Source organism: Lepus europaeus, chromosome 22 (genome assembly GCF_033115175.1).
Source record: "Lepus europaeus isolate LE1 chromosome 22, mLepTim1.pri, whole genome shotgun sequence".
NCBI classification, from domain to species: Eukaryota; Metazoa; Chordata; class Mammalia; order Lagomorpha; family Leporidae; genus Lepus; species Lepus europaeus.
In genome coordinates, this window is record NC_084848.1 from 8,817,987 (window position 1) to 8,957,621 (window position 139,635).

General features: G+C 59.3%; 2 protein-coding genes across 2 annotated transcripts; one reads left to right on the forward strand and one right to left on the reverse strand.

Moving 5' to 3' along the window:
* Positions 1-15,347: 15,347 nt before the first annotated feature.
* ASB2 (ankyrin repeat and SOCS box containing 2) lies at positions 15,348-51,741 on the forward strand. The gene is made up of 10 exons (XM_062181324.1): positions 15,348-15,615; positions 26,314-26,592; positions 33,712-33,828; positions 35,602-35,768; positions 36,495-36,650; positions 38,422-38,667; positions 40,798-40,969; positions 47,057-47,621; positions 48,366-48,519; positions 51,127-51,741. Exons 2-10 carry the CDS (start codon positions 26,387-26,389, stop codon positions 51,261-51,263), a joined length of 1,920 nt encoding a protein of 639 aa, XP_062037308.1. The 5' UTR covers positions 15,348-15,615; positions 26,314-26,386; the 3' UTR covers positions 51,264-51,741.
* A 2,484-nt stretch (positions 51,742-54,225) lies between these two features.
* On the reverse strand, positions 54,226-55,101 carry FAM181A (family with sequence similarity 181 member A). The gene has a single exon (XM_062181826.1). The coding sequence runs from the start codon at positions 55,090-55,092 to the stop codon at positions 54,226-54,228; it is 867 nt and encodes a 288-aa protein (XP_062037810.1). The 5' UTR covers positions 55,093-55,101.
* Between the last annotated feature and the right edge of the window lie 84,534 nt (positions 55,102-139,635).

The following is a 139,635-nucleotide window of genomic DNA, read 5'->3' on the forward strand; positions in this document are numbered from 1 at the left end:
CGCCAGAACAATGTCCCACTTAGTTCCTGGGAAGCCGCCCCTATCCCCACCCAGGGCCCTGCCAGGTGGAGGCAGCATGGATCCATTTTACAGATGAGAAAACCGAGGGTGCAGGAGCTGAAGATACTTGCTGGTGGGAGTGCACAGTGAGGACCCGGTGGCAAGGCTCGCTCCACTCTCTGAGTCCCAGGACAGAACGAGAGGTCTGTACCCCTCATTTAAACACTGTTCAGGGAACCGGCATTGGCTTTGCGGGTGGGGCGGCCGCGTCCCCTAGCAGAGCGCCTGGGTTTGCTTCCCAGCTCGGCCCCTGACTCCCGCTTCCCACCAGGGCAGGGGCGGTGGCTCAAGCAGTGGGGTCCTGGCCACTCACGTGCAGACCTGGATCGCAGTCCTGGCTCCTCGCTCCAGCCCTGCCTCGGCCCCGGTCCGGGGAGTAAAGCAGTGGAAAGCAACTCCCCCCATCTGCCGGCCTGGGGCTCTCAGCCGTCAACATCCGTACAGTGGACAGTGGTTTTTGGACTGAAGAATTCCGCAACGCGGCACAGAATATGGAGCCGAGGGGGCTCCTCTGAGCGCAGGCCCCGGGGGGCAGACCCTACCCTTCTGCTCCCACACCCACTGACCCACCTCAGAGGCTGCTCGCGCGGAGGCCGGAGCCCCCAGGCTTGCAGAGCTGCTGAGGCTCGGGGCCCCTAGGCCCTGGGTGAGAAGCACCCAGCGAGGCGGGTCTGTCTGGCAGTGTCTTTGGGAACCCTGGGACCTGGGAGCCTCTTCAAGGACACAACCCCAATTAAACTGCAGTCGGAGTTCCCACTCACCAGGACTCCCGGCTGGAATTCGCCCTCGGGAGAGGCCAGGTCGGACCTCCTGGTCAGAATTCCCACAGGGACCGGGCCAGCCCTCCCCCCAGCAGAAGTGGTGCCCAGAGTGCAAGGCCAGCAGCTGTGTGGCCTTAGGACAAGTGCATAACCTCTCTGAGCCTCAGAGTCCTGAGATGCAAAACAAGGATGGTGGGGACCCCTAAATTATGCTGTGGGGGTGGAGAGTCCTGGCTGGGCTGGGATAGACCCCCAGGGGGACTGGGTCCAGTCCCTTGTCTTCCCAAGTGTAAGACTACAACGACACAAGAGCACAGAGATTGAAAGACAAAAGGATGATGCACACTCAGGAGGGAGTGTGGGCAACCTCAGGGGAGCAAACTGCCCCCACCCGGGCTCGGGCGGTGCTTTTATAGGACTTGGTGGGGCTGCAGCACGGGGTGGTCTCCGAGAAGGGGTCGTGGCTCCAGTGCCCGATGGAAAGGGAGGCGTAGCCTGGGCACGGCCAGCTCAGCCACACTGGATGGGCAGGGCGGGTGCATGGCTGGGGTTGGCCGCCCTCAGCTCCTGGCCCCTCCCAGCCTCCCCCCAGCGCACGTCTCCAGAGCCAGCTCAGGGGGACTGCGAGCACTGTCTCTTTTGTAAGGGTGGCCGTGTGTGTGACCGATGAACCCTTGCAGGGTGGCAAGGAACATTCTAGGCCTGCTCTCAGGGGCAGGGCGTGGGGGGCTTCTACAGAATCAGCGCTCTGTAAGAGATGATTTCTGATTCTAGGCCTGCTCTCGGGGGCAGGGCGTGGGGGGCTTCTACAGAATCAGCGCTCTGTAAGAGACGATTTCTGATTCTAGGCCTGCTCTCGGGGGCAGGGCGTGGGGGGCTTCTACAGAATCTGTAAGAGACGATTTCTGCAGCTCCAGGAAAGCTTGGGGCACAGGAGGAGCCGCACTCAGTGTGCGTCCACCCTGCGCTCAGTAGGCATCACCCCTGCGTCCAGTGGGCGTCCACCCTGCGCTCAGTGTGCGTCCATCCAGTACCCAGTAGGCATCTACCCTGTACTCAGTGGGCGTCCACCCTTCCCTCAGTGGGCGTCCACCCTGCCCTTAGTGGGCGTCACCCTGCCCTCAGTGGGCGTCCACCCTGTACTCAGTGGGCGTCCTCCCTGAACCCAGTGGGCGTCTACCCTGAACCCAGTGGTGTTCACCCTGCTCTCAGTGGGCGTCCACCCTGCACTCAGTGGGCATCCACCCTGTACCCAGTGGGCATCCACCCTGCATTCAGTGGGCGTCACCCTGCCCTCAGTGGGCGTCCACCACCCCTCAGTGGGCATTCACCCTTCGCTCAGTGGGCGTCCACCCTGTACTCAGTGGGCGTCACCCTGCCCTCAGTGGGCGTCCACCCTGCCCTCAGTGGGCGTCCACCCTGCCCTCAGTGGGCGTCCCCCCCCCTCAGTGGGCGTCCCCCCCCCTCAGTGGGCGTCCACCCTGCCCTCGTGGGCAGCACTGGGGCCCCCGCGGCTCCTCTGAGACTCGGGCAGGTACCTCAGCCTCCCGCGCCTCAGCTGCTCCCTGTGAGTGGGGTTGGTGGAGATGAACGAGCGTCTCCACGTAAGGCTCTTGTTCTGCCTGGCGCAGGCACCCGGGGCCAGCCCTGCGGTCATCTCTGGATGGCAGCCATTCCGGGTTCGGAACAGGCTCTCCTGTGGACTCTCTCACATGCCCCCACCCCCACCCCAGCCCAGGTCCCCCCGCCTCCCCTGAGCCTGGAGGGAGAGGTCCCTGCCCTGGGAAAATGGCTGCCCTGACAGTCCCCAGCTGGGGTGGCTTCTGCCAGCTCCCTGGGTGGCCTGGACCAGGCCCTGTTTCTTATCACGCTTGAGGGAGCCCTGATGTTCTTAAAAATGCTGACGGGGAGGGGAGCATGCAGGGGAGCGGAGGGAGAACGCGGGGAAGCCGGGAGAGGGGGAAAGGGTCACAGGGGGCCAGTCCGGCCCTGCCCACCCAGCCCTCGGGGGTGTGGCGACGGTGAGTGGCACCGGTGAGCACCTGCCAGAGCTGGAGATCCTGCAGGTGCAGCTGGGGTTACACATGGTGGAGCCTGAGCCGCGGGGACTGCGGGGTCTGATCTGACCACAGGAGAGCTTGCTGAGCACAGCGCTGCTCTGGCTGGTGGCGGAAGAGGAAGCCGGAGTGACTGCAGGTGGGAGGGAGCCGCAGTGGGAAGAGACAGGAGCCTCTTGTGCTGGGGTGGCAGGGGTCACAGGGGCCAGAAAACCCTCTAGGAGCTCAGCATGTCCTCAGCCAATGTCCGGCAAGAAAGCAGGGACCTCGGGCGCCGGCCGCAAGGAGCCACACTCTGCCGACCACCCGAGACTGGAAGCAGAGTCTCCCTGGAGCCTTCGGACAGGGGCCCTAGCCTTGACTTTGATCCTGTGAGACCCTAAGAGGGGAACCCAGTTCAGCCCTCGCAGATGTCTGAGTGACAGCTCGCTGGGCTGGTCCAGCAAGGGCCCTGTAAGACACACTAAGACTCCGGGCAAGACCTTAGGGCTCTGGTGCCCAACTGTGTAGAACGAGCAAGGTCAACGTGAGTGTCAAGGCCATCGTTTGGCCTGTCCCAATGCCAGGTGCTCCAGAGCCAGGAGAAATTTGTGTCTGGGTGAGGTCGTGGGGGGAGGAGGGCCATGGTGTGCCCGGCTGAGCTGGTCGGACGACAGATCTGGTGCGCAGCGTGACCAACTCAGCAGCATCTGGACAACCCGTGCGTCCCTGTGATTCCTGTGTAGTCTGTGCTTGGCGCCCTGGGTCTGCCAATGCCTCTGACCTGGGAGAAGGCCTTCCGGGCCTCAGCCAAGGTCAAGGGCACCAGTGAGGCCTTTCCAGTTCAGTCTGTCCAGCCAAGGCCACAGCCACTGCCAAGCCTCGGCCAACTCTGGCTGGAGGAGAGAGCCCGGTTCCCGCCAGGTGGGTGCCATCTACCCACAAATTCACGCGGGCCCCCACTGCCCCTCATATCATCAGCATCTCTCACATGGGCCCCAGCAACACAGCTCACAGAGCTTTCAGCATCAGGACCTCTTGGAGGTGCAAAGGCCTGGGGCCCTGCGCTCAGAAGCACCGGGTTTGGTGCTTTGCTCTTGCTGTCTTGAAACCTGGGCTGTGTTCTGAGCAGGGGCTGTGCCTTGTCAGTCTGCACCAGGCCCGTTTTGTAGACCTGACCTCAACTCCTTCTTAGCTCAATCTCAGCAGGATTGCACCATTTATTTATTTGTTTATTTTTAATTTATTTGAAAGGCAGAGTTACAAAGGATGGGGAGAGATATTCCATCTGCTGGTTCACCCCCCACCCCCCAGATGGCCACAATGGCTGGGGTTGGGCCAGGACGAAGCCAGGAACCAGGAGCTTCTTCTGGGTCTCCCCCATAGATGTAAGAGTCCAAACACTTGGGCCATCTTCTGCTGCTTTCCCAGGTGCATAGCAAGGAGCTAGATCGGAAGCGGAGCAGCCAGGTCTCGAACCGGTGCCCACGAGTGGTGCCAGCATCACAGGTGGTGGCTTAACTCCTTACACCACAGCTGCTTTCCTTCCCCATTCCCTGAGTCTGGGCACGTGCTGCACCACACAGGCCCTGGCTTGTGCAGTGCCCTTGGCCCAGACTGTGACCCACGTGTTCACCCAGGTGACAGTTCTGTGCCAGGACGCAGGGCAACCTGCACCCCTGCAGTGCCGAGTGCTCCCTGGTCCTTTCCCTTCTGCCTGTCCACACGGCCTCCTGCCCAGGGAAGCTGTGCCCCCACGTACCAGAGGCTGATGCAGCTCCTGGCTCCTTGTGGGACTCATGGCCTTTAAGTCGGGCCCCACGGGTAAAAATAAACACAGTCATCACTGGGCCTTTGCCTGGGGCTGCCGCCACCCTGGATGGCTGGGCTCCTGCGCGCAGCGTTGCCCCAGCCATGGGGAAGGTGCTGCAGCCATCACTCTGTTTGAGATGAGAAACAGTCACGGAGACGGACCAAGCAGCTCGACAGCAACAGCAAGCCGACAGGTGCGCAAGGGGCAGGGCCAGGGGGACGTGCAGCTATGGGAGCCTCAGCGGCCCCACCAAGACTGGGCAACAGGTGACGGATCAGGACCTGTTTTCCTTCTCCCAAGATCAGCCTTTCCCTGGAGGGGACGCAGCAACCCTGGGCCCGACAGGCACCTGGGTCAGAAACGAGCCCGCTGGGCACCGAGGCCTGCAGGTCCGGAGTTAAAGCCAGTTCATCTGTGGGGCCAGGCACGGACGCTAAATATAGGCCCTGAGTTCAGGGCAGACGCTGGGAGGCGGGGCCCCCAAGCAGCTCAGACAGCCCTCGGCTCAGGCGCCCAGGCTGGCTGTGCCCCAGAGCCTCAGGCCACGCTCTCGCCCCGGCTCTTGGCAGGTGCCAGGTCTGTGAGCCCAGGTCATATGCTCGCAGGCGCCGGGCCAGAAACTATGACGGTGCAGTTTGCAGGAGATGCTGGCTGGCATTAGGGGCACTGGAAAACCAGGAAGGAGGAGAGGAAGCGAAAGGAGAGGGAGAGATGCAAACAATCTGGACCCTGTGTTGAGTGAGTAAACTTGGAAATGCATTTCCGAGTCTCTGGGCCACCCTCTCCTTAGCTGTGAGTGCAAATGGCCACATCCGCCCCCAGGGTGGCACAAGAGAGCAGCTGCCCATCCCTCCCCTCCCAGGGTCAGCTCATGCCAGAGCTCCCTGAGATCTCTGGGGACCAGCCTCCCGGGAGCACGTAGAAGACCTCACAGTGCACGTGTGTGTCCAAACACACACCCCGTATCACAGCTTCTGTTTTTTTATTTTTTAATGTCTATTTATTTTTCATCCACTTGGAGGGTTGAGAGAGAGAGAGAGAGAGAAATCTTCCATTCGCTGGTTCACTCCCCAAATGCCTGCTACAGCCAGGGCTTTGCCAGGCTGAAGCCAGGGACTGGTAACCACCCAGGTTTCCTACACGGGTGGCAGAGGTCCGAGCACTGGTGCCTCCCAGGGAGCATTAACAGGAGGCTGGAGAGAAAGCAGGATGGCTGGGCTGAGCTGGGCACTCCACGGTATCTGGGTTTGATCCCCCATCTCTCTCCATACTCCAGCCTCCTGCTAAGGCAGACCCTGGGAGACAGCAGCGATGGCTCAGCTAATCGGGCCCCTGCGACCCGTGTGAGAGGCCCTGGCTAGTTCCCAGTTCCCAATTTGGCCCCCAGCCCTGCCCCAGATATTGCGGGCATTTGTGGCGTAAATTGGCATGAAGGAGTACTCTCTCTGTCTCTCTCTTTCTCTGTCTCTGTCTCTCTCTCTCCCCACATCTTGGTGTCTCTGTGCCTCTCAAATAAATAAATAAACATACAATTGAAAATCTATATGTAGTCTTAGTTTGGATTCCAATTGGTTTACAATTATGATTTTTATTTTCCAAGCACAAAATAATGTGGGGATAGCGGCCAACGGCTGCCGATCTGCTTCCTGGGCACCCGAGGGTGCGCTCCCCACCCACCCCTCACTCGCTCCCCACCTGCCCCTCACCCGCCCCTCACCCACCCCTCACCCGCTCCCCACCCACCCCTCACCCACCTCTCACCCGCCCCTCAGTGCAGTTAGTGCCTCCAATGCTAAGGGCTCTGGAGAGGAGGAGGCTTGCATAGGGTCCCAATAGAACTTTCTAGAAGGGCTAAGACCAGCATACAGGCCTGCGTCTTTTCCCACAAGTCAGGTGCCTCTTAAACCTATCCAAGTTGTTCCATCCCACACAGACAAACATGAGTATTAAGAAATAAATGGAGGGGGCTGGTGCTGTGGCTCAGTGGGTTAACGCTCTGGCCTGAAGCGCCGGCATCCCATATGGGCACCGGTTCTAGTCCTGGCTACTCCACTTCCGATCCAGCTCTCTGCTATGGCCTGGGAAAGCAGAAGAGGACTGTCTGTGTCCTTGGGCCCTGCACCCACATGGGAAACCCAGAAGAAGCTCCTGGCTCTGGCTTCGGATCGGAGCAGCTCCGGCCATAGCAGCCCTCTGAGGAGTGAACCATCAGATGGAAGACCTCTCTCTCTCTACCTCTCTCTGTAACTCTGTCTTTCAAATAAATAAAAATATTTTTTAAAAAAGAAAGAAAGAAAGAAAGAAATGGAGGTCTACATTTTTTTAAAAAATGGAAACTTCCACCGATACTCAATGTTTTTGTAAGACTAGGACTTCCGCCCGCTGCCCTGCCAGCCGGTGGGTTCAGTCCGCCTCTTTGCTTCACCTGCAGAACGCAGGCCGTCAGAGCGTGGTGGGGCACGGCGTGCAGGTGGCAGAACGCTCCCGGGAGAAGCCCCGGGCATCGTGGTTGCCGCCTTGGCCGCTCCTCCCATGCTGCTCAGACCACGGCTGTTTCCTCCCACCCCGACCTCCAGAGCAGCTTCCCGGGCTCTGGGCTGAGCTGCCCGTTATGTAACAGTGACAGGCACTGCGGATGCACACCCCAGCCCTGGGGACGGGGCTGGCCCCAGTCCCGGAGGCTCCCTCCCAGCCTGGCCCTTCATCAGCTGGGCGCAGGCCCTCTTCCACTGGCCACTCCTCAGCCAGGCTCGCACCACTGCTGTGCGGACCACACGTGGGCCCCTACATTCTACCCTGGGGGCCAGGCTGCCTGGAGCAAGGCGGGGTGTTTAGTGGTGCCCCGATCTCTGCCCACTCCATGCCCAGAGCCCCTCACACCCCAAGCTGTAGCAACCAAAGCGGTCTCACATCCCCTGCCCCAACCTGTCCCCAGGTAAGAACCATTGCCTCCAACCCACCTCCACCCCTTCTGTATCAGGAAGTTTAAGCTACTAACAACTCTTGGTTTGTAAGTCTTTATTCTAAGGGAGGTAGACATGCACACACACATATGTATTTATCTACATACATGATGCATTCTCAATTACAAAATGGATTCTGTTGTATGTGCATGTATGTATTATATATGCACAGATCACATGTATGTTTGTGTATACACCCACATGCACATACGTGTGTACAGACACGCAGAAGGCTTGGCCATTGTGTGCGTATGATGCAATCTTGCCACCTCCCTATGAGATACGTAGGCACTGTCACTTCCTCCTCATTTTGTAGAAGAGAAAAGCAGAGCTCAGGGAGGTCAGGGAGTGGTCCAGCTGGCAGGTAGCTCAGAGCCTGGGCTGCACAGAGGCTCCGGGCAGCGCGCCGTCTGTGCGGTTCTGTGCTGGGTGCAGCCACAGCCTGACCTCCCGCGGTGGGAACAGCGAGGCTCGGCCGCACTGACACCCAAGCTGCCTGCGCTGAGGCCTCCAGCTTTGCACCAGGGCTCGGGGTTGGTTGCAAACCACAAGCTCCTCTTCGAGTGTTCCTGGGAGTCTGCAGGGGCACCAGGCATCTCGGACCGGCCCAAGAGGAAGTCCAGCCCGTCCCTGGGCTCCCCCCGCTCTGGTGTGGGGCGGCTCCTGCCAACTGGCCCAGCTGGCGCTCTGGGGTCTGTGGCTTGGTGAGATTATCAACACGGAGGTCAGTCTGTGAGCTCCTGGGGGAGCCATGGAGAGGCACCACACAGATTTCTGGAAGCCGTGGCTCCTCCCACACCTGGACAAACTCCTCCCACACCTGGACAAGCTCCTCCCATCTCTAGCCTCGGTTTTCCCCCCACAGGCAAGGGACGTTGGAGCAGGCGCCCCAAGGACCTCCCAATACGGGTGTGTGTCGCATTCAGCTGGCTGAGTTCAGGCCGGGCCTGGGAGGGCCTCATTCCTCACCGGGGCCCCAGAGGGGCTGATGAATGGGCACACCCTGCCCTGTACCTGCCCAAAGGAGGAGTCAGGGGGGAGGCCGCCCGCTCTGGACATCGGGGCCCGATTCCCTCCAGCCCCCAGCCCTGCATCACATCCAGAACCCGCCTCCGGGGCTGGCTCTCGTCCCCACCTCTGTGATGCCACAGCACCGGCCGCGTGGCCTCCTCCGAGGAGCAAGGCCAGGGTGAAAGCGGGTTACTGACAGCTGTGGCCTTTTCGCTGGCGGTTCCTGCAGAGGACCCACAGGGTGACAGCTGCGTGTCTGGAGCAAACGGCCCCTGCTGTTCGCTCGGAGCCGGCTCCAGAGTGGCTGGGCCCTGACCTGCATCTGCTTTGTCCTCCCCGCTCTGCAGTGATGGCGCCAGGGACAGGCAGGCCCCAGCTCTGCCCAGACAGCGCGGGGCCAGCAGCTGCCATGTCCAGCAGGTGCATGGGTCCGAGCGCCCAGAGAGGGCGGTCCCTTCCCTCCAGTCTGCGGGTGACCGCAAGCGCCTGCTCGGCTGCTCATGGAAAACCTGCTTTGCTGCTCACTCGGGCCACTGGCGTCCTGAGGTCCCAGGGGGCGATCCAGGCAGGGTGGGAGCAAGCCCTGGAGGAGGCCGGGTGACGGTCAGCCTGAGAGCCAGCAGCCTTCAAGACAAGCTGGACCAAGGCCCACAGTCACCAGAGCACCCTTGAGGCCCTGACCAGTGGGCGGTGCACTCCCCTCCAGCCATGGCAGGTGCAAAGGAGGAGAGATGAAGAGGGCTGTCTCCTGCTGGGCCTTGGGGGGAGCGGTGCTGTGCAAGCTCTGGGGTCCCCTTTTAATCCCAACAACCATAGGAGAGCGGCTCTGTCACTCCCCGACCCTCAGAGACAAGGCTGTGCTCACGAGCTATGGCTAGGGTCCTGCAGTAGGCGAAGCATGGGCAGAGAGAAGCCGACTGTGGGGCCCTTGCTGGACACAGGAGTGGGCGCCACTACCTGGGGCTGCATGTGTGGTGCACAGGACTAGCCATGCAAGCCCCCTCCCCTAGCAGGGGGCCTGGACCCCTCCAGGCACAGGGCCGTCCCCAGCAAATATGTCTCAGAGTTTCCAGGGCAATTGGTCCTTAGCAAGGGTCTCCCCGGGGCTGGGGAGGTGTATCAGGGTGCGGCAGAGTGGGCATGAGAGCAGCGAGCACCACCCGTCCTTCCTGCCTGCTGGTCAGCGCAGGCCACTCCTGTCTGCAGGGTCCCTAGTGACACATGACAGCACCAGCAGGTGTAAGTGGCCCTGGGTCCTGAGACCGCCTTTGTCCCCCAGTTTCTGTGGATTTGAATGGGAGCCCTGGGTCCCCTTAACATGTGCGAGGTCTGGGGAGAAGAGAGCCTTGTGGGCCCAGGCAGGGAAAGAGGCATGGTGGGGGAGCCCGTGCATGCCACCATGAGAGGATGGCAGGTGGCCTTCGCCAGGCCGGGGGGATTGCTGGGTAGTGAAGGCCCATCCTGGGGGCTGGCCTCCACACCTGGAGCGTCAGTGGGGTGCCCCCCAGGCACCTGGCCCCTAGATTGTCAGTGGGGTGTCCCCTGCCCCCCAGGCACCTGGCCCCTAGATTGTCAGTGGGGTGTCCCTTGTCCCCAGGCACCTGGTCCCTAGATTGTCAGTGGGGTGTCCCCCAGGCACCTGGCCCTAGATTGTCAGTGGGGTGTCCCCTGCCCCCCAGGCACCTGGCCCCTAGATTGTCAGTGGGGTGTCCCTTGTCCCCAGGCACCTGGCCCCTAGATTGTCAGTGGGGTGTCCCCTGCCCCCCAGGCACCTGGCCCCTAGATTGTCAGTGGGGTGTCCCTTGTCCCCAGGCACCTGGTCCCTAGATTGTCAGTGGGGTGTCCCCTGTCCCCCAGGCACCTGGCCCCTAGATTGTCAGTGGGGTGTCCCCTGTCCCCCGAGCACCTGGCCCCTAGATTGTCAGTGGGGTGTCCCCTGTCCCCCGAGCACCTGGCCCCTAGATTGTCAGTGGGGTGTCCCCTGTCCCCCGAGCACCTGGCCCCTAGATTGTCAGTGAGGTGTCCCCAATCCCTCAGGTACCTGGCCCCTAGATTGTCAGTGGGGTGTCCCCGCCCCCAGGGCACCTGGCCCCTGGAGTATCAGTGGGGTGTCCCCGCCCCCTGGGCACCTGGCCCCGTGTGGTTTGTGCTCTCTGGAAGCAGGAGACGGATCCTTCTCTCCCTGGAATGCGCTTCAGCCCAGGGCAGGGGAGGTGAAAGGAGGTAGAAGATAGGACGGGGGCGGGGCAAGGACATCTCCACTCTGGCTCCTCTGCTGCCCCTCCACAGGTGCTCCGCCCCACCCCCCAGGACTCCAGCCCCCATCTGGCACCCTCACCCCAGATCCAGCGCTGCCTAGACCAGGGCTGGGCTCTGTCTGCTCCGCTCTGCTTTGGTTATTTGAAACCCAAACAAGCTGATAGGAAGAGGCAGCCAGGGGCCAGGACGCCAGGGTGGGGGCGGTGATGGGCGGCTGCTGGCTCAGGTGTCCCAGGACACAGTACCAGCCCACAGCCCTGCTCCTGGGCCCCTTGCTGGCTCTCCATCCCAGGCCTCTCCCCTTCCCTCCTTGCTGGAGGAGGCGTCACTGTCGGGGAAATGCTGGTCTGGTTCCCACGGGACCCTCCTGGGGGTGGGGCTTCTAAACTGTGTTCACCCCCACACACGCACGCACACGCCCATCGTCACACATAGACACATATGCCACACACATACACACATGTTCTCACACATACACACATCACACATCACACACACATACATGCCCATCGTCACACATAGACACATATGCCACACAAATACACACATGCTCTCACACATACACACACATCACACACATATACGCCCATAGTCACACATAGACACATATGCCACACACATACACACATGCTCTCACACATACACACATCACACATACATGCCCATCGTCACACATAGACACATATGCCACACACACATACACACATGCTCTCACACATACACACACGCCCATAGTAACACATAGACACATACACCACACACACTTACACACACATCACACACACATGCCCATAGTCACACACACATATACCCACACACACTTACACACACATCACACATGCACACACACACCCATAGTCACACATAGAGACACATATAGCACACACACACACTCTCATACATACACACACATCACACAGATACACTCAAAGTCACACATACACCACACACACTTACACACATCACACATGCACACATACCCACAGTCACACATAGACACATGCACCACACACTTATACACACATCACAGACACATGCCCACAGTCATACATACAGACACATACACCACACACTTACACATCACACATGCACACACACACCCACAGTTACACATAGAGACACATACACCACACACACACACATACTCTCACACACACATCACACACACACACCCATAGTCACACATACAGACACATACACCACACACACACTCTCGTACATACACACACACACCCATAGTCACACATACAGACACATACACCACACACATTTACACACTCTCTCTCTCTCACACACACACACCCATAGTCATAATCATGAGAATCCTGATGGGAACCTGGAGTGACATCCAGAAGGAAGTGGCAGGTGTGTATGAGTGTGCGTATGTGGTGTGTGTGTGTGTATGTGTGGTGTGTGTGTATGTGGTGTGACGTATGTGTGTATGTGTGGGGTGTGGAGTGTGAGTGTGTGTGGTGTGATGTCTGTGTATGTGTGGGCTGTGTGTGCATGTGTGGAGTGTGGAGTGTGTGTGTGTATGTGTGGTGTATGGGCTGTGTGTGTATGGCATGAGTGTGTATATGTGTGGGGTATGGGCTGTGTGTGTATGGTGTGAGTGTGTGTATGTGTGGGGTATGTGTGTATGTGTAGGGTGTGGAGTGTGAGTGTGTGTGTATGTGTGGTGTGTGTGTATATGGTGTGATGTATGTGTGTATGTGTGGGGTATGTGTGTATGTGTAGGGTGTGGAGTGTGAGTGTGTGTGTGTATGTGTGTATATGGTGTGATGTATGTGTGTATGTGTGGGGTATGTATGTATGTATGTGTATGGTGTGAGTGTGTGTGTGTGTGTATGGTGTATGGTGTATGGGCTGTGTGCCTTCATACCAAGGTGGGGTCGGGACCCTGGGTCTTGGCTGACGCTGGTCCTGGGGGAGGAGTGGCCCTCTGCAGGGTGCAGACTCCTCTCCCCGGCCTGGGCCTCCCCCATGCAAGAACTCAAGCGGGGAGGTGGCCCCGAGGAGGTGGGAGTCGGGCACTCTGGCTCCGTGCACACTGGCGTCCTTTGTGGACCCTGGGCAGGCACGCCCAGCCTGCCTGCCGGACAGCTGCTCGGTCTCAGAGGGGGAACGGAGGGTAAGGGGACGAGGCGAGGGGCCGAGCCCCACACACTGCACCCGGCAAAGACTGTTCACACTTGAGTCCACGGCTCTGGCTGAAGCCACAGCGAAAAGCCCGGTAGTGGACAAATCATGGCTGAGCTGGGTGCCGGAGCAGAGGAGGGCATGGCTATGCCAGGGTCCTTGGGATGGCGCAAGGCTGGAAGCCCCCAGGCAGAGGGTACCTTGTCTGGCACTCTACAGGACATCCATGCAGGGCCCCCTTCTAGAAGGTTCTTCCCCCAGAGGAACAGCTGCACAGTAGCCCCCGCTCTGGGAATCCCCCACACTGCTCTGTGGGAGCTCCTCCTTATGCCTCAGCTCTTGGGCTCCCCATTCCTTGCTGGGTGGAGCTGGGGTCCGAAGCCTGGGCCTTTGTGTCAGGCTTACCTGGTCCATCACTTAGAAATGGTGGCACTGAGGACAAACCTGCTGAACTCCTGCACCTCGCTTGCCTCATTAGTGAAATGGGGGAATAGCCACCGTTTTCCGTGGCTATCACGGAACACCCAAAAAGGGACGATTTATAAAGAAAAGAGGTTTTTTAGCTCCCAGTTCTTGAAGCTTTAAGTCCAAGATCAGGCAGCGGCATTGCCAGTGTCTATTCTGAGTGAGGTGGGAAGAGAGCTGGGCAGGCAGGTGCAAGTGGAAGACAGAAACCACATGGGGCCCGTGAGAGCCAGAACTCGTTCCAGCTGGGTGGCGCCATCCACCTGTTCGCGAGGGCCCCGAGACCCACACCTCCCAGCATTGCACCCCGAGGAACTGAGTCTCCCCACGGGTTCTGGTGGGGGCAAAGCAGACTCCGTCCGTGGCAGCTGGTGGAGAGGATAGTGTTCTGTGGGTTCACCCAGGCACTCCTGGCCAGGCCCCTGCTGGGTCCGCCGCAGCACCCCTTCTGCGCCCTGGGACTCTCGCCTCCACATCTGGGCTTTGGCGCCCAAAGCTGAGCCCCAGCGTGAGGCAGCAGCACTCACGGCCTCCCCCACTCTCTCGGCTGCAGGAGGGTGGCTGGCCAGAGGGCAAGGTGGAGGGAAACCTAAGAAGGGGCCTATCCCGGACTAGCCCAGGGTTCCAGGTAGACAGCGAACAGAGGAACCTGCATCCCAGCTCTGGCACGGGAGACATCTCACAGAATCTGCTAGAATGTCTTGCCACTAAGGAAAGTCTGAGCGGTGGAGAGAATCAGCCCTTCTCCACCCTTCCCCCGTGTCCCACCGTGGCATGGAGTCTGGAGGGGGGTAACTCTGAGCTAACCTGGAGGGGCTGCCCAGCCGCGGTGGCCTGGGCGAGGCTGCCTGGCTTGGCAGGGGCTGGAGGAGCAGGAGGCAGCCCAGGGGCCCGTGATGTCCCTCCCGTCCTCAGCACCAGCCAGCACCTTGACACAACCCCTGTCAGCGGCACCTGTGCTTGCTAACATCTGTTTCCTTGTGCAATTCTCCATGTGAGAATGGAAGTATCCCGACATTCTCCTGAGTCTGCGTGGGTGAGAACTCGCGCTGTGGCTCTCACAAATCCTGCCGGGGGGATGGGCCTTTGGAATGGAGATTCTTTTATCTTGGCAGAAGTGGATCAAGTGACAATCATTTCCTGGCCCCTGACTCTGAGATCACACACTTGTGTGGGTGTGGAAGCAGCTGGTGGCACCCAGGGCGCATCCTGGCTCTCAGCAGGTGCGGCTGTGCGTGCGTTGTCTTTGCCATTGCACCTGTTCTGGGAACAGGACCAGCTCTTCCTAGACCTGGAGGAAGGGTCCCCTCCTGCTGTGTGTCTGCCCAGGGCTTGCCGACATGCTGCTGTGTTTGCAGGTTGGTTTGTCTCCCTGCCCTCGAACCCCAGGCTCACCCCACAACATCTGGCAGGGGCACACCGGGTGTCTGCCAATGCCAGGTGCTGGCACCTGCTGCACGCTGGGCTCCCAACCTCAATGATGTCCCCAAAGACCTATTACATGGACCCCTTTCTGCCCTCCCTGTCTCCCTCTTCTCTTCCATTCAGTCCCCTTCCTGTCTGCCTTGTCGCCTGCCTCCTGTCCGTGCCTTTTCTTCTCTCTTCTCCCCTCTCTCTTTCCTTCCCACCTCTGGTCTCGCTGTTCTCCTTCCCTATCTCCCTGTGCCTTGCCCTCTGCGTCTCTCTCCTCTCACTCCCTCCTGGGCAGTTCCAGAAACATACCCATATATGGCCTCTATGTCAAGGATCACAAATGATGACATCACGTGGGAGCTGAAGCGCCGAGATGCTCTCCCGAGTGAGCGTCTGTTTTCGATGCACCCGGACCAGCAGACGGCAGGATCCGGCTTCCGCGGTGTGATCTCCAGACAGGAAATCTGAGATTCACAGCTTCTTATGGTTTGGCTTGTCATCACAGGTCATGCGATGGGCCCGAAATAAACTCCCTGCTTCAAAGCAGAGCGTTGCAGAGCCGCCTGGCACAGCAGCCAGCGAGCAGCTCAGGGCCAGGCAGAGGAGCGCTCCGGGAGCATGCTCTGAACTCAGACGCTCGCCAGAGAACCCTTTGCATTCTCCCGGAACTGTACCCCTGGGTCCGAGCCCAACAGGTAACGCATGCTTTCAACTTTCTTGTCCGGACCTTGCACAAAGGCGGTGCACCAGCTGGGGCTCGGCTGCGGGACTCACTGGCAGGCTCCCGGTGTTCACTGCACTGTCCCCGTCCCCTGTGTCCCCGTTCTGGGTTCGACAGTGCACCAGTGGCTTTCGCTTTGAGTTGGGGAACAGAGAGGCAACGTCTGGCACATGCGCACCCCTGCTTCTGGGGGCTCTTGCTCAGAATACGTGGGGCATGCACTTCTAAAAGTGGAAATGCTCCAGGGGCTGTCAACAAGGCCTCTGTGTGTCCCGAGGCCTCTGGCAATGACCGTCGGGCAGGCGCCGTTCTGAAAGGCAGGCAAGCAGAGGGAGGGCTTCATGCCCGGGGAGCCCCTTCAACAGCATTTCCCGGGCGCCGATGCCTGCCCAGGACCCTGGAGGGGCAGAGGCGTCCAGGTGCCAGTGGCTGTAGCGTCAGCTGGGGTCTAGGGAGACATGGACTGAGGTGTGTCGCCCACGAGAAATCTAACAACACTGTGTGTATGAGTGTGAGTATGTGTGTGCATGTGAGTGTGTGTCAGTGTATGTGTGTGCATGCACACGAGTGTGTATATGTGTGTGTACGAGTGCTGAGGTATGTGAGTGTGTGTGCACATGTGTGAATGTGTGTATATGTATGTGCACGAGTGTGTGTATGGGAGAGTGTGTATGTATGAGAGTGTGAGTCTGTATATGGGAGGCATGTGTGTGAGTGTGTGCATGTGTATATGTGTGTATATGCACAAGTTTGTGTATGTGAGAGTGTGAGTATATGTGTATGTATGTGTGTACATGTGTGTATGTGTGTACATGTGTATGTGTGTGTATGTGTGTGTGTGAGTGTATGTGTGAATGTGTATATATGTATGCTTGTGTGTGTATGTTAGAGCATGTGTGAGTGTATATGCATGTGTGAGTGTGTGCACATGTGTGTGTGACTATATGTGTATATGTGTGTGTGTGAGTGTGTGTGTGTACACAGTCAAGGATGGGATAGCTTTCAGAAGGCCGGGCCGGTGTCACCAGGTGGCTCAGGCCCACAAGTCAGGTGGCCCAGGGCCAGGGGAGCGCAGTGCTGGGACAGTGGTTGGGGACAGTGGGCGGCCAGGTGAGGAGACGGGCGTCCCTGAGTCTCTGGGAGGGCAGTGGGGTTGTCTGCAGGCAGCTCCCAGGCAAGCCAGGTCGGTGGCCTGTAGCGAGGAGGTGGGGGGGCCGGGACCCCTCCAGAGGGCAGGTACGTGACAGCTACTGGAGCAGCGCAGGCCTAAGCCCCTGCGTGGGGCAGGAGCGCCCTCACCTCTGCAGGAAGCGCACCTTTTGTGCGAGGCAGGGGCTTGGGGGCCCGCAGAGGACTCTGGCCGAACCAGCCAGGGCCGGCTCCAGCACAGAGGCCTGGGGCAGGAGCACAGTGCGGCAGCGGTGACAGAGGCAGGAGTCACTTCCAAAACCGCGGGCGGGCGGTGCAGCGGGCGCAGGCTTGTTTGCCACGCCACCTGCGGGGGGCGGGGGGTGCAGCGGGCAGCGCCTCCCCTGTGCTGTTCCTGATTGCATCAACCATTCTTGAACACGGGCCAGATCCCCAGTGCCCCAGGAGGCAGGGGGAGGCGAGGGCACTCTCTTCTTCCTCGCGGGGTCGAGGCTCCGTGTGATCCAGAGCGAATAAGAACACGGGCAATGCCTGTGGGCGTTCACCGGCCACGGGATGCTCCCCACTGACTCCTCAAGGCCACCGTGCGCGAGTGGGGCCCATCGCTCCCCTTGTCAGAGGTGGACCTGAGATTTGGAGAGGTGGAGGCTCCTGCCTGAATCCAGAGAATCCAACCCAGCCTCTTCTTCCAGGCCCACAAGCAAAGCCACGGCCTCCGGCAGGTTCTCTGGGGACCAGGGCAGAAGCAAAACAGCACCTGCGTGCACCCAGGAGAAATGTCCCTGGCACAGTGCGGGCGTCATAAGGTGCCCGTATACTGTGGCCTGGACGGGTCCAAGAGGCTTCCCAAAGGAGGCACAGAAATATCTCTGGGCCCACCCAGCGGCTCCGGAGGGCTTGCAGCCTCGGCTCTGTGTCCTGAGCGCCAGCGCTGGAGCATTTGCTACCCAGGGGCAGAAGGGAAGCTGCTGAGCACTTTGGGGGTGACGGAGATGTTGGGGGAGGCCATGGTGGAGGCAGACCCACTTGATTCCTTATCTCCCTGGTTTTTTATAGACAGGGACACAGAGAGACGTGATTAGGGGAGAGGAAATCAACAGGGGAGGCTGAGAGAGGAGCAGCAAAGGATTTCAGTGAGGCAGGGGAGGAGTATGAGCCCAGAGGGAGAGAGGGTGAGAAAGCGGGAAGAGGGCCCGGCCGATCTCTAACATCTCCCAGCCAGGTCTGCGGCTGCGCTCTGGTGAGGAGGGGGCTCTGCGAGAGCCCAGGCCCCCCACTCTGCTGCCTGCAGTGAGCACCCACGGGCTCCCAGGGCCTGCGGGCCAGAGCAGGGCTGGGCAGGGATGCATTTGGGCTGTTGGGGGGCTGGACAGGGCTGCACTTGGGCTGTTGGGGGGCTGGGAGGCTCAGAGGTGGGCAAGCCAGTCCCGTCCACCCCGGGCCACCATGGGCACACACAGCCGAGGTGGCAGAGGCTGGGCCGGGGGCCTGGAGCCCCGTGTCCAGGGCAGTACATTGCTGAGCCACCCTGATGGGCCGGCTGCCGAGGGAGGGGCCTGGGCCAGGGGGCAGGGCAGCGCCCCCGCGCGGGCAGCTGAGACAAAGGTGACCCACGGGCCTGACTTGATAGCCTGGGTGTCCAAAGAGAGAAAATGGAAACTTGGCATTGGCTGACGCTTTTCTTAGCCGGCGCTCGTGGGCACCGCCTCAGTCCCTGGGCCTTGGGCCTGGGTAGTTTACCCTCCCCCTTGGGCCGGGGTAGTTTACCCTCCCCCTTGGGCCGGGGTAGTTTACCCTCCCCCTTGGGCCGGGGTAGTTTACCCTCCCCCTTGGGCCGGGGTAGTTTACCCTCCCCCTTGGCATGGAGCGCTTTCCACAAAAGGCAGGAACCAGTTTTTTTTTCCTGTTTGTCTTGCTCCCCTCTCTGCCTCTAACCCTCGCTTTTTGGGGTGACTTCCTCAATGAATCCTCATAAGCAAAGTACTGAGCCTTGTTCTTGTTCCCCAGAACATTAGGGAGAGATTCACCCAGAATTGGGTCAGCAAGGGGTGGCTCCACGGCCGCCGGAGCCACAGTGTTCCCCTCCATGCAATGGGCACAGACTGTCCGACTGTGCGGTGAACAAGTCAGATCCCCTGCTGTCATCTCCTACTGGTGCCCACGGGACAGTCACATCCCCTGTCTGGGCCTCGGTTTCCCCTCCACACAAAGGGGAGAGGAGCCCAGCACCGGCCGAAGTCTGCAGCCCTGAGCAGCCCGAGGCCCAGGCCCCTGACAAGCAGGAGATTGGTGGAAGCCAGCGCAGGTTCTGAGGTCCATCCTCAGCGTCTGGACTAAGGGCTCAAACCCCCAGCAGCTGGGCGGCCCCTGCGGAGCCCTGCCCCACAGCCCAGGGCCCATCTGGGGCTTTGCCTGCGCCCGGGGGCACGGTGGACTGGATTCCCTCCTAGGCCAGGGCACTCCGGAGCCAGGGCCGAGACCTCCAGAGGGGCAAGGGTCAGGGCCCGGAGTAACTACCCCTCCCCTCTGCCCTCGGTGCTCAGTGTCACGGGAACGGGGGGCAGGTGCCGGAGGGGGGGGAAGCAGCTCCCCTGCCCCTTCCATGGCGACTCAGTCTGCCCCTCTGCTGGAGGGGACGCTGACTCCCCTGGCACCGAGAAGGCCCAGCGGTGCAGCTTTGGGAAGCGGCGAGGAAAACATGCAGGGACCCTCGGCCGCCGCTCAGGTCTGACGGCCGCAGGACTCGGCACGGAGAGAAGCCCTGCGTGTCCCCCAGCTCGGGGCCCCCACAAGGGTTTCCTCAGCCGTCCTGGGACCCCTCTGCATGCTGGGCACAGCAGGGCACAGAGATCCGGCTCCCGGAGGGGGGGCGCTGAGGGGCACGGGGGTGGGCGGCCCTCCCTCGGGGAGACCTCTCTGGAAGAGAGGGACAGACGGTCCGTGCGCACGTGCGTCACAGGCGCTCTGCGAGTACATGCATGGCACATGTGTGTGATTGCACGTGCGTCACGTGTGCGTTACATGTTCTCATAGAGGCTTCAGCTGAACTCCAGCTCCACTCAAATCTTAAACCCCAAGAGGCTGCTGTTAGACACAGGCTGAGAACTGGGCAGAAGTCAGAAGTCACCTCACTTCCTTGTCACTTTCTTCCCGGGTGCTCCTCAGCTTCCACATCTAACGACGCTCTGTAGCAGGTGCAATGCGCGACTCAAGCTACTAGCAAGTGCTGAGCGCCTCAGTGGCCTGCAGGGGAGGCAGTGTGGTCCCTCCCGGGGCTGCCTAGGAGCGGGGAGCGGTGATCTGAGGGGGACAGGCAGCTTTGAGGGGCAGCAAAGCGGAGCGGCCCACGCTGCTCACCCTGCGGGGTGCAGGTGAACCCCAAGAGAAATGCAAGTATTCACACGGCATAGCTGAGCAAGGGTGCAGAGCTCCCCCTGCGGGCAGTCAGCCGGGCCAGAAATTCAAGGCCAGGACCGAGAGGCGCCCGGGCTGCAGGTCGGTCCTTGACCAGGGCCTCAGAGGCTATGAGAGGAGGGGCTTGGGGAGAGGCGGGCAGAGGCAGCGGGGCTGGCTGGGAGCAGGGCAGACTCTCCTCGCCTCCCTGCTCCCTCCCAGCCACAGGGGCTGGCGGCCACCACTTGGTCTAGCCTGTTGTCTCCAGAAAGCCGCGCTTACTTTCACTTTCGCTCAAGCTCGCTCTCTCTAGATGGAGGGAGCTTGGGGAATCGCTCAGGCCACGCCTCCTTGGGAACCATCCTGAGCGAGCCTCTTCCAGCAGGAGGAGTCCCGGATGTCGCCCCCACCCTGGGCGGCCACAGCAGGGGCTCAGAGCCCCAGTGCCTCTAGAGGTTTCCAGGGGCCCTGGGCTGTGTGCCGGGTACTGGCGCCCACATCATCCCTGTACCTGGTTGCTTCTGTCCACGCGGCCACAGGCTGTGTCTGCATGGTCTTCACCCTGCAGATGGGCACAGTGGGGCCTGGAGGGTGTGAAGAGCCTGCTCCCCATCACATGGCCAGCAGGTGGCGGAGTAGTCACCAAGGCCAAGGCCGTCTGCCCACTCAGCCTCTCTGCACCTCTGCTTCCATGCACCTGAAGAATTCTCGTGACGCTGCCCTTCCTTCGCTGTCTATCCAGCACTTATGAAGCACCCACTGTATACCCGGCTTTGGCTCAGGTCCTGGGGTTGCCGCAGGAATGGGGACACAGTCCTGTTCTTTGGGAGTTTCCCAACTCCACAGGGCACCAGGCCCCTCTCAGGGGGTCAGGTGCACTTGGGGGCAGCCTGAGGTGCTGCGGCAATCAGGGAAGCTTCCTGGTGGAGGAGGCGCATGGGCTGACTTGCCAGGCAGGGCAGGCAGAGGAGGGCATCACGGGCTCCACGTACGAGGACCACCGAGGATGGGAGGTGGCTTGTCCGGCCTCACTCCGGACCCCAGGTCCTCGCTGACCGGGAGCTGTGTGGGCTGGAAGTCAGCTCCTGGCCCTCCTTGATGCCCCCTGCCCTCCTGGCCGGGCTCCCTGCAGGCCCAGTTTGCTGATAGGACATCCAGGGGTGACCTCTGCCCATAGCTGCCCCGCAAACGACCCCACGGTCCCCCCTCACACACACAGGTCCTCTGCCCTGTCGTCAGTTCCCAGGCAGACCCAGGTGTGTGGCGGGTGGAGGAGGACCCCTTTTCTTAGCCCATTTCACAGATGCAGACACTGAGACCCCACTTAGGCACTGATGTGAGGACTTTCCATGTGTTAACCCAGATCATCCGTCACAGCCAACTCTGTCCATTTTACAGAGGCCCCCTGGGAGAGGTGACAGCTCCCCAGGACCCAAGGGTTGGGGTGCAGCAGAGAGAACATGAGAGGCGCTCCCAGCCTGCTGCCAGCCGGCCGTGCACGCCAGCCCTGGAGCGCCCTTCTGCTGTCCGCCCTGGGATGGGCCGGGCAAGGCCCACTGGCCTCCTGCTCTCCCTGGAAAGGTGCATTTTTAATCCTGATCAGCCCCTCAGAGGGGGGCTGCCAGGCTGCCAAGACTCAGGCCCCGAAGGCAGCTCCGTCTCCAGGCAGAGGCCTCAGAAACTGAGCTGGGCAGGGTGAAGGCAAAGGGAGAACTGAGGTGACCCCAGCATCACATCACCCTCCTCGCTCCTGCGGGGAGAGAGTTACTCCTGTTAGGTCCATTTTACAGATGGAGAAACTGAGATTCCAAGAGATTGAGCAGCTAATGACTGGTAAAGCTAGGACTGGAACTCAGTCAGACTCCATGGCAGCTTTGGGACTCCCCGGCCCCGACAGAGAGGCCCCGAGCATCCCTGGCAGGGCCTGTGATGGCGTCGGGCTGGCAACCGGGAGTCTCCTCTCCTGAGGCAGCCCCAGCATCATGGGCTTGCTTGCGGCTGGGTCCACGGCTAAGCCTGGATGCTCCTGAGCCCTGTGCGTTCCACCAGCAACCCTGTGAGGTTCACCACTTATGCACAGGGACGCTACAGGTGGGCATCGCCCAAGAACCCCCAACCAAGATCGGGATTCAGATGCAGCTGTTCCAGGCATCTGTCCTCATGCAAACGCTTCCCCTCCTCCTTTGAACCTCAACGGTCTCATCTGTAAAATGGGACCACACCACAGGGGCTCCTTTTGGAAGGAGTGGAGGTGTGGAAGAACTAAGTTAACTGGTTGAGAAAGCTTTTATCCTTGCAGGGCTCTTGTGAGGTTAACGCAGCGTGGACAGTGTGCCCCCACCCCCGCACCCACCGTGGGAAGGCACAGGCAGCACCTGGTGACTCTGGAGTTAGCTGGAGGCAGGGCAGTTCCAGGTGCAGGCGGTGTGAGGCCTGTGGTCAGGGAGGGGCACTGCAGCCCAGCACCGCCCTTCAGCCTCTGACTGGCCCATGCAGTGAGAGTGACAGGACCTCAGTCCAATCGCTGCTTTACCCTGTGTGAGCCGCCCTCCCACACCTGGCCCATGTGTTGCCCCCAGCATGGGGAAGTGCCCGTCTTGTTCCCATTCTTACTGATTCAGGAACTGAGGCCCAGCCCAGGACAGGGAATCACCTTGCCCAAGGTCACGGAGCTTTGTAAGTTGCAGAATGGAGATTCGACACAGAGCTCCTGACCTCTGGACCCGAGAGCCCTGCGCTCCCCACTGGTGCCCTGCTCCCCTGTGGCCAACGCTAGGCTCTGTGTACACTAGGAACCTGTCCAAGTGGCCGTGGAGGCTCCCAGCAGCAGGGAGTTTGGGGTTCAATGGCACAGGCTCCACCAAATGTCTCGCTGAATTGTGGACTCTTCAGAACCAGAAAAGCCCTTGGACACCCCCCAGCTCCAAACCCTCCGTTCCCCGTGGGAAAGTCGGAGAGGGCAGGGACTTGGTAGGGTCACACAGCACCGGAACATCAGCATGGAGATTGCAGCTCAGGCCTCTGACTCTTGGCCCAGTGCCCCCTGGCCTCAGCAGCCCACCCTCAGGACAAGCCCTGGGCAGCTGCATTTCCTGCCAGTTTGGTGCCACGCACATGGAGGTGCTGTCTTGTTGCAGGTGGGTGGTAAAGCTGGACCCTAGCCCTGGAGAGGCACACAGGCCACTCCTCACTGGGCAGAGCCCCTCCTCCCTCTCTTTGAAAGCAGACCTGGGCCAACCCATCCTGGGCAGGGACCTCAGCCACACACAGGCCAGGGACAGGGCAGGAAGCCCGGCCTCGGCCAGCTGGGGATAGAGACCCACCTGGCTGCACGGGTGTCCCCTGCCAGGACGAGGGGGCGGAGGGCAGGCTGGAGTCTAACTGCCAATTAACAGACAGGAGAACTGTGACGGAGCCGCCCAAGCAAGAGACGCGGGCACAAACCCAATGTCTCGGTTCCTGGTCCCAGGTTCTTCTAATCCTAGAGTGGATGCCACCATTGGTGTCGAAGGGGTGGCCCCCAAACGTCAGTCACCAATGATATTAGGGTCCTGGGGCAGCTTCTCCTCTCCTAGCGTGGAGCCCAGCCTGGCCACTGACCCACTGATCTGGAGCCACCGCGGCCACACTGGGAAGTCATGAGAGGCTTGGACACTGCATGTCCAGGCCCCAGCCCTGGAGACTTTGGGCTCATTGGTCTGGGCTGGGACAGGGCCTGGGTCTATTTTCAAAGCTCTCAGCAAGACCTGAGGACCATCTGTTAAGATGATTTTTGACTGCATAGAACAGAAAACCCAACTCACCTTGGCTGGACCCACAAAGATCTTGAGCCTTTTCCCATCAAGTAGGCTGGGGGTGGGGGGAGGTGGGCAGACCCAGCATGGGTTCAGCAGCTCAGTGATCCAGTGAAAGACCTCGAAGACCTATCATTCATTCTGTCCAACTCACTCACTCCACCTGTCACACACTCTGTCCCCGTCGCGGTCGCAAGGTAGCTGCCACTGCTCCAAGCTTTAATCCCTCCAAAGCAGAGGTTGGGGCCAGGAGTCGTTTTCCTCTCTGCTCTCTCTTGTGTTAGGGAAGGAGGTCTCTTCTAGCAGGACCCCAGCAGAAGTTCTGTCTTTGGACAAAACCAGGCTACGTGCTCACTAGCCAGGAGACGGGTGTGTCGCCCCTGGCTTGGAACAATCTGGATTCATCGTGGGCCAGGACACCCCACTGCATGGACAGAGCCAGGGTCTGCTCGCAGGGACCATGAGGGCGTAGCTGGGTCGGGGGCACCAATGGACTCACCCTGTGATAATGGAGACATTCGCCCAGCCTCACGGTGACCCTCAAGTTCCTTCTATAGGGCGCTGACCTTGGAAAGAGGGTCAGGGGTCAAGTGCACACATGAGCTACTGACCGCAGCCCAGAGGGAGAAGCTCCTCTCTCAGGGCACTTGCCCCCGACCTGAGCGTGAGGAGCAATGCTAGGGGTGCAGGTAAGCCTTGACAGTCAAGCACTGACCTGCAGGCCAGCCCACACCCCAGCACTCAGCTGGGCAGGGCTCCCCAGGCAGGGGAGCTCCAGTAGCCCTCCACGTGGGTTCCCTCTGGGGCTCAGCCTGAAGCGCAGCTCCTCCCCTCGGGCTGGCAGGGGAGCAGGCGCAAACTCCAGGGCCGAGCAGCTGTTTGTGTTGTGTCCACCTGTGTTCACGGCCAGGGCAAATCACCTGGACGTGGGCCCACCAGCGCTGGGGAAGGGAGTGGGAATATTGGCCTCCAGGGGGCCGATAACCAGGCTAAGGGTTTTCTAAAAGCAGTCTCCTCCACCGAGGTGTGTCTCTCCCTGAAGCACTTTTCAAGGAGCTAGAACCTGGGATTAACGGACCAATCATGCGACTGATTGATTTTAACCAGCTCGTGTGACCTCAGTTAGTGGGCCCACGTCTGATTCATCTCCGTGTCCTCAGGCCTAGCACAGCGCAGGGCACGGGAGCCACAGCACGGCAGCACGTGGCTGGCGATCGGAACAACAGTGTAGCCATCGCTGGTGCAACTCCCCGAGGGCAGAGCTGTTTGTCTGTCGGGGTCATTGCTGTATCCCCAGTGCTTGGGAGAGAGCCTGGCATAGAGTAGGTGCTCAAGAAAGCATCGTCCAGGGAGCGTACGTGCACATACATGTGTGTACACATAGGAATGGATGGCTACACACGGAGTGAAGAGGTGGGACTGTGGATGGATGGGAGGACAGACAGATGGATGATGAAGGCTTGGATGCCGGTGGTAAAGACGGACGGGTGAGTGGTTGTGCGAGTGGACAGACGAATGGACAGGAGGATGGATGGGGGGCTGGGAGGTCTGGTGGGGGCTAGGTGCTTAGACGGTCGGATATATAGATTGATAGGTGGATGGGTGGATAGATGAGGGATCGTCAACAAATTCATGGAAAATATGTACTAGGAAAATACCGTGCATTGATATTCAAAGTTTTTTTTTTGCACCAAAACATACTTATTATTTTTTTCTTTCTTTTTTTTTTTTTTTTTTTTTTTTGACAGGCAGAGTGGACAGTAGAGGGAGACAGAGAGAAAGGTCTTCCTTTTTGCCGTTGGTTCACCCTCCAATGGCCGCCGCGGTAGTGCGCTGCGGCCGGCGCACCGCGCTGTTCCGGTGGCAGGAGCCAGGTGCTTCTCCTGGTCTCCCATGGGGTGCAGGGCCCAAGAACTTGGGCCATCCTCCACTGCACTCCCTGACCACAGCAGAGAGCTGGCCTGGAAGAGGGGCAACTGGGACAGGATCGGTGCCCCGACCGGGACTAGAACCCGGTGTGCCGGCGCCGCAAGGAGGAGGATTAGCCTACTGAGCCGCGGCGCCGGCAAAACATACTTATTTTTAAATCTCATTTTCTAGGAACCCCTCTTGCGGGTGGGTGGGCAGTGGAAGGCTGTGTGGAAGGGTGAGTATGTGGATGGATGGAGAGAGGGACCGGTGAGTGGACAGGTGGACGTGTGGGTGGCTGCGTGGCTGAGATGGCCAAATGGGTGACTAGTGAGTCCGTGACCAACAGGAGGAGGCACAGCCTTCCGTGGGCACACGTGGCCATCTTGCAGAACGGCTGTGACCAGGACAGTTGTGGTCTCTTCCAGGGTTTTCTCCCTTGCCGTTCGCTCCTCCCTGCCGAGGGGCCGTTCTGGAAGCCAGGGCGCGAGGAGGAAGAAGATGGCGACAGAGATCCGCGCCCGGGGCCGGCAGCGCGCCATCGGGCAGGAGGAATACAGCCTGTACAGCAGCCTGAGCGAGGAGGAGTTGGTCCAGATGGCCATTGAGCAGAGCCTGGCCGACAAGGCCTGCGGCCCAGCCACTCCCGAGGCCGCCGGCTCCACTCGTGCCAACCGCCAAGCTGCCCACTGCTACCCCAGGACCAGGTGAGCGAGACAAGGCCAAGGAGGCATCTGAGAGGGGACCCATGGGAGCATCTGTAGGGTGCGGGTCCCAAGTGCTGCTATCCAAAACCAAGTGATCCCAGTCTCCGGGATGCCTCCCAGTGCCTTAGAGATTTGCATTTGTCATCTAAACTTACGGCGACGGTGCCAGGTCCTGCAGTAAGTGCTGTGCAGCGGGCCCTTGGTGTTTGCAGGGGGTTGGTCTCGGGACCCCCGTGGTGACAGCACCCCCTCAGACGCTCACGGCCCTGGTATAAATGGGCCTAGAACCGGCCTGTGTCGGAGGCTCGTCTCTGTGCTTGCAGTCGTCCCTGACGACACAGCGTGCTCAGGAAAGACATCCTCCCCTCCCCCCCCAAATCTCTATGGCCCGTGGTTGGCTGACTCCACGGACGCCAGGGGCAGCTGCGCACCCTTGTCTAGAGCTCACGCCCCGCATACAGAGGCAGAAACCGAAGGCCAGGGCTGAGGTCATGCGGCTGGAAGGTGCAGTTGCACACGGTGGTACCTCCTGGCTCCTGAGCCCGAGCTCGGGCCGTGCGGGGCTGGCTTTGCGCTCACGCTCGGCTTCCGTAGAGCAGGCGTTGGGAGTCTGGCCAGCGCTCCCAGCCCCTGACACAGCTTCCTGAGGATGCATGCCTGGGAGGCCAGGATGAGCGCCCAGCGAGGCCTCCTGCCTCCTTGTTCCCGCTCCATCTCAGCATCCGGGTCACAGCACCTCCCCCACAATACGACGCGAGTGCCAACTGCAGCCCACAGGTGCAATTTCCAATATATACGCTCAGGGCCACGTGACGGAAGTGAGGAGAAACAGGCGAAATTCATTTTTCTCTCTATTCGATGCCCAAAATATCGTTTCCACATATCACCAATACAAAAATCACGCGGGAGACGTGCACCTTCTTTTCCTGCTATGACGTCTTGGACATCCAGTGGCAGCTTGCAGCATGTGGCAGGTCAGAGCAGCCACACAGCACGTGCTCAGAGCCACATGTGGCCAGTGGCTGCCAAGTGGGGCAGCTCCCATCTCAGGGACACCTTCCTTGGGAGAGCTGGGAGCCAGAGTGAATGGAGCCTTTGTTGAATGAACCCTTGAAACGCTTTTAGGAAAGAAATGAATTATAAAAGTGCTCTTGCTCACCCCTGAGCCAAGGTCAGGTGTATTTGGGGGGTGAGTAGCAGGGACCTGAGGATGGCTAGGATCCTTGTGTTGGTGTCACTTTGGGGCAAGGACCTCAAATCTCACTGTCTCTAGTAACCAGCTGACCTTGGGCAAGCCACCTACCCTCTGAGAAGCTCAGCTTCGCCTCTAATCACAACAATAAGCAGGCGTTGCCAGTGTCCAGGCGCAGCTGATCGGGGAGAAAGGCGGGCAAAGGCCCATCTCGGCCCCGCCCCCCAGGGACACCTGCCTTTGTGCCCTTGACCCTGCCGGGCCGGAGCCCCTCTGCCAGGCCGGCTGGGCTGAGGACGCCCCTGTAGCCTCGTCAGGTAGCTGGCAGCAGTGCGGCGGCTCCAAGGCCTTGAGCTGTCCCCGAGGACCTGGCTTTGTGGGGCAGAAGCCCAGCACCCAGGGAGCTGACTCAACGAGGTCCGCACTGCAGGAGGCGCAGGGTCCTGTGCCGGCCGGAGGCAGACACAGCTTCCTCCTCTCAGCCAGGATCAGAGGCAGCAGGGCAGCAGCGGAAGCCAGCAGGCCCTCTCCCCAGCGGAGCCCCTCCCACAAGCCCCAGGGCCACTTAGGAACCTTAGAACTGATGCCCCCTCCTCCATCTTGGGCAGCAGCGTGGGCCGTAGCATTTTGGCAGCCTCCTGGGACAGAAGCCCTCACGGGGGAGGGAAAGCACTCGCCCTGGGTCAGGCACCCTCGGCTATGGTGCAGGCCCAGGCCATGTCCCTGCCCTGGTGGGACCCGAGACCTCCTGGCTTCAGCCCTGCCCTTCTGCCCCTTTGTCTCTGGACGGGGCTGCACCTGGGAAGAAAAAGCCCTTGGACGTGGAGTTGAATGCAATTCTCCTCTCCACCTCCTCCCCTGCACACGCGTGCCTCCTGCGTGCCCGACACGCGTGAAGACGTTCGGTGCTTTAAGAAGCTACACAGGGTGGATGATCCTGGGGCCAATTCACAGATCACAAAACACACGCACGGCAGGGCCAGAACTGGAGCGAGGTTGGTCAGCTCCGGTCAGCTCCGAGGTCCAGACGGGCAGCAGGCTCTGCTGACGCCACTGGGGCCGCTTGTCGCTTCCTCCCCAGCCCCCACCTTGAAGCGGGGTTCTGGCCTGGTCATATCCGCCTCCCGACGGTCAAGGTCCCCAGAGCCAAGTCTCACGCACTCCCATGCTTGCATACCCAGGCAGCTCCTTTGCATCCCTCAGGTCCCCTGCTGGAGTTTACCTCTCCCAGGTACTACCCCAGGCGCACCCCCAGGCCCTCGCTCTGGCTGCTGCAGCTGTTTTCCTATTTGGCTGATTCTGCCGATGGCGTGAAGCCCCGTGTCCGACCCAGGGCAAGCTCCGAGACCCATGAGCAAGCGAATGGGTGAGCAAAATCACGAAGCAAGAGGCGGGAAGAGAAGTAGCTTTGGAGAGTCACAACATTCCTCCTCACTCACTCACTGGCTGTGCAACTTTGGCGAGTTACTTTCCCTATCTGAGCCCCAGTGACGTCATCCCTAAAATGCACAAAATGAAAGCTTGCCTGGCAAAGATGAGGAGTTTGGTGTGGGGGCTTCCCGCACGGCCTGCAGCTTGGCTGGGCCTCCCCGCCCCTCCCCAGTGCCCCGAGCACCCACCCTGTGACCGCCTCTGCTCCCCCAGCTACACTGAGAGCTGCCTGGGGACAGGAAGCGGACATTGTTCACTCTGGTGTGCTCAGCCGAGAGCCTATATACTGTAGGTGCCTAATATGTACATACATTTGGCAAATAATTGCACTTTAAAGTCCAGAAAGTGGATGAAGCATTTGGCTTAGCAGCTAACGTGCTGCTTGGGACAAGGGTATCTTGCACCGGGCACCAGGGTTCAAGTTTCAGCTCCACTCCCTGCTAAACGTGCCTCCCGGGGAGACAGCAGGTGCTGGCTCAAGTACTTGGGTTCCTGCCACCCACGTGGAAGACCTGGAGGGAGGTCCAGGCTGCTGGCTTCGGCCTGGCCCAGACTTGGCTATTGTGGGCATTTGAGGAGTGAACCAACATGTGGAAGATCTCTCTGTCCCCCTCCCTATCTACCTTTCAAATATTTAAAAAGAGAGAGAGAGAGAAAAGAAGAGGGAAAAAAAAAAAGAAGAGAAAAAGAAACCAACAAAATACTCTAGGAATGTAGTTGGTCATTATCTTCTGTGACCAAAACGGCAGTCACCAGAGCCGTTGGGGTCCTGGGCACGAGAGTCAGCCCAGCCCCACAGAAAATGGGATCTCCTCTCCAGAGCCTTTGCACCTTGCTTGTCCCCCGCCAGGAAGTCAGGGGTGACGTCTGGAAGCTGCACGAGGACCACCGGGCACGCTTTGGCCCAATGCTGCTCCCCAAGAGGCAGAGCTGCCTTCCTGCACGGTGGAGGGGCGAGGCCAGGCGTCCATGCTGCCACGGCCCGGCCAGCCACGGAGGGGACACCGTCTTCAAACTTCCGCATTTCATTGAAGAAGATGTTTCTGAGAAGACGAAGGAGGAAAACGCGAAGCAGGAAGTTGCTTGGGCGCTCTGTGCACAGCTGTGAGCAGTTCAAGTCGGCCCACCCACTCTTACTGTGCACTGGCGATGGGCCTGGGGGTGCCCTCCCTGCTCTCCTGGTCGAATGGCGGGAAAAGCAACAGGTGCACGGGGACCAGCAGAGAGAGCGCAGCGGCAGGGCTGGCTCGGTCTCGGAGCAACACAGAGAAGTCAGCTCACCCAGGCCAGGGCGGGGGCGTTGTGGGGAGAGGAGAATAGAGGAAGCGAACCTCTGAGCCCCCGCTTCCGCTTCCTCATTTGCAAAGGAAGCCAAGTTCACCCCCTGCACGCAGGGGCAGGGGTGACGGGCGCTCTGAAGCTTGCTACCTGAACAAACGCGCGGGCAGAGCTGCTGCCATGTGGGTTTCACGTCCCTCTCCACACGCGGCTCCTCTCTGGCCAGCCTGGGGAAGCTGACTGCACGAACCCTGGGGGAGTGAGCATTGCAGGGTTGGGGGGCGTGGCTTGAGGCCAGGAGCTCTCCCCTACTTTACCCAGGAATTTGAGATTTTTTCCCCTTCAAAGGCCTGGTTATCTGTCTGGATCCATTCATTTGGATTTATGAAGCCCCTCCTGCGGGCCAGGTGTTGGACTCTTGGTATCTGTGCCCGGTGCCCTGGGGTTCAGATGCAAGGGCAGACAGAGCTTCCTGGCACAGAGGAGGCATGGGAGCCCCCTCCCCAGTGCAGATGCCTGCTTGGCACCAGCGGCCAGCCAGCCCTGGCTCAGTGTAAATCCCTTCCTGGCCAGGCGTCTTGCTCCGTACACAGACTGGTCATCCTTGCCTGGCCTCGTCGGCAGCCAGGCTCTGCTGGGCTCCAGGTAGGGGCCTTGGAGCTGGGTGATGGTGACTCACCAGCCCCGAGCCTGCTGCAGATACACGAAGGTAGGGGGGCCTGCCCTGAGCCCCGGCCAGGTCACGACCTGGCCCACATCCGCCCCGGGGCAGGTTTCTCTCACCTCCGGTGACAGCCCTGCAGTTTGCTGTACTGGGAATTACCCGGCCTGGGGCCCTGCAGGAGGAAGTGGGGCCCCCAGCCTCCATCAGCAACAGTAGAGCCCGAGGGCTCCGAGACTCACCCCACAGTGACCCTGAGCAGCCGCATCCTGAGTTCAGAGATCCAAGTCCAGCCTGCGCCGCAGCTCACTAGGTTAATCCTCTGCCTGCGGCGCCAGTACTCCGGGTTCTAGTCCCTGTTGGGGTGCCGGATTCTGTCCCGGTTGCTCCTCTTCCAGTCCAGCTCTCTGCTGTGGCCCGGGAAGGCAGTGGAGGATGGCCCAAGTGCTTGGACCCTGCACCCGCATGGGAGACCAGGAAGAAGCACCTGGCTCCTGGCTTCGGATTGGTGCAGTGCGCCGGCCATAGCGGCCATTTGGGGGGTGAACCAACGGAAGGAGGACCTTTCTCTCTGTCTCTCTCTCTCACTGTCTAACTCTGCCTGTCAAAAAGAAAAAAAAAAAAAAAAGCTCCAAGTCCTCCCGCCCGGATCTCAGCTCCCTGCTGCAGCTCTGTGATTGGATGTGTCCTTGTCTCTTACCCTCCTAGTGTGTGAATGACTCAAGGAGTCACAAAAGGACACATCTTAGTGATCCGTCTCCCCCAGCCCCTGGTGCAGAGCTGGGGACCCAGCCAGAGCCGGGACATCTGTGTCGAATGGAACTCAGTCTGTTTCCTCATTTGCAAAATGGGAACATGCCCTCTGCCTCCATCGGGTGGCAGGGCTGGGGGCGAGGTGGGGCTGAAGCGATGCCTGGACTGGCTTTGTTAACGTTTGTCCTGCGCGCTCGTGAGGGGACGTCCTTGTCCCCATCTCACCCCAGCCCCACCAGCCTCAGCGCCCCTGCCACCCCTGCGGGACAATGCAGAGGGAGATCCTGCCTTCAGGATGGTGCCTGGGGAGGCGGCTTTACCACTGATGATTTTTTTTTTTAAATCTTGCTAAAAACACCTAATAGCAATAAGGGGTCAGGGGCCACACACTGACGGGGGATGAGGGCGGCTGAGACCCGAGCATAGCACAGAGACAGAAACCCAGGGCTTCGTCGAGACCCCCGGGCAGGCGGCTGCGGGGGTGAGCTGACCCGAAGCCATCTGGCAGCTGCCCAGCCCCTCCTGCTCGCAGGGCCAGGAGCAGTGCTGGGAACACGGAGCCCAGCAGCTGGCAGGGCCTGAGGAGGGCAGCGTTGGCTGGCTGGGCTTTGCACGCCCCTTCCCACATGGCAGCTCTTGGATCCATGTGATACGCGGAGTTTCTCCCCAGCGACAGGAACAGTGAGGAATCCCCCAGTCTCCCGCTGCCACCCATTGTGCAGAGGAGGAAACCGAGGCACACAGAGGCCAAGGGGCCTGTTTGAAGCCAGGGGACCTGCCGACGACAACGTGGAGGCCGCAGAACGGGAGGGAGGAGGGCGTGCGGGGATCCCGGCGGCTCCACTCCCGCAGCCGCTGCCAGCAGCTCCATCCGAGCCCCAGTGTCCTCACCAGCAAAGGGCAGCCACGTGGACACCCAGGGCTAATGAGTGAGGGTCTGTGAATGAGCACGGGCAGGGGGTGTCAGAAGAAGAGGGTGATGAGGAGGAGGCAGAGTGGCAGCAGTGACAGGGGGTGACAGCGCCTGTCCTCTATCCCAGCGCCTGCCCCACAGCGGTGCTGGAAGAATGTGGGTCCTGCTCAGGGCCACCGTGGCAGCTCCCCACGGAGTACCCTCCGCCAGTGGCTGCGTCCTCCCCAGTCCCACTCACGGCCGGCCCTCGGCACTGTCTGCGACATAGGGCAGCTCTCATGCCCCCTAACAGGTGCAGGACAGACAGGGCCGGCCTGTCTTGGGCCACACGGCTAGGAAGTGCCAGAGCCTGGGCTTGTGCTTCTGTCTGTCTGACCCCAAGCTCCGACCCCGCTGGTTTCCGTGGCTGTAACCTGCAGACCATGTGTGCCCAGCCCTGGCATCTCAGCTTGGCTGCCCTGTTGCCCACTCCCCTACCCAGCTCTCGCCCAGCCCCTGCAGGACCCGCCTGGCTGGCTGCTGAGCCTGGGCCCCTTTCATCCTGGGACCTGCTGGGGGATGAATGTCACCTTGCCTCCTATCTGCTCTCTTGTGGTTGGCTGGGGAGGGGGACCGCCAGGCTGGGGGTGAGGTTAACCTCATTGTTGTCTTATATGGTCATTTAAATCTCCCAGGGCTTCCTCCAAGGGCCAAAAATAATCTGGAGACGCAGCAGCTGTGTCCAGCACACAGAGAGGACCCGGCCATCTGCTTTGGTTCAGCGCCCTGTGCCTGTCTGTCACTCAGTCTCTCCCCGGCTCTGCCTCCATCCTCGGTCCGGCCTCCAGCCATGACCCGCTTCTCCTATGCGGAGTATTTTGCCCTTTTTCACTCCTGCTCTGCACCCTCCAGGTCCACCGCGCCTCCCCAGAGCCCGCCGGCCGCGGCCCCAGCCCCGGCCCCCATGGGCTTGTTCCAAGGGGTCCTGCAGAAATACAGCAGCAGCTTGTTCAAGACCTCGCAGCCAGTGTAAGTGACCCCCGCCACCCTGGGCACCATCCGAGCGGGGGTGGCCGGAGGGTGGGGGTGGGGAGCAGGGCCGCAGCCCCCAGGAAGCTGGGGCACCCAGCGAACCTCTTACAGGTGCACACCCCCCTACCCTGGCTGCTTCCGCTGTGCTGGGCTCCGTGGCTGCAGACTGCGGGCCTCCAGCAGCCCATGATTGAGCCCTCGAGGCCCCCGGAAAGGGACCTCTGTGGGAGGGGGACCCAGCAGGAGGCAGGCTGGGGCCGGGCCTCTGACCGGGGCCCCAGGAGCTGGGAGCTGAAGGCTCTGAGTCAGCTGTTTCTGGGCTGTCCCGGCTCCCTCCTGCCCCACATCACTGTGGCCCTGGGCGCAGCCCCTCCAGACACCCACACCCTCAACTTTCATTTTGTTTTGTGGCCTTTATTTGTTAAATGTCAGGTGCTAAAATCCAGAAATAATTGGAGCTGCAGGAGGGGTTCTGCCTGCCTGGCACGGGCACTGGGCTCCCGGCTGCCTGGGGAAGCAGCACCATCCCCCTCGCTTCTCTGCACCCCCAGGGCCCTCGAGGTGGTCAACAGCCAGGGCTGGCCCCCCATTCCTGGCTCGATGCACTGCAGGGAGGGGAGGAGCCACCGGCCCGCGTTTGCCTCTCAGCACCAGTCTCAGGCCTGCTGCCCCCACTGCTTCTGGTGCTGCTTGTGGGGCCGACAGCCAGCAGAGGGGGTCCCAGCCCGGAGTCCCTGTCACCTCTGAGTCTCCTTTCTCTGTAGGACAGGATGGAAGGGACAAAGTGGCCTCCAGGGTGTCCCTTTGGGGCAGGCTCTTGGAGCTCACAGAGGGGTCTTGCCCCACAGCTGGGGAGCCGCGCAGGGGAGTTACCAGCTGGCGCCCTCCCTTCCCTTCAGCGGGGCTCCTCCAGGGAGGGGGCCGCCTACCACTTGGGGTGCTTCCTGAGGCTGACGGGGTGCTCTGCCGCCGGCACTTGGCAGAGCGGCTGTGCTGGTGCTGATGGAGGCTCCGGGACGCATCTGGTCAGTTTCCCACCATCCTTGCTCGGGCTCTGGTTGACTGACTTCTGCGCTCTGTGCTATTAATAACCAGAGAGTCAGGAGGAAGTGCAGCTCACACCAGTGGGGAGGGGGAGCTGCTGGGAGGCGCGTGGGCTAGCCACTGGGATCAGTGCCCGCCTCCAAGTCACTTTTCCATCCGGAAAATGGGGCTGTGTGTACAGCAGCCTCTGCAGATGTGGGTCTGGGAGTCCCAGCGGGCATGGCCCTCACTGGCTCCCTAAGGATGGGGAACAGAGCTGAATGAACGATGAATGAATGAATGAGCAAGGCAACTCTAACAGCCAAGCAGAGACATCTTTCTGACAGGTTCCAAACCGCAAAGGCTTCGAGGTCATCAGCCCTTCGAGGATCCGCGGTTTTTAGCACCCGGAGGTGGCAGGAGTGTGGGCAGGGAGGGGAGTAGGGAGGCCCCCGAGAGCTGCTCCCCGGAAGGGTCCTGCCTCCCCTCCGGGCTGCTGGCCGCTCAGCACAGCCCCGGCAGGTGGACCGGCGGGGTGGGCCCTCTGTGCCTACACCTCTGGCTAGAATCGGTCTTGCATATCATTTGCTGCAGCCATGGCAAAGCAGGGGGACACAGGGGTCCCCAGGGCACTGAGCCCCTCTCCTAGAACCAGCAGGGACGGCCAGGACAGGGAGACCCTGGGTCACACTGGCCACATGGCCCTGCCAGTGGGCTCCTGAGGACTGACTGCTCCTTGTTCCCCAGGGCCGTGGACCCCATGCTGAAGGCCATCAAGGACGGCGACGACGAGGCCTTGAAGGCCATGATCAAGGAAGGGAAGAACCTCGCAGAGCCCAACAAGGAGGGCTGGCTGCCGCTGCACGAGGCCGCCTACTACGGCCAGCTGGGCTGCCTGAAGCTCCTACAGCGGGGTGAGCGGCGCTGGGCTGGGCGCAGCCACAGTGGGGAAGGCGCTGGGGAGGGCTCTGATCCTCGTGAGCAGGGCAGGCGGTCACCACTGTTCGGCCATTAGCGTCACCAGGTCCGGGGAGAGGAAGTGACCTGTCCTCCCTCCTTGGCCCCCTAACTACCCCCCATTCACACGCCCCCTGCTGCTGGCACCTCCCCAGGCCGCCCAGGCCAGGAGAGCCTAATTCCTAGAAAAGGATTGAGCGAGGCCTGACGTTGGGGAGAGCCACTGCCAGCTCATTCCAGAATGTTCCAAGGGCTGATTTGGTGTGGGAAACACTGCAGCTGTGCCTGGCCCCTGCCAAGGCTGCCCCTACCAGCCCGGGGACCCTGGGCCAGTCTGGGCTCCTCCTGAGCCAGAGTCGGGTGGGGCCGCCTGCAGGCAGGCGTCACCTGTGCCCTCAAGCCGTGCAGACCCCAAAGGGCCCAGCACAGTCCTGGAAATGGCTGCCAGAGACAGCGAGTCGTCAGCAGTGCTGGCGGAAGTGCAGAAGCAGGAAAGGAGCCAACCAGGGAAGGCTCCCCAGAGGAGGTGGCAGCCGAGCTGGGCTTGCAGGACCAGGAGAGGGCAGGGGCCAGTTCCAGAGGACACTCTGGCTGTCCGTCCTTGGGACTGGGGGGAAACCAGGAGTGGCTGTGCGGGGGCAGGTGCTTCCTTCCTTGGTGAACTGCTTGCTTGGTCCTCCCAGAATACCCCGGGACCATTGACCAGCGCACCCTGCAGGAGGAAACAGCTCTCTACCTGGCGACATGCAGGGGACACCTGGACTGCGTCCTCTCGCTGCTCCAGGCGGGGGCGGAGCCTGACATCTCCAACAAGTCCCGGGAGACGCCCCTCTACAAAGGTGAGCCCCCAGGGTGGGCTTCCCCGAGGAAGAGTCCGGACGCTGGGTGGGCGGTCTGGAGCATTGCTCCCGCCAGTGCATAACCCCAAAGGGTCTAGAGAAGGGGGCGGAGCCTGCTCACCCACGTCACATGACACCCACGTCACTGAACCATTCATTCACCCAAGCATTTCCTGCACGCCTCCCTCGGACCAGCACGAGGGCAGACACCGAGGGCTCAAAGATGAAAAGATGCCACCAGTGGCCGTGGGTGCTCCTGGTCCCGTGGGAAAAGAGCTTGGTGGGGGCATTGAGGGGGCATGGTGGACAGGCCCTGGTGCCTGAGCCTGAACCCCAGGCACACACCAGCTGGCCGAGCAGGGGGCCCAGCGCAGACACGGGCTCAGAGACGTGGGTGTGAGAGCTCCTACGCCTGCAGCCTTTGTCCCGGCTCACTCAGGACACTTACTGACCGCCCTCGCAGTGCCCACAGTGGAAATCTGAGTCATGCTAATGGCTAGCATTAACCAGGTGCTCACCATGTGCCAGTGCTCTCTTCTCTGGGACCTGTATATCCACCACTTATGGGGCAGGCAGGCACTGCTAGAATCCTCATTTGTGTGGGTGAGGCCCCAAGGCACAGAGATGTGAGGTGAGCTGCCCAGGACCACACAGCCTGCAAGGGGCAGACCTGGGATGGCCACAGGAGCCAGACGCTGGCACCCCACTCCGGGTCAATACAGCGGTATCCAGCTCGCACCCACGGGCTCAGGCCCTCAGCTCGGGTCTTGTGAAAATGACAGGGTTTTAGCCTTTGGAAGGGGGCAGATAGCCCTGACTTTCACACGTGCCTGCTCCAGCCCTGGGACTATTCCATGGGCAATGAGGACTGGGTAGCAGCAGGCAGCTGGATCCAGTGTAGGCTCCCAGTGCAAGTGTCTCCCTGGAGCCCGCGTCTGCCTGGACAGGTGCCCTAACTGTCCCCTGGAACCTCAGCTGGCCCAGAGACAGCACCCAGGAAGCCGGGTGAGTCCCGGCCAGGAGCTTGGTCCTGCTCCTACTGGGTGCCCAGCACCGCACTAGTGCCTTCTGTGCACTGTCTCACTCCGTCCTGCCCACTGAGACGTTTCTATTCTAGGTTTTACAGGTGAGAAAACCAAGGCGTGGTGGGGTGGGGTGGGGGCTTGGGCTTTGGTCCCGGTGGAGCCCCGGTACCCCATGCCAGCCCCCTTTGCCCCAGCAAGGACACCAAGACGCCTCCAGAGGGACTAGTAGACAGGGGGCCGGGAGCAGCTCCCTGGTGACAGCTCTGCGTGAGCCAAGGGTGCTTTTGGGGTCCAGAGACAGAAGGGGCTTAAAAGGGGAGGTTAAAAGGGGCTGTGAGACTTGACTGAGCTGTGCTCACGAGTCGGGCTTCCCTACAGGAGTTGCGGGGTTGGCAGGAGTGTGATCCCACCCGCTCCTCAGCCAGGAAGGGTCCTCTCACCTGGGAGACTCGGGGGACCGGAGCAGGTCACCCTGGAAGAGGGGCCTGCAGAACAGTCCAGGGGTCTCTGCAGGGCTGGAATCCCCGTTCTGCCACTTACCTCCACGTGACTCTGGGCAGGTCACTCGCTCGCTCAGTGCCTCGTCTTCCTCGGCGGTGACAGGGGGTGGTAACCCCAGCCTGCCGGCCAGCGCCAACATCCTATGCCCCAGGTGGATGCTTGCGGAGTGAAGGGCTGGTGAGGAGCGAACGGACCTACAAGGGCAGGGCACGGCCTGCTGACGGTCTTGCTTCTCCCCGGCACAGCCTGTGAGAGGAAGAACGCGGAGGCCGTGCGGATCCTGGTGCAGCACAACGCGGACACCAACCACCGTTGCAACCGGGGCTGGACGGCTCTGCACGAGTCCGTCTCTCGCAATGACCTGGAGGTCATGGAGATCCTGGTGGGCGGAGGGGCCAAGGTGGAGTCCAAGAACGCCTATGGCATCACCCCCTTGTTCGTGGCCGCGCAGAGCGGGCAGCTGGACGCCCTGAGGTTCCTGGCCAAGCACGGTGAGTGGTAAGCGTCGGGGGCACGCGGGCCTCCAGGGCACGTGGCCGGGGACGAGCTCCGCGCTCGGGGAAGGCAGGTGAGCGCCCTCCTGTGGACGCGCTCTTCCCGGAGTGCTGTGTTGAGAAGGATGCTGAGGCGTGAAGCAGGTTGAGGTCCGGTAGTGACGTCAGCAGTTATGGGGGGGGGCGCGTGTGACACGTATCTGCCATCTCTCATGCAGCGACTCGTCCTCGTTTCCCACATGACAACTCTGGGGCCCACAAGGGGGAACGACCTCTCTGCAGTCCCTGAGCCACCTGGCTGCACAACGAGCCGGACCGCACCCACTTCTCCTCCCGCACCACTGTGCACTCTGCCCTTGACCCCAGCACCGTGGCCCGGGAGGGCTCCCCGTGTGGGGCTGCATCCCGAGAAGCACCGGACTCGGCATGTGGCTGAGCAGTTGGGAAAACAGAGGCGAGGCTCTTCCCTGCAGCTAGGGACAGATCAGCCCCCAGCAGTGTGAGAACAAAGGGGCCTGGGCAGGGCCCTGGGAGCCCAGGCCAGGAGGCTGGACAAAGGGCAGGGGCTCAGCGGGTGAGGACGTGAGGACGGGCCGCTAAGTCCCGACAGCTGCCCCGGCCTCCTGCCGGCTCTGAGTCAGGGGCTGTGCCCTTCACGGGCTGGGGCCACCCTTCAGTCCAAATATTTTTCTGTGCAGAAAGCAGCAGGCGGGGCCCAGGCCTTCCAGGGAGCCTGCCTGTGAGAGCCGGGTGGGGTCGGAGCAGCTCGTCGCCGCCCCCACCCTGGGGAGAACACGGACCCCGCAGGCACTTGCTGGGACCTTCCCTGTGCCAGGCCCTGGGCAGATGCATTTGCCCACAGGACCCTGAGAGATAGGGCCACTCCTGGTGGTCAGACGAGACACTGCAAACGGATTCTCACTGTCACCAAGGCCCCCGTTCTCCCGGCCAGATCAGAGACCGCTCCTGCTGCGGCACCGTGGCACAGCAGGAGCTGCCGTCTATCACACTGGCAGCCCATTTGGGGCCGGTTTGTGTCCCAGCTGCTCTGCTGCCAACCCAGCTTCCTGCTGAAGCGCCAGGGAAGCAGTGGAGGCTGGTCCGAGTTCCTGCCACCCGCGTGGGAGACCTGGATGGGGTTCCTGGCTCCTGGCTCCTGGCTCCTGGCTTGACCCAGCCCCGGCCATTGTAGTCATTTGGGGGATGAAGCAGCAGATGCAAGATTGCTCTCTCTCTCTCTCTCTCTCTCTCTCTCTCTCTCTAACTCTGCCTTTCAAATAAATAAAATAAATAAATCTTAAAAAAAAAAAAAAGGAAAAGAAACAGGAACTGGTCCCACCAGCACTGAAAATGAGAAGCCCCCAGAAACCCTGAGACCGCGGGACGCACTGTGGTTAGCTGGAAACTTTCCTCGCTGCCCTGACCTGTCGCAGCTGCCTAGGTCCAGCCCCGTGTGGAACGCAGAAGGGCAGGGAGCCCTCCTCCTGCAGAGCCAGTCATGGGCAGGGCGGCCAGCCCTCCCTTACCCCGGGAGCTGCAGAGGGTGGAGCCGATAGGCTCAGCCCAGCTCCGCGATTCCGTCAGCGGAGACAGGAAGCAATTCCTCTCTGACCCCTTGAACTGAAATCAGAAACAGATCTGGGCTCGTAAAGTTACCAGGACCCCCCTTTATCAGGGCTTCTGGGCTCTCCTGGACTCACGAGGCTTCTCTCAGGACAGAGCCCAGCATGGCCTTTTAGCCTGGCCTCTGCCATCAGACTACCAGGTACACATCTGGCTCTAAGTTTACGGGCTGTGTGGCCCAGGGCCAGTCACTCTCTGCGTCTGTGTCCTTGTCTGTAACGTGGAGCAGGTGCTCATCCACAGGACGACACGTGGATTCAGAGAGACAACGGGTAAAGCCCTGCCCCCGGCACACAGTAGGTGCTCAGTAAACTCCAGCCCCACCACGGCTGCCGCCAGCGTCTCAGAGGCCTCTGCTCTGGCCGCAGCCCCCTGTGGGCGGCCCAGGGCAGCCCCGTCCTTAGTGCAGGTGTTGGCCATGAGCACAGCCGTGCGCAGTGCTCAGCAGGTGCGGCACGGAGGCCGTGGCTGCCCTGGTCACTCACCCACCTGCTTCTCCTGCAGGTGCCGACATCAACACGCAGGCCAGCGACAGCGCGTCGGCCCTCTACGAGGCCTGCAAGAACGAGCACGAGGAGGTGGTGGAGTTCCTGCTGTCCCAGGGCGCCGACGCCAACAGGGCCAACAAGGATGGCTTGCTGCCGCTGCACATGGCCTCCAAAAAGGGCAATTACAGGTCAGCCCAGGACCCTCCGAGGGGTGGTGGGGAGCCGGGGTGGGGCTGCTCCGAATGCCCCACCCTCAGGGGTAGGAAGGCCCAGGAGCGATGAGCGTGGAGGGCGGAGGGAAGCCTCTTGGCGGTAGCAAGCCTGGGGTGCACGGGGGTATGGACAGCCAGGCCAGTCTGGTCAGCAAGCACTTCCACAGTGTAAACTCACCCCATCCTTTTCCCGACCCTGGGAAGCCAACACGACTGTTAGCTCTCGCGGAAGCTAAGACACAGAGAGGCTGAGTGACCTGCCCAAGGACGCACAGCTCGGAGGTGCAGGGGGTGCAAAGGGAGCCTCGTAGGCAAGTAGCAAGTGTGATGGCGCTGATGGAGTCATTTGCCGAGTGCTTACTGGGTGTGCTGCTGCTTTAGATTAATCAACCAATCTGACAGCAGAGCGAGACACACACACACACACACACACACACTTCCCAAACGCCCACCGAAGCCAAGGCTGGGCCAGGCTGAAGCCAGAAACCAGGAACTCAGTCTGAGTTTCCCAGGGGAGTGGCAGGGACCCAAGTACTTGAGCCACCACCTGCTGCCACCTGGGGTGCTCATCAGTGGGGTGTCTGTTGTCTTCACGGGGGTCGGGGGAACCAGTTGGGCGAGTGACATCCCACAGGAGGGGATGAAGACCCCTGGGGCAGAGCTGACTCTTGGCCCCAGATCCTTCTCTGTAGGAAGCCAGCACAGGGCCAGCCAGGGATGCCCCCAACTCCACCCCTACAACAAACTCAGGGGACACTTGGCCTTCGCTGGACCACATAGGTAGCTGCAGGGCAGACAGACCTGGGCTCGAGTTCCTGCTGAGCCCACTGGGCATGGTGCCTAATGTTTCTGGGCCTCAGCTTCCCCTCCTGTAAAATGGGAGCGTTACACCTGCCTCTGCGGCCACTGCAAGAACTAGTGAAATGGATGTGCGTGGATAGAGAATGGAAAGGAAGCTCCTGGGATGGGGGTGCTGGCGCCAGCAGGTGCACAGAGCCTCCACACTTGACAGCCATCATGCAGGGAGCACACATTCCGTCGCTTTTCAGCGAAGCCACCAAAGGGGAGAAAGTGACTCCAGTCAGCAGTGGTGGTGGGCAAGATGGCGCAGTTCTCTTGAGTTCCAGACAGTGTCCAGCCTCTGTCAGAGTTCAGCTAACATGGTTTACCTTGAACCTGACCCCAGAGAGGTCCAAATGATGACAGCAGGAAGGAGCTGAGAGTTGGGACTCCCCCCCCCCCCCCGCCCCACTTGTCTGCATCACTCTGGGGAACGTCTTTAAAAGATAAATTTATTTATTTGAAATTCAGTGTGACGGAGAGAGGAGGGAGAGAGAGACAGAGACAGAGAGAGGTTACCATCTGCTGGTTCACTCCCTAAATGCCTGCAACAGCCAGGGTTAGGCCAGGCGGAAACGAGGAGCCAGGAGCTTCCTCCGGGTCTCCCACGTGGATGCAGAGGCCCAAGCACTTGCGCCATCTTCTGCTGCTCGCCCAGGCACATGAGCAGGGAGCTGGATCGGAAGTGGAGCAGCCAGGACTCAAAACTGGCATTCTGATATGAGACACCAATGTCACGTGGCAACCTAACCCGCCGCGTCCCAGTGCTGGCCCCCACGCCTTGCTTTTCATGATCCACATTTTCCATGGGCTTTGGGGGAGGCCATTCATATTTTGTGGCCAGCACGAAACACCAGCTTTCATTTTGGGTCTCGCTTCTTGGTCTCTTACTAATAAAAAACTCTTTCTCTTTTGCTAATAATTTCTATTGCCTTTGCGTGAGGAGAAAGCAGTTCACTAAGCACACTCAAGAGCAGACTAGCGTCGCGTGAAGGGGGAAAGCACAGCTCAGGGCTGAAGTCCTGGCTGAAGGCAGGGGGAGGGGTCCTGCGCCCTGGCCCCAGCCCCCAGGATGACCCCTCCCCTGCGGGGAGCCGATTGGCTGCTGTGGCTCCTGGAGGAAAGGACGGTGAAAGTTTGCAGCTGACTCAGCACCAGGGCTTCTGCTGACTCGGGCTTTGCACCAGGCTGGGCCGGGGTCAGGAATCTGCATCTGACCGACTCCCTGCGCTGCGCTGTGTTCCAGAGCTGGCCATCTGCAAGCTCCGGCCTCTGTGATGCCCCAGAGCCCCTCAGACAGGCTGGCTCAAGGCAGCAGGGCGCACCTGCCCTCCGGCGCCCTCCTGTATGGAGGAACCGCTCCTGGCTCCAGCTCCCAGGGTTTCCTGGAAAAGCCAGGAGTGCCCGGAAGGCACTTCCGGGGGCGGGAGTCCCACCGCGCCCTTGGGGACACCCCCAGGCAGCTCCTGCACAGGCAGGCCCCATCTGGCTCCAGCATGGACATCACAGAGGCTCAGAGAAGAGGTAGCTCCACATGCCCCACCATGCATGTGCGTGTACACACACACACATACACACACATGCACACAACACACACACACAGTGGGGTTGGCTGTGGGGCTGCACGCTGCTGGGTGCACAACCACCTGCCAATGGCTGGCTCCCACATGAAAGTCAAGTCCACCGACAACGGTCAGTACTCCCCACCCCCGCCTTCCCCGCTACGTGACCTGGTGACCTAGAGTGCCCCCGTGTTTGCTGTAGCAGGGGGAGTGGCTGCAGTGGCTGTGGCGATGGAGATACCAACAGCTGCTACCGGCTGACCGCCTGCTGCACAGCCAACGTATGCACGTGTAAGAGCTCTGGTCAGCCTCAAAAGCAGCCTTGGCGGAAGATGTCACTGGGCTGCCTGAGCTGGGCACAGTGGCGCCACCTGGCGGGGTTGTGATGAACAACATGAGGGATAAAGTACTTTTAGGTTCTGGGTCATTTTATGATTCAATGAGGGAAATGTGCTCACACTTTATTTTATATCTGAAGGGGGAGGAAGGTGGGAGGGAGGGGGGAGGGAGAGAGAGAGAGAGATCCCATGTGCTGGTTCGTTCTCTAAATGTCTGCAGTAGCCATGGATGGCCAGGCTGAAGCCAGGTGTTGGGAACTCAAACCAGGTCTTCCATGTTGGTGGCAGGGACCCAACTCCTTGAGCATCAGCACTGCCCATTAGCAGGAAGCTGGAGTCAGGAGCCAGAGCCGAGGCTCACACCGAAGCAGGCTGACAGGGACGCAGGTGTTTCCAGTGGTGCCCGGCACATAGCAGGTGCACAGCAGAAACATTACGGCGCCTATTTAGGGGGGCAAGATGTCCGTAGTGACCCACAGTGAGGGACAGCACCATCATCAGTGCTATTAATCACCCCCTGCTACGCACGTGGTTCTGAGAGGTCAGTGTGTGCTGGGAAGGCCCGGTGCTGAGAGCCAGAGCCAGATGTGGGCCCAGGGGCAGCCGATGCTGAGGACCCTCCCCCATTTCCTCACGGCCATGCCACACCCCCACACTGCTCAGGACATCTGTTCTGCACAAAGCTCTCTGCCTACTGTGTGACGCCAGGCTGGATTCAGGCAGGACATCAGAGCCAGGGCAAGACGGCGGCCTGCAGGAAGCGCGAATCCTGGGTGGGGCAGCAGGACCCGGGCAAGGAGAGTGAGGTTTGGTTACTGGGGGAGGGGGCCCCGCTGTGGAGAAGAGGCCCAAGGTCATAGATGGGCCAGCAGCCACTGTACCTGCTGTGCTGCTGTCCTGGGTTGCCCTGCGTTGGCCGGGCTGGGTCAGGCAAGGCTCAGCTAGTTGGTGTAGGCACAGCTCCAGCGTGGGGAGGTCTATGGGGAGGGCCAGCACCAAGCCTCCCGCACAGCCAGAGTTCCACGGGGCAGTGGCCACTTTTCCCTTCTCCCAGGGTGTACTCTGGGGTGCAACACTCTCTGATGCCAAGACTTGCCTCTGGGGGAAGTGGGGTGACCCCAGCTCAATTTGTGGGGTGGCCCCTGGTCCTCCGGCCCTCCAGCCCACAAAATGAGTTGAGAGAGAGGAGTCAGGTGCCCAGTGGGGCCACCACAGGGCCACTGTCTGTGGCTAGGAGGAGAGGGGCATCAGGGAAAGGCTGGGCCCCGTGTGTGTAGACACTGACTGCTGTCCTCGCGTGCCATCTGCCTTCTGTCCAACCTCGCTTCTTCTTCTCCACGCCACATCTGGGCCTCAGTTCTAGCCGCTGTAAGATGGAGGGCTGGACAGATGGATGTCTGGACCCCAGCCTGCGCTACACCCTTCTCCGATGGGCAGAAATGACCAAATGACCGGCTGCCTTATGACAATGCTTCCCGGAGCAGAGGCGGCGGTGGGTCGAGTTCCCACATTTTTGCCACTTTCCCTCTGGTGGGCGGGGGGTGGCTGGAGCCCAGCTGCGACCTGCCAGAGACACCAGCCGGCTGGCCCGCGGCCCAGGGCACCCCGCTCCCTGTTCTTTCCCGTGCTTGGGCACGGCACGGCTGTTACAGAGCATTTGTTGGCCATGGCCAGGGTCCAGGGTGAGGCCCCAGCCCTGCGTTGGACCAGCACCTCTGCAGAGCGAGGTCAGGCCTCTGGTGCCTGCACAAATAGAAATTAGGAGGCAATTAGCCCCCCTGGGCAGGGGAATTTCCTTTTGAGGTTTTAGAAGCAGAAATTTGGTCAAACATAGCGTCACTAACAATAATAACACTTTCCACTGGGATCACAGCAGGAGGCTGCTGGCATCCGATTTCCAGGAAGTCCAGTGCCAGGAGGAGAGGCGTGGGAACAGGCCTGGTGGCACCTGCTCCCCTCCCGACAGCCACCTCCATGGGGCCCCACACAGGGCTGGGCGGTCACCTACCAGCAGGGATGGGGCGGATTAGGGGCCTGGGAGTGTGTGGCAAGGGCAGGGGGTGAAGACGAGGGGAGGGGTTCAGCGTCCTAGGGTCGAGCCCTGGGGTTAGTCCACACCCTGTGATCTCTCACTTCACTTCTTTGCAGCCCCTCGGCTACAAAGAAGGCCACAGAGCAGCTCTGGCTGCCCCACAGGGCTACTATGAAGGTGAATGGGTGCAAGCAAGTTACCAGGCTGTAAAGAAAGGCGGCACAACCCCACGGCGTGTGAGCTGTCCCCCTCGGTGCCACACAGAAGTGGAGGAGTGGTTAAGCCTCACAGACCGAACTGCCAGCACTCCAGTCCTTCCTGCCCCATTGCTTGCTGGCTGTGTGTCCCTGGGGGAAGTCACACGCCCTCTCTGGGCTCTCAGGTCCTCGTCTGGAAACTGAGGGTGATTCTAGTACCCACGGGGCTGCTGGGAGGACCTAACAGTAACATTGGTGACCACCTAAGGTCTGTGCCTAAGTCCGCAGGAGGGAGACAAGCCAGGGTTGCAGGTAGCTCCAAGCCTCAGTAGCGGCTGACCAGGCTGGCCAGGCCAGGGGCACAGTGGAGAGGCAGGGACAGGCTGGAGTCAGCCTCCAAGGGAGGAAGCGTTGAGTCTCGGCAAAGGGGTGCAAGCAACTTTGTGATCACAGCCGCTGATGGGGGCTGGGGCAGGACTGGCAGAGCCAGCCCTCTTTATCCCCTGCTGTGCCCCGCAACCCGGACTGCACCAGGGCCCCCAGGACAGCGAGATGGGGGTGCAGGACAGCCCAGGGCTGGAGTCAGAAGAGGGCCCAGGTCCTAGTGTGTCCCCTTTGACTCTCTGAGCCTTGATTTGGCTCAAGTGGGAAGGATGAGAGGTGGTCCGTGGGTTGTAGGGATGAGACCAGCAGGTGCACGATGGGCTCTCGGACGTGACTGTCCCTGTCCACCCTCCCCAGGCAGGGCAGGGGCAGGCTCCACTGCTTCCCTGGGCATTCACTGGGTTTGCTTCTAATCAATTCTTCCAGCTTCACTGCGAAACATCAGAAATAAGTCAGCGGGAGGATCTTGAGGTTTTTAAGAACTCAGACTTTGGAGGCCAGGGGGCGTGGGCCTGATGCCTGGCTCCGCCCTGGCCGGCTTGTGTGGCTTGGGGAAGGTGGCTCAACCTCTCCCAGCCTCAGTTTTCTCACCTGTAAAGCGGGGACGGAAGCAGACCCACGTTCCCCAGGGCGGCTCTGCGAGCGCTGCCGGCCCCTGGGCGCGCTCCGCCGCCGCCCCGTGGCTCACGGCCTCCCCGCCCCGCCCGCAGGATCGTGCAGATGCTGCTGCCGGTGACGAGCCGCACGCGCGTTCGCAGGAGCGGCATCAGCCCGCTGCACCTGGCGGCCGAGCGCAACCACGACGCGGTGCTGGAGGCGCTGCTGGCCGCGCGCTTCGACGTGAACGCGCTGCTGGCGCCCGAGCGCGCGCGCCTCTACGAGGACCGGCGCACCTCGGCGCTCTACTTCGCAGTGGTCAACAACAACGTGTACGCCACCGAGCTGCTGCTGCTCGCCGGCGCCGACCCCAACCGCGACGTGATCAGCCCGCTGCTCGTGGCCATCCGCCACGGCTGCCTGCGCACCATGCAGCTGCTCCTGGACCACGGCGCCAACATCGACGCCTACATCGCCACGCACCCCACCGCCTTCCCCGCCACCATCATGTTCGCCATGAAGTGCCTGTCGCTGCTCAAGTACCTCATGGACCTGGGCTGCGACGGCGAGCCCTGCTTCTCGTGCCTGTACGGCAACGGCCCGCACCCGCCCGCGCCGCCGCCCTCCAGCAGGTTCAACGACGTCCCCGCCGGCGACAAGGCGCCCGGCGCGGTCCAGGTGGGCGGCGCGCGCGCTCCAGGGGCGGTGTAGACGGGCTGGGGGCTGGCGCGCTCCGGAGGAGGTGCGGGCTAGCGGGGGACACGCGGCGGCGGGAGGGTGGGCATCTTCGGACCGCGCTAGCCCGCTTTGGAGCTGGCGGAGCCTGGGTGTGTGTGTTGGGGGTGGGGATTGTCCAGGCTGCCATGGGCCCGCGAAACCCTGTGGTCTGGCCCTGCCTAGGCAACCGCAGGCGGGACCCGAAGTCCGGTCTATCTGGAGCAGGCTAACTTTTGAGTGGCCCACGTGTGACATCATTGATAGCCTCCCCAGCCCTGCTGGTGGAGCTCCGTGCAACCCCTCAGTTTGTTCACCAGGGACGGGGAGCTGAAGGAACCCCCAGAGGAGCCGGGGTGTGGCTCTCCACCTGCCCTGACCTGACCATCCCCTGGAAGTGATGTGAGGTGGGCAGTAAAGCCAGCGGCTCAGAGGCAGGTCCACTCAATGGTCAGCACTCAAAGGAAGTGAGAACCCGCTTGTCTCGGAGGTCAGGGTGACCGGTGGGCGTCCGTGGGCATCCTACCGTGTTCGTACACCCACTGTATAGACAAGGAAGTCGAGGCTCAGAGGGCTGGCTAGGAGGGGCGTGGGTTTTCCGGAGCCGACCCTGGCCTGGCTGCGCCCAGGGTCCTTCCTCGTCCCCGGCCCCAGAGTCCCAGCTGGGGGACAAGTTCACCCCCGACCCTGATGCGTGCCCGCTTGCAGTTCTGCGAGTTCCTGTCTGCACCCGAGGTGAGCCGCTGGGCGGGGCCCATCATCGATGTGCTGCTGGACTACGTGGGCAACGTGCAGCTGTGCTCACGGCTCAAGGAGCACATCGACAGCTACGAGGACTGGGCCGTGATCAAGGAGAAGGCAGGTAGGGGCTGCGCCGCCGCCGCCGCCACCGCCCAAGGCTGTGCCAGGCTGTGGGTCCCAGCCGTCTGTCTGTGACTCCTGGGACAGTTGAAAAGGAAACTGACCTTCACGGGGGCGTGTCGCCTGGGCCTGGCAGTGGTGGAGCTGGGATTCGAACCCAGGTCTGACCAGCTCCCCCTTCCCCGCCCCCACTGAGTCCCGCAACTGAATGTTTCCATGTTGCTTTTTAAAACATGAATAGATTTAAGTTTTTATTTATTTGCAAGGCAGAGAGAGAAAGAGAGAAAGAGACAAGGTAGTTTCCACTTGCTGGTGTACTCCCTCAAATACCCACAACAGCTGGAGCTCGGCCAAGCTGAAGCCAGGAGCTGGGAACTCCATCCAGGTCTCCCAAGCGGCCAGCAGGGATCCAGGGACTTGAGCCGTCACCTGCCGCCTCCCAGTGCGTGCACCAGCAGGAAGCTGGAATCAGGAACGGAGCTGGGGCTCGAACCCAGGCGCTCTGATGTGGGATGTGGGTGTCCCCAGTGGCATCTAACTGCTGCACCCAGCACCTGCCCGTGTGGTCCAGGTTTCTGGTCCCTGGGAAGCAAGGTGGTGGGGTGAGGGAGGGAATGGCGGTACAGGGCATCCCAAGCTGGAAGGTGCCCCGGAAGCATATGACGCTTAGCCTGCAGCTTCCTGGGTCCAGGACTGTGGCACACAGGTGAGCCGCTGCCTGTGACAGCAGCCTCCCGCGTGAGTGCCAGTTGGAGTCCTGGCTGCTCCACTTCCCATCCAGCTCTCTGCTAGTGCAGCTGGGAAGGCAGCAGAGGACGGCCCATGTGCGGGAGACCCAGATGGAGCCCCAGATTCCTGTTTTTGGCCTGGTCCAGCCCTGACCACTCTGGCCATCTGAGGTAGTGAACTAGTGGATGGAAGATCTCTCTGTGTGTGTCTCTCTCTTTCTGTAACTCTACCTTTCAAATAAATAAGTAAATCATTAAAAGCAAAGAAAAATACAGCTTCCTGGTTCAAGCAGGCCGGGGCTAACGGCCTGTGTTTCCAGGCTCCAGAAGGCACCACTTCCGTGGTTCACAAACCTCTCTTGTCTAGGAGTGACTCGGGCAGGCCCTTCTCCCTGTGCGCCGTGAGACCGTGCTGCCGCGGGCACCATCCCTCGCGCCTCGGCTCTGACTCACTGGCTCTTGCTCGTTGGATAGAGACCTGCTGCAGGGTCTCTCATTTGCACAGCTGCCTGGAAAGCACTTGGGGCCTTTGACAGTCACTGGGCGGTGACTGGAGAGGCCGCACTGAGCTGCCCACTCACCCGGCGTGGTGCTGGAGTCATCCAGATGCTGTCACCGCAATCCTTGGCCACTAGAGGGTGCAGTGATCTGTGCCCTGATACCGGTCCCACCTGCTCCGTCCTCTCCTCCCTTCCCTAAGGAAGGGTGGTCCCTTCCTACTCCATGGTGGCCCCGGGGAACCAGGTGGAGCCTTTTCATGTGGTGTCAGTGTTCATTGACAGGCAGAACAAAGGGCTCTTCATCAAGAGCTGTTTCGGTGACCTTAGAGCCCACCTTCCACCTGCAAAGTGCGCTCCGTCTGCTTTTTCCTTGAATGCCAAGACATTGACCTTGACACCACTGGCTTCTGCGTTGACATCAGACAGGCTCTGGGAGGTGGGCCGTTCACTGGCCAGCCCAGCCTTCCCGGTTCCACGTCCTCTGCCCACCAGTGGCCTTTTGCCTCCAGCCGCAGGGGAGAGGTGCTGAGCTTCACGAAGGGCAGGGGGAGGGTCAGAAACAGAGCTGGGTGTGGGCGCCCTGGCTGGGCAGCGCTTGGCCCAGCCTGCACTGCCCCTGCGTGCCCGGCCTGCCTTGACCCCCTTGGCTGGGCACCTGCTGGAGGCCCCTGCCTCCCTTCCTCACCTGGCGCAGTCTTGCCCACCCCGTGGGACCTGCTTGGATGCCCCATCTTGTGTGGGAGCCTTGCCCACAGAGGTCCTGTGCAGGTGCCTCCCCGTCTCTGGCTCCCGCCCAGGACTAGGCCCGGCAGAGGGGCTCAGTATGTGCTTGTTGGATGGCTGGGTGGGTCTTTGGTTGGACAGATGCCTTCTCCGTGCCCACCCTGTGCCTTGTGCTGAAATAAATGACCCTCTTACTACATGCCTCAATCCCCACCCGCTCCACCCCTAACTCCCAGTGCTGGGAGGCCTCCTGGGGGAGACCCCCCGGCCTGGCCTGTGGACACCTGCTGGCACCCAGAGCTGAGTTCCACAAAGGCGATTAAACCCTGAGCCCTTTGCCAGGCTGTGTTTGGGGGTCCAGACTGAGACGTGGGGATGGGAGTCCGAGTCCCAGAAGCTCACCAAGCCTTGGTTTCCTCACCTGGGAAGTGGGTGTGGCCCCTCCCCTGCCTTCCTTGGGCCGTGCAGATCAGTGGCACATGGGAGAGGGCTTTGCCAGGTCTCTAAGTGTCAGGGCCGGGGGTGGGCAGGAGCGGGTACCCCGGTCTTACCCAGCCGTGTCAGCTGGGCGCCTCCCACTGGCCCCAGGTCACGGATGCGAACCTTCTGCCAGCTGCAGATGAACCAGCAGCGTCTGTCTTCCCCTCCTTTTCGCAGAGCCTCCAAGGCCCCTGGCCCACCTGTGCCGGCTGCGGGTCCGCAAGGCCATCGGGAAATACCGCATCAAGCTCCTGGACACGCTGCCGCTCCCGGGCAGGCTGATCAGATACCTGAAGTACGAGAACACCCAGTGACCGGGCCTGGGGCAGCTGGGCGGCCCCTCGGACTGTTCCTACGACGTCTCGGCGTGGCTGTGGCCCCAGACCCGAGGGGCCTGGCCAGTGACAGGAGGCTGCAGGTTGCCTCCCTCTCAGCTGGGGCGGCCACCATGGTCTCGCAGGGGCTCTGGGCCAGAGCGGAGAATACAAAGTGTCCAGTAGAAGAACCGGGTGCTTTCCAGCTGCCGAGTCCTCCCCGGCCTGCCCTGCCATGGGGCTCCCGGGGGCAGCACTAGAGGTGGTCCCGACTGGAGAAGGCGGGCCAGCAGGGATCCCCCGGCCTCTGACCTGGGATGCGGAAGGACTTTGAGAGGCCGACGGACCTTCCTGCCCTGGGCAAGGCTCCACTTGACTTTGAGGTTTCTCTCCGAAGATGTGGCCCAGGGCTGGGCTAAGGAGACCCCTGGGTCTGGGTTGGGGGGTTTGTTGAGTACAATAAACAGCACACACACATCCTCCTGCCCGGCAAACACACTCGCTGGTCTCCCCAGGCCTCAGGTCCTCAGCCTGCCCCTGGCAGCTGTGGGGTTGGGCACATGGCCCCCGAGCACGGCAGCTTTGGGCTCCTCGAAGGCTTCATCCACTGGGACAGACCCCAGGGCCCAGCTGTCTACCCTGCTTCAGTCGCCATGGAAACAGGAGCTGCATCACAGGCAAGGCGGCGGTGCCCCCAGTCTGCTGACACCTGGGGCCATCTTGCCCGTGCCTCTCCTGGCGTGCTCTTTTCATATCCTGCTCACCTGCCACACAAGTTGAGACACTGGGGAGGGAGTTGGGGTGGGGCGGGGCATGGACCAGTGTGCGGGGGAGCATCTAAATACTGGCTGCTATGAGCAGCAGTGCCGGAGAGATGGCCCTGGTCAGCCCGGCAGAGGCACCGAACTTCGCTGTGCCCCAAGCCCTGGCCACTGTCTGCCCCCGGGTCCTCACGTGGGGCGAGTGGGCAGCCGTGGTGAGCGTGCTCAGGTTCTCTGGGCCCCTGGCTGAGGCCCGGCATGCTCTATTCCCATGGAAGTTGCAGTACATCATTGGGGTCCTCTGCGCCTGCCACTGGGCTCCAGGCCATCTGCAGCCACAGCCCAGAGGCCGCCTGGCTGAGAGACTGTGGTAGGGTCTTAGGCAGGGTAGTTTCTGGCCTTCAGGGGGTCAAGCGAGGGGTGGGTGGCACTGCTGTTGGCTTGCTCCCCTCATCTGTACAGGGTGGCCCTGCTGGCTCTGACACACTGGTCAGCAGGTGCTGGTGCCCGTGTGGGGAGGAACAGCCTTGCCAGCAGTCACAGGCCAGAGGGGGCTGAGATGGAAACAGCCCCCAAGGGGAAGGGACCTGCACACACAGGTCCCTGCGATTCCAATTCCCAGTGCTTGGCCCCAGTCCTGGGCTGCCTTCCCGTCCACCAGGTAGAGCTGCAGGGATCCTGAAGAAATCCCCCCAAAACTGCACCCCCCCCCCACATCCCGCCACACACACACCCGAACTGCCCAACCCTGAGGGCCTGGGGGAAAGCTGCCAAGTTCCAGAAGTTCAAGTTCAGCTGTCAAGGGGAGACTCAGCCGAGGGAGGGCCTTTCCCAAGTTCAAGTTCAGCCGTCAAGGGCGACTCAGCCAAGAGAGGGCCTTTTCCTCCAGGGCAACAGCGGATCAGAAGGGACTGCAAGGTGGCAGATGAGGGTGGGCTAATGTAGACGGGGCTGGTCCATGAGTTATCAGGTGCCCATGGGCTGGGGGCAGGCATCAGGCCAACTCACGCCATTTCTCAGGCCACATTATAGCCTACAGTGTCCTCACAGGCACAGATCTCTTCCCACCCAGGGGATCCAGGTGCTGGGCAGGGCGGGGCTGTCACTGTGGGCCCCGGCACAGACCAGGCACCCGTCTCTGGAATGCTGAGGGCATGATGGCTGAGCGTGGCCCTGTGCGCCATCCCAGCTGAGCTCAACGCTCCAGGGAGGAGCCTGGGTAGCCGGGAGCGCAGGAGTCTGGGTGAGCCTGGGCCGTGGCTTCGGTTCTGCTATTGTACTTTTCTTACCCAAGGACATTGAACCAATGAGCATGTTTTAAAGAGGAACAATCTGAGGGGGCCACCTGCTTTGTCCTCAAGACGCCCAACTCCTGTGGGGCCTGAGCTCACCGGCTGGCCCCTCCCCTGCTCTGACACCACTGTAGCCACAGCAGGAGTCACAGCAGAGGGGCCCGACAGCATCCTGCAGCTGGGGAAGGGGGTTCCGCCAAGAAGCGTTCAGCCCCGCCCCTGCCTCCCTGGTGCCAGAGCTGTTTGGACCCTCAGGGACCCTATGGACGGCACACCCAGGACCTGTCCTGGGGGCTTCCTTCCAGCTCTGCTCCTACCTCCTTCCTTTCCCCGAGACACCTCGGAGGCTTTGGGCCACCCCCAGCCTCCCCTGCCAGTCTCAGCCACAAGCAGCCTTGGGCCCTCGGCCTGGGTGCAGCCTGTGCCCCCTTAGGCCTGGGGACCATTCAACCTCACGACACCCAAGATGTGGAAACTGCAGAAGAAGTGTCTTTATTCTTTTAACTGTCTTAATATTTACAACGAACAAAAAGAACTGGCATTGGCTCACACAGTGGCTGATGGCTGAACAGATGCGAGACTGGCACAAGGTTGGCCCTCGAGCAAGGACTGACCGAGTCCCGCTGCTTGCCATCTTGGTGGGGCAGGAGAGTGATCTCTTGGGCTCTGGCCCGGTTGGGGAGGGGCCAGCCGAGCCTAGCCCCACAGCTCCCAAGGTCTCGACAGCTGAGCCAATGACCACTGAGAAGCACCCCCCCAATCCTGCCCTCTGCCACCCCCCACAAAGGGAGGGAGCATTTGGAATGCCCAGGAGGCCCCCTAACACTGTGCAGCCCCCCTCGAGAACAGCCCTTGGGGCCCCCACACTCCTGCAGGTGGGAGGTGGGGGCCGAGGCCTTCCTGGCCAAGCTAGAGGTAGCCAAAGACATTGAAGATGGGTGGGGGCATGGCCGGCTTGGTGGGGATGGGCTTGAGAACCACGGGCCTGCACACTTTCTGCCCCAGGCCGTCCATGTCCTTGCAGAAGTGGCTCAGCTCCGCAGGGCGGCCGGGGCTCTTCTGCCACAGGGCCAGGCCGGGCACGGGGCTCGGGGGCAGGGCCCCTGGAGGGCCAGGGTAGATGGGCTGTCCATGGTACTGGAAGGGGCAGCAGCTCCAGGCATTGACCCGGCCCACCAGGGGGATCCCGGGCATCGTGAGCAGCTCCTTGTCAGCCAGGGCCCTCGGGGACAGGGGCACCGAGGCCGTCTCGGGCCCCAAGGGCTCCAAGCCCTTGCAGTGTTTCTTACCCTCATAGGGAGCTCCCTCCCTGGGGCCCAGTCCCCCCTCCAGCCCCAGGGGGTAGCTGTGGGTGGGCCTCGGCTCTTCCCAGAAGGACGCAGGCAACTGTCTTTTCCGCATGGGCACCTGGCCAGGCCTGGCAGCTTCTGGATCCTGCCCCTGCAGGGTCTGCTCGTGGGAGAGGCATTCCTCCGGGAGGGCGCTCCCCAGCGCCTTCTCCTTGCAGCCGGGGCTGGAATCGGGGCAGGAATCGAGGAGCAGCCTCCCCGGCCGGTCCTCGGGCCCCCTTTTCAGGTGGGGCTCAGCGGCTCGGCCGGGCAGGCCCCGCGGGAGCCGCGAATACTTCTGGGAGAAGCGTTTGAGCTGCTTCTGCAGGTACTTGCGGTGGTCCACGGAGCGGCGGCAGGGCGCGGACTTGTCCAGGGCGGCCTTGATGTCGCTGGATGCCAGGTTCACAAAGTTCAGCAGCATCTTCACTTCACTGTCGGATGCCATCACCAGGGGACCACTGCGCGGGGCTTTCCATGAAGGGGGGGATGCTCTGTAGGGAGCTGACCTGGGGGACACGACAGGCCGTTGGGGGTCTCTCTGAGCAGCCACACCCCGCCCTGCCTGCCCATGGGCCACACCACCTGGCTACGGTGTCCCCGGAGCACCCGTGGCCCCAGAGCAGAGCCCTGGGCAAGCGGAACACCTGCTCCTGTCGCCAGGCATCTCCTGAGCCTCTGTGACGGGGACAGGTGCGAACAGCCTTGCGTAGCCTTTCTGAATGTGTTGCACATTTCTGGCAGCGGAGGCTCAGAGAGGTCAAGCCGCTGGCCGGAGGCAACCCAGCCATAGGTGGCCTTGCTGGGGCTGGAGCCCAGGTCTCGGCCCCGCCAGCCACACGCCGCGCTGCCAACGCGCACAACTTTGCCGCTGAGGTCTGCATGTCTCCAGCTGGGGCCAACGCTGCACTTTAGAGAAAGCCAAGCCCCCTTTCTCCCTGGCGGTGGCCTCCTCCTCCCCCCACCCCGCCCCCAGCCCTGCCAGCATCAGCCCCCCTTCCCAGTCCCCACGCTCCACCCCCGACTCTCACGCAGGACCAGAGGCAGGACCCCTGTCTGCAGGCTGCGGGCGGCAGGGCTCCCCCGCCGAAGCGTCTGCAGCAATTTCATGCTCCTCGGCCGCCGCCCGCAGCACCTCACCCCTCCCCCCGGCCCCAGCCTGCCCCACGCCCCCCCACCCAGCCGGGCCGGAGCCTGCGGGCCTCCACACTGACCGAAGGTGCGGGCCCGGGGCCCCGGCCAACGTGGCCCGGCAGGTTCCCCGCCGCAGACCTGGGGCAGGCCCGGCGCGGCCGGCCGAGCTCCGTGGGGCTGCAGGCAGTTGTGCAGCCCTTGAGTGGGCTCAATGGAGGACGACTCCCCGGAGCTGGGGGGCCCTCAGGCCAATCAGGAGCGCCTCTCCAGACACAAAGCATCCCAATCAGGCGGCGGCGCCCCGTTCCCACATTCTTTGCCGGCACAAATTGTCACCATGGGGACCGTCACAAAAAAGACAGCTCCCCAATGCGATCATTCCCCGGTAAAGTTCTACCCTTCAGCCCCACTCTGCTCAGCCTCCACGCCCCTCCTCCCCTTGACCTCGGTTCCCTGGTTTCTCGAGGGGGCGGGGGAGTGTGTGAGGGTGTGTGTGTGTGTGTGCGCGCGCACGCGGGTCTAATGTCCAGGAGCAAGGAGGGGCTGGGCCCAATGCAGAGCGGTGCGCAAACCTCCCCTAAAAGACCCCAGGCCTGCAGCTGCCATGCTCCATTGCAGACAGACAATCGGACGGGGTAAGCTGGGGCGGGCTGCTCTCCCCGCTCTCCTTGAGTGTTGAGTGGTCCTCTCTGACTGTCTCTGCCTCTCTGTCTCTCTCCAGCACCCTCGCCCCTGCCACCTGCTGGGATCCCCAAGCGCTGGGGTGCTGGAGCACCCGCCAAGCGGGGAGGTCCCTGGGTGTCGGGAAAGGTGGCCGGGGAAGGGCCTCTAACGAGGTGCCGGGATATCCATGGGAAGGGAGCCGGGGCTCTCAGGAATCTTGTCTTTATGTTTGCTCCCTCAATTGAGCTGCACAAAGCCTGAATTGCCCATTCAGCGCGGCTGGACAAAAGGGTGGCGTTGCACGGTCCCCTTGCATTTGTAGTCAAACAGTTAGGGACTTAAATCGAGTCGTCATGATGGAGAAAGAGGTGGACAAAGCCCATAGAATTGCCATCAGCAAACATTTTCCTGTGTCATATTAGCCAGTCTCCATGGCTCCCCCTGGCCTGGGGACAATGGCACAAGTTTGCACACTTGGCTACTGTCACCGTGCCAACGCCGGCAGGGCTGCAAGCAGGGCCACTGCGAGCGAGCGAGCGAGGGAGCCCGGGGCCGGCGCTGGCCCTGCCTCCCCTGGCCAGGAAGGTGAGGCCGACCGCAAGGGAGGCTGCCTGGGAAATGCTAATGGGTGAGGCCTCCGTGCCAGCCAGCTCCGTGGGCCCCTCTCACGCCTCCCGGCCTCTCCCGGCCCGCTCTGCCTCCTCTCCTCCCCTCCTGTTCTTCCTCCCCCTTCCTTTCCTTCCGGGTCCTGTCCGCCTGTCCGCCTGTCCGCCTGGCTGACGGTCTGCACCCAGCACACCTCTGTAGCACAGCCATTCCTCTCCGGGCCTGGGCGGCAGGCACTGGCAGGGCAGGGCAGGGGCTCCACCCAGAGTGATGGCCCCACCCCCTCCTCTGGCCAATAGACAGCTGCCATGGGGACAAGACACCTGCCCACAGTGGCCTGACTCCAAGCCACCGCCCCCTCTGGCCTGAGGGTCCCTCCAGGCAATGGGAAAGTTTGGAGGCCATGGGGCACTGGGAAGCTGTAGCTCAACCTCAGCCCTACAAGGCGAGTGCCGCTTCCCCTGCTGTGGGGGTTGGGGAGGAGCCAATGAGACATGAGACGGCGGTGCTCATGGACTGGGGTGGCCTGGAGCGCTCCTGGCAGCGGCAGCCTCTGCATGGGCGACATGTAGGGGGCCGAGGGTCTCTGCAGCTCATCCCAGCCCATCCTGGGGTCTGGGCCAGAAGCATCCTTCCTGCTGCTGACTTGCTGGCACGCACAGCTGGAGAGATCCCCCTGATGCTTTGTGGTCACCAGGTTAGGCCCTCGCCCAATGCCCCTCACTGTCCCCTGCTTGCCTTCTGCACAGAGGCTGGGGAGTATTCCATGCCGGTACCCACTCGCCAGCATCCACACACTCGGCTGCCCAGAGAATGGCTTCAAGCGTCCCCGGTCCACTCCCGGGATGGCCTATATCAGCGCCTGCGCCATGCGGGTCCCTGTCCCTGGAGCACCCCCTCTCTCCTAAGAGCAGTGAGACATTTCTGAGCCACCCTGCTGGCGTCTCAGCTTCGTCCAAGGGTCCCCTGCACCTGCAGTCATGACAGCCCGTTCTGGCAATGTCTCCCCATTTCTTAGTCCACAAGGTATCTCAGCAACTGGCCGGTAAGCTCTGTGGGTGTCATGTCAGCCTCTTACGCAGTCTCTCCACAGGGGTGAGAGCTTGGTCTATCAGTCAGAGCACCTGCCTCAAGTCCCGGCTCCATGTCCAAGGCCAACTTCCTGTTAACGTGCATCCTCGGGTGATGGTTCGAGTGCACGGGCCCCTGTTGTCCGTGCAGGAAACCTGGTTGGAGCTCCTGGTTCCTGGCTTTGGCCTGGCCCAGCCCTGGTTGTGGTGGGCCTTTGGGGAGTGAACCAGCCGATGGAAGATCTCTCTCTTTCTCTCTCTGCATTTCAAATGAAATGGAAATAAAACAGCTCTTCAAGTGGGCTGTTCTTCCACCAAGTCCTTTTTGAAGAGAGAGAGAAGGAAGGGACAGACAGGAGGAAGGAGGAGAGGCAGGAACATGGGATGGAGACACCGCACGGCATGCAAGCTCAGAGCAGCATTCCATGGCCTCCCGCGTGTGGCCTCTGAGAGCCTGGGGGCAGTGCTGCCCCATATAAATCAGGAAATTCAGGTGAGCTACTTTCCCAAGGCCTCACAGCTAATCACTGGCCGCACTTGAACTTGAAGCCAGGGCTGCCCTTGAGCAAAGCCTGTGCTGGATCCACGGCCTCACCGCACCTCCTCTAGCTCCTACGGAACCTGCCCCGGTGCCTGCCGTCGGCTTTGAGAGCCCTGGAGCGCAGATTCTCCGCCAAGCCCTGTGTTTGCTCTTCTCTCCCAAAGGAATACCTGAGATCCCTAGAGGGGAGAGACAGTGGCCCTGTACTGCCTCCACCCCCTGCTGGGGAGGACTTCCCTGTGTTTGTCTGAGAGGCCAGACCCAGCCACAGCCCCCTGCACTGTGGCTCCGTGTGAACCCGGAGGGCGCCCTCTGCCGTATCTCTGGTTGATGACACCCTGGAGAAGCCTCAGCCCTGGGACCTTCAGGTCCAGCTCAGCTGACCACGGCTCTCAGCATTCACAGCCCACTCCGACATGAAGCCACAGCCAGGACAGCTCTCCTATCCTGTGTGCCCAGAGCCCGGTCTCCTTCACCAAGCATACAAAGCTCTCGTCACCTGGCCGCCCCTGGGGCCTGGTCCTGGATACCCTGCCCACTCCACAGAAGAGCACTCCCCCTGTGCATTGCAGGCGGCAGCTTCCTGTCCGGCCCCACCCTGTGGCTCCAATGGCCTTGGCCCCGAGCCGGCCTCCGTGGAGCACGCTTGTGGCTGCCTTGCTTCTGCTTCATGGCGAACTGTGAAGCCTGGGGCTGTGGTGCAATGGAGCTGGACACAGCGCCTTGAGGCCACGTCCCCTGCACCAGGCCAGGGCTTCCGTGGGCTCTGCTAAAGGCATGTGGGCCACGCCGCCTGCCACAGACCCCACTGCAGCAGGAGCCTCCAGCCTCGACTTCCCCAACGTGCTGTCGCTGTGCATTTCCGGCGTCCCCCCCCCCCCCCCGGTGTGCTAACCTTGCCTCGGGAATACTCAGGGACTCCCAGCTTCACATCGTCTCCCTCGGACACCTCTGTCGGCTGGGGGACAGAGGGACGGCCCCTGCTCTGACTCCGTGACTGAAGAGCCGGCTTCCACCCGCCCACTGGGGAAGCAGAAGGGCCCCTCCCCCGCCACACGTGTGGACCGAACCTGCAGCAGAGAGGAGGCAGTGGGCTAGCAGGTGCAGGCCGAGCCTGGGGCCAGAGGGGCCGCCTGGGCAGGAGGTTTCCACATGGCTGCTAAGCAGAGAAACCCACTTAAAAACACCGAGCTGGGCAGGGGGCGGCTTTGGGCTTAACAGTGCGGTTTGAGACTGCAGTTAGAGACACCTGCATCCCACGTTGGAGAGCCTGGGTCCCAGTCTGACTTCTCCCGGGGTGGGGGGGGCGGTGACTTGGCACAGAGAATCAGCAGACAGTTAGGAGCTGTCCGCCGCCCACAGGACAAGGGCTGTGAGTGGCAGGGGCAACGCGTGGAATCATCTTTCGGTGGAAAGCTGCGGTCTAGAGATGTCAGGTCGCAGATTCCAGATTCCAGGCTCTGCGCCACCCTCCTGACCATGCAGACCCTGGCAGGCAGTGGTGGTGGCTCAAGTTGGGGGGGGGTCCCTGCTACCCACATGGGAGATCTGCCTGGCCTGGCCCTGGCCCTGGCCCCGCCTGGTCACTCTGGGCATTTTAGAAGTGAACCAGCAAACGGGAGCATCATCTGTCGGTCTGTCTGTCTCTCCCTCTGCCTCTCCAATTAAAAACAAATACCCGACAAGGAGTTCCCACACGTGGACCCGTGACAGCAGTGTGCTATGAATACGCATTTGCACAACCACACACATCCCTTGTGCTTGCTTTGCAAACTAGGCTGCAGAACATCTAGAAAAATCTAGATTTGCAGATACACGCCTAAAATGGTCATTTTTTTTAAACGGTGACTTTGGCGTTTTAGGACCCTCATCCCGTGCAAAGGAACTGCCCAGGAGGCTCTGATTGGGCCCCCAGAAGGGCTGACCCGCGGCCTCGTGTGCAGGCACCCGGAGGGAATGCTTGTACGTGTCTGCTTGTTTGTTGCTGCAGGTCCCAGGATGTCCGGTTTTAAATAGTCAAAAACAAAAACGGAAATGTTGCATCCTCACCCTTGTACAGAACGTTCAGTTCCTAAAGCAGCACCATCTTCTCATTGTTGGAAAAAGAGCGACCCAGCGAGGGGCAGTGATGGCCCAGCCACGCCAGGCAGAAGCAGGCCCCCGGCGGAGCTGCTCCCGCCCCTGCCCTGACACCCAACTGAGGCCGGAGCGTGTGTGAGGTCACTCGCTCTTCCTGGGTGCCCTGACCCCTGTCTGGAACGGGGAAGGAAATTGAGGCGCAAACCAGGTAGGAAAATTGCTCCTGGTCTCCTGGATCAGCCCCTGGTCACGAGCACCGTGAGATGCTGCTCTGAGCTGACAGCGGAGCCCAGGGTGGTGAGCGCGCCCCAGGAAACCTGCCGAATCCATACGGCGGCACAGCCAGAGACATCGCAGGCCGGGTTATGTAACCCTCTTACGAAACGGCCGGACTTCTCCCGCGGCCGGCCCGAGGCTCGCTGTCAGCACAATGACAGCAGGGCCAGCTCTGGCTGCTTGATCTGACGGGAGGCGGCGTCTGAGGCAAATGCCACGGGCTGCCAAGCCAGGGGCTTCCCGCCCTGGCGACCTCCCCTCCCGGCTGGAGCGGAGCGCCACCGGGGCTGTGCCCTGGGTAGTCACAGTGCTGGGGACATGGCGTGGGCGGTCAAGTCCACCTGGGCAGCTGTGTTGCCCACGTTGCTGTCACACTGAAGGGAGACGGCAGCGCGGCCCCAGGCCTGTCACTTCCCCTCCCCAACCACAGTTCACAGCCTCCGTGCGGCGCTCCGGTACCGGTACCTACGTCTCAGTACTGCTGACGAGAGTATCCTAACATGCACGGGCGCACATTCAACATCGCAGAATCCGGAGACCCACCTGGCCTCCCGGGCTTCCTGGAAGGGGCCGGGACCGAGTGGGGTCAGCGCTGGTGATCTGAGCTGCGTGGGCTCCTGGGTGTCTGCAGGGTGGAACTTGGGATCTCCACGTCACGTGGAGCGGGGAGAGCGGCCTCTTGGCCTTGGTCCTGCTCTGCGCCCAGTCTGCGGCCCTCAAGCACGCACCAGCCCAGGGGTTTCTGCGGGGTCTCTGGATGAGTTACAGTCAAACTCTTCTGTTCCCACAGCTTGGGAGGGAGGGCAGGTTTCGTCGGACGGTTTGTCGGGGTCCGTTTTTAGCTCATGTGATGTTTCTCTTCACAGCCCATTCCCAACTCTCGCTGTGTCTGCCTTTCGTGCCTGGCTTACTCCACTCAGCATGGTATCTTCCTGGCTCACGCATGCTGTGGCCTGTGTCAGTTTCCTGCCTCTTCCAGGCTAACTGCTACCCCCTCCCCCCATTGTGTGCACGAGGCTCGCTTGGTTTGCCCACCCATCTGGAGAGCGGGCTGTGTAGCCTTGCTTAGCCTGTCAGTATGGTTGATCACGAGGACGGCCTTTTACAAGCTGATCTAGCTTTGCATTCCCGTGTGCCTACTTTGCAAACAAGGCTGCAGAACATCTAGAAAAATCACGATTTGCAGAGATAAATGCCTAAAGTGGTCATTTTTTTTTTAAACGGTGACCTTGGCGTTTTAGGACCCTCATCCCACGCAAAGGAACTGCCCAGGAGGCTCTGACTGGGCCCTGATTGGACAAAGTCCACTTGCTGTGGTGTGTAACGCTTTTTATCTGCTGCTGAACTCAGTTTGCTAAAATTTTGTGTAGAGATTTTTGCTGTTTCCCTGTGTTCGTGAAGGGATTAGCCTGCAGCTGTCTGTGTTCTTCTTGTCTATTCAGGGGGTGCTGGCCTCATAAATGCACCGGGAAGCTCCTCCTTCCTTTTCTTTGCCCTGGAAGACATTGGATGGAGTTGGTGTTGCTTTTTCTTGAAATGTTCAGTAGGCTCCTCCAACCAAGCCATCTGGGCTTGTAGGTTTCTTTACCGAGAGGATTCATACTACAGATTTAAATTACAACAAATTAAGGTACAGCATCGTCACCACTCAGACCATCTGTGTTGTGGTGAACCAGTTTTGACCGTTGGTGGCCCTTAAGGAGTCCGTTGCTTCTACGTTGCACACGGACTTGTCCGTGGCATTCTCCTGTTGCGCCTCTAACGTCACCCAGGTGTGCGGCGATGTCCGATTCAGGTCTCCCTGAGAAGTCTGTGGCTTCTCCCTTTTCTGTCAGTCTTGCTGGAAGCTTAGTCATTTCTTTTTTTTTTTTTTTTTTTTGACAGATAGAGTTAGACAGTGAGAGAGAGAGAGACACAGAGAGAAAGGTCTTCCTTCCTCTGGTTCACCCCCCTAAATGGCTGCTACGGCCGGCACTGCACTGATCTGAAGCCAGGAGCCAGGTGCTTCTCCTGGTCTCCCATGGGGTGCAGGGCCCAAGCACTTGGGCCATCCTCCACTGCACTCCCAGGCCACAGCAGAGAGCTGGACTGGAAGAGGAGCAGCCGGGACTAGAACCCAGCACCCATATGGGATGCCAGTGCCGCAGGCAGAGGATTAACCAAGTGAGCCACGGTGCCGGCCCCAAGCTGCTCTTGGTTTTTAACGTGGGCATATTGGTGCTGTGAGGTTTCCTTTCAGCACGGCTTTGGCTGCCTCTCATTTCAGTTTGTTGTACTGGTGTTTCCATTTGGCTCGGTATTGCTTTGTTACGTCCCTGAGACAGTCCCTTTGACCCAGCCTGTTTAGAAGTGTGTTTTAATTTTGTAAAATGTTATTCGAGAGGCAGAGAGACAGAGATACAGACAGATGAGATCTTTCGGCCAATGGTTCACTCCCCAAATGCCCACAACACCCAGGCCTGCGCCAGGCTGAAACCAGGGGCGGATCTCTCACGTGAGTGGCAGACGGCCAAGCACGTGGGCCATCAGCACCACCTGCCAGGTGCAGGTTAGCAGGGAGCTGGAGCGGAGCGGGGCACGCTGATACTGGGCCACACGCCTGCCTCTGTGCTGTGCTCATTCCCCAGGGTTTGGAGAACTCTGCGGCTCTCTTTCTGTTAGCGATTTCTACTTTTTTATCCCAGTCAATGTAAATTCGTTTACACGTGCTGAGGTTTGCTCTGTCCCCCAAGGACGCCCATTGTGGCCCACGTTCCACGGGCACCGGCAAGCATAGGCAGTGCCAGGGGTGGCTTGCCAGCTCTGCACGTGGCCGCGCCGTCTGTGGGCTGGCGGCGGCGTCAGTCTGCCTGCCTCCTCCCTGAGTTTGTGTCTGCAGCTGTTCTAACCCTCAGCTCCCACGCTGGGTCGGCCCGTTTCTCCTTCCGGGTCTCCCACATTTCGCTTCCACTCCGCACCCTCTACTCAGTGAGGCTGGGCACCGTAGGGTGAGTGTGGAACGTGGCGCCTCCCGGGGGTTGCAGGAGCCCCTGGGGTGGGGACGGCCGGTGCCTCCCAGCTCTGCAACTTGGCCCACGTCACTCAACCTGCCTGAGCCTCCATTTCTGTCTCCAAAACGGTGACTGAGAGCTCTGCAGGACCCTTGGGAGGGCAGATAAAGCGCAAGGGTGTGGTTCCAAAGCTGTTACAAGCACCGCCTATGTGCAGGACGCTGAGGCACTGGGGTGTACCGATGCCGACAGCCTGGTGCGTGGATCCTCAGCCTCTTACTAAAGCCTAGGTGAAGCGAACTCCACCACGAGATGGAAACCGCCCTTGTCCCTGCTCTGCAGACTGGAAGGTGACTCGCCCAGCACACCACCGCCGGAGCCGGTGAAGCCGGAGGCCAGTCCAAGCTGGTGCTAATGTTCCCGGTCCAAGAACCCGGGCTCCTCTCACTTACGGTTCTGCGGCACGGTGGACGTGGGGTTCAGAGCCCCCTGTGAGAAAGACACAGACACTCTGCCTGCGTCCCAGTCGGAGCCCTCCCCTCTCCTCCGTTCTCCACTGAGCTACCTGGGTGCGTCTCCCCGGAAAGAGGGCCCGATGCGACGGAAATGGCACTGCAGTCCCAAAGGGACGGCTCCCCCCGCCCCGTCCCGGCCCTCCCCGGCCCCCACGGTGTCACCTTCGCCGAGGCCTCCAGCACCTTCCTGCTGCGTCTCCTCACCCCACCGAGGGCTCCGGCCAACAGTGAAAAGTCCGTTTAATCTCAACTGCCAACTCAGAGTTGATTGGTGAAGGCTGGCAGGTGCCCCCTGGAAAGATTCCAAGGCTCTCGGCAGTTAGAATGCGGTGCTCGCCTAGTGCTGCCTGCCCTGGGGGTGGGTGGAGATGAGTGCAGTTCACTCACAGGATGGGAAGCTGCAGGTGCAAAGCTTGGTGGGCCCAGAATTCAGTCCCTGCCATTTTCATCAGGGGGGGAACAGAGCCCCAGGGGAGGGCGGTGACCTCTCCAAGTACCTGCAGCTATGAGTAGGACCCACGCCCCTCACCCCCCAGGGAAAGTGGGTCAGTGCAACCCAACAGACACGGATGATTAAGTTTCGACTCTGGGCCAGGCTCATGGAGCGGTCGGTCTTCCCCCACGCCCACCCTCTGTGATGGACCCATTTGGCGGATGAGGGAAGTGAGGCTCAGGGAGGATAACAGAGCAGCTAGAGAGAGGACGAACCAAGGGTCACCTCCCCCCCAAGCTGGGCTCTTCCTGGCTTGTGTCAGGGGCAAATGGCAGCAGTGACAGCAACAGTCACCAAGGCATTGGGCCGAGAGCAAGGTCATCAGGGCTTCCTGGGAGTGGAGACAATGATAGGTCAGGATGATGGGGGCGGGGTGGTGGCTGCAGGGAGTGAGCGACATAAGGTTAGGCACAGGGTTGAATCCCCATGCACTTTCTCATGCAGTAGGCACATAATAAATGCTTGAAGGCTGATGGACTGAACAGTAAACCAGACACGGAGTAAGACGGGTGGTTTCCTGAGGCATTTTAGGAGCCCCAGCAAGACAGTCTGTGTGCAGCAGGTGCGTCCCCAGGACCTGACGAGCCGGCTGGCGCCCTCCCCATCTGAGAGGAGCCCTTGCCCCTGGGGGGTGGGGTTTCGCCAGGGAAGGCGCCGGGGGCTGGGGTCTACCTCCCCTTGAGCCCTGACATGCTCAGAACCACACAGCCGCCTCTCAGAAGGGACCCCTCGGAGGCCAGCATTGTGGTCCTGATGCACAGGCCAGGGGGGCAGAGGTGCTGGGCTCTGGAATCAGTGTAACCACAGCAGAAGGTGAGGTCCGGGGCAGGCAGCAAGTCTCTGTGCCTCCCGGCTTCCCAGTGCAGTCCACGCCGACCACCTGGAGCGCCTCTTCCTCTCCCACATTGGCGTTGATTTCCTGGACTCTGCTCCCAAGTCTGTCTGGAACCCAGCCCACAACACACTTCTCATATTTTGCTATGGGGAGAGAGCACTTGCATAGTTGGCCAATGGGCCAGCCCGGCCTGCCCCAGGCATCCTGCTCCCCAGCTCCTGGACAGGGTCTGGGTATGCCAGGACCATTAAGATGGGTGACTGCGAATGCCATAGGGCTCCTGCCTCGGCCCCAGCCTGCGGCTGAGCTGTGTCCTTGGATGGTTCTCTAGTGCTTAGTGTCTGGGGGATGCCCGGGAGCTTGCCAAAGGGAAGATGCACAGGGTCACTCCTGCCTCCGCTGATTCGGGCAGGCGATGTCGCCTCTCTGGCCATCATTTCCCTCATCTGTAAAGTGGGGGGTAAGGCTAGTGACTCTGCTGAACTTTCTAGAACCAGGCGGATGGCTCTGAGGGGTGAGTGGGGCCAGTGCTCAAGGGCTTGAGCTCACTGAGCTCCAAGCTCAAAGGCATCTGGATTCTGGGTTGAGGGGCAGTGATCTCCCTAACCACAGCAGAAGTCACAGCTCTGGGTGAGAAGCTCGGCACATGGTGAGCCCTGCTCCCCAGACCCCGCGGCTCCCTGGGAGCACCCCCGGGAGCAGACTCCACTTGAGGTCAGCAAAGCTGTACTTCTGGCTTGGACCAGCCAGCTTCCTGGAATGCTGAGGCCAGCGAGGACCGCAGCCTTCAGCCAGCCCACCTTAGTTTCCAGAGGACCCCGACAGCCTGGATGCACAGTGGGACGACGGCGGCCCACCTGGGACATCAGGACCCTGCCCACGGGATCTTTCAGGAAGCCAAACCAGCAGCTCAGAAGCAACGAGCCCAGAACAGCCAGAACCCGGTTGGGCATGGCCGGCTCCCTCCTTGTCTTTACTCGCTTCCAGCTCAGCACCAACCAGAGAAGTCCCAGGTCCCCAACCCCCACAAAAGATGGCAGGATTAGGGCGGAGCCCCAGCTGCCCCAGGCCAGGACTGTCACCCAGGGCACACTGAGAGCCTCCCTTTCCTTCCTCACACCCCACCTGCCTCTGACCGCCTCCACCTGCAGGTGGCCACGGCCGCTCCCTTGCATTAGAAGCTCGGAGTGATTGGCCACTTTTGCTCTCCTGTGAGTGTAATTGCTTTATTTCCACAACTCAGGGACCCAGAAAGGGCCCAGGAAGGGTTCGAGGTCCTGTTGCAGGCGGGGAGGAAGAAGCCAGCTCTCTCAAGTTCATTTCCCTGTCTCGCTCTCCCAGGAAGAACCGACTGCTTCCTCTCTCTCGAGGCGCCTTCCCCACGTGCACTGGAGCTAAGAGGAGCCTTGGGAGTGACCTGGATTTAGCATCTCTCTTCCAAGGAAGAGGAGAAAGCCAAGGGACCATGGACGGCGTCAGGGACTTGCTCCAAAGAAGCATGGCAGCTTGCTCTTTGCTTTCTTGGGTCACTCACTAGTTAGTTAGGAAGCCAGTTGCCAGGCTGTGAGCCCACGCACTGAAAGGACGCACTGAGAGGACTCGCCAGGAGCCGGGAGAGAGCTGAGGTCTCCCAACGACAGCCACGTGAGCAAGCCGCCCTGGCAGCAGCTCCCCCGGCCCTGTCAACATCTCAGCTGCAACCTCATGAGAGTCCCTGGCCCAGGACTTCCAGGGTCAGATCCCTCCAGGTTCCTGACCCACCAGACCTGGGGGAGGTAACAGATGTCTGTTGTTCCAAGCTGCATGGTTAGCAATGCAGCACAAGTTGGTGCTTTTTGGTCTGAGATTTGTCATGTCCAATTAGGAGCTCTGAGAATAAAGCAGCAGTGACTCAGGACGCAGTGATGTTTCATGGAGAGATGAGTGGATGGATGGACAGGCAATGGATGGGTGGATAGATGGATAAATGGATGGGTGGATGGACAAAGAAATAGATATATGGATGGATAATGGATAAGGATGGATGCATGCATGGATGGACAGGTGGATGGGTGGATGGATGGGTGGATGGGTGGATGGATGGATGGATGGGTGGATGGGTGGATGGGTGGATGGATGGGTGGATGGATGGATGGGTGGATGGATGGACAAAGAGATAGATATATGGATGGATGCATGCATGCATGGATGGACAGGTGGATGGACAAGTGGATAGGTGGATGGATGGATGGGTGGACAGATGAGTGGGTGGGTGGATGGATGGATGGACAGGTGGATGGACAAGTGGATAGGTGGATGGATGGATGGATAAATGGATGGACAGGTGGATGGGTGGATGGGTGGGTGGATGGGTGGATGGGTGGATAGATGGAGAGATGAGTGGGTGGGTGGATGGATGGATGTATAGATGAGTGAATGGATGGATGCATGAATGGACAGGTGGATGGACAAGTGGATAGGTGGATGGATGGATGGACAGATGAGTGGATGGGTAGATGGGTGGATGAGTGGATGGATATTCCAGAATGGCTGAGCTGCTCAGGAGCAGCAAGCTTAGAACAGGCAGGTGCAAGGTTGGAAATGTCTCTGATGATATTTCTGTTCAACAGTTTTCAAGCAATCATGCCTTTCTTCATTCTCATTGCTGAGCAGTTGACCCAGCGAAAACGGCTTTGTTGGCTGAGTGGTGGCTGGGATTTCTTCCGCACAGGCTGAACCTTTTGTAAAGGAGGTTGGTCCAGGCCCGAGAGTCCTGTCAACTGACTCTTTAACTCCAGGACTCTGAGGTCCCTTGTGACTCTCATATCTGCAGGAGACACCTTGGACCACAGACAGAGATGGAAAGGACCTTGGAGACCGCGAGACACATCATGGTGGTGGGGGGGGGTGCTATGGCGTCATAGATGAGGCTTCCAGTTGTGGCTCGTCCCCTCACCAGCTGGGTGGCCAAGGATAAGCCACTCAACCTCTCTGAGCCTCAGCTGCTGCTTCTGCGATGTGGCACCCGGCTGCATGGCCTTGGAGATGGCCCGGGTGGCGTGTGCAGAGAGCTTAGCCCAGGCTGGCCTGCAGTCAGCGCTTCCATTTGCGAGAACATTCATTTCACCCAATTCTCTTATCTATCAGATGAGAACACAGGCCGAGAGGGGCATGGATCGCCCAAAGCAAGCCTGTGCACTAGCGGCACGGTTAAGGCTAGACTCTCAATCCGTTTTCTGCTCCTTTGGCTCGGAGGAAAATGCAGGATTCTCCTCTGAGCGCTCAGCCTCAGTGGCCACCAGAGGGCACCCTTGGAATTGCTTCTGGGCAAAGGAGACTGTGTCTGCTTCTCCACCTGCCTGGACCATCAGGGCTGGTCTGCCTAGAGTCCTGCTCCCTCCCACCACAGCGCCTCCCAGGCACCCCAGAGCCCTGCTCACTCTCCTTCCCCTGCCAGGATCTTCTCTCCTTTTCCTGAGCCCAGTGGGATCCTCATAGCCATGCTGGTGAGTCTCCTGTGGTGTTCTCTCTCTCAGGAGCTTCTGGGAGAGCAGCAGGGGGCTGGGGTTGGGGCTCAGCGGGTTAAGCCACCACCTGTGACACGAGCATCCCAAGGAGCATCCGTGCAAGTCCCGCTGGCTGCTCCTGGCGATGGAAGATGGCGTCAGTGGCAACCGTTTGAGGAATGAAGGCATAGATGGAAGATTCTCTCTCTCCCTCCCTCCCTCCCTCCCTCCCTCCCTCCCTCCCTCCCTCCCTCCCTCCCTCCCTCCCCACTTTCTGTCTCTGTAATTCTGCCAAGTAAACAAATAAACAACAAACTCCTTGGGCCCTCACTTGGGCTGGAAGGAGAAGCAGCTCCACCTCGGAAGACCATCTGGTGTCTGGGTGTCCTGGGAGCCCCTCAGCCCCTGGATGGACCTGGGCTGTGGGTTCATGACCAAGAGTTTGGCCAGGAGCCCTCCTTTCTGGCTAAGGAAATCTGGTGGGGGACCCCAGTTGCTGCTTCGAGAGGCTGGGGGCTCATCCACTCACCAGGCGCTCCTTCCAAACTCTCTCTCTCTCTCTCTCTTTCTTGGGGCGATCAGAGTTCAGCTGAAATTCTCAAAGTCTAATAGCACCCAGTGCTGCCTGCTGGCATTGTGGGACACTGTGCCTGTGATGCCGGAGCCCCACCCACCCACCTAATCAGGGCTCTGGGTCCAGGCCCTGGGCCCTGCCACCTGTGAGGGAGACTTGGGTGGAAGTCCTGGCTTCTGCCTTTATTTGAGGAGTGAACCAGCTGGTGGAAGATCTCTCTCTCTCTCTCTCTCTGTGTGTGTGTGTGTGTGTGTGTGATTTTGCCTTTTGAATCAATAAATAGAATCCTTTAGAAGAATAACATGGAGGAACAGACACACTTAGGCACGGTGGGTGCGGTGTGAAGTGGTACCCACTTTGGGGAGGGTGGATTGACCGAACCTCCTGGGTGGGAACTAGGTATTCCCTTAGCGTCAGTATTTCCGGTCCTCCGAGTCAATTCTAGGAAGCACGCGCACTGAGGCACAGTGGTTTTGAATGAGATATTTGCATACATAGTATGTGCAACATACATGGTAAATGTGTGTATTTGAAGACACCAAAACACCCAACACCTGGTGTTGCCCCAGCCTCACTGAGGCCGAGCCGACAAAGCCGGGTGTGGAGGAAGCGGCAGAGCTGCAGAGGGGAGCTCAGAAATCGCCATGGAGCTCCAGGCGCCGACTTCGAAGGACCTCGCGCGCCTCGTTCCTCGGGAAAGCCAAGTTCAGAGTTACGTGCAGAACAGGCCCTCGGCTGAGTTAGCACAAAAGAGAGAGAGAACGGAGAAGAGAGAGGCAGGGAGGACGTGGGGGTCTGGGGGGCCCTCGCCCGGCTACCAGCAGCAGGGAGTCATGATTTACCCAAGTTGGGGGATGGGAAGCTGCTGGCGGGGGGGTCTCATCTTTCAGTTTGTGAACTTTTATAATGTTTGTTTTATATCCGGTTTGGATGTTTTCCTCAATGAGCATGTATTTATGTATATTGGTTTTGTCCCACCCCAAATCACACACACACACACACACATACATGCACAAGAGGGTCCCTCAAACAGTTCAGGGGGTGGAGTAACAGACACGTTAATTTTGGTGCGAAACAATGAAACGCAGCCTTCTCTGATGGCCACATTTCCCACGAGCCTTCCAAAGGTCCTGCAAATGCGTGAGCTTTGCTCCAGGATTCTCACCTCCGAGGAGCGCTGCTCAGGACCCCTGCAACAGATGGATCCTAAAATCGCTCACAAACACCTCCCATGTGAGCCCTACCCCGTGCAGCCCTGCACTGGGTGCTGGAAGCAAAAGGGACATTGCCCCGCCCTCGGCGAGTGTCCAGTCCCCTTCAGTGTGACAGAAGGTATCCTCATGGGGACAGCAAGGGCAGGAAGCAGGCAAGGCCCACTCTCCTGGGTGAAATCAGAGGAGGCTTCCTGGAGGAGGTGGTACATTGCTGATTCTCAGAGATGACCAACAGAGACAGAGGTAGAGAGCTGGGAGATGGGAGCGTCTAATGCATTTGGGGGGGGGGGGGGCATGGGAGAGCGTGTGGGCGGTGGGGCTGGAGAAGGGGCAGGACCAGGGCAATCTTCTCTCTGAGCTCCAGGAACCCAGCCAGGGGCCAGCAGAGGGCGCTCAAGCTCTCAGAACATCAGGCTCCGGCACCTGCTGTGGGAGCTGGGCCGGAGGAGGGACTGGGTCCCAGGGCAGGGATGGGCCAGGCTCTTCACCCCTCCTGGACCAAGCCCGGCCCTGGTAGGGCTCTCAGGTGAAGGGTGCACAGGCAAGGGATACGGGCGTCCCTGGGAGCCCCTCCGTTAGCCTCTGGGCGCCGGGGACAGAAGCAGGAGGGCCCCGCGGGCCACTGTCACAGGACAGCCAGAGTGGCCTGCCTTCCCCAGTGCCTCCTTCAACCTCAAGGATTCTAATTTTTCCAAGAGAGGTGATCTCTTTTACCCTTTATTTATTTGAAAGACACACGCACAAGGGTCCTAGCACGGCACAGGGGACATCCCAGCGGAGGTGAGAGCCAGGCCGCCTGCTGCCTCCCACTACAGCTCAGCCTCCTGAGCAAGGTCACGCCTGGACCGGAGCCCCGGGCGTGTCCACTGTGTGTCAGGAGCCCAGCCACCGTGTTCAGTTCACCGGGGGATGATTTGGTCTTTCTGGGTTGTCTCTGATGTCGTGGGAGGCCCTGGTCTCTCCGACCACGGCTGGCAAGACCTGGCCATGAACAAAGCTGCATGAGAGTGGCCAGGGTCCACCTCCGGGCACGTTGGGCACCGCACACCTGCTCCAAACGGTGAGTGGCCTCCAATCCCCGCACTGGGCCAGGGAGAGCCGCCCACGGGTGTTCCCACCAGCTTCCTCCCCCGAGGACACAGAGGAGCCTCCTGCTCGGTTCCACTCCGTCCTGCTCGGCAGAGGGGCTCTGGGCAGCCACACAGCGGGCTCGGCGTTTGCTGGCTCCCTCCGTCCTGGACACACCTGTGCATCAATGCAGCTGCAGGTATGGCTGGCTCCAGGGTTCAGTGTCATGGGGCCAGCCTGCTCTCTAACTCCCACGTGCCCTTCCTCTGAAGGCTTAGGACAGGGTGCACCCGGGGCACGAGTTCCTCCTTGCCTCCGCTCAGCTTCTTTAAAGGAGAAAGAAAAGCACGGAGGCAAAACTGCCACCTACGGACACATCCGAGTCCCCAGCACTTCCTGTCATCAGTCCAGAGCAGCGGCCACCTGGGTGTTGTCCTGTTCCCCGCGGCAGCCTAGGCTTTCCAGTGAGGGGGCGGGGCTGGGGGCGGGGAGAAGGAAGGGGAGGTGTCAGAGAGCAGGTGGACCGCGGAGGGGGCGGGGCCCTTCCTCCCAGGTCTCAGCGCCAGAGCCCTGTGATGACCTCAGCCCAGGGAGCCCTTTGAAACAGGGAAGGCACCCCAGTGGTGCAAGAAATGCCTTTGGTGGAGGGAGGTGGAGCCCGGAGCCGGGGAGCCGCTCTCCCCCACCCCCCGGCACAGGTGAGGCCTTAGCCCCTGCTTAGCCAGCAGCCCTGCCCTGGGCCACCGCTTACCCCCGAGTCACAGCTTCGGGGTTCAATCATGCTTTACCGTGAAAGACGCCAGCTGAGCACAAGCGCCTGGGAGAGGTGGCAGTGCCCCAGCCCAGGCCACTGTCTTTCTCCACGAGCAGAGAGAACCCCACCACCACGCTGCCACGCCCAGGTGTCTGGCGCCTCTCCCCTTGTCTGGACATCCTCGACGTCCCCTTGACGTCAACAAGCAATGATCTTAGCTGTCCCCAAGTCATCAGCCTGGGCTGCCGTCTTGACGTAGCAGGTAAAGCCGCATGCACAGTGCCGGCATCCCATATGAGCACCGGTTCAAGTCCCGGCGGCTCCACTTGCGATCCAGCTCCCTGCTAATGCACCTGGGAAGGCAGCGGAAGATGGCCCGCGTGCTTGGGCCCTGCACCCACATGGGAGACCAGGCTGGAGCTCCTGGCTCCTGGCTACAGCCTGGCCCAGCCCCAGCTGCTGCAGCCATTTGGAGAATGCATCAAAGAGTCATCGTTGTCTCTACTCGTGATATACGGGATCTTCAGAGGCAGAGAGCTCAACCCAGCATCTTCACTGGCAGGTGGGAAACTGAGGCCCAGAGGACCCCTAACTTGCTTGCAGCCAGGCAAGGCCTGTCTTGGAGTCTCCAGGTTTCTGAGCCTGGATGCCAAGGCGCTGACCCCTCAGACAGGCGTCACTAACGCACGGAGGCACCTTGTCAGCCGCCCAAAGCCGGGCTGCTGCACTTCCCAGAGATACCACGAGGTGGCGCCCGTGGGGCTAGCCCCCGCTTTGCAGTGCTAACCTCCACTTCCAGGGGCCGCATGGGGCAGGAGAGAGCTGGGATTCTCCTCCAGTCCTCCCTTGGTGTCGGCAGTGCAACAAGGAGAATTTAGGCCTCAGCCTGTCAGGGGTGTGGGGCCAGGAGCACAGGGTGCTGGAGACAGGCCCGCGTGTGTCTTTTCAGGTCCCACGAACCCGGCTGCAGCCTTGAGCCACGGCTCACCGCCCCCACCACTGATACCCTCCGTGCTCACCTGTGGACAGGTGTGCAGGTGTCCCGTTAATGGGAGAGCCAGGTGCTGAGTCGCCTGGGAGCTGAGGAGGCACAACCTGTGTCCCTCCCTGGGGAGCCGACGCAGCAGGCAAATCCCCATGGGGTACACAGAGGGAGGGAGGGAGGGAGGCGTCATGAGTCCCAGGCCCTGGCCTGGGGCCACCCCACAGCCCTGCTGCAGCCTGCACCAACAGGGCAGAAGCAGCAGCTCCATGACATCTTGCACACGGGTGCTCCCAGTGGGGAGGCGGGTGTGGGCCATGGTGGCCAAACACGCACAGCGAGGCACCTGCTCCTGTTCACGGCCCAGAGGCTGGCGCTCGCCCGGGGTCTGCGCCACAAAGACACAGGGTTTCAGCTTATTCCTGTGCAAACAAGACTCTCACGCACAAGACACGTTTTCTAGAATGTTTAAGGGTGCTGTTAGAACAACCATGCCAAGACCTAGGACCGGGGCCACTTTGTGGTGCAGCGGGTTCAGCTGCCCCCCGTGACGCTGGCATCCAATATCAGAGCACAGGTTCGAATTCCTGCTGCTCCGTCTTGAATCCAGATCCCTGATAATTTGCCTGGGAAGGCAGGGGAAGATGGCCCGAGTACTCGGGCTCCTGCACCATGTCAGACACCCGGGTGGAGTTCCTGGCTTCTGGCTTTGGCCTGGTGCAGCCTTGGCTGTTGTAGCCATTTGGGGAGTGAACCAGCGGATGGCAGACCTCTCTCTCTCTCTCTCTCTCTCTCTCTCTCTCTCTGTCACTCTGTCTTTTATGTTTCTTTCTGCATAAAGTGACCAAGATGAGCCCTCCTGACGCCTGTCCAGCTTCAGAGTTGGCGCTGCTGGTCATCTGCGGGACTTGCAGCAGGTGGAGGGGACACATGACCTCCCCAGGACCCCCCAGGGCCAGCTCTGGGAGCTGTGGCTGCTCCACGGGACTCCATGCTGCACGGTACAGATGCTGCTGGGCTCTGTCCAGCCCGCATCTCCTCCAGCACCAGGGGACCCATTCCGGGCATCGCCTGCTTCCTCCCAGCCGTGGCTGTGGCCCAGGTTTCAGGATGGCCGTGGCCGCCAGGCAGGCATCAAGTGTTCAGGCCGCCGCACCTGCCAGTTGTGTGTTCCTGTTCAAATCGTCGTTGTCGCCTTGAAGTCCCAGGAGGGCGAGGTCTGGATTTGCAGCTGGAGTTGCTGAGGGTCGAGTCATGGGAGTGGTGCCGATGACACGGTGCTCACTGACTGGACGAGTGCCAGGAAACCCCGTGCACACTCATTGTGTCACTCAGCAAACACTGTGGACAGACCCTGGGCCTAGGGTGGTGGACGCGACTCGGTTCCGGGTCCTGCCCCAAGCTGCTCACAGCCCCTGTGGCGCCCAGCTCACCACCGCTGTATGAGGAAGACACAGTCACCCCCATTTCGCAGGACAAGAAACTGAGGATGCAGAGAGTAGGTGACTCGTCCAAGACCTCGCAGCTTAGGGTCGAGCCGCCTAGAGGCGGGCTGCACTCCCCGTGGGTTTTGAGCCCCCACCCCACGTGCTGGGGCCCGGGCCAGTGCTCCCTTTCCGGGCCGGAGCTTCCTGATCTGTGTACAGACCCCGTGCGCTCAGACCCGCCGCAGATCCGGCAAATCAGGGTTAGCCTCTGCCTCGGGAGAAAACCAGCACTGAGCGTTGGGCCCAGTGGTGGCCATGTGGCTCTGATGCCCGAGTCCCCTACATGAGCACTGGATGGGAACCCGCTTCAGAGTGGCGCTCCAGCCTGCTGAAACTGAGCGCTTGGGAGACCACAGGTAAAGGCGCGAATATTTGAGACCTGGCTCCCATGGGAGGGACCTGGATGGAGGTCTACACTCTAGGCCTCAGCCTGGTCCAGCCCAGGCTACTAAGGGAATTTGGGGAATAAACCAGTTGATGGGAGGTAATACAAAAGCAAGAGTTAGCCTCGGGGCCGGCGCTGTGGCGCAGCGGGTTAACACCCTGGCCTGAAGCACTAGTATCCCATATGGGCGCCGGTTTGAGACCCGGCTGCTCCACTTCTGATCCAGCTCTCTGCTATGGCCTGGGAAAGCAGTGGAAGATGGCCCAAGTGCTTGGGCCCTGCACCCGCGTGGGAGACCAGGAAGAAGCTCCTAGCTCCTGGCTTCGGATCTGCTCAGCTCCGGCCGTTGCAGCCAACTGGGGAGTGAACCAACTGGGGAGTGAACTGGGAAGACTTTCTCTCTCTCTCTCTCTCTCTCTCTCTCTCATTCTCTCTCTCTCTCTCTCTCTCCCCCTGCCTCTCCTCTCTCTGTGTGGCTCTGACTTTCAAATAAATAAATAAATCTTAAAAAAAAAAAAAAAAAAGAGTTAGCCTCCAAGATCAAATTCTAAATCAGAGGTCTAAATCGGAGCAGACACGGCCTGCCAAGCCTGTTGGGCAAGCCGGCCTCCTGGCTAGGCTTGAAATACAAACAACAACCCCACAGGCTGCACACACACCCCGCCCCAGTTCCCCCTACACATCCCCTGGGCTGCCCAGGGGAGCCAGGCTATCAACCACCTGCTGTCGGAGGCTGGACCCGGCCGTGCTGCCTGTGGGAGGAGCGGCTGCAGCGCCTGGCACCAGGAACCGGGAGGAGAGCTCCAGGGCCGCTGAAGCGGCCACGGAGCGCACGGTTTCCTGTCCACCTGGCAACTGCTCCTGCGCAGGGGATGAAGCCGCAGCCCGGGGTGGAGGTAGCACACCCACGACTCTCACAGCGGCAGCCGCTCAGAGGATCCGGGAGACCCGGGGCGGAGACAGTTACCCCAGCTCCTGCCCCCCCAGGGGCAGCTCCTCCGGCCTCTCCGCTGCTGACCTCTGGCCCTCTCCAGTCCCTGACACGCACCTGCCCTTGTAGATGTCCCGCAACCTGCCCCCAGGGCTGTAAATTTCCCCGTTGTAAACTCAGACCTCCTCCTGCGAGCCAGGGGCTTTGTGCCTGGGAGAACTCTAAGATGCTGTTACCCCACGTCCTAGGAAGAGGGAATAAAGCGCTTTCCCTCGCAGTGACACAAGCCAGACCCATCGGGGATGGCAAGGCGCTTCCTCTCCCTTAAGATCTTTATGTTGATGGAGGGGGTGATCACATTCGGGTTTGAGGGGTTTTTAGACGCTAGGTCTCTCTTGTTCACGCGTAGGAGAGGCGGCGAGAGTGCTCCCCAGACTTCAGTCCTCACAGCTCGTGTTCCGCGTCCCCGCTGTCCTCCCAGAGGGGGCTCCGTCGCTCCGTCGGGCCGCGTTCCTTCAGGGAATGTCCCACCAGCGTCGCTGGGGTCTCTTTCCAAGCCACGAGCACGCTGGGAAATGGTCGCGCGGTGCAGAGCAGGTGCCCCGTGTACGACGGGGCCAGCTGTCAGCGTCCCTGTGACCTGCGCTCTGTCTTAGGGAGGATCAAACGCGCGTGTTGGAGCCACAGAGATCTGGGCGTCCCCGGCTGCCTCTCCCAGCCTCGGTGCCTCCTTCTGTGGGAAGGAGCGTTTGCCCAAATTGATTTCCCGATTCAATGCGATTCTAATAGAGACCCCGGCAAGCTCGTTTGTGGCTATCAGCAATCCAGTTCTGAGGTTTACAGGGGAGGGGGAGGATCCGGAGAAGCTGAGCCAAGACCGAAGGCAGGACCAAGGCTGGAGGACGCACACCCATTGCCCTCGACGCTCACCAGGGAGCTGCCGCGATCCAGGGACAGAAGTGGAGCGGGCGGGGACCCTGGAGACCCACGTAAACGCAGGCAGCTGCTGTTTGACAAAGGACCGTCTTCCAACAGATGGCGCTGGGACAGACGGAGAGCCCCATGCAGAAGAATCAAGCTGGACAGCGACGCTCCACCTTTCCCGGAAACTCAAGCGCCGGTGGGTGCTGCACTGTAACAGGTGCAGCCGCCGCCTGCGACCCCCGCATCCCACATGGGCTCCAGTTCCTGCCCTGGCTGCTCCACTTCCGATCCAGCTCCCTGCTCATGCTCCTGGAAAAGCAGTGAAAGGGGACCCAAGTGCTTGCGCCCCTGCCGCTCTTGTGGGAGACCCGGATGGAGCTCCTGGCTCCTGGCTTCAGCCTGGCCCTGCCCTGGGTGTTGTGGCCATCTGGGAAGTGAGCCAGCAGATGGAAGATTTCTCTCTCTTCCTCTCTGTCAGTCTGACTTTCAATTACATAAATAAATCTTCAAAAAAAAAAAAAACTTAAAAATTAACTCAAAATGCACTTAACATAAAACAGCAAACAATAAAACTTCTAGAAGAAACACCGTAGTAGGCATTGGCTTTGGCAATGAGTTTTTAGATATTATACCAAAAGCACAATCCATGAAAGAAAAACTTGGTAATCTGGACATCATTAAAATTAAAGACTTCGGGGGTTGGCCAGCGCCGCGGCTCACTAGGCTAATCCTCTGCCTTTGGCGCCAGCACCCCGGGTTCTAGTCCCGGTCAGGGTGCCAGATTCTGTCCCGGTTGCTCCTTTTCCAGTCCGGCTCTCTGCTGTGGTCCAGGAAGGCAGAGGAGGATGGCCCAAGTGCTTGGGCCCTGCACCTGCATGGGAGACCAGGAGAAGCACCTGGCTCCTGGCTTCGGATCGGTGCAGCGCACTGGCTGTAGCGGCCATTTAGGGAGTGAACCAACGGAAGGAAGACCTTTCTCTCTGTCTCTCTCTCTCACTGTCCACTCTGCCTGTCCAAAAAAAAAAAAAAAAAAAAAGACTTCGGGGCAGGTTTGTGGCACAGCAGGTTCAGCCTCTGCCTGTGAGGCCAACATCCCATATGATCACCAGTCTGAGTCCCAGCTGCTCCACTTCTGATCCAACTCCCTGCTAATGCACCTGGGAAAGCAGGAGGAAATAGCACAAGTACTTGGATCCTTGCCACTCACATGGGAGACCCAGATAAAATTCCTGGCCCCTGGCTTTGGCCTGGCTTAGCCCAGGCCATTATGGCTGTTTGGGGAGTGAAGCAGTGGAGGGAGGATCTCTCTGTCTCTGTCTCTCCCTCTCTCTCTGTCACTCAGCCTTTCAAATAAATAAGTAAATCTTTTTTAAAAAAAAATGCATACAGATTGGGTCAGCACTCCCAACAAATGCACCGTACTAATGCAAGCTGTTGCTAAGAGGGAAATTGAGGGAGGGCGCAGCGGGGAGACATGGGAACCACCTGGACCGTCAGCTTGGTTTTCTGTAAACAAAGGTGCCTCTAAAACATGCAGTCTGTTAAAAGAAAAGGACGCACTGATGTCTCTCCAGCTCCTAGGGCTGCTGCGGGACTGAATGAGATCCAGCAGGACAAGCACTTGGTACAGGATCTGATGCATAAAATATGATCCACAAATGCCAACGGCTGTGGGTGTTGTAGCCGTTATTGGCATTATCGTGGCTATTTTAAAAAGCTGCTTCTATCCATTATTATTATTTTGCATTTTATTATTTTAAGGGCAGAGAGAGAGAGACAGACAGACAGTTCCCCCCAGCATTCCCCAGATGTCTTGGCTAGATCATGCCAAAGCCAGGAGCCTCAAACTCCATCGGATCTCCCACACGGGTAGCAGGATCCGTGCTGCCTCCCAGGGTGTGCAGTAGCAGGAAGCTGAGATCAGAAGCGGAGCTGGGACTCGAAGCAAGCCCTCCAGCACGGCATGTGATGTCCCAAGCAACATCGTAATGGCGGGGCCAGGCACCCACCCTCTTCGTGGCCACAGTCGCTGGGCCCGTGGTTGAGCTTGCTGGAGGTCGTGTGGCCGTAAGGCTGGAGCTGTGGCTGCTGTGATGGCCGTGCAGCTGGCTGGGACGTGGCGTCGGTGTGGGCTCCGTCGTGACCGTTGGATTGTGTTTTGTGGGGTGGGGGCAGTGGTGTGACAGCCGTTAGAGTCGTGGGCCTCGTGGCTGTCAGCGTCCTCGTGGTTACTGTCATGGTGGCACCTCGGCCACGTGGCCCTGGAACTCTTCAGCCTGGGCCTGGGGAATGTGGTCGGCACCCCCAAGGGAGCGTGGGCGGGCTGGCTGGCCGCAGGGTGGGGGACCACGGGCGGCAGAGCTGAGCTCTCCCAGCCCAGCTGAGGCCAGGAACAAGGTCTAAGTTCTGGGTTTTCAATACGCTCGCAGCATACATCATTCAGATGTATGGCAGCACTTCAAAAGTTTGTGGAAATTGAATTAAAAGTCAGCTTAGTTTGGTGCAAAAGTTTTTTTTTTAACTTTTATTTAATAAATATAAATTTCCAAAGTATAGCTTTAGGAAAGATTTTTGTGGCTTCCCCCGCCCCCATAACTTCCCTCCCATCCGCAACCCTCCCCTCTCCCATTCCATTCACATCAAGATTCATTTTCAATTATCTTTATATACAGAAGATCAGTTTAGTATATATTAAGTAAAGATTTCAACAGTTTGCACCCACACAGAAACACAAAGTGTAAAGTACTGTTTGAATACTAGTTATAGCATTAATTCACATTGTACAACACATTAAGGACAGAGATCCTACATGGGGAGTAAGTGCACAGTGACTCCTGTTGTTGACTTAACAATTGACACTCTTGTTTATGACGTCAGTAATCACCCTAGGCTCTAGTCATGAGCTGCCAAGGCTATAGAAGCCTTTTGAGTTCACCAACTCTGATCTTATTTAGACAAGGTCATAGTCAAAGTGGAAGTTCTCTCCTCCCTTCAGAGAAAGGTACCTCCTTCTTTGTTGGCCCATTCTTTCTGCTGGGATCTCATTCGCAGAGATCTTTCATTTATGTTTTCTTTTTTTTTTTTTTGCCAGAGTGTCTCGGCTTTCCATGCCTAAAATATTCTCATGGGCTCTTCAGCCACATCCGAATACCTTAAGGGCTGATTCTGAGGCCAAGTGCTGTTTAGGACATCTGCCATTCTATGAGTCAGTGCAAAAGATTTTTGAAATCCATGCATAGTTTTTTTCTCATAGTAGGCATCTTCCATGGAATTTCTGAAGACCCGCTCATGTGCTTTCTCTCATATTTGTCCACACCTAGCAGTTTCACTGCGTGGTTTCGTGATCACACACAACTGAATGTCTGCTCTCGTGCACTTAGCTTTATATCCTATGTATGTTTTCCATATAAGCACGTGTTCTCTATAACCATCATTTTTTAAAAAGATTAATTTATTTATGTGAAAGTCAGAGTTACACAGAGAGAAGGAGAGGCAGAGAGAGAGAGAGAGAGAGAGGTCTTCCATCTGCTGGTTTACTCCCCAGTTGGCTGAAATGGCTGGAGCTGCGCCGATCTGAAGCCAGGAGTCAGGAAATTCCTCCAAGTCTCCCACATGGGTGCAGGATGCAAGGACTTGGGCCATCTTCTACTGCTTTCCCAGGCCACAGCAGAGAGCTGGATGGGAAAAGGAGCAGCCAGGACTAGAACCGGCGCCCATATGGGAGGCTGGCACTGCAGGCTGCGGCTTTACCTATTATGCCACAGCGCCGGCCTCAATATAACCATTGTTTTAATGATTTCATAAAAAATATTTAAAACTGGAGGTCTGTGACCCACGGGCTACAAGGAAATCCCAGCCTTTCAAGTGCTTTTGTAAATAAAGTTTTATTGGCACGCAGCCACGCCCACTCAGTGGCACGCTGTTCACAGCAGCGGATGGAGCAGTAGCAACACAGGCAATAAGGTTCAACACACTGAGAATGTTTACTCACGGCCCCTTTTCAATCTCTGCTTAACTGTGTTCTTGCCAAGTAGCTTTTCAAAGTATTAATTTGTCTTACCATCAGCATCACGGAAGAACATTAATTTTTCTGCAACCAGGCCAGCACCCAGTGTTTGTTTGTTTCAATCTTTGCACATTTTAAAGATAAATAATATCTTATTGTTTCCATTTGCACTTCTTGGATTCCTAGTGAACCTGAATTTTCTCCTGTGCTTAATTTTCTTGTGAATGCTCTCTGCATATTCCTTTTTCATTTATTTACTGAATGGTTGCTTTGTGTTGTTGTTGTTGTTTTTTTCCCTAGCAATTCACCTAAGTTGTTAATGCAATTAAAATATGAATCCAGGGAGCCAGTACTTAGCTTAGCGGTGAAGGTGCCCCGCCCGTGTCAGAGGGTGACAGTGCCCCGTGTCAGAGGGTGACGGTGCCCCTCCATGTCAGAGTGGGGAAGGTGCCCCGCCCGTGTCAGAGGGTGACAGTGCCCTGTGTCAGAGGGTGAAGGTGCCCCGCCCATGTCAGAGGGTGACAGTGCCCTGTGTCAGAGGGTGACGATGCCCCGCCCATGTCAGAGTGGGGAAGGTGCCCCCGCCACGTGTCAGAGGGTGACGGTGCCCTGACCATGTCAGAGGGTGAAGGTGCCCCGCCCATGTCAGAGTGGGGAAGGTGCCCCGCCCGTGTCAGAGGGTGACAGTGCCCTGTGTCAGAGGGTGAAGGTGCCCCGCCCGTGTCAGAGCACCTCGGTTTGTTTCTCAGCTCTGGTGCCCAAGTCCAGGTTCCTGGTGATGCTGACCCTGGGCGGCAGTGCCGTGGCGGAGTGATTGGGCTCCTGCCTCGCAGGTGGGAGAGCTGGATCGCGCTCCTGGCTCCTGGCTCTGGAAGTGACCTATCTCTGCTGAGGTCTATTCTAGCTCCTTTCTGCCTAAGCCCTGGGGGTACGCAAAGCCAGAACCCAGAGCTGTGCCAAACCCAACACCTGGCTCCAACCCAGCCCCACCCCTAGCTGCTGTACACAGTCCCTGCTCTCTCTTTCTCAAACACTTTTATTAAAGTTAAAAATATACGCTCCCTTTATGTCCTATTTGCCCCAAGTCCCGAGAAATTCTCGCAGATGCGTTTCCCTTATGCACAAGTCCAGCGACTTGGGGACAAACTGCTGCCCTCAGGGGAGACAGCGAGACTGAACCACAGGACAGAAGTAGTTTCCTGTGTGTGCGATGCTCTTGTGGAGTCTTGCTGAAAGTTGAAAACTCCTCCAGAAGTGAAAGCTGTTATGGTTTTTCTTATTTTTATGCGTAACAGGCTAGCAGAAAGCATCAGGCACACGCCCCCTGCCTTGTAGGCTGAGAGGGAGCCTGGTTTTCACACCCTAGGGTGGCAGCCAGGACAACGGGGCACCTCCAGGGGAGGGTGGGGACCCTGAGGGAGGAACACTGGTGTTTCACAAGTGGCCCTCAGGGAAGTGTGTGGAGGAGACGCTGAGGACCCCAGGTATCGGCCGCCTCCTGTGCGCTGGGCCTGGGATTCCAGCAGGGAGCCAGCGCCACCCCACGGGGCTGGTGCTCTCCTCACCCCGACAGCCGCGGGCACTCATAAATAAGTAAATGCCAGATCGCACTGTCTTCCTGCCACCTAGCGTCAGCTCGGAAGGAACAGATGTAGGACAATCTGATAGAGGGCGCTGGGGATGGGGTGACCTAGGGGGGCCTGGGAGGGGCTCTTCGAGACAATGACTTTGGGGCTGCTCTTGACAAAGAGCCTCCTGGCAGGAGCCCCCCCACCCCCCCACCCCCCCAGCCCTCGTGCTCTGTGTTTTTGAAGCACAGACCAGCCAATTGGCTGTGAAACTCAGCCCCAAACAGCTGGCTCCCTTAGCTCAAGTCACTGAACAGAGGGAGTGGCCCAGCCAGGCCTAGGAGGATCGCTCAAGGGACCTGGGGTCTCTTCCTTTTCCCACAGATACTACGTGGTGGCCCTTACCATCCCTAGCGGTTTCTGCTCTGGGCTTCCAGGTCTGGGCAGAAGGGAACTACCTCCCCCCTCCCCCACCAACCGCACAGTGCCCCAGGCCGACCCTGGTCAGGCCAGGTCTGATTGCCCCTCAAGGACCCGCTGACACACAGAGGAACTTCAGCTCGCTTGCATCTTGCAACAACCAGGGACCGAGGCTCAAGGCTCGTGGCGCCTTTGTTCACACGTTTAAGGATTTTAGAAGAAGGCGAGGAGGTGGTTAACGTAGAAAAGACTATTTTAGGAGGGACAAGAGAGGGAGGTAAAGGGAGTGGGGACTGAGCCTGCCTGGGCAGAGGGCAAGGGTCTGAACCAGGCTTCCTCCATCTGAGCAGCCTGCGGGGAGAGGTGCAGAGCGCCACATGGCCTTGAGAAGCCCGCACCGTGGACTCTCCCGGTGAGGCTCACGTTGCGCCATCTCGGCACTGTGGACTGTACCAGGTGCAAGCCGCAAACATCTCACTAGCCTCAGGCCATCTGTCTGCACTCAGTTTCGTGGAGTTTGGGGGTCTCGGCCTCAGTGGTTCTAACATTTGTGATTCTGCCAGACCAGCTCCTCCTTCCTTGTAGCCCCTTCCAAAACCCCCAGACCCCTCACTGAGCCGGGTGGGCAGTAGTTCTTGGGACGCAGGTCTGTCACTTCCCCATCTGGGACAGATTAAACTTCCCCCTCCACCCCTTACCTGTCCTCGTTCTGATTTGGCCCGCGGGCGGGGGTGGGGCCCTGGAGGCCAAGGCCAGGTGATGGAGGCCATTCCCAGCCTTGCCAAGGTTGCAGCCCTGGCCCAGTGCGTGGAGAGCGACAGAGGGAAGAGGCAGCAGCGTGCTCTGTGAGCCCGTGGCCAGACGGCGCTCCGGGTGCAGCCACGGCAGCCGCAGTGGGCAGCTTGTCCTGGTCCCCATGAGTATGCAGAACAGGCCCCAGCCCAGGAGGCCGGGAATCTGTGAAATCAGCAGAGAAAAACAGAGCCAAACTTGAGAAGAATGCTTAACAAAGTTGACAGTGCGAAGCAGCCACTCAAGACATTTTAGCAGCAGCCCGCTGTGTCCAGAGCAATCTCTGGAAATGATTTATTTACGTATAAAAATGAGACACTTCCCAACAGCCTCCAGACAGCCCCTGGGGCGAGCCTCTCATTGGACAGCGCCTCCTGAGGTTGCCCCTCCTAGCCCCGGCCTCCATGGGGGGCTGATTGCTTTTCCCGGGGGAGGAGAGGCCTCTGCCCCGCCAGCCAGCATTCCAGTTACCCTTCTCCAAAATCAAGCTCGCCCAAGCACTGGGCTGTGCGGGTGAACAGGAGGCACAGTCGACATCTTTATTCCAAGAGTGCAGACAAGGGCCTGAAGGGAGGCAGTGACCCGCCCGGGAGCGCACTTCCTTCGGCAGGGAATTCTGCTTGGCCAGGACAGACCTGGGAAGCCGAGGCTCGGGGCCTGGCTCAGGGGCACAGTGTGGTGGAAGGGGTTTCCACCCTGCGGGCATGTCCCTCTTAGGGTTTGTTTGCATTCACAGATGGGCACCATGGAACATTCTAGAGGAAGGAGTTCCTGAGTTTGCCCCAGGCACCATAACCCTCAGGCCTCAGGCTGGCTCCGGCTATGGCTCACCCACCCTGAGGGCTCTCCCTGCCTGAGGTTCCCCGGGCTGTTCCTCTGAGTTCCAGCCAGGGTGAGGGTGCTCGGCAGGTACCCAGTCGATCACCTGCGAGTAGAGGGCCTGCTCTGCTCCCCTGGCCGGGAGGGGGACAAGCAGTCAGGGAGGTGGCATCCTGGGCAGGGGCTTCAGAAGCCCTGGGGGCATCCTCGAGCCCCCCTGCCCCCCCAGCCCCTGGTGTAGAGTCTTCCAGAGATGCCCGGATGTGGGGAGGCATGGCGGGGTGGGGGTGGGGCTTCAGGCTCTCACATCTCAGAGGCCCTCCGGTGTTGACACCCCCTATTCATGCTGGCCTGGGGGTGCTGCCAGCAGAGCCCTGTGACCCTGAGTCAGGGTTCACCCTGACCAGGGGCTGCAAGCCCCCGCCCCCCCGCCGTGGCTACCTCTGCCAACTGGGCTGTCAGGGGTTTGTCTCACCACTCCCTGAGCAGAAGGTTCCAGAGCTTCACCCAGAGGTGAGTCCAGGCTCAGCAGGAGCCACAGATGGCGTCTCCCAAGTCAGGTGGTCTCCCCCACATGGAGGGGTCCCTCACCAGGACAGATGAGTGGAGTATGCTCAGAGGAAAGGCCATTTCTCCCTCCCTCTCTCTCTCCCTCCCTCTCTCTCTCCCCCCTCCTTTTCCCTCTCCCCCCTCCTTTAAAAGTTATTTGTTTGAAAGGCAGAGTGACAGAGAGGGAGATATTCCACCCACTAGGTCACTCCCCAGGTGGCCACAATGGCTGGGCTGGGTCAGACGGAAGCCAAGAGCCTGGAACTCCATCCGGGTCTCCCACGTGAGTGCAGGGCCCAAGCACTTGGACCATCTTCCGCTGCCTTTCCAGGCCCTTTAGCTGGGACCCAAATCGGCTCTCGGATGGGACCCTGGAGTGGCAGATGGTGGCTTCACTTGCTGTGTCCCCCGCTGGCCCCAGATGGCTCTGTCACTGCACTGCCCCCACCCCAGTGTCACCGGGTGGAAAACGCTTCCCATCCCCCTCACCAGCACTTGCGTTCTTAACTGGGGGAGAAGGAGGGGGCATCTCCAGTCTGAATTCTGTCCATCCCTGACCCCCCCCCCAATAGATTTAGGGCCTGGGGTGGGGGGTGGTCCACGTGTGCCTCCATCACCCAGAGCAGAGTGTCCTGTTGTCCCTTGGGGCCCAGCACTGTGTTAGGCTCCTGGCAGCAGCTCCTGGCCCCCCAGCACCCCGCCCATTTCCCTCATGACTGTCAATCAGCTTGGGGACAAAATAACGGCCAAGGGTGCTCCACCGGCCTGGCATGGCCCACCCACAGTCCAGCTTCTCTCTCCCCCGCCATCTATGGCTGCCTCCCCCAACCCAGGCAGCTTGGCATCATCTGAATTGCAATTCGCATGGTCAAGTGTTCTGGGGGAGGAAGACGCTTCCCCTGACTTCCACCTCCTTCCAGTGGCAAACATTTGCTCAAGGCCAGGGCACGTTTGCACGCCCGTGAGCCCGTTCCTCAGCTAGGCCCTGTTGCTACCTTCTCTGAGCTGCAGCTGCCGACGACAACAGCTGTGACGGCTGAGGACGGGCGCAGGGCACCTTCTCCCCGCGCTCACACAGCCCTGTGCAGCGGGCACACTGGCCTGCCACAGGCGAGGGACACCCAGGCTCCGAGAGGCCCCGTGGCCGGTGCCAGGACGCTTGCCTGGGGCTGCGGCTGACCAGGACTCTGACGGCACAGCTGGGTCAGGATGCCGCACACAACATCGGCACCGCAGAGAAAGGACTGCGCAGGTGAGTGCCAGGGGATTCTGGAAGGTGCCGCGCGGAAGCCCAGCAAAAGTCCGCTCAACCCCCTTCACTGGGGGTTGGGTACAGAATTGAGGTGCGCAGATCATGTCCCTCCCGAGATGGCTTTGAGGTCGGCAAAGGGGGTGATGCCACAGCAGGAAGGAGTTCAGCTTTGCGAGCCCCAGAAAGGTGTGTCTTGCTGCAGAGGGCATCTGAGAAGGCTGCATGGAGGAGGCGGCATCATCTGGCTTTGAGGACTGGGGAGGATTCTGTGGCCACAGTGCCTGTCTAAACCTAATGAAGAAAGGAGGAGCTCTGGGGTTCCGACCTCTCTCCTAGTCTTGGTGGCTTTCAGAGGATGGGGCCTGCCACCCTGGTGTCCCAGAGTCGTTGGGCCCAGGTGTGATTGCACCTGTGGGTGCAGACATTGCACTTCTTGCTCCGCACAGTCCCGGGGCTCTCCAGGGGCCGGGCGCCAGCTCTGGGAGCCTGGAGACCCAGGGCCCGACCTTCCCTTGGGAATCCTCTGTTTCCTCTGTCCTCTCCATCTCCTGCCGCTCTCTCTGCCTGGGACTGGGCCTCCGAGAACAAGAGCAGGGTTCTGGCATGCACACTCAGCCCAGCACTCACCTGGTTCTTAGGGTTGGCAGAGGATAAGATTTTTAGCAAAGTGGAAGCAAACACTCAAGAAGGGGTGTGGCCTGCTCCAGGGAGAGCTGCAGCTCCCGAGAAGGCTCAGCGGGTGGTGTTTTGGGCAGAATTTTCCAGAAAAGAACAGAGATTTCCAGGAATTTGCTGACTGCCCATTTTCTGGCCTTTTTAGGAAATCTCAAAAGTGTCATGGTGTCAGGGGCATGATGGGAGTGGGAGTGTCAGCCACAGTCGTTTTATTGTCATGGTATTTTTATTTGCCTTCGGTCATCGTGGGTGGCAGTCCGTAGCCACATGGGGGACTTTTGGTCCACGACGGGCTTTGCCACAGTAGGGATTTCTTTTCTTTCTTTTTTTTTTTTTAAGATTTATTTATTTATTTGAAAGGCAGAGTTACAGAGAGCCAGGGGGAGAGAGAGAGAGAGAGAGAGAGAGAGAGAGAGAGAGAGAGAGAAAGTCTTCCATCCGCTAGCTCACTCCCCAGACAGCTACAACGGCCAGAGCTGTGCCAATCCAAAGCCAGGAGCCAGGAGCTTCTTCCTGGTCTTTCACTTGGATGCAGGGCCCCAAGGACTTGGGCCATCTTCTACTGCTTTCCCAGGCCATAGCAGAGAGCTGAATGGGAAGTGGAGCAGCCGGGACTCAAACCGGCGCCCATATAGGACGCAGGCACCACAGCACCAGCCCCGCTCAGCTACTTCTTCACTTCGGTAAATGCCACCCCTGCCTCCCTTCACCCCATAGCACTGACTCTGACTTTGCCAAGCTTCGAAGCCTAGGCCTAAGCTGAGCTAGGCTGAGGGTTCTCCACAGGCAGACTGTGTGTGTGCAGGTCTGTGTGTGTGCTGGGCGGGGCTCTCCCAGGGCTGGCCTGGCCTCAGGGAACACAGTCTCAGTGGACCCCATTTGCTCTGGGCAAGGAGTGACAACAGTGCTTGCCCGTCCCACTCTGGCGGGGGCTCTGAACCTCAGGCTGCCCCAGGCCCTGCACCCCCTGGCAAGGGCGGCCCTGCCGGCTGCTGCAGACCCCCTGGCATTGAGGGGCTGGGCGTGCCCAATCACCCAACCCAATTCAGTGCCATCCACTTGTGCCAGGGCCACCTCTGGGCTTGGGGGCTCGGAATCTCAGCTCCGTGTCCCCTCTTTTTGAAGAGCTCAGCCTGGAAGGCAGTGGGACAGGCAGAGAAACGAGAGGTGGGGCTGCAGTGGGAGGGGGTGGGGGATGCTGCGGGCTCCAGAGGAGGCGCTTGCCCACCCGAGGGCGGGAGAAGGCGTCCTGGGCTGGGGGAGCCCTGGGAGGGGCATCCTGGGGTAAGGGGGCCTCCCCTACACGGCGGCGATCAGCTGAGGACACAGGTGCGTCAGGTAGAATTTTCCATTTCTTTCTGACTCCCTGCCCCCAGGCTGGGTCAGGTTCCAGCCCAGGCTTTGCTAGGAGCCTGTGGACCCGCTGTGTGTGGAAGTCTCCTGGGTCACCAAGGAGGAGCCAGGACCTGGTTCTTGGGTGGCAGAGAAAGGGGTACATGGTACAGGAGTTTCAGCAGAGAAAAGCCCCAGAGAGCAGGCGTCTCCAGGGCCAGAGCGAACCCCTGATCTCTCCCCCAGCAGTCCCCCGCAGTCAGCGGGGCCTCCGCGCCCCACACAGATGGTAGGGTCCTCCCTGTTGCCTCTCCCTCGACATGGCCCCACAGCCCACCCACCTGTGGCAAAGTCCTGTCTGTCCTGCCCACCCCCACCCCGCAGCCTGCCCCTGTGCACCCCACAGTCTGCACCTCTCAGCACCCGCAGCAGCCTCCCCTGTGCCCACTCGGCTGCCTCTGAGTCTGAGCCTCCTGCGTTTCCCTCCCGCACTCCTGCCAAGCCCTCCCTGCCCCCACATTCCGCCCCGCCCCCGCCAAGGTTCGGCTGTGAGCGCTGTGGGTGCGGGAGTCCATCCAGCCTCTGGGCTCCCTCCTCACCCACGCTCAGCATCATGGGCTTGGTGCCACGGCCTGCCCTGCTGTCCTCAGGGCAGAACACAGGGGACCCTCTCCCCCGGAGTCCCGGCAGCCCGCCCTCACGAGGGACGTGTCCGTCTAGACACCTCGGCCTTATCTGCAGCACGGAGAGCCGCCTCCCGCCTGCCCGACCTGGTGTCCGGACGATGAGATAATGGCTACAGACTTGTTCTGTGGACGCGGCGGACACTTGCGTGCTTGGGGTGTAAAAGCACTGGAGAACTGTGACCGCAGCCCGGGCCTGGATCTCCGCCGTCATGGCAGCCCAGGGAGAGGGGCTTCGCCGCCCGGCTGCCTTCAGCGTTTCCTACTCTTTCCATATTTACTGTACTGGGGCTGGCATTGTGGTGGAGCGGGTAAGGCCTCTACCTGAGACACCAGCATCCCCTATGGGCGCCGGTTCGAGTCCCAGCTTCTCCACTTCCAATCCAGCTCCCTGCTAATGGACCTGGGAAAAGCAGTTGAGGATGGCCCAAGTGCTTAGGCCCCTGCACCCATGAGGGAGACCCAGAGGAAGCTCCCGGCTCCTGGCTTCATTCTGGCCCTGCTCCGGCTGTAGGGGCCGTCTGGGAAGTGAACCAGCACGTGGAAGATTCCTCTCTCTGTATCTCCCTCTCTCTCTCTGTAACTCTGCCTTTCAAATAAAATAAAATAAATGCTGAGTTACAGAGAGAGGGAGAGGGAAAGGGAGACGGAGAGAGAGACTGATTTTCCAGTCTTCTACCCCCTGGTTTACTCCCCAGGTAGCTGCAAGCAGCAGAAGGCAGGGCTGTGGCTGTGGTGTGGTGGTGGTGGTGGTGGGGAGCTGTGGGGCTCCGGGGGGGGGGGGGAGGCGCTCGCCCACCCTGAGAGCAGGAGAAGGGGTGCTTGGGGCTGGCATCAGCTGCAGTTTTAGCCCCTCATTGCCAGGAGCCCCTTCCCTGTTCAAGGTGCGCATCTGTAGGGGCGTGAGCACTTAGGCCAGCCACACCTCCTTTTCCCAGGTGCCCTAGCAGGGAGCTGGATCAGAAGTGAAGCAGCTGGGATGTGAACTGGCGCTCATATGGATGCTGGTGTCACAGGCGGTGGCTTGACCTGTGCCCCACAACGCTGACCCCTGCTTTCCAACATCGCTGGGCCAGGGACAGGTCACCCAAGGTGAGAAGGCAGTCTCACTCGGTGGCTCCTAGGGTGGCAGGAGAGAGCCACACGCCCCTGTGGATTGCCGGGAGGGAGTGGCCAGCTCTGAATGCACCCCTCGCTGGCCAGGGGCTTCCTTGCCATAACTGACGCCTTGCCCCACAGCGTGAATCACTCACCAAGGACAGCGGCACTCGTGGGCCACCTCCTCTGGTCACGTCCCCTTGAGCCTCTGCTCAAGGAGATGGCATGGAGGTGTGGGGCCAGTGTCTCATCTCCCCACCCAGACTTCTGTGGGTATCCTGACTGGGGCAAGTGCTGTGCTTGGGGGACCCTCTCCTTGTGCCCACTTTGCTGGCCTGCAGCACCTGCCACCCCGGGGCTGGAACCTGACACTGGGCAGTTAGCAAGAGAAATCGGCTGGGGAGTTCAGCGTCAGATTTGGTGTCTGTTGAGGGCTGCTCTCGGCTCCCTGGCCATGTCTGCAGAGAGTCCCCCTTGGCAGAAGGGGGCAGGCAAGAGCAACTAACTCCCTCCTTTGAGCTCCTCTCTAAGATGCTGTGACTTGGATGTGATTTGAGTGTGTCCCCCAGGGGTTCCTGTGCTGGAGGCTTGGTCCCCAGAATGGCACCACTGACACAGCGGAACGTTCAAAGGATGGAGTCTAGGACAGGGCGTTAGGTCGGGGTGGGGGGCAGCACCCTTGGGAGGGACTCCTAGGCGTAGGTTAGCTCCCACGAGAGGGGTTTGTCTACTTCCTACCCTGCCTTGCAGCACTCCCTCCCACACAGGTTCCCGCTGTGGTGCCCTCCGCGGGTCAGATGTGGCCAGGGCCCAGCCACACTGTTGGACCTCCAGCTCGGTGAGCTTCTTCCTTCCTTCGTAAGTACCCGGCCTCCGGGGTAGAAGGTGGATGGATACTCACACCTCAAAGTACCCAGCTCTGCCCTCGCAGCCTGATCAGCCCCCAGCAGCCCCGCTTTCCAACACCGTCTTCCTGGGCCGTGGCTTCCCACGTGGGGTTGGGAGGGGCTGCCATGTTCAAACCCTGGCCAACGGCGAGTTTGCCACTGAAGGCGCCCAGTGTGGCTTCATTTCAGCAGCTTCAGCCCGCAAATACGAGAACCTTGGAAGTTTGTGGAAGAGTGGAATTGAAAGATGAGGTTATTTTGGTGCAGAATATATCAAAATGCCTACATATTTTTTCCATAATATGCATTTTCCCTACACTTTTTGGAGGCCCCTTGGGTGCATGGATTTGCACCAAATAGACATCTTTTAATTTTTTCTTTCTTTCTTTCTTTTTTTTTTTTTTTTTTTTGACAGGCAGAGTTAGACAGTGAGAGAGAGACAAAGAGAAAGGTCTTCCTTCTGTTGGTTCACCCCCTAAATGGCCGCTACGGCCAGTGCGCTGCACCGATCCAAAGCCAGGAGCCAGGTGCTTCTCCTGGTCTCCCATGGGGTGCAGGGCCCAAGCACTTGGGCCATCCTCCACTGCCTTCCCGGGCCACTGCAGAGAGCTGTCTAGGAGCAACCTAGACAGAACCGGCGCCCCAACCGGGACTAGAACCCGGGGTGCCGGCGCCACAGGCGGAGGATTAGCCTAATGAGCCATGGTGCCGGCCGATCTTTTAATTTCATTTTCCAGGAACTTTTCAAAGTCTCTCTGTACATGTTCCCTGTTAGATAGCACCTGTGCAAGAAACTCCTGCAAGATTGGAAGGGGCTGTGAGGGTTGGGGGACCCAGTCTCCCACATGTGCTCTGAGTGCTCCCGCTGTCTTCCCAGCAGGCACCTGGAGCACCCGCTTTCCCCAATGTCCCCGAGCTCCGCGAGCTGCCCCAGGAGCGAGGGCCCTGGCAGGGTTTGGCACCTGTGTCTGCAGACCTGTATGTCCCCGCGCCTCCCACACTTTCCAACCCTTACCTCTTCCATCAGACTGACCCAAACTTCCCAGTGCTACGATGGGGGTGCTCCTGCTGGGCCAGGCACTGCCCAGCGCTGTCCTCACTGAGTCTTGGTCAGGCCACGAGGCAGGGCTGGCAGATCGGCAAGCCGTGCTCTCACAGTGACAGTGGCAGTGACAGGCGCATCAATGGATAGATTCCCATCTCTCAGCCGTTACCGTGACCCCCGGCCACATCCACCCATGACAGCTCTCTTGCTAGGGCGACCTTGTCACTCTGCCAGCAGAAGCAGGAGCTGCATCCCAAACACCACTGCGTACTGTTGACAGGGCTGGGGGGAGGGGTGCAGTTAGAGCCAGGGGAGGGGTGCAGTTAGAGCCAGAGGGAGGGGTGCAGTTAGAGCTGGAGGGAGGGGTACAGTTAGAGCCGGGGGGAGGGGTGCAGTTAGAGCAGGGGGAGGGGTGCAGTTGAGAGTGGGGAGCGGGGTGCACCTGTGTTCAGGGAGGTCAGTGGCAGGCTGGCACCTTGGCTGGAGACCGGCCGCAGATGCCATGTGGACGCTGCGGCATTGCACACGTGCGTTCCCATTGGATCCTGAGAGTTCCTGAGGTCTCAGCCACGGAGCAAGTCTCTTGGATGAGCAGGGCAGGGCTTTGGTTTTAACAGATGCTTTGTAGGAAACCAGATGAGCTCAAACTTGGTGACTCCAACAGAGAGCCCCCAGGGAGCCCTCGCCTCCTGCCCGGTGCCACCAAGTGCACTTCCTTCTTCTGGCTCGGGGCAGGGCGCCTGTGGCCCAAGCACTGCTCCCCTTTCCTGTCACAGCCCAGCCCCATGCCAAGCTGGCTGTGTCCAGGCTAATTCATTCCTTGTGGCAGTGCCAAGAGGCGAGCAGGATTCTGCCTACTTTCCAGAGGGGAGCCTGGGTTCCAGGTAGGCTACGTGTCGTACTGCTGATCATTCGTGAACACTTAGTATGCACCAGAATTCAGGAAGAATCCTGTGCATGAATTTCTCACTGACTCATCACAGTTATGAGGTGGGAGAGCATTTGCAATGCAAAAGCTGTTGCGTGAAGAAGTTGAGAAACTGGTCCATGTTCTTGACCTCCTGAGCAGTGCGGCTGATATTTTGCCCCAGACTTTTCTGATGCAAGAACTGCTCTTAACCACAGCACTGTGGTTGTGGATGCTGCGTCAGATTTCTCTTGTTAGCCTAGAAGCTTCTCCAGGAGGGTAGTGGGGTCTCATTCATCTTTGTTTTCCTAGCTACAGGCAGAGAACTTTGTGTAAGTAGGCCTCAAGTAAATGTGTACGAGTGTGTCCTTATGGATGTATGGATACAGGAATACGTGGGTGAATAGAAGGATGGGTAAATGGATGGACGGATAGATTGATGGATGAATAGATGGGTGGACGGACAGATGGAGAGGTGGATGGATGGGTGGATGGATGGATGAACACATGGAAGAATAGATGAGTATGTGTATGTATTAGTGTATGGATGGATGGATGAATAGATGGGTAGGTGGATGGATGGGTGGATGGATGGATGGATGGATGGACGGACAGATGGACAGGTGGATGGATGGATGGATGGATGGGTAGATGGATGGATGGATGGATGGAAGGATGGGTGGATGGATGGATGGGTGGATGGACAGATGGACAGGTGGATGGATGGATGGATGGATGGGTAGATGGATGGATGGGTGGATGGATGGATGGGTGGATGGATGGATGGATGGATGGGTGGATGGGTGGATGGATGGATGGATGGATGGATGGATGGGTAGGTGGATGGATGGATGGATGGATGGATGGATGGGTGGATGGATGGATGGACAGGTGGATGGATGGATGGATGGATGGATGGATGGATGGATAGGTGGATGGATGGATGGGTGGATGGATGGGTGGATGGATGGATGGATGGGTGGGTGGATGGATGGATGGATGGATGGATGAGTGGATGGATGGATGGACAGGTGGATGGATGGATGGACGGACAGATGGAGAGGTGGATGGACAGATGGATGGGTAGGTGGATGGATGGGTGGATGGATGGGTGGATGGATGGATGGACAGGTGGATGGATGGATGGATGGATGGGTAGGTGGATGGATGGGTGGATGGATGCTTGAGTGAATAGATGGATGTAGAATGAATGGTTGGGTGGGTGGATAGATAGGTGGATGAATGGTTGGTTGGTTGGGTGCATGAATGGTTGGTTGGTTGGATGCATAGGTGGATGGATGCTCGGATGCATGAATGAATGGTAGGTGGATGTATGCATGAATGGATGGATGCTCAATGGGTGGACTGATGGGTACGTGGATATTTAGGTGAAAGTCTTTGGGAGAGGAGGTAATTACATGAATGAGTATCTGGATGGAAGCATGGGTGAGCGGAACGACAGGAGAATAAGTGGAAGAAGGGGAAGGTGAGTGAGTGGAGGGAATGTGGGAGCATGCCCTCCCATGTTACTCTGCAGAGTAGCACTGAGATAGCCGAGTGTTGGAAACATGTGTGCATTTGGAGACGAAGGAAGCTGAAAGATGAATTGTTGGCAGTGCTGTTCCTGGAAGGGAGTTGGAGGGAGGCACATCTGGGGTACAGGGAGAAACGCCTTCTCATTCAGCATCTTCAAGTCCAAATGGGCCCAGGGCTCCACAGTGTGGGCACTAATTGGATTTCATTAAAGTGAAATAGATTTCCTAGCCTGGGGAGAACCAGTTCATTAATGTAGTACGCACTCTATTGGCCGAAGGCCCAGCGAGGGGCAGTCGGCCCCAGCCCACCTGAGCTAAAATCAGAGCTGGAAAACCCACAACTGAAGTGACACTCAGCGGGGTCCTGGCAGAGGCCCTCATAACTCATCGGGAACACAGGCGGTCAGGAGGCCTGGGCAGGGCTCCTCCGAGCGCCTCACCCCCCCGACTGCCCGGGGAAGCTGCCGCCAGCGTCCTGACGAGGGGCAGAGCGGAACACGCCCTCCCTGCAGTCCAGGGTCACCTCCGAAGCCATGGAGCCACGCAGCTTGTGTCGCAATCTCCTTATCCCCTTGGGGAGTGGGAGCCTTGGGCTGTTGTTCAGGTGAAAACACACAAATCGGAGAGATATGAACACAGAAAATGTGTTCACTGCCCAGGACTGGGTGAGGCCACTGTGGCAGTGTGGAAGGAATGGCTCTGTACCGTTCACTCTCCTTCCCAGGTCTAGAATTCTCCAGAGCGGCTCTGGCAGGCAGCCACCCGCCTCCTGCTTGCGTGCTCCGGGGACAAGGAGCTCCCTAGCGGACAAGGTCTCTCTGCAGAAGTTCTGGTTGCGAGAGCTTCAGACCACGGGCTTCCTCTGTGCTGCTGCCACCATGGAGATCGGCTCCTGGCCGGGCCCAGCGGGGGTCACCACAAGGGGCTCACACCTGCCCTGCCCTTCCTGCGGATCCAGGGGCCCTGGCTTCTTCCGAGCGGCCATGCTTTCCCTGCTGAGTCTCACAGGAAATGACGAAGTCTGTATCTGGGTTTCCGAATCGTGGTCTTCAATGCGCTCAGCTCTTTTAGCCACTTGTGGTTGCCTTGTGGGGGCAATCAGGGTGTGTTCCGTCTCTGGACTGGAGTCTTCACCCTAGTATCAGCTGCCCATGGCAGGGGCCATTGAAGGCTGCCCCTGCTGTCCCCCTCAGCCCCCTCCTGCTCACCCTCCACTTGCACGGCCTCTTGGCCACACCGGCCCCCGCTGAAGCTCCCCTCCAGCAGCGGGGGCACTTGCGTTGTCTTTCTGCTCCCGAATCTCCCTCAGTTTCAGATGGTCCTGGTTACTCACCCCACACACTGCAAGGAAGGACAGCTGTCCCCGGGAACCACCCCTTGGACTTCACAGCCACGGAGCCAGAGACACCTGCCCCCTCGCCCAGTGGACCAAAGAGACCCACTGTACAGCGCAGGGTTGACCCAGCAGGCCTGGGCTGACCACGCCCTGCACATTCCATACTGGTCAGGCCCTCAGCCAGCTCCTAGGCCATTGGAAACTGACCTGATGAGAAAGTTTCTGGGCCATGCCAGAGCCCACGCAAGCAATGAGATGCAAGGTGGGGCCTTGGGCCACATGGAATCAGTTCGACCTCTGAAGGGGCCGCAGACCCAGCCATGCCCACGTGACCAAGCCACAGTGAAAACCCAGGACACAGAAGGTCAGGGGAACTCCTCGGTCGGCAGCACCCCTTATGTGCGGTCACCCACCATCGCCACACGGATGGTACCTGTCTGCCAGACTCCTTGGGAGAAGCTGCTAGAAGCTCAAGCCTACCTGCTCCTGGGCACCTTGATGCCTCCACCCCTTTACAGATCTTTAATCTGTATACTTGCATTGTCACAGCCTTCGCTGGAGTGTGTGACCTCTGTGAGCTGTGTGAGTCCCGCCAGCGGCTCATCAGGCCTGGTGCCCTTGAATAACCCTCCACCACAGCATCCACCCTGTTCTGTGATTGGTCTGTGCCCGCCCCCACCCCAGGTCACGAGCTGGGACCCTGGGATCCACCTCTTCTTCCCAATGTCATCACCTCCAAGCTGCTCCCTTGCCCCTGAGCTGGGTACAGCAGCCAAGGCTCTGCCTGATAGATTTCCCCTAAGCTGCCTTCCAATTCTCACTTGGCAAATTCGAAACCTGGTTTTCCGAGGCCTGCATCGCGCCTGAGGTGCGGCATGACAGCCCCCCGCGGGCCGGAACGGACTCTTATCTGGGATGACAGCCTCATTCAGAGCTTCCGGGGACTTTCTCTGGCCTCAGACTCTGCGGGCAGAAATCCATCGTGAGCTGAGCTGAGCATGCCCCAGAGTCTGGGAGCCTCCGGCCGCCACGCACGCTCACCAAACGCCATCCCTGGGTGGCTCACGGCTGCTCGGGCGCCTCCCTTCACCCGACAGCACCGAGCCCGTGGGCAGGCCAGGCTGTGGGGGACCAGGGTGACTGTGGCTCTGCAGCACAAGAGGCCCTGGGGGCACCCAGGGGGAAGACAGAAGGCTGCCCTGCAGGATAGCAAGATGGAGAATCTTCCAAGAGCTGGTTTGTTAAAAAAATAATAATAATTAAAAAAAAATAAAAAATAAAAAACCAAGAAGGAAAACAGCGCCGTCTGACAGCAAAGAAACTCCTGTTCGGTGACTTCATAGGTGAGCCGGGCCTGGCCCCCCACACTGCGGGAAGGACGACTGTCCCCGGGGCCACGGCTGGGGCGAGGCCAGCTCCTCCCCACCCCCACCCCACTACCCTCTCCCCTGCAGCCCCCACTCTCTCAGGAGGCCTGGGCCGAGAGGGGTTTGCCTGCTGCTGGGTAGTGGAGGCTGGGGCTGTGCGAGGGCAAATTCTGACTCCCTGAAGCTTCATTCGCTGTTTAGGCACCTGGATCAGCTTCCAGCAGTGCGACAGGGGTCTACGTCGCACGTCCGGTGCTTCCGGCTTGTGAAACATTTCTCCCCCTTGATCTTCACGATGACCCGGGGAGCATGGCAGGGCGGGAATCACCCCTGCCCCTTCACCCTCTCCAGACAGGAAACAGGAGCAGTGAGCTGATGGGGCTTGGAGAACAGAGACAGAGCGTGCGGAGACGTGCGGCTTTGAATTTTGTGTGTTCTTTTCCCGTAAGTGGTATCCGATTGTACATTTTTTAGAAAGATTTATTTGAAAGGCAGAGTTACAGAGAGAGAGAGAGGGAGAGACAGATAGAAAGGTCTTTCATCTGCTGGTTCACTCCTCAAATAGTCACAACAGCCAGGACTCAGCTGGTTCAAAGCCAGGAACTAGGAGCTTCTGGGTCTCCCACGTGGGTGCAGAGGCCCAAGCACTTGGGCCATCTTCTCCTGCTTTCCCAGATGCAGGAGCTGGATTGGAAGTGGAACAGCTGAGACTCGAACCGGCACCCACATGGGATGCAGGCATATCAGGGAGTGGCTTAACCTGCCACGCCACAGCACCAGCCTCCCTATCATACATCTGCAACTTGCTTTTCTCACAAAATGACGCATCTTGGACTTCTCTCCCTGACAGTCTCAGAGAGACACGTAGGCCTTTGTAGTTTCTGATCTTTTATCTCTTTATCTAACTCCTCTTTCCTAAAATTATTTATTTATTTTGCTTATTTTAAAGACAGAGAGAAAGAGAGAGACTTATAGATAGACAGACGAGAGCTCTCCAATCCCCTGGATCATTCCCCAAATGCCCACAAAGGCAGGAGCTGGGCTGGGCTGAAGTTAGGGTCTGGGACTCAATCCAGGTGTCCCATGTGTGTGGCAGGGACTCGACCACTTGATCCATTACTTCCTGCCTCCTAGGGTCTGCACTAGCAGGCAGCTGGCATTGGGAGTGGAGCAAGACTCACCGCCAGCACTCTGATGGCGCGCAGGCACCTAGGTAACAGCCTATCTTCTGCACCGGGCTCCTGCTCCTCCAGGCCCACCGATGGGCACGGGGGAGGCGCTGCCTTCTCCCCTCTGACAGCGCTGCTGTCCGGCTTCTTCTCAGCACCTCTGACCTCAGCTGGAGCTCCAGGACCTTTCTTGTGTCCCCACAGCCAAGGGCTCAGCAAAAGGCTACAGTCTGGCCACACCCTGGTCTCAGGGTGCTTGGGGCCATCAAGTCCCTGAGACCAAAGTCCTTCAGTCCACTGTTGTCTGAGGTCTGTGGACCATTTGTGGGACACCCTAGCAAGTGCTCACTGAGATGCTAACTCCGCCTCCCCAGGGCGGGCAGCTTCATAGTAAGAGGAGCAGGGTTGGCGAGCAGACCTCCTGGTGTGCTCACCTTGGGGGCTTGGGCGCCAAACCTCAAGTTCCTCTTCTACAGATTGGGCCAGCAGACTCTTCCCCTGTGGCTGCTGGGAGGAGGAGATGCGATGAGATGTCCACAGCCTGGCCCGGTGCCCGGTGCCAGCTCTGCCCCAGCCAGGAGCTCCTGCAATCCGCAGTGGCCTCCCAAGGCCGGCCAGCACGGCCGCTCGAGCCCCCTACCCCGTCCTGTCCTGCTGCGCCCACTCGTCCTCATTCTGGCCCTGCTGACGGCTGTGACAGCTGACGAATGGCTTCCTGATGTGTTGGGGAAGACGAACTTCGTATTTCCTTACGTAAGACTGGGCTGGAAATTCACCTGCTGCCTAAGTCGCTGACAGTGAGAGTTCGAGTTCCAAGCACGTTTGTGCCAGGGCCGGCTCCTTCCCCCCAGCTCCTCCTGGCATCATCGAGCCAAGGCTGGAGGAAGAAAAAAACGGATCAGCAAAGGAGCGGCCAGGGCCGAGGCGCGGATTCTGCCCCACGCAGTCGCAGCTCCAGCTCAGCTCAGGGCTTCGGGAAACCTGCGCCAGGCAGCTGGGGAAACCCAAGGTGCTCTGGTGGCAACAGTGAACTGTCCTGGTCACAGGGTGCAGGCCATGCCCGGAGGAGTTCATGGGCACCACAAGGCGGTGGACTTGGCCTTGGTGGAGTGGAGCTTCATCGAGTGACTGATGTTAGAGCATCCCTTAACCTCTCTCTGGGTCTTGGTTCCCTCATCTGTGAAATGGGAACAGGATTGCTGTCTGGCTGGGTGGAGACGCCCTAGGGGAGTATGGGACTGTGCCAGGCCTTGCTACTGGACACTCTCAGAGGGCAGAGCCAGGCTCACCTCCTGCTCAAACGAGCCAGTGTGGAGGGGATGCCTTGGTCAGAATAAGGGTGGTTACACACGGGACAGAGGGGAGATCTTTCCGGGGGAAGCAGTTGTGCAGACAAACACAGCATGGGAGAGGAGCCTCCCCCAGTTCCTGGCAGGCCCCAGGGGCGTCCTGCAAGCCCCACCTCCCGTGGCCCCCTGGCCCAGAGAGTCTGAGGGAAATGTGCACGTGGAGGGAAAGTGCATGGCAGACAGACAGAAGGACACCAGGGGGCAGAGAGAGAGAAGACAGAGTGACAGAGAGCTGGGTGCAGAGACAAGCAAGGAGCCAGACAGAGGCCACCACCTCTGAGGCAGAGGAATAATAAATCCGAGACAGGGCCCAAGTTCAAGGCCACTCTGAATTCAGACCCACACAGCTCTTGTGCTTATGGAGACGGGCAGATCCCAGCTCCTCCCGAAGCTGCCTGGGGCTCCCAGCAAGGGACAGCGGCTGCCAGCCAGAGGGTGAACTCCCGGGGAAACAAATGGACCAAGCCCCAGGAGGAGCCTTGCATAACATACCCTCCAGGCCGTGGGCCAAGGGCACGGAAGACGCCTTGAGTTCGCTCGGGCTGAGGCCATGCGTCAGCTGCTGCCATCACCATGGCAGCTCGGCTTCCGGAGGCCAAGGCCAAAGCTAAGCTCCAAGGCTGCGAGCTGCAGAGCTGGGTTTAGAGACTGGCCATGAATTTTGTGGGCTGGGAAGAGCTGGGAGGAGATGAAAGGTCAGCGGGCCCATGAAGGCTGGATCCCGCCGGCGCTGATGCTGACTCAACCCGACACGCCGCGGCCTCCTTGTAATCCCTGGAAGCCAGGCCGTCCCCGGGGAGCTCTCTGGGAACAGTCAAGTCCCTCCGTGCGGATTTATTTGTATCTGTGTTCCCAACCTGTCTCCATTTCTGCTCCAGGCAAAATGTGCCAGAAGGTTCACAGTGAGCAAGCATCTGCTCCCTTCCTCCCCAGACCACTTCTCCTTCTCGGAGTCGCTGTCCCCGGCGATGGTTCCAAAGCACAGACACGAATGGACTTCCCCTCTGGTCAAACGCCCTCCATGGCTCCCGCTGGCCACGCTGTCATGCGGTAGCCCTTGAGCCTGGGAAGATGTTGGGCAGAATTCTTCACAGCCTTACCTGTGTTCTTACAAACTCGCAGGGCCACTGTTTCCTGTGTCCCCAGGAAGTTCTGGGTCTTTCTTCTGCACTGGAGTGGCATTCTGTGCAGCCACCCCTACCCTAGACCTCACAGCTGTGTTGTGCCCTGCTCTGCACCTCACCCCACCTGCTGACACCCAGCATCTCAGCCAACGGCCTCTGGGCACTCTGTGGCACCTGTTCCCGGGGTGGGTCAACTCTACAAGGCACACCTAAGAAGGGGCCATTGCTTTCTGCCACCCTCTCTTCCCCGCTCTGGGGAAATGAGACTCAGAAACAGGGGTGATTCCCAAACCTCCAGCTCCGGGCCAACACGGCCCCCACAGGACACTGGAGGAGCTCGCTTAGACTTAGCAGGTTCAGCATTCATCCTTCTCTGCTTCCCGCCTCTGCTCTCCCCCCACGTCCCCAGCCTGGGTTACCGGTGTGAGCAGGCTCCAGTTCCAGTACAGAGACCCAGGTGTTTTCCTGGCTGCCGTTCTCCCTCACTCCCGACAGCCCCGAGGTTGTCAGTTGCAGTCCATGCTACTTCAGCGAGCTCTCATCCCAGAACCTCAGTGGCTGATGAAATCTGTACCCTTGACCTTGACCCCCCCCCCGCCCTGCATGACCAACCCCCACTGTGTTATCACTGGGCTTCTCCTCCATACAGGGCCCCTTCTCACCTGCAGTCCATGGCATAAACCACTCCCTCTGTTGGGATCCCCTCCCAGTCTCCAAGGTACTTCTGCCTCACTGGGTTCCTGCTTCCGCGTTAGCACTCATGACATTACACTGTAATTTATTTATGTGCTTCTCTTCCATCAGCCTGGAACCCTCCTGAGTTATTATTAGCTTAGCACCCAGCACAGAATCATACTCTGTAACACTCAGTGATGGATTCACAGATGGACGGGTGGATGGGTGGATGGACAGATGGGTGGACAGACAGATGATGGATGGGTGGGTGGATGGACGGATGGATGGATGGGTGGGTGGGTGGATGAAAGAATAAGTGGGTGAGCAGGTGGATTCACAAATGGATGGATGGACAGATGGACGGATGGATGGGTGGACGGATGGATGGATGGATGGATGGGTGGATGGGTGGGTGGGTGGATGGATGGATGGATGAAAGAATAAGTGGGTGAGCAGGTGGATGGATGGATGGATGGACAGACAGATGGACGGATGGATGGGTGGACGGATGGACGGATGGATGGGTGGACGGATGGATGGATGGATGGATGGGTGGATGGGTGGGTGGGTGGATGGATGGATGGATGAAAGAATAAGTGGGTGAGCAGGTGGATGGATGGATGGATGGACAGACAGATGGACGGATGGATGGGTGGACGGATGGATGGATGGGTGGACGGATGGATGGATGGATGGATGGGTGGATGGGTGGGTGGGTGGATGGATGGATGGATGGATGAAAGAATAAGTGGGTGAGCAGGTGGATGGATGGATGGATGGACAGACAGATGGACGGATGGATGGGTGGACGGATGGACGGATGGATGGGTGGACGGATGGATGGATGGATGGATGGGTGGATGGGTGGGTGGGTGGATGGATGGATGGATGGATGAAAGAATAAGTGGGTGAGCAGGTGGATGGATGGATGGATGGACAGACAGATGGACGGATGGATGGGTGGACGGATGGATGGGTGGACGGATGGGTGGATGGATGCATGCATGAATGAATAGATATAGATACATGGATGAATAAATGGGTGGATGAATGGATAGGTGTGTGGATAGGCAAATGGATGGATGGGTGGATGGTTGGATTATGGATAATTAGATGAATGGAGAGGTGGAGAGGTGGATGGATGTATGGAGGGATGTGTGCCCAGCTCAGGATCAGTCCGAGGCCTCACGATGAGCCCTGCCAAGTGACTGCTACTTCTGACAGCAGCCCCGGAACTGCTGAGAGGGGAAGGAATGGAAGTTGGGTCACAAAGTCCAGCTCCTGGCCCCAAGGCTGCCTCAGCCTCTTCCAGCTAACAATTCACCCAACAGGGGTCTGAGTCTGGTAGCCATGGAATTCCAGCTGGTCTGGGGTCATAGCCTGGGCGTGTTTATGACTCAGATAGGAAAAACTACAGCTTAGGCAACCAACCACGCTTACAGTAGTACTTGGAGCCAAGAACAGCCACGAATCTTCTTACATCACACTACAGTTGTCACAAGTATCTCAAAATATCGTTTCTGTGCTTTGCTACTTAGATGTTGGGATCATTACCTACTACTGTCAGCTATACGGTTGCCCCGTCTTACTCTGAATGCACTGGGAAAATCAGTCCACATGTTACTACATCTTACATTTGTTGACTATAATATTTTGATATATTTACTAGAATACAATTGGTCTCTCATGTAATCTTCTGTGTTCTATTTTTTTAAAGATTTATTTATTTATTTTCAAGCTAGAATGACAGAGAGAGAGAGAGAGAGAGAGAGAGAGAGGGAGAGAGGGAGAGAGAGAGAGAGGAAAAGGCAGAGGGAGAGCTCTTTCATCTACTGGTTCATTCCCCAAATGACCAGAACACTGGGGGCTTGGGCCAAGTTGAAGAAGCCAGGAGCCCAGAGCTCTGTCCTGATCTCCTACATGAGCGGCAGGGACCCAAGCACATGAGCCTTCTGCTGCCCTCCCAGGCACATTAGCAAGGAGCCGTATTGAAAGCTGAGCAGCCGATATGGGACACTCTGATGTGGGATGCTGGCGTGGCAGGTGGTGGTTTAACCCACTGCACCACAACACCAGCCCCCTTTGCGTTCTATGTTACACCCACAGTAACATCTTTCAGAGAAGGAGCCTGGGGAGTCACCATGTTCAAATCCAGGGGCATGACCCAGTGATGGAAGCAGGAGGGAACGGCAGAGCCCAGAGTGTGGGGAGCCCGGGGAGAGAGCTCAAGTCTCCCACACAGACTCTCCTGCTGTTGGCCGGCTCCTTGCCACAGCTCCCTGAGCCCGGTGCACAGAGGTCACCCAAGGGAGCAGAGTCCACCGCTCACAGCCCTCCTCAGCACTGGCACCTGGCTCCCCGATGGCCAGGGTCCCTTTGATGGAAACTCCGAAGGCTCTGACCTTGCAGATTCCTCCTCTGCCCAAATTATCATTAGGTATTTACGCGTCTCTTGGAGCTATTGGCCAAAGCTTGCTACAAGTGTGTAGAAAGACATCCGTAGGGAGACAATTCCAGGCAGTCAGATCTGGGATTGGCAGGGTAGGTGCTGTGGTGTCGCAGCTACCAGGAGATCCGACTGCCCGTGGCTCACCCTGAGCCCCTCCCTGGAAACTGCCTACAGCGGAAGAGAGCCGGCTTCCCCTAAGGACTCCTCTCGGTGGACACACCTTCAGTGACCTGCACAGTGGAGGCACGGGGCTGCCGTCCTTGCTCAGCAGGGATCCCTCCTGTGGCCCATGCCAGCCCAGAGCCCCAAGGGATTGGCCAAGCCCCCCCACCCGGCACCTGCCTAGGCTTTCCCCAATGTGCTGCACAACCAGAGAAGTGGAATCTGCTGAGTCCCTGCACCAAACTAAGGGTGGCCTGAGTCGTGCACAAGCCCTAGCCTGGCTGTGACCCGGAGAGGGCCCAGCAGACATGCACTCCTGGGGAAGGTTACGGTTGCTAAGAATCAGGTTTGGGGGCCGGTGCTGTGGCATAGTGGGTAAAGCAGCTGCCTGCAGTGCCAGCATCCCATATAGGTGCCTGTTCGAGTCCCAGCTGCTCCACTTCTGATCCAGCTCTCTGCTATGTCCTGGGAAAGCAGTACAAGATGGCCCAAGTCCTTGAGACCCTAAATCCGCTTGGGAGACCTGGAAGAAGCTCCTGGCTCCTGGCTTTGGATCGGCGCAGCTCCAGCCATTGCAACCATTTGGAGGAGTGAACCAGCGGATGGAAGACCTCTCTCTCTGCCTCTCCTTCTCTCTCTGTATAACTCTGACTTTCAAATAAAATAAAATAAAAATCTGTAAAAAAAAAAAAAAAGAATCAGGTTTGCAAATGCAGATGATGAAATACAGGCTCACAGGTGGGTTTTGGCTAAGGAGCCGACAGGTGCAGCTGGAGCTCTGACAGCACAAGGCACGCAGGGCGTGACCAGTGTACAGGCTGAGGACCACAGCAGAGACTTTGGGGGAGATCTGTCCACCCTGATATCCTTTCCTCCCTTCTGTAGGAACATAGCCTCGCCCCAGCTCCCCCAGGTTAGAGTGGGGGCGGGAGTCCCCTCTGCAGCCCATGAGTAAGCATCTTTCTCCTGCGCCAAACACCCTGGTGGCTGTGGCTCTGCCTGACTTGTCCCTGTGAGGGCCTTGGGGCCAGAACCACTCCCTGAAGTCGCTCCTGGAATCTGGAACTGCAGAAACTGGGCAAGCTGGTGTGTGCCTCTTGTCTTAGATGGCTAAGCTTGGGGGTGGTTGGTGGCTCAGCAGTAGGCAATCTGTACACCTTCCATGCTGCAGAGCAAACAGGAGATGTGAGAGGTGGGAGACCAGTGTCCCCGACAGCTTGAAGGGACTTCCAGAGTGCTGGCGAAAGGAGACCCCAGAGGGAGGCAGGGCGGCGGGTCTGGAAGGCAACCAGCGCAGCCTGGTGTGACCCAGCAGACTCCTGGAGAAGCTTCTAGATCAGCTGATGTGATCAAAGGGAGTTTAGGGAGCCATCAAGTGACAGGTGCAGAGAGCACTGGCGTGGAGAGCAAGATGAACGGCACAGGGCTTAAACACAGCGCAGCCTCCTGGCAGCTCAGCGGTGAGCAGCTGGTGACTGGCCCATATCATCATCGAAAGTTCTCTTGAGACACACGCGTGGATGGGGTGGCAAGAACAAGGGAGAGAGCAAGCCAACGAGAGGGAGAGAGAGAGAGAGAGAGAGAGAGAGAGAGAGAGAGAGCGCTCATGATCCACGCTGCGATGTCGATAGATAAGGCTTAAGGTGGAAAAGTCAAGAGGCAGCGGAGTAACTAGGAGACACGGACAGGGGCTCCCGAGCCGGGGAGTCAGCCCAACGTGTTTAAAACGCCTGCCTTGCCGGGTTCCATGGTGGGAGGGGCAGCTGGGAGTGCGTGGCGAGTGGGCTGCCGACTGCGGTCCGCACACTTCACAATGGATTCGTCTCTCACATGCTCTCACGACCACTCGTGGCAGCTCCTTGGTGACCGTGAAGTCACCGTGCACCTTGCAGTCAGCACCGTTGTAGTCTCAACGAGATATCTTTCTCTAAAGTAAACGCGAGATAAACAGTTGATAAAACAGAAAAACTGAAACAAAGAAAGCACCCCTCCCCCAAAAAAGCCAATTTAGCTGGTAAAAAACCAAGTGGAGCGGCCTCCCGGGGGCCTCCCGGGGGCCACCTGGGCCGGCTGGAGCGGGATGACGTCAGCGCGACAGCTCGGACCGGGACAAGGTCACCGGGTCACAGCTCTTTCTTTGCCCCTGCACTTGGCCCACGCTTCTCTCCTTGTCAGTGGCCCCAGGCCATCAGCAGGCGGAGCAGATCTCAGGGCTCAGGATTATTGCTTCTAGGGTGGGAGCCTGGTGCGGCTGCCGGAGCGGGGGTGGGGGGTGGGGAGCGGCAGGTCATTAGGTCACTGGGGGCGTGTCCTCAGAAGGGAGCACTCACAGAAGCCAGAGCTGGGCCCAGCCTCTCTCTGCTGCCTGGTGTGTGCCGTGACCCCTGCTCCACACCTGCTCTGCCCGCCACCTGTCGACTTCACCAGGGACCCAAACCACAGAGCCACCCATCTTGGGCTTGAATCACCAAAACCGTGAGCTAAATAAACCTCTTTTTCCTTCATCAGCGGCCTGGGTCAGGTATTTTGCTAGTGATGAAAAGCTGGCTAATACGTTGCTCTTCTTGACTAACTCCAGGACAACAGGCACCTGGGAGACTACTGCAGCAAACCAGGATGCGTGGCCGTGCTGCCCATGGCGCCATTACACCTGCTGCACCCCACCCCTCCCACCCAAGAGCTGGTGGACCCTGAGCCCGTGCCTCTAAATTCTGTGCTCTGGGCATCTAGCGTGGTGTCTGGTACACAGTCGGTGACCCATAAATGCTCTCGGGATGAAGGCACACACACTTATCGGTGGACTCTGGCTAAGGAGTGAGTGGAAGACAGCAGAATCCTAATTCAGTTCTTACTTTGTCGTTTGCTATGGAGCATTCACACCCAAGGGGATTCTGTCTCAGAGCATACTCGGTTCTTGGCACGGTCGGCTTTTCTCCAGGAATTGCTTGTGGTTGTTGTTGTTTGAGTCTCCGGGCTGTGACACAGGGCCCTTCCCAAGTTGACATTCCTGGGCTCTGCACCAGCTCTGCCGCTGAAGAGCTGGGAGGCCTTGAGCAAAGCAGAAGCTGCCGAGCCTCAGTCTTCGCTTCTGTAAGATGGGTCAGAGCAGGTCTCCGGTGGGGCCGGCGGCAGGGGAGGGGGAAGCCACCTTGCATGTCCTCTGGGCCACAGCAGGGACCTCTCCAGGTCATCATTTCTCTGGGCCCCCAGTGCTTTCAACACCTTACCAGTGGCTGCCCCAAAACTTCTTCCTCGGTGAGCCACCAGCCTGGCCCCGGAGTTTAAGGATTGAGGCTCATGGGCGTGCAGATTCACAAGGTGGACCAGCAGGTGTGGGACCTGGCAGGGTGGAGGCTGCAGTTTTGCTGGTGGGCAGCCTCCTGTTCCACCCAGGCCCTCTGCTGGTTGCACTAGGCTCACCTGTGTCAGCAGGGCCACCTGCCTAACTCCAGGCCCACTGATTTCTGTGTGCATCTTGTCCAGAGACAGCCACACCCCAGGCATGTCCAGGATGGCCTCGCTGACCATGACGTTGATCTTCACAGGCTCCATGTCTAATCAGGCTTTGCCTTCTCCATACGCCATGTGGCAGAAATAGGAGAGGGCGCAGCCCGGGCAGAGTTTCAGGAAGGGGGGAGGGGAGGCCCGTGCTCTTAAGCCCCCCACTCCCACCCCAGGCTGCATCTGAATGCAGTTTGAGAGACTCTTGCCTTAATTAGGGTGCACAGGGCTGCAAGCAGTGACCCTGACCCTGTGCCCTGAACGCATCTGTGCCCCCAGCCGCAAGTGCAGAGGGAAGTGCCAGCCGGCTGGGTGGACTCAGTGGCACGGCAAGGTCAAGAAGAATCTGGAATATTCCCCCGACCCTGGCCCCGAGCTGTCCTCAAGCGGCTGCCCTCCAGGCGCAGGGCAGAAGGGCAGGCACTGGGCCTGAGGACAGACAGAGCCTCACCGGGGCCGAGCATTTTCCACACGTCCCAGAAGCAGAAACAGAAGCAAAAGAGGTTGTTACACGCGCAGGGTCACACAGCGGCTCCAGGCTGTTCTCTGTAAGTCCCCCTTCCCCTGGACGGCGCTGTGTCCCTTCTTCTCCCTGCTCCTTCTCCAGTATAGCTCCGTCCGCTTATACAGTGCCTGGAAAGGAGCACTGGAAGCAGGAAAAACATCTCCGAGATTTGGAGATACCACTCCACTTCCGATTTTTTATACGTTGACACATGCAAATGTTTGCGTGTGCTGACACTTTACAAATATCAGTAATGTACATTAATGTTATCAATTTCACTTGGATACCAAGATCGTGTTCAGGAATGTCGGACCCCAGATGGTTCTGAGAATAAAGTGGGCCCCCGCCAGCCACCAGCGAAGTTTTGCCATGGGCTGAGCACACGGCCGTGTTCAGGAATCACAATTCATCTTGCTAGAAGTGATAATGACATTGGGATGATTGCACACACACCTATCTCTGGGATGCGAATGGAAGCACCGGTGAGGGAAATGATGTGAAGTTTGCAGTTGGTTTCAAATGCTCCAGGGCACAGGGCAGGTGTTTGGCCTGACAGTTAGGATGCTGGCTAAGACACCTGCCTCCCCCTTCAGAGGGCCTGGGTTCAAATCCCAGCTCTGGCTCCTGGCTCCAGTTTCCTGCTGGTGCAGACCCTGGGGGGCAGTGATGTTGGCTCAAGTAATCGGGTTCCTGGCTTCAGTCTTGACCGTGGTGGGCATTTGGAGAGCGAGCCAGCAGATGGGAGAGCCCTGTCTTTCTCTCCTTATTTAGTAAAATAATTAATGAATAATTTTCGAAACTATTCTGGGAGTGGATGGGGACAACGGCTGTGGAAGCTTGGGTGCTGGGCAGGCCGTTGTCCTCTCGACTTTTGAGTGTTGGGAAATTCACAATGAAAATCAAAAACAAACCTAGAATGAATTCCTAAACAAATAACAAAACAACCTCCTGGGGAAGTTGCCAAGGAATCTGCCCAGTCAATCAGTGGAAACAGGGGATGCTAAAAATAGCACGAGATTGATTTGCTTTCTGCACATGACGTCATTGATCGTTTATCACTGATGGCGGCCTGGTCTCCACAGGTCCTGGAGGCAGCATCGCCCCAGGGGCGCAGAGAAGTGCTCCGCCCCCCAGCAGGACAGCAAGCAGCTTCCTGACCTCACAGATCACTCAGTGCCCCACCCACCACCTGGGCTCCCCGGGGTCCTTCCAGGATCAGAGCAAGTGCCAGACTACAAGCAATGTTTTAAAACGCCATTTTAAAAAGCAGATATGTTCATTGTAGAAAATTCAGGAACAAAGAGAGTTAAAACCAGAGAAGTGAAAACCACTCCCAGTACTGCCCCCTCCAGGTCACTGTCATTGTTAGTGTGTGACCTTCTGATGACCTTGTAGTGACCTTACGATGACCTTGCAGTGACCTTGCAATGGCCTTACAGGTTTGTAGCTATTGTTGTTTGCCATAAATGTGTGTGTTTACAAAATTTACAGAAACAGGCTCAACTTACCTAAAAATGTGGTTGTTTAGCTTCACACACGGTGAACACCTTCATAACATCACCCATTCTTCCCCACCATGTTTGTGCATTTCCACCGATGCTGAGTTGGGTCTGGAACAGCTCGGGGTTCTGGCCTTTTGTACCCCCAGAAAGGAGAGACGGAAAAAGGAGACGGAGGCCGACCTCAACAGAGACAGGTTTGCTTTAGTGGAAGCAAAGAGGTTGGCGACAGGCTGTTCTGTGAAGAGACTGCGCACTGGGTGCATTTAGAACTCAGGTTTTTATCCGGTTAAGGAGGGAATTTGCCACGATCCAGGTGGGGTGCAGAAGGCAGCTGGCGGAAAAGTGGGGGCTCTTGGAAGCCTCAGGGAACTTTCCTCTTTTCTGTTTCATAGCTGCCCCCCAGGCAGCTCATCTGCTTTGCCATTTGCATGCAAGCAGTTGAGAAGGGTCTGGTTAGGCACCAAGGATCTCAACAAGAGGGAGGAAACGGGGTGGAGCAGGAGGGGGAGGAGGGGAAAGGTGCAGCACGCCCTTTACTTCCCGTGATGTGACTGCACCGGACCGCATGGGCCACTTGGGAGTGGATGGGGACGATCTGGAGCCCACAGACCGGACCTTTGGAGCCTCGATCCACCCTGGGGGCTTGGAGAGAGACTGCTGCCCCATGAACGTTTCTCTCTGAACTCCGGGGTCCCTTGTTGGGGGGCAGCCTCGCTCCAATCTCTCCCTCCGTAGTCGCAGGGCCTTCTCCCCGTGCTTCCCTGTGTCTCCTCTCTCTTCCAAGCACACCGGTCATGTGGGAGGTGACATCATTCCCACTCAACCAATGACAGCTGCAGGACTCTGACCCCAAGCAGCCCCTGTTCTGCGGTTTGGGGAGTGTCAGCATAGCTTTTTTGGGGACACATATCAACCTAAAACTTACATTGGTGGACTTCCAGGTATTTTAGGAACTTTTTCTTTTTTTGCCTTGAATAAATCAGGTCACACTTTTTTTTTTAAGATTTATTTTATTTATTTGAAAGAGTTCTAGAGAGAGGTAGAGACAGAGAAAGAGGTCTTCCATCCACTGGTTCACTCCCTAGATGGCCACAAGGTCGGAGCTGCGCCGTCCCAAAGCCAGGAGCCAGGAGCTTCTTCTGGATCTCCCACATGGGTGCAGGGCCCCAAGGACTTGGGCCATCTTCTACTGCTATCTCAGGCCATAGCAGAGAGCTGGATCTGAAGAGGAGCAGCTGAGACTAGAACCGGAGCCCACATGGGATGCTGGAGCTTCAGGCCAAGGATTTAACCCCCTACACCATAGCGCCAGCCCCAGGTCACACATTTTTAAATTTATCTATGATGATTCTCTTAAAAATATTTCTGGGTCCAGCGTTGTGGCTGTAGTAGATTAAGCTGTCACCTGCAACACTTGCATCCCATATGGGCCCCGGTTCAAATCCCAGCTGCTCCACTACCAATCTAGCTCCCTGCTAATGCACCTGGGAGAGCAGCAGAAGATGGGCCAAGGGCCATGTGGGAGACCCAGATGAAGCCCTTGGCTCTGGCCTGGCCCAGCTCTGGCCATTGCAGCCATGTGGTAACTGAACCAGAGAATGCAAGATCTCTCTCTGTCTCTCTCTCTCTCTCTCTGCCTTTCAAATTAATAAATATTTTTTTAAATTTTCCTAACATGAAGACTTTATCAGCCAGAGTGAGGCCAGGAAAAGGGAAACCAGTGGTGTTTTAAACAGACAGGGTTGGCATAGGGCGTTCAGGATGCAGGATTTGAGAAGATGAAAAGCAAAACGATGCTGCGCCCACTCAGAGAGCCAGGACTGCAGGAAGCAGCTCCACCCCAGGGCCTGGGGATCAGAGGAAGAGGCGGGGCTGCCGGAGTTTAGGAGTGTGGGGAGGAGGGGCCTGCTCTGTCTCCAGACAGAGCAACAACAACCTGAGACCCCGCGATGTATTAAAGAACAGAAGTTTACTCATCTGGGAAGTCCAAGGCCCCGGCCCCTGCTGCGTCTGGGGAGAGCTCTCTGCAGCGCGGCACAGGGCATCTCGTGGCGAGGCCGAGCAGGTGCACTGCTTAGATCGCTCTTCTTCCAGAGCCACTCACGCCACCATACGGGTCCCCAGCCTCGAGAGCCCCCAGGGACCCCCACCCCCAAACACCACGAATGGGATACTCTGGGGATTAAGCTTCCAACCCATGAATTCTGGGCGACAACCATTCCAACCATAGCTTGGACCCCCAGGAGATGAGCCTGCAGGGCCGGTGCTTGGAGCCCTCAGAGGGCACCCGCACAGGTGTTCCGACGTCTCAGGGGAGCTGGACTGCGGGCGGAGTTGGAAGTCCTAAGAGTCCCTTCGCCCCGGCCCCCTTCATTTCTACCATTGCCTCCCAGCAGCCAACCAAAGCCAGCAAGGTATCGAGAAATGCAGCTCGCAGGCTCCAGCCCTGGTGTTCAGAAACGGGGGTTCAGGGGGAGACAGGTGGGGGAAGGGGGGTGAATGGCTGCCCTCGAGGCGTTCCTATGCACTGCCCCATTGATCCACTTGCCCTGCTGCCAGCCGGCCTGGAACTCCCAGCTCCCAACCGCCATTACGCAGAAGGTCACCATTAAAACTTCATTCTCAGTTGGACAGAAAAAATTATAGCGTGCCTTCCTTTGCATTGGTTTGATTTCGGTGATGTTGAGTGTATTTCATACGCTTTTGGCCACTGTGTATTTTATTTGCTTTGCAAATTGTGGAACTACAAAGCTAAAGTAATTTGAGTGTCAGATTTTATGTTCTCTGCTCATTTTATTACAATATTTGCCTTTTTCTTATCAATCCATAACATTGCTTTATGCATTAAGGATATTAATTCTTGTTCTTACAGTATATGCTACAAACAATATTTTCTCATTGTGCTTTGACATTTAGCCTTATTTATACTGTTTTTGGTGTCAGGCTGCTCAATTTATTACTGGTCAAATCTATTCATCTTTTCTTCTGTGTGTTTGCCTTTGATTTTGTACTTAGAAAACACTTCCCCAGACCAAGATTACATAAATATATGATGTCCTTTCTTCCTTATAACTTTTGCACTTCCCTAATTTTTTTGCAATGCTGTCTGTATGCAGAATTTATTATAGTACAGGTTAGAGATCCTGGGGTAGTCAACCTTTCCTCTCCAGTGAGCACGCCCTCTTTAGCTTCTATCGTGTTCAGATAGAGATATGGAGATGGGCAGCCTCCCTGCCCGTGTCTGCGCCCGTCTGAACGCTCTCTTTGATTCTGTTTGTCTGATCCTTGTATTTTATTGCATTCTCACAGAGAACAAGAAGTCCCTGAACGTTGTCTCTGCCATCAGTGCTCACAACACACCGTGCTAGGAAAAGACTTTGGCTGTTGGATGTCCCCAAAGGCCCATGTGTCCACGGTTTAGCTCTCAGAGGCTTAAGTTAACCGTACAAGGAGGGTGGGGACATAGTCCAGTTATGGTGCTTGGGGGCTGGGCCTAGGAGGGGGTGTTTTGCTCACTGGGGTGTACCTTCAGAAGGTAGCTGTCACCAGAGGACTGGTTATCACAGAAGGGTTGGGCCCAGCCCTCTCCCTCCCCTCTCCTCCCCCTCCTCCTCCCTTTCCCCTCCCCCTCTCCCTCTCCCTGTCTCCTCCCTGCTCAGGGTGTGATGCTTCCTCTGTGCACACCCTGCCTCTGCCATCTGCCATGGGTCTCTAACCCAGGGCCTGACTGACCCTGGACTTGAACCACCCACCTAAACTGCGAGCTGAAGAAACCCTTTCTCTTCATAAAGTCAGGTTCTCTCCAGTGTTTTGCTGTACGAGTGAGAAGATGACTAACAGTGATGACATCTGACCCATAGTAAGAGCTCAGGAAACACAGGGTTGGGGCAAGCGTTGCGTGCAGTGGGTGAAGTCGCCGGCGCTCCACATCAGAGCGCCTGTCTGAGTCCCGGCTGCTCCACTTCCAATCCAGCCTCTTGCGAATGTGCCTGGGATGGCAGCAGAGGATGGCCCAAGGGTTGGGCCCCTGCTTCCCAAGTGGAAACCCAGATGGAGTTTCTGGCTCCTGGTTTGGCTTGGTCCAGTGGTTGTGGCCACTCAGTGAGTGAACCAGCAATAGGAGAGCTCTGTCTCTGTTGCTGTATCTCTCTTCTCTCTCTCTCTCTCCTCTCTCCTCTCTCCTCTCTCCTCTCTCCTCTCTCCTCTCTCCTCTCTCCTCTTTCCTCTCTCCTCTCTCCTCTCTCCTCTCTTCTCTCTCCTCTCTCCTCTCTCCTCTCTTCTCTCTGCAGTGGTTGAATCTGGTCCAGGCTGAAGCCAGGAGCCTGGAAGCTAACTAGAATTGGAGCATCCAGGACTCAAATCTGGGCTCCAATATAGGATGCTGGCATCACAGAAAGCGGCCTCACCCACTCCACCACAACACCGCTCACTCCTCTGTTTTACTTATTTTTAAAAAGTTATTTGAAAGGCAGAGAGACAGACAAACTTTCAGAAAGAGAGCTCCCATCCTCTGGTTCACCCCCCAAATGCCTGCAACAGCTGGAGCTGCGCCAAGCCAGAGACAGGCACCTGGAACCCCACCTGGGTCTCCCGCGTGGGTGGCAGGGGCCCAAGTACTTAGGTCATCTCCCGCTGCCTTCCCGGGTGCGTTAGCAGGAAGCTGGATGGGAAGCAGAGGCGGGGCTAACCCAGGCACTCTGGTGTGGGGTGCAGGCATCCAAGCTGCAGTTTAAGTGCTGTGCCAAACTCCGGGCTCAGGCACCAGTTTCTCTTGGATGCGAGAGCTTGGGTGATGTCAGAGGCCTTGTGGAAAACGGCCAGGTGCTGGCACTAAAGTGTAGTGGGCGGAGCATTAAGGGTGTGGTCCCTGAGCCCAGGGGCTCTGGGAGTGGATCTCCTGTTGGAGCGGCCTGTCGGCCCCCAGGAAGCCTCAGCTCCCCAGCTGTACAAGGGGAGCACAAAACCCCACGGTGATCCGAATGCTTCTGCGCTCCCCAGATCCGTAAGCTGAAACCCTCACCTCTGGGAGATGGCGTTGGAAGGCGGGCTGGGGGTGTGGTTAGATCTCAGGGCGCAGCCCTCTGGAATGGGACTTGTGCCCTGTAAGAGGCCCCAGAGCACCGCCCGGCCTCCACCATGAAGGCACCCAGGGAGAAGCTGCAGCCCACACACGGCACACGGCTCTCCCCAGACGCAGAAGCTGCCGCCACCTCGATGTTGGCCCTCCCAGCTCCTAGGACTGCAAGAGATCACGGTGCATCGTTCAGACGCCGCCCAGCCCAAGGCACGGTCTTGCAGCAGCCGGAGGGGGCCAGTGTGGTCCTCACCTGAGATGTGAGTGCCATCACCAGCCCGCAGCTGACGCTTAGTCACTGCCGCTCTCGGAGCACCTGCCGTGGGGGATGCGAGCAGAGCTTGAATGAGACGGCCCTGTAGGAATCCACTCAGCGTGGGGCTTCAGGGAGCAGGTGTGACAGCTTGGGCGTGGCCCTGGATTAGATGTGGCTGCAGGTGCTTCCTCCTGGGGAGCAGACTCCCAACTGCCTCCGCCAGTACATGAGGCGGCAGCAACACCAGAGAGTTCTGAGGCTTCTCCTTGTTTGCCGGGACCAGGGTCAGCAGCCTCCTCACTGAGAAGCCAGGGGTCGCAGCGCTGCTGAGACCACCCAGAAAGACAGACCTAAGTGAATGCACAAGCCACGTGGTGGCCACGTGAAACCACTTCCCGGTGATTCCAGCTCCCAGCCGCAGAGTCACCTTCGCCTTTGGGGTCTTCCCAGCTGAGGCCCCGGAAAGGGGAAGATACCTCCCCCCACCAACACCCTGGGCCCACTCGGAATTCCTGACCCACAGCTCAGAGCAAGCCGTGTCTGTGTCCCTGAGTTCTGGGTTGTTCAGGGCCATCGATACTGCGATCATGTTCTAGAAGGAATCTAGAGGGAGGGAAAGGGACGCCCAAGAGGGAGACCTGTCAGTGTTTTCCAGCAGCTGGCAAAAGCCCCCACCCTTCCCTGCCAGCCCCCGGAGGGGCCTCATGCGTGGGGTTTTCCACCTGTCAGTGAGTCCAGCAGGTGTTTCCTGGGCCCTGAAAGGCTCAGCCTTGCTCCCCCTGCTTTTGTGCCCGCTGAGAACCAGTGGGTGACCGAGTTAGCCTTGAGGGCCCTGAGCAATTTTCCCCAGCCCTGGAGAAGTTAGATCAATTCTGTAAGCCATTAACAGCGTTTTGTGGCTTGTACATCAGTCTCTTGTGACTCTGCTGTGTGTGAGTGAGGCCCTTAGCTTCCGGCCTGCCTTCACAGGACCGCAGAGAGATTGTGGGCTGGATCTCAGCCAGGCATCAAATCCTGGTGCTGCTGCTTCATGGCGTGGCCTTGGGCAAAGCACTTGGCTACTGGGAGTCTTGGTTTTTGTCTCCTTCCCACAGCTGTGTGTCCCCCACCTCTAGCCGCTGAGAGGCCGGCATGAACAGGTGCAGCTGGCTTGGCTGCCAGCCCCAGGCCACGTCCTCCATGGCCCGCAGGTGTCCCGAAGGACCCCGCCAGGGCTGGCAGAGGATGTGTGCCCGGGGTGATGACGACAGCCCCTGGGGGCGGCAGCCCTGTCCTGTTAATTTGCAGGAGGTGGGTGAAGACAGACGCTGGAGAAATTACAGCCCCGTCAGGCCGCCCTCAGCGCCAGCCCCCCGAAAGTGGTCAACAACCCCGTGTCTCCGGCAGTGCCAATTAGAGGGAGGAAGGAGGCCCTGGCGGATCTCAGCCCAAGCCATGGCGGCCCTGGATGCCAGGGAACGTGAGGGACTGAGGGCCTAACCTGGAGAGAAACGGTGAGTCTCTGTCTAGCGCTGGGAGAAGCCGGAGTCCAATCCACAAAGGCACATGGTCCCTCTGTCTCCCAGCCTGGGAGGGGTCCAGACCCAGCACTGGAACTCGAGTCGCACATGGGAAGAGGCCTTGTTCAGCACACGGGAGGCACTCGGGAGACAGGAGGTGAGTGAAGGAGTCCTTGTCCTCCTTTCCAGCTGTGAGATTGGCAGCAAGTCGCTTTGGCCTGCGTGAGCCTCGGTTTCTTCATCTGTAAAATGGGACTGGGGCATTTACTGGGCAGTGTTGTTGTGCAGATGAAATGGCGTTGGATAGGCAGAAAGCACAGTGGTGGGCAGTCCAGGGGTCTGGGGAAGGGAGAGGCCGGCGGCAGAAGCAGTGGCCACAGAGGTCAGGCAGGAGCAGAGGTCCGAGTGCCGGCCAGCGACGGCTCCGCTCTGCCTCACTGCTCCTTCTCTGCTGCCCCCCACCCCGGCCATGTCCCGCCTGCGTCCCAGGGCCCGTGTGGACTCTCAGTGGCCCCTGACGCGCAGGAAGGGGGCTGCCATGCCAGGAGCGGGGGCAGCCAGGGCCAGGGCCACTCAGGGGAGGAGGGGATGGGGCACGTGTCCTGGAGGCTCTGAGCCCACGCTGAGGCCTCCATGCGTCATCGTCAGGGCAGTGGGGAGCTACGCAAGGTTCCAGAGGACGAGGGTCGACCGGAAAGAAGCCCCTAGCTTTGGTAAACGAGCGGCGAGTCTCCTCCTCCGTGGAAGGCGGTCAGCCGTTCCCCACGAGCGCCTGGAGCAGACAGGGCCGCGACACAGCGGCGATGGGACAGAGAGCACAGGTCCCTGGCTCACGAGCTCTGGCCCGAGCCCCGCTCCCCTTGCAGGGGCGCCAACCGCCAGGCACTCGCTCTGCAGCTGCAGGACTGGCTATGCCAGAGGCCAGGGTGCGCTGGGCAGCAGGAGCAAGTTTGGGGGAAAATAGAGAAGAAATGGGAAAGCCGGTGAGACGAGTTCTTTTGAAAGGAGGATCAAAGGGGCGGCCGGGACCTTGAAGTCCCGCTGCCAGCCACAAGCTCACCGGGTGCTCTGGGACCCGTTCTGTGCGTCCTAAGAATAACTTGTTCTCCCACCCTTCCCAAGGACCCCACAGGCCTCGAGGGAGCAAAGAAAGGCTCCTGGGTTGGGGCCAGGCTGCAGCACCTGCAGGGCTGATGGGCGGAGGGGTTGTATGTGATGGGACCAGGCTGGAGGCCCTGTTGGGGGTGGTGAGACAGAGGGACCAGAGGGGATCCTGGAAGGCTTCCCAGAGGAGGTGGTGCCTGGTCTGGGTATAAAAATGTGTAGGAGTTTGCAAGGGGTCAAAGCAGAGTTTGAGGTGGAACCGTTGCACGTGGACTGCTGCTGATGCTGCCCCGTGGGATTTTCACATCTCGGAGCTGTCTGAGGGTGGTGGATGGAAGCAACGGGCCCTCTGCCACCCTGCTGGGCTAGTCCCTGTAGCAGCAGCCACATGTCCAAGGCCATGGGTGGAAAGGCCCATGTGACTCTGGGAGAGAGCACCCCTGGGGGTCGCGTGAGAGCAACCGGCAGCTTTGGGGCAGACCCTGGGTCCCTTGGCTGCACACTGTAGGGCGGGGCCTGGGGGCAGGACTGGCCTCCAGAGTGGCAGGGGCCCGAGGGTACCCAGCAGGGCAGAGCAGGGCAGTGGCAGAGCGGGACTTAAAGCAGGTTGCTGGCTCCCAGGGTGGCACCGGAGGCACAGGTGGGGGTGGCAGCAGAGTTGTTCCCACGGAAGCCTGGTTTTGCCACATCCACCCGTGAGCCGGGTAGGTGCCGTTGAGAGTAGGCACAGATGCCAAGTGCCGAGCCGGGGGAACTTGTGAAGATTCAACCTGGGAGCCTCTGAGGCAGGAGGATCAGCCGATTTCTCCTCCTCCAGGAAGCCTTCCCAGCCTTCCCTCCAGCTGGGTGGGGGCCCCAGTGGAGCAACTGTGTTGCATCCTCACCTGCACATGAACTGGGCAGACCATGGGGGATGAATTCCCTGTCTCCGGGAGTCCTGAGCTCAGCAGAGCTGCGTGGCTCTGTGCTCTCAAGGGAAGACGTCTGTGTTTGCAGGACGCTCCCCAGAAAACCCTCATCAGGGCAGGAGTCTGTGGCCAGGGAAGCCAGCGGGTGGAACTGCGTGGGCACCCGAATGGGAACACCCCCACCTGCCGGGGGTGGGGGGCTGCAGGACCACCAGGCACCCGTCTGCTCCAGTCGCTGTGTTGGGAGCGCCTGGCTCTGAGGGCAGGGTCCTGGCTCCTAACACTGCGCTGCCAGCAGTGACAACAGCGCTCCTGTAGTGGCGCGAGCATCGTGACCAGTCCTCCCCGGGGGAACCCTGCGGCTGCCTCCCTGGCCGTCCCGCCGCTCCGGCCATCCCTGCTGAAGCCCACTTTCCCCCGGAGAGCTTGACCAAGGGCACGGACGAGGTTGGCAGCCATCTGTTCTTTGCCACAGCGCCTGTCTTCCCGGTCCTTTCTCCTATGACCTTCGAAGAGCTCGGGAAGGAAACATTATTCTTCCCCTTTCCCAGATAACGACACAGAGGCCTGGCAGGGTGAGCTGACTTGACGGAGGGGGTGGCGTCTGCAGTGACCAGCAGCAGGGCACCCTGGCTCCCCGACCTTTGTGCGGTGTGACCCACAGCCAGGACGTCACCATAATCCCGGCCGGCACCTCCCAGGGTGGGGCCCGAGGGGGCACAGCCCCCGTTGCCAGGAGTGCGGTGCCCTCCGAGCTGGGAGCTGCCTTTCCTCGTGCCCACGCGGGGCTGAGAGTCCTTAGTGGGAGCCCGGGATCATCTGTCAAAGCTGAAGGACTGCCGGCTGTCATTCTTCTAAGGAAATTTGCCTTCAAAGGTCATAAGCCATGCTAATGACCAAGTACTGCCGACTCCGGAGGGTAGGGGCAGGGAAAGGCCAGGTCAGCCGGGTGCTGGGCACCAGCAGGCGAGACTGGGTGCCTACCTGTGTACACACACACCGTGCCCATGTGCGCACGCACACACGCCCACACGCACATGCTAACACAACCTGATGGTGGGCAAAGGCCCTAACTGTTCAGTTCAAGAGACCTGGGATCTGGTTGCGGCTCTGCCCCCGACACACTGAGTGCCCTAGCACCTCCCCGCCTCCGTTTATCCCTCCATAGAATGGGTATAATAACAGTGCTGCCTTCTCAGGTTGTCAGAACGGCGTCTGGACACAGTGAGTGCCAGGTGCCCGTGAAAGGTTTCATCCCAGCTTTGCCTCTGACCACTGAATGGGTGTGGCTACCCACTGGCTTCCCGGCCAGCTTGTTTTTTCTGGAAATTTCTTCCTTGCTCCCTTCCCTGAGGTTGTAACAGACTGTAGCCTTGGGAGTAGCTGGAGCTGGCAGCTCAGAATGGGAACCCTGACGTTAGCCTGCCGGCTTCAAATCCCAGCCACAGCTGCCTTGGAGCTTCGGGTCCTTGCTCGGTAAGGAAACCTCTCTGAACATCAGTTGCCTCATCTGTGAAATGGGTGTGGGACTCATCCGTGCTTCGTGGGGTGGCTGGGAGGATGGCTCAATGTAGTAAATACTGAGCTGACACTATTTTTTTTAGATTTATTTATTTATTTGAAAGGCAGAGTTACACCGAGAGGAGAGGCAGAGAGAGAGAGAGAGAGAGAGAGAGAGAGAGAGAGGTCTTCTATCTGCTGGTTCACTCCCCAATTGGCTGCAATAGCCAGAGCTGCGCCAATCTGAAGCCAGAGCCAGGAGCTTCCTCTGGGTCTCCCATGCAGGTGCAGGGGCCCAAGCACTTGGACCATCTTCTACTGCTTTCCCAGGCCACAGCAGAGAGCTGGCCTGGAAGAGGAGCAGCTGGGTCTTGAACCGGTGCCCATATGGGATGCCGGTGCTTCAGGCCAGGGCATTAACCCACTGCGCCACAGCTCTGGCCCCGAGCAGACACTTTCTTTCCAAGAGCTCTGTGCCTCTGGCCCTGGCTGCTTGGGCCTGGGGTGGAGCTCACCGGAGCTAAGCTCTCAGCCCCTTGCCCTGCAGCTGTGCGGGAGGCCCTTTCGCCTCTCCTGGGGTCTGGCCCCGTGGTGCGTGAGCCCAGCGCCGTGGCTGCCGGCTGCCACGTGCTCTGGAGCTGACAGAGGGGGTCTGCGAGGGGGGCATGGAGCAGGGGCCTGGCTCTGAGTTCCAGGACAGCCTGTGGTCAAGCTACGCCGGCACTGTGAGCGGCTCTGTGCCCGCTGTGCTCTGTGCCCTGGCCTGAGTGGCTGTGGTGCCCAGCCCTGGTTGAGCTCAGCCTCTCGGCTGTGAGGTGAAGGAGCTGAGGCTGAAGCGCGCGGCTCGGGTGAAATGGGGTCCAGGCCGTGGAGCCGCACACCCGGTCCTGCAGTCCTTGCGGTCCCTGGCTGCAGCCGCGAACGGGGCTGCCAGAGAGCCGATGCCACGAGCACCCAAAGCCACGTCCTACGCCCCACATCCTGCTCTCCGGCCTTGGCTGGAGTTGTCTGGCCTGCAGTTGGACGTGCACACCAGGTTTCCAGCCCTGCTCGGTGGCAGGTCCTGGTCACCATGGGGATACGCACATCGGCTGCTTCTGTATGGACACGTGGCAACCGAGAACTTGGCCGTGTTTCTCAGCACCCTTCACCCCACTTCTCGACTTTGCTTCTAGACTCTGTTTTTTAAACTTGTACTGTCTTGCACTAAAAAAAATGTTTTAACTTATTTACCTGGAAGGCAGAGAAACGGAGAGATTTCTCCCATCCACTGGTCCACCCCCCAAAGGTCTGCAACAGCCAGGGCTGGGCCAGGCCGAAGCCAGGAGCCCTGAACTCAATCCCAGTCCCCCACGAGGGCGACAAGGACTCAGACGCTTGAGCCACCACCTCTGCCCCCCAGGACGCGAGTTAGCAGGAAGCCGGATTGAAAGCAGAGGCAGGGCTTGGAGCAGGAACTCCAATGTGGGACGCAGGCATCCCCTGTGGCATCTTTACTGCTATGCCAAATGCCCACATCTTATGGTTGTTCTGGATGGTATAGTAGGGGCCAGAGGGTCCCCAGGGCAGAATTCACGGAGAAACCTGTGCCTCAATTCAAGCCAGAGCTTCTAACAGCCAGCTCAGGCCCCGGGAAGAATGAGTAGTGAGACTCCCGTCCCGGGGGGGTATGCAAGAAGCAGTACAACCCGCCCCCTGGTGGAGATGCTTTCCAGAGTACACACCTCCTACCCGCCAAGGGGACAGTGGCTATGGGCTCCAAGGCGGAGGCCTCGCCCACGTCCTGGCTCTGAAGCTGTCTGGGGCAGCCGTGTGACAGCCCCATGCCTGGTCTGGAGGTCTCTTGGGGAGTTCCCACGCAGCCTGTGGGCGTGGCTGAGTCAGGACTGCCTGGCTGTCACTGTGCCAGCCCCACATAGCAGGAGTGATGGCTGCCCCGCCCACCACTGCCAGGGACCACACAGCCACCCTCTGCAGGCTCCAGGCCAGCGAATCACCACCTGCTGAGCCCGGCCCTGCCGTGTCCCGGGCAGTGGTCAGTCAGCCTTTCTCAATCGTACAATAATCTAGAAACCTATGCAAAATAACGTACGGTGATGGCAATTTGAAAAGAGGAGCTGAATGATACCCCCAGAAGAAAAGATGCATTTTCCCTCTCCCTGGCCCCGGACAGCGTGACAAGAGCGAGGGTGAGAGCGTCAGAGGAGGAGTCTCGATTACTCCCGCACAGTTCCAAGTCCTTTCCCGTGGGGTGGTCAGATCAGGAGAGGCCTCCTGGGGAAGGTGCACTGAGCTGAGAGGGGATCAGAGCAGACAGCTGTCTGATCCCTCCAGCACAGGGCAGAGGCTGGTGGTGCAAAGGCCCTGGGGTAGGAACCGTGGGGCCTGTCGCCAGGAGAGGAAGAGCCCCGTGGGCTGAGGTTGCAGCAGTCAGCAGGGCGCACCTGGGGGGCTTCCTGTGCTGTTGAGGGGTCTGTTGGGGGCCCGCTGGGGTCCAGGGAGGACATTAGAAAGCCTGGATACAGAGTGTCTTGGTGTGTGGCTGGGAATGTCCTGGGGGGTGAAGGAGAGAGCAGGACTTAGGAATGGGGATGATGGCAAAGTCTTCCGTGGGTGGGAGCCCCCTCTTTGGGGAGAGAAGGCAGTTCTGGGCATACAGTGGGTCAGCTGGTCACCGTGAGGGCGAGACAAGTGGAGAGTCTCTGTCCACCTGACTCTTGGCTAGGGGTGAGGCTCCTGGGGGACAGAGGGAAGCCGGGAGATGTACAGGTTTGGGGACAGAAGGCGGAGTGCGACGGTCGCCTTGGGAGGCACGGAGGAGTGTGGAGGATTCGGGGCACGTGGTCGGGCGTGGGGCACAGGCCTCTGCACAGCCAGGCACTGCTCTTCTAAACAACCCTGTGCTGAACATCTTCACGGCCCCAAAGCTTCCTGGGAAGCGGCTGTGGACTGGGGGAGCGGAACGCTCCGGAGGCTGGTGACACATCCTGCAAGTGTGCTGTTCGCCGTGTCCCCAGAGCAGTTGTTGCGGCCTCCGTGCCCCAGCTGCCAAGTGGCACTACCACAGCACCACCACGGGAACCTCGCGTGGCTGGTTTCAGACTCCCTTCCCCCACCCGCCCCATAGCAGAGGGCCTTAGCTCATGGCTCTGCTTCCGGCTGCTCCGAGCTCTGCCGGAGGACCAGCGCCTGGCCGTGGGTCTGCTCTCTCCCTGCCGACCGCCCTGCTGCGGCACGTTCAAGGAGTCTCGGGTGTCCACCTCGGTGGGGCGATGGCCACAAATCCACCAGGAGAGAAGCCTCAGGAGGGGCTCCGTGGTTCATGGTCAGTCTCACAGTGGCCATGGTGGGAAGAGGTGGTGCCAGGAAACTGAGTTAGGGCTTTGCCTTTTCCTCCATTTTAGTTTGTTTTTTGTCTTTTTTATTGGCAGTGTGTGTGTGTGTGTGTGTGAACACTGAATCGTCACATTTATTTATTAAAGGAAGAGAGACGGAGAGAGACACCTGCAGCAGCCGGGGCTAGGCCAGGCACCTGCTGAGAGCTGGGAACTCCACTGGGCCCGCCACGCGGGCGGCAGGGGCCTGGGTAGTGGAGCCGGCACTGCTGCCTCCCAGGGTGCGCACCAGCAGGAAGCAGGAATTGGAAGCACTGCAAGTGGAGCTGGAACTCGAACCCAGGCCTCTGATAAGGGGTACGGGCATCACAAACGGCGTCTTAACCACTTCGTCGAAGGCCTGCTTTTGGCAGCAACATATTTTAGAGCTCATTTAAAACGGGCGGCTGCTGTCCACACAGGCACTCGCTGTGGTGGGGAAGGGCTGCCCACACTCACAGCTCAGCGGCTTTGTGCGATGACTTTTATTCATTATTGAATAAATTGGGTGAATAATTCATGACTTTCCTGCTGGTGGAAGCATCTTCAAAACCTCATTGAGTGGAAAGTCAAGCCAACCCAGGGTCTTCCTCAACCGGGCTAAACCCCACCTGTGTTTCCATGTGTGGGAGAATGGGGGGTGTGAGCCTGTGTGTGAGCTGGGAACGGTGGTTCCTTCTTTGTCATCTGCATAGATAATGCCCAATAAAAATGTCCACATTCCAAATAGAAGAAACAGAAATTAAAAAATTTGTGTGCACTGGGGAATGGTGAGGAGCAGGGCACAGGGATGGTCAAAAAGACCATCCAGCCCCCAGGAGTCTCCCAGGTGCCCGAGCCGGGCGCCCAGGGCTGGCTGGGAGGATGCATACGAAGAAGACGGGAAGTTCCTCTGGCCGGGTACACCAGCCGGCCTGCAGGATTCCTGCTCTGAACACCTGGTGTCTCTGGCCTTCTGCCCCTGAGATCCTAACACTGCCTCTCAGCCCTGCCACTGTGCTCCTGGGAGGGCTCCGAGGAGGGGTGGGCGCCGTGTGTGGGGAGCGGGAAGGACCAGCAGTGAGGGGCGGCCCCTGGCTCCGTGTGGTCCCCAGCACACCCGGCTGTGGCACGGAGCACGCTGCCTTGCTTCTCCTGGGCTCTGCTTCCTCGAGTGGGACAGGGCCGGATTAACGAGGAGGAGAAGCGAGTGGGATCGTGCAGCCCACGGTCAGCGCTGAATGGGCCTGCCACACCCCCGGGTCGTGACCTGAGCTGATTCTCTGTGTGGTCATCCCTGTGCCACAGATGGGAGTCTGGGTGGCTGGCTGTGGCTGGCAGTGGCTGGGACACAGGACCCTCCACTCCGATCACAGGCGGGTTTGTTCCTCTCTTGGTTCTGTCTGATTTTGCTTCAGGTCTCTCAAAATCCTTTTTATTTTTTTTAAAGGTTTATTTATGTATTTGAAAGGCGGAATGATGGAGAGTGAGGAAGAGAGAGAGATACAGGTCTCCCATCGCTGGTTCACTCCCCAAATGGCTGCAACATCGGGGGCTGGGCCAGGCTGAAGCCAAGAGCCTGGAGCTCCATCCCTGTCTCCTATTTGGGTGTGCAGGGGCCCAAGCACCACTCTCCCAGGCGCATTAGCAGGGAGCCCGATCGGAAGCAGAGCAGCCGGTACTCCGAGAGGGGCTCGGAGATGGGACGCGGGCGTGGGAGCAGCAGCTGGAGTCTGCCCGGCGCACCGGCATGCTTGGGGTTGCTCTGCCATCGCTCCTTCAGCGTCCTCATCTGCCAGTTCCGGCCGCCCTGGGTCCGTTCCTACTGACCTCTGCCTGTCTTCATTAGGGGACACTCAGAGGCTCAAACCCCACCCGCTCTCCTCTTTGCTTGGGGGCCTCAGGCAAGAGAGCGCCTTCGAGCGCGTTGCCCTCGTGTGTGTCAGGGAGGCCAGCAGTCTCCCGCAGGCAGCGTGCACGGATGGGTGACCTCAGCGTAGGACACGTGTCTCCTGCCACAGCCGCTCTTTCCAAGCTCTCCGCCTGGAGCTGGTGGCCTCCTCGCCGCGGCCGTCTGCATCCCGGGTGTCCCTTCTCGTGCCGTCCAGCTCCGTCTCCCCTCCAGACCCTGGTCCTCCAGTGCAGGACCAAGCATGCTCCACTCCACGCCCCTGGCCTCCGAGCCTCATTTGCTGCGCACAGCTGAGGCAGCCGGAGCCAGTGACACAGGTGGCACGATAATTCCGGCCTGTCGCCCATGCCAGAGGGTCAGCACATCTGGGTCCCTTGTGCCTGCTGCTCTGGGACACTACGGCTGAAGCTCGCTGTGCGCTGGGCCTCGTGGAAACACAGAGGCGCTCGGCCCGCGAGGAGCTCCTGACGGTTCAGGGTCACAGCCTCCGGTCTCATCGCGAGCCTCTCGGCACTCACACTACGCGGGGCCTCCCCGGTCCCCCGCCGATGCTCTCTCAGTCCCCTCCCATCTACCGCAGGTGCTGTCACATGGCTATGTGCTCCCAGGGCCACGGGAACAGTTCCCCCAGGGTCCCCGGTCAATGTCCCGGGCACACGACAGGGCCACTGACAACACCAGCCCCACCTTTGCTTCCCTGCCCGCTGCTGCCTTGGCCCAGACACAGGGAGTCCAGAGGCACAGCGGTCAAGAACACAGACAGGGAGTGGGCGCTCAGCCCAGCAGTCCAGAGGCCCAGCCCTCAGTGGAGGACCCGGCTTTCACTCCGGCTCTGGCGCCGGGCTCCGGCTTCCTGCTAACTCAAGTCAGTGGGTTCCTCCCAGCGGTGTCAGAGACCTGGCTCAGCTCCAGCCAGTGTGGACATTTGGGGAGGGAATCAGTGAAGGGGACTCTCTCTCTCTCTCTGACTCTTAGATTAAAAAAGAAAAAAGTTACAAAACATTACCAGCCGGGCATAGAAGTCCCTGGGTCCCTGGGGGCCCTCAGGGGTCCCCAGAGGAACTGAACCCCCAGTTGCCTGTAGCAGAAGCCAGCTCACAAAAGCAGACCTCACCACGCTTCTCTCCTCCTCTGCTCCCTGTCCTGACCCCAGCTCCTGGCCTCAGGCCACCCGCAGAGGCACCCACGCGATGACAGCCAGCTTTGCCCTGTTGTCCTAGGAACCCCCTTCCTGCGTGCACCCCGGGCTCCCCTACGCCCTGCACGCAGTAGACACACAGTGAGCACGTGCTACACGGCAGACACTGAGCAGCAAAGGCGAGGCCACACATGAGCTCAGCACTCGGAGACCTTGGGCGCCACGTGCACCATTCCAGACAAGGGCACGCTGAGGAGCGCAGGGACCCAGGGACGCAGGGGGTGATGTGATGGGAGCCCGGGGTGGGAGGAGGGTCTCTAAGGCAGTCAGGGACCTGGAAAGGCTACCCGCAGGATGACGCTGGCACCAAAGGGTACCAAGGACGACTCAGGGCGGAGGAGACAAAGGCAAGGCAAGGGGCGAGGCTGGCTTAGTCCGAGGGCAGTGAAGCCGAATGGCAGGTCAGGGAACCACCTCCCAGGCTCGTGCTGCTGTTCTCGTTCCACAAGGGTTTCTCCAAGTGCCCAGCCCTCCCGCGGGTTACGTCATGGGATCTGCACAAGGACCTCCCATGCCCATTTTACAGATGAGCAGGTGCAGGTGAGGGGTTATTCGGCTGATAAATGGTAGAACAGGTGGGTCTGGCTCCAGACCCCATGGTGCTAGCCCTAGGGATGCATTTCCTTGCAGGGGTCGGGGGTGGCTGTGGAGAGGGGCTGAGCAGGCAAGGCTTAGCTTAGGATGTGGATGGCAACACGCTCTGGGAGTTTAAATGAGAGAACATGGGGTTGGCACTGTGGCCCAGTGGGTTAAGGCACCACCTGCACGCCAGCATCCCATATGGGCGCTGGTTCAAGTCCCCGCTGCTCCACTTCCAATCCAGCCCCAGCTAATGTGCCTGAGAAGCAATGGGAGACACCCCAAGTGCTTGTACTCCTGCCGCCCACCTGGGAGACGCGGATGGAGTTCCTGGCTCCTATCTTCAGCCCAGTCCAGGCCAGTTGAGAATGAACCAGCAGATGGAAGATCCCCCCTCAGTTGCCTCCCCGCCTCCACTGTGTAACTTTGCCTTTCAAATAAATAAAATAAATCTTTTTAAAAAAGAAAATGGGGCCGGCGCCGCGGCTCAACAGGCTAATCCTCTACCTTGCGGCACCGGCACACCAGGTTCTAGTTCCGGTCGGAGCGCCAGATTCTGTCCCAGTTGCCCCTCTTCCAGGCCAGCTCTCTGCTGTGGCCAGGGAGTGCAGTGGAGGATGGCCCAAGTGCTTGGGCCCTGCACTCCATGGGAGACCAGGATAAGCACCTGGCTCCTGCCATCGGATCAGCGTGGTGCACCGGCCGCAGTGCACCGGCCGTGGCGGCCATTGGAGGGTGAACCAACGGCAAAGGAAGACCTTTCTTTCTGTCTCTCTCACTGTCCACTCTGCCTGTCAAAGAAAAAAAAAAAAAAGAAAGAAAGAAAGAAAGGAAGGAAGAAAGAAAGAAAGAAAATGGGAGAACAGCCAGTTCAGGTTTGTGATGTCCTAAAGAGAATCCTGAGGGTCCCCTACAAGATCCCCTTCTGGGATCTGGGACCTGAGAGACAGATTCTCGTCCCCCTCGGTGCCAGCAGGGCTAAAGAGCAAGTAGAGTCCCCGAGGCCCGAGTGGGGGTGGCAACAGCAGCGCAGCTGCTCGTCCCAGCAAATCATGGCAATCACTCCCCGTTAAGGAACAGCCTCGGCTTGTGGTCCCACTGGTTGAGAATCCCAGTCGCACACTGGAGAACCCGGGTTCGAGTCCCACCTCGGGCTCCTGGCTTCGGTTCCTGCCGAGAGGCAGCAGGGAAGGTTCCAGTGGCTGGATTCCTGCCATCCGCCTGCGTGCCCTGGAGGAGTTCCCAGTTCCTGGGAATTTGGGAACCAGGAGACAGGAATTCCATCTCTGTTTCTCTCAAATACATTTCAAAATAAGAGGAAAAACAAATTGCCCTCCAACGCTGACCGGCCAGAGCCTGGGAAAAGTCGCATTTTCCTCTGGCTGTATCCCTCTTGGAAAGCCCAAAAACCTTCCCCGGGGAGCGGGAAGGGGCCTCAGGCATGGTGATGCACACTACGACTATTTTTTGACCCATCCAGCTCTTTTCCAGAACAATCTTAATGAAGTGGAAGGTGCCAGTAGCTCCAAAAGAATTAACCAACTGTCTCTTAAAGTAACTCTGATTAATAGCAGAGGCACACACGTGTGGCCATGGCCAGGTCACGTGACATAATACAAATGACTGTCTGTTGCTATTTTTAAGTAATGTTTATCAGAATCCCTTGGTGCGTAATAAATTTAATTTACAGCTGCTTGCAGTCCGACTTACACACGGCCTCCTGCGGCTCGGCTCATTAACACGCTCACAGAAGAAATGAGTTTCCTTTTGAATTCCCTTTCCATTTCTCCTTTCTAATGAGGCCAGATTGTGAAACTCTTCGGGAGAGAATTTCGCCATCATTTCCAGGACAGATCGTCTTAAATGCTCAAAAGTTTTAATTATCGCAAAGCCACACACAGCACAAATTTATGTGATAGCTCGGGGCAGCGCTGGAGAAAGATTGGGTGAGTCACCCATGCTCACGAGCAAGAGCACTCAGAAGGAAAGACAAGAGGAGCGGGATAGGGGGAGGCCTGGCGGTACCCAGAATCCTCCAGTGGGAGATTGGGGGACCCCCTAGAGGGCAGGGGAAGAGCACCGAGCTAAGAGGTCGGAGACCGGGTCCAATTCTGCCTCCAAGTTTGGCTACAAGACCTCTGAGGGCCTTTCAAGCTCTAAGCAGTCTGATTCCTTCCCTTTCATGGCCTGAGGGGTGACTTCAAAGAGCAGCCGTCTCAGCCCAGCGGGAGCCAGCAGACTGTAGGCCGACCGCAGGAGGTGCAGGCCCACGTGCGAAGCGGAGGCTAGCACGAGCAGACTGCACGAGGAGAGAGAAGACTTCCATGAGCCACGCCGCCCGAGACGCACGCTAGAACAGAACCCAGGGCTGGTGACAAGCAGGGACAGCATGGGACAGCACGCTTGCCCAGCTGGGGTCCAACGATGCTGTCCCCACCCTCCAGTGGACGACAAGCCTTCTTCTACAGCACCCACCTGAGTTCAGGGGCTGGAGGTGGCCTGCGGGCCATCGTTTGCCAACCCCCAGCGTGGAATGTGTCTGAAAACGTGGACTCTGCAGCCGCAGCGCCTGAGCCCACGGCCGGTGCACCCCACCATCAGCCGGGAAGTTACGCAAGCTCCTGTGACGGCCAAGCTGCAGGACTTCAGCACCGTGGACGGAAAACCAGTGACTCGGGCCGTGAGCCTGCAGGGTGCCTTCGGCCTGGTGGGCTGCACCGGTTCATGCCCTGCAGGGGACTGCTGACTGGACCCTGGCAGGGCGCACCCGCGGGCCTAGGGCTCAGCTGGCGGCCGGCCAATCTAGGAGAGCTCGGCCGGGGTGACTCGAGCGCCCCGGCTTTGTTGCATATGGCTTTCACCTCTGGCCGTCCACAGGCGGAGAACCACCCAACCTCGGGACAGAGAAGTAAAGTAGCTGGAAAGAGCGCTTTCTCTGAGCTTGGGTGTGGGCTGCTGGGTCTGCTTCCTGCTCCACCCACTGGGACACAGGGAAGAGGGTGCTTGTGTGTCTGGTCCCGCCCCCTCCACAGAGATGGCGGCCTCCTGTTTGGCTTCCCCAGGCTCCACGTCCTCACGGTTGGCTAACAGAAGGCCTGGCTTCTCCCCAGTGCTCCGCCCACACACCTGCTGCTGCGGGCACTCGGCCCCTGCCCCTCTGGCCTGAGCCCTGCCAGGTTTTCCCTGTGCTGCTGATGGCCACAGTGTTGGGTATCCCTTTAAGATTCAATAAAGGGGCCCCATTATTGCAGGAACACAGGTGATCTGAGCCTCTCGTGTGACACAGTTAAGGGCCCCTCCTGCAACACTGGGGTTGCTGTTCCTTGCCCACTGTCCTCTGAGCTGGGCACACCCCACTTGTGAGGAATCCCACATAGGAAACTCCGCCAGGCACGTCGCTAGAAGACATGACAGAACTCGCTGGTTGGCTGGCGGTTCCCCGCTATCCATCGCTCTTCGGCGTTAGGAATGGCACCCCTGGTTTCAAGCAGAGACACAGCTGCGCCCAGGAGGAAAGGAGAGGTCACCTGTGAGAGAGGTCACCTGTGATGCCCAGGCCAATAGGATGCAGGCAGAAATGTCACTTGAGACTCCCAGGAAGCGCTCCCTCTTTCTTCCTTTAGCTGGGATGTGGATATGATGGCTAGAGCTGGAGCAGCTGTCTCAGACCATGAGGTGAAAAGACCCGTCCATGCTGAGCACAGCAGAGCAAGCTAAACAGAACCTGAGCCTTGCTCTGTGGAGCAGCAGAGTGGCCCAGAGCCCTTTTAACCAAGAGAAATAAAATCCTACATGTTTAAGCCCATTTCTAGGCAAAACTATTCACGCCTGGTGTTTACATGGTATGTTTCAGTTTAGAAGGCCAATTCCCATCCAGCAGTAAGGAGTTCCTGTTTTACAAACTGAGACTTGAGTTTGATTGCCACCCAAGGTCACAAGCTGGACAGAGCTGTTATTCAAACCTGGACTGTGCAGCTCCAAGCCCAGGCTCTCCACTCATGGCCTTCCATCTGCCACCCCGACCCCCGACCCCGACCCCCAACGCTGCCAGAGTGTTCCCTGCAAGTGTGTGCCGCCACTCTGCAGCTGAAAGCCCCGGAATGAATCCCGAGGTCCCAGCTGGGCTCAGAAGGCCCAGGAGGGGGCGTGCCCCTCCCCCGGCTTCATTGCTCCCTCTCCTGCTCTCTCCTCCGACACATCGCAGGCACCGGGAGTCCTGGGACTCCAACCCTGCCCTGTCTGATACCAGAGCCAGCACGCTCTTTTCCAACGTCATCAGCCTTCCCCTTCCTCATCGCTGTCGTAGTCACCGCAGGACAGAGTACCAACGGCAGCTGTCCGGTCCTAGCGTGGAGGAGGGCGGGGGTCGGACGGGGTCTGCCTCCTAGGCAGGTCCTGTGAGCTGGATGGAGGACAGACAGGGGCTCTGCCGGGACAAAGCATCTCAGGGGGCAGGAACTGCCTGCCCAGGCAGGGAGGGGGAAGCTGCAGAGTGAGTGAGGAAGCCGCCGTTTGGTCAACTCTGGAGCAGAAAGCACAACCGTGCCAAGAGGCAGAAAGCGCCAGGCTGCTGCGGGCGTGTGCAGCCCGCCTCCCCTCGGCCCCGCGCTGCGCGGTCATCGAATCTTTCCTTCTGTGTCTTCCCCATCAGACCCGACCTCCCGAAACGAGGGCAGGGGCCCTGCGGCGGACAATTCCAGTCCCCGGGGCCCGAGGCCTGGCGAAGTCTGCATCCTGTGCGTGTTTGCTGAGTGCCTCAATGTGCAAACGCTCGGTCATATTTCAGGGTCTGTTGGGCCAACGGGATCCTTCGACGCTGCCTTCCGAGCGGGGTCAGCTCTTTGCAGCGTTGTCCAGGTCCGCTCTGTGCTGGGCCGCTGCTGGTGTCAGCAGTGGATCTGCGAACCCTCGGACGCTCCTGACATTTCCGGCTAAAGTAAATGGCAGAACTCTCATTCCCTGCCAAATCCGCAGAGCTCAGAGGCAGACAGGTCTCCCGGCAGAAGCCACACCACGGAAATCCCACTGTAAACAGGAACCAGCACTCGGCAGGTTCTGCCTGATACAGCAGCGCCCAAACAACTCACCACCAGGCAAGACCCGAGCCGGGGAACTCTGCGTCTCGCTCCCTTCCTGCCTGCACTCATTCCGCAAATCTGCCCGGGAGACCTGCGGGTCCCGTGCTGCCCTGGGCTCCTGCACTCGGGCTGGTGTCTTAGTCTGAGCTCACCCAACAGCAGAGCATGAGGCCAGGGCTGTGTGCAGCTGATCGGCTTGGGAGGGGAGCCCGTGGGCGGGAGGGGGAGCCCGTGGGCGGGAGGGGAGCCCGTGGGCAGGAGGGGAGCCCGTGGGCAGGAGGGGGAGCCCGTGGGCCGGAGGGGGAGCCCGTGGACAGGAGGGGGAGCCCGTGGGCCGGAGGGGGAGCCAGGGTGCGTGCTGAGCAGGCAGTGGCTGCTGTGTGCCTCAGGCCTCCGTCCACTGGGGACCCCAGGAACTACGCAGCGTGAGCCCCACGCTGCCCCTGCCGAGGTGGGCCGTGTGTCCCTCAGCCCTGCTCAGCCCCTCCACATCCGGTCTCCACCTGCCTCGTGAGCTTCCTGGGCTCTTAGGCAGGAAGCAGATGCAGCAGCAGGGGTGGGGTGTGGTGTGGTGGGGGGAGCCCAGGTTGCAGAGGAACCGCCCATCATGGCTGCTGATGGAAGCAGGGGTGGGCTGAGGGGGTGCAGGGCTGGAGGCAGAGTCTGCGCCAGGCAATGGACAAGGGACCCCAAACCCTTGCCTGCCGGAACCCATCCTTGAAGGCCGAACTCTCAGGACATCCACACCCCCATGAGGCCCCACCTCCCAACCCTGGCACTGAGGATTGCGTTTCCAAGGCATGAGTTTTGGAAAAGACAAAACATTCAAACCACACTTTTACCTCTCCTTGAAAGAGTGACGGGGTGGGGGTGGGGGGGCAGAGGGAGAGGGAGGGGGCTGGGCTCTGCTGATCCTCAGGGAGGTGAGTTCCAGACAGAGGAACAGCCAGGCCGAGACCTGAGGCCAACTTGGACCTGCATGCCCTTGGTTTCCCCAGCAGCTGCTTTGTCCACCACATACTGCCTGGTGGATCACCAATCCACAGGGTTCCTGTGCCACAGCGGGTGCTGCTGGTGCCTGGAGTCAAAGAGGAATAAAACTGGGCCCTGGCTCCAAGGCCCTCCCACCTGGGAGAGGAGCCAGACTTGCAGCTAAGCCTTTGGCATTTCTTTTATTCTTTTTTAAAGGATTTTATTTATTTATTTGAGAGGTAGAATTCGAGAGAGGGAGAGACAGAGAGAGGTCTTCCCTGCACTGGTTCACTCCCCAAATGGCTGCAATGGCTGGAGGTGAGTCAATCCAAAGCCAGGGGCCAAGATCTTCTTCTGGGTCTCCCATATGGGTGCAAGGGCCCATGCACTTGGGCCATCTTCCACTGCCTTCCCAGGCCATACCATAGAGCTGGATCAGAAGAGGCGCAGCTGGGACTAGAACCGACACCCACATGGATGCCAGCACCGCAGGCAGAGGCTTAGCCCACTACGCCACAGTGCCAGCCCCAAGCCTTTGTCATCTCTTGTGGGCCTGCTCTGTGAAGGGCTTGGAGCGCCACGTGCGTTATTCCAAACATTCCCCACCACAGCCTAGCAAGACAAACAGCAGCTTCCCCATTCTACAGACCGGGAAACTGAGGCTGGGAGCCATCAAGGAAACGTCGTGTCGACCCGGCCTCAAAGGACAGACCCTGAAGTCGGAGTCCTTGGCACTCTCCCCACGGCTCGTGGCCTCTCCGCGCACCCTCAGCATCGGGCCCACCTCTGCGGCCGTAGCGCCAGCCCAGAGGCTGCCTACTTAATAAAGCTGTGGAAAGCCCAGGAGCAGGCAGTCCCCGGCGAGGGCGTCTTGGCCAGGGCCCCTGAGAGCCGCCACAATCAGACAGGAAGCCAGAGGGCTCTTCTACACAACTCACTTCAGCAAGAACTGACTTGGGGTCCACAACCCCTCCCAAGGCAGCACCCAGGGTGCTAATGATCTCCTACTAGGCCACACCTCTTAAAGGACCCACCACCTGTCGCCATCCTCACAGGTGAACCTGCGGGGGCAAATCCCACGGGGACCATAGCACGGCCGCATAGCTAGAGTGCACGGGATGGGCACCCTGGGAGAGAGGCATCAGAGAGAAAGGAGGCGGGATCGAACCGCACCAGCAAGAACAGAAGGGATTCTGGGCAGGGGAGCTGTGAGACAGCGAGGGGCATGCTGGGAGCTGCAGAGGCTCAGAGCAAAAAGGGGCCGTGGTGGGGCTGGCGGCGTGGCGCACTAGGTTAATCCCATATGGGCACCAGTTCTAGTCCCAGCTGCTCCTCTTCCAGCCCAGCTCTCTGCTGTGGCCTGGGAAGGCAGTGGAGGATGGCCCAAGTGCTTGGGCCCCTGCACCCACATGGGAGACCAGGAGGAAGCTCCTGGCTCCTGGCTTCAGATAGGTGCAACTCCGGCCGTTGCGGCCATCTGGGGAGTGAACCATAGAAGGAAGACCTTTCTCTCTGTCTCTCTCACTGTCTGTAACTCTACCTCTCAAATAAATAAATAAAATCTTTTAAAAGGGGGGGGCATGGCGGGGGGTCAGGGGAGTTCTTGGAGAGTCAGCCCCTCCCCCTCCCTGACAGCTTCCGCTTAGTCCAGAGCAGGTTCTTGCTTGGTGGAGTCACAGCTGGCTGTCCCCGCTGGCCCAGGGAGTGGCCGGCCAAGCAGTTTTGACCAGAGCATCTCTCCGATCCTGTCTGTTTGGACTATTGTGGTAGGAAGATGGTGTTGGACATGGGATGTGGAGATCAAAATTATGACCGTGCAGAGAGGAAGGGAAGACTCAGATGGTTTTAGAGCACAGAAAACATCCAGGCTCCTCCCTCTCTCCCTGGTGCCCTGCCTCCCCTCTGCATTCATACATCTCATCTTCCAAGTTTTGGAACCTCACAGGCTGAGGACAACAAATGTGCCCTCCCACCACCCCAGGTAGTGGGTCCCGCTCAGGTCTGAGGTCGTCGACCAGGGTGTGGGACCCGACTGTGAACCACAGAGCCCCGGGGGGTGGGGCTTTCCTTCTCCACAGCTGGTCGACCAGGAAATCCAGGAAGACCTCCATGGCTGGGCCAGGCCAAAGCCAGGAGCCTAGAACTCCATCCAGGTCTCCCACATGGGTTGCAAGGGCCCAGTGACTTTGGCCATCTTCTGCTGCATTTCCAAGTGTATTAGCAGGGAGCTGGATGGGAAGTGGAGCAGCTGGGATGGTGCAGCTGGGATGGTGCAGCTGGGATCCCATCTGGCACTCACTGGCACTCACTGGATGCCAGCTTTGCAGGTGACGGCTTAACCTGCTGCAGCAAAGTGTCAGGCCAGGTAAAATTACTTCCTTTGCATTATTTCAATTTGCCTTTGGGGGAATTTGTGGCTGCAGAACCCATGGATTCAGAGAGCCAACCACACGATTCTACTCCCTGAGAGACAGGGGAAAGGAGACAGGCTTCGGAGTTTAGAAACTCCCAGATCCCATGGCCACCGGGAATCACTCTAAGTCCCCACATCTGGGGTCAGCATGGCATCTTCCCGCTGGAACTCGTCCAGTATTGGTCCAAAAGCAGAGGCCTAGGGAAAACCACCGGGACTCTTGAGGACCCCTGCTCTCAGCCCCCTCCACTCGCACAGATGTCCCAGATGTGAACCATCGCGGTCGCATGGTGTTCCACGTCACTTTGTGTCAAAGCCTCTAGAACCCAGGAAACCCCTAAGAATCCGCCTAAGCTGGGGTCCCCTTTTAGTATTTTTAGTAACCCCTTTCCAGGGGGAGCTGTCCCAGGTCGGAGAGAGTGAGGGAAACGCGGAAGGGTGGCGGCGAGGAAAGGAAAGCAAACCGAATGCGATGCTGAGCTGGCCACGGCTCTGCCAGGGAACAGGGCCAGCTGCTCAGTCACTCAAGACGCATTCGCAGAAGCCAGATGGAACCACGGTGGAGGGAAGGAGACAAATGACCTGCCAGCGCGCCCCAGACTCGTCTCTCACCGATCAGAACGAACCCTGCTGGAACCCTGCCGGCACCGGCACCTCCCGCACTTCAGGTGTCCGCGGCCGGCTGCCGAAGACAGCCGCTGGAGAGCATGGCCACTGTCTCCACAGTGTGGGGTCCACGTGAGCATGGGCTTGGTGGGAGGAGCCCCAACCCCATCACCGGGGGCAGCCACTGCTGTGGCCCTCCTGAAAGTGAGCTTTTTACCCAGTGCCTCCTGATCGCAGCGTGCCCACCTGGTCTCCCAGTTGCCCAGGCTCCCTCTCTCACGCTGCTGTCACTAAAATTAACTCATTGAATGCAAGGATCGGTGCTGCTGGCCCTCCAGGGTCCCCGAACATAAGACTCACAAGATCACCTGGCTCCCCCATGGATGACATCTGGAAGTTTTGTCTTAAGGAGGTGTGCGCCAGGAACTCCAGGGCCCAGCAAACTGTGCCTCGCACCTGCACACAGGCCCGGGGTGACTGGACCCTGCTTTCTATCATCAACATTCCCCAAAGAGCGTGATACTGCCAACCCACGGAAGGAGGGCCGTGAACAGACCAGCAGGGACCTGCTCACATGCTGAACCCACGGTCCTCACCCCCTACCTCAAACTGCAAGGACCTTCGCCCCTCACCCCGGGACCCTGGAAATGAAGCTGCCCGGCCCCTTACTCTGCTCTTTGCAAAACACACCCACTCTCTCCCCCAACCCCGATGCCAGCGATTGGCCTGCTGTGTGGTGGGCCAGCAGACCCAGTGTTGGAGGTTCTAGAGAAATTCCTGCAGCCAGCATTGAGAGTGTTCCAGAACACTGGCAAGACGGGCATGGTGGAGGCCTGGGGAAGTCCACCCTCACCCTCGGGAGGCTGAGAGGGTTGGTGGTGTGAGGAGAAGGAACACGGCCCCCCTCCTCACTGACCAGCCTGAGGGGCGGATGGGATGAGTCTGTTGGAGCAGGTGCATAAGTGGGGCCCAACACAGCCCCCCTCCCCGCCTTATCCAGAACATGTGACGGCTTCGGCATGGTGTGTCCCCGACCTGATCTCACCCGGAGAGTGTGAGTGCCCTCGGTGTGCCAGTGTCGAGAGGTGGCGGCAGTGTAACAAGTGATGGGGCCACACAGACTTCGCCCCCGTGAAGGACGGATGTAGCTCGCCCAGGGGTGCGCTGTCCACCGCCAGAGGGATGGTTATCAAAGCGGCCTCGGCCTCCGTGGCTCCCTCTCGCATCCCCCTCAGGGCTTGACCCCTCCCCACCTGCACTCCGGATCTCCGCAGCAGCTCCTCAGCCGTCTGGGTTCTCACCTGCAGGTCTCTGAATGTTGGGGTCGCTCATCCAAGTTCATCTCTGAGCAGAGAAGCCCCAGTGGAACCGAAACGACCGGATGTCTCCGCCAGCTCAGAGTGCAGGCCACTGGCTAAGCCATAGACAGCCACCCTCGCAGGGTAGGCAGTGGGTGCAGTGGGTAAGACACCCACAGCCCATGCTGGAGTGCCGGGGTTCAAGTCTCAGCTCTGCTCCTGATTCCAGCTTCCCGCTAATGTACCACCCTGGGAGGCAGCAAAGATGGCTCCAGTACTCGGGGCCCTGGCACCCAGGTGGGTGACCTGGATCGAGTTCCTGGCTCCTGGTTTTGGTCTGGCCCAGCCCCAGTGCTGTGGGTATTTGGGAGTAAACCAGGAAATGGGAGTGTCCTCTCTTTGTCAGTCTGTTTGTCTCCCTTTCTCTCTTTGTCTCTCTGCCTCTCAAAGAAAAGAGAAGAGAGAGAGAGAGAGAGAGAGAGAGAGAGAGAGAGAGAGAGAGAGAAAGAAAGAAAGAAAGAAAGAAAGAAAGAAAGAAAGAAAGAAAGAAAGAAAGAATCCTCACCTTAAAAAATTGGATTTCCTAGCCGTCTGGGGTGTGGCAGTCCCAGGTCAAGGCTGAGGGCCATCTTGCTGGCTTATGGTTGCTCTCCTCGCATGGCCTTTCTCCGTGTGTTGCTCTGGCTCGCTTCCTCTTCCTGTAGGGACAGCAATGCCCACCCCATGACATCATTTCATCCTAATGACCTTCCAAAGACCTTATCGCCCAATGTAGCCCCTGGGGATTAGATCTTCAACATATGCATCCCAGGGCGACACAATTCAGTCCTTCATGCCGGATCCTCCCTAGCCACTCCTTCCCCCATGGCGACAACGGCAATCGCCCCCCAAAACAGCACCCCTTTCTCTCACTGCTGGCCCACCAGCAGGAGGAGCCCAAGGTGCCCAAGGTGCCAGCTCACGGTCATGGCTTCTGGGTTCATTCAGGGAGGTTTCACCCTCTAGGATCCAGCATGTCTTCTTTTTTAAAAAATGATTTATGTGTTTAGTTGAAAGTTACAGAGAGAGGGGGAGAAAGAGGGAGACACACACACACACACAGACGGAAAGGAGAGAGAGAGATTGATTTTCTGTCCCTGGTTCACTCCCATGTGGGTTCAGGGGCCCAAGCACTTGGGCCATCCTCCACTGCTTTCCCAGGCACATTAGCAGAGAGCTGGAGAGAAGTGGAGCAGCTGGGGCTCACCCCGGCGCTCATACAGGCTGCCAGTGCTATGGGCAGTGGTTTAACCCACTGTGCTACAGCACCAGCCCCGAGCCAGCACTTCTAACCCTTCTGAGCCAAGGTGGCAGCAACACACAGCACAGATTCTGCAGGGCTCAGGGGGACTGGGCCTCCCTCCACTCCCTGGTTCCCAGACTTGTGTTCTAGCTATCACAGACACATCTATCAACTCCCAGTACATCCAGGAGAAAGATGCTCCAACCCCACAGCTGTTATCCCCGCCACTGTCACAGATGAGCCGTC

What these genes read in the sequence shown, in the direction of transcription:
- FAM181A (XM_062181826.1), bottom strand. Translation starts at nt 55,092, where the DNA reads ATGGCATCCGACAGTGAAGTGAAGATGCTGCTGAACTTTGTGAACCTG.
- ASB2 (XM_062181324.1), top strand. Translation starts at nt 26,387, where the DNA reads ATGGCGACAGAGATCCGCGCCCGGGGCCGGCAGCGCGCCATCGGGCAG. An exon ending in CACTGCTACCCCAGGACCAG is followed by an intron (nt 26,593 to 33,711) that starts GTGAGCGAGACA and finishes TGCACCCTCCAG; the next exon opens with GTCCACCGCGCCTCCCCAGA. An exon ending in CGTGATCAAGGAGAAGGCAG is followed by an intron (nt 48,520 to 51,126) that starts GTAGGGGCTGCG and finishes TCCTTTTCGCAG; the next exon opens with AGCCTCCAAGGCCCCTGGCC.